At 57.8% G+C, this 110327-nt stretch overlaps 6 protein-coding genes and 1 pseudogene across 15 annotated transcripts; 3 read left to right on the forward strand and 4 right to left on the reverse strand.

Moving 5' to 3' along the window:
- Nucleotides 1–27077: 27077 nt before the first annotated feature.
- On the reverse strand, nucleotides 27078–38047 carry IBA57 (iron-sulfur cluster assembly factor IBA57). 4 transcript variants are annotated; one of them, XM_079145778.1, is made up of 3 exons: nucleotides 37307–37457; nucleotides 28504–28844; nucleotides 27078–28351 (listed from the first exon to the last, which is right to left on the reverse strand). In XM_079145778.1, exons 2-3 carry the CDS (start codon nucleotides 28730–28732, stop codon nucleotides 27954–27956), a joined length of 627 nt encoding a protein of 208 aa, XP_079001904.1. In that variant the 5' UTR covers nucleotides 28733–28844; nucleotides 37307–37457; the 3' UTR covers nucleotides 27078–27953. The 4 variants fall into 4 exon arrangements, with proteins under 4 accessions (XP_079001904.1, XP_079001905.1, XP_079001906.1 ...); XM_079145779.1 differs by having other exon boundaries at nucleotides 37277–37457; XM_079145780.1 differs by lacking the exon at nucleotides 37307–37457 and adding an exon at nucleotides 36982–37270.
- Nucleotides 38048–44028: 5981 nt separating this feature from the next.
- Nucleotides 44029–52194, reverse strand: GJC2 (gap junction protein gamma 2). Of its 2 annotated transcripts, XM_079145595.1 has the most exons (3): nucleotides 52058–52194; nucleotides 51274–51985; nucleotides 44029–45469 (listed from the first exon to the last, which is right to left on the reverse strand). In XM_079145595.1, the coding sequence occupies exon 3, from the start codon at nucleotides 45448–45450 to the stop codon at nucleotides 44143–44145; it is 1308 nt and encodes a 435-aa protein (XP_079001721.1). In that variant the 5' UTR covers nucleotides 45451–45469; nucleotides 51274–51985; nucleotides 52058–52194; the 3' UTR covers nucleotides 44029–44142. The 2 variants fall into 2 exon arrangements, with proteins under 2 accessions (XP_079001721.1, XP_079001720.1); XM_079145594.1 differs by having other exon boundaries at nucleotides 51274–52100.
- A 53-nt stretch (nucleotides 52195–52247) lies between these two features.
- GUK1 (guanylate kinase 1) lies at nucleotides 52248–62047 on the reverse strand. 2 transcript variants are annotated; one of them, XM_079145596.1, is made up of 8 exons: nucleotides 61908–62046; nucleotides 54945–55058; nucleotides 54635–54676; nucleotides 54009–54105; nucleotides 53409–53547; nucleotides 53256–53340; nucleotides 52784–52869; nucleotides 52248–52612 (listed from the first exon to the last, which is right to left on the reverse strand). In XM_079145596.1, the coding sequence occupies exons 1-8, from the start codon at nucleotides 61966–61968 to the stop codon at nucleotides 52577–52579; spliced, it is 660 nt and encodes a 219-aa protein (XP_079001722.1). In that variant the 5' UTR covers nucleotides 61969–62046; the 3' UTR covers nucleotides 52248–52576. The 2 variants fall into 2 exon arrangements, with proteins under 2 accessions (XP_079001722.1, XP_079001723.1); XM_079145597.1 differs by lacking the exon at nucleotides 54635–54676 and having other exon boundaries at nucleotides 61908–62047.
- Nucleotides 62048–66297: 4250 nt separating this feature from the next.
- Nucleotides 66298–69303, forward strand: LOC306664612 (oligosaccharyltransferase complex subunit OSTC-like; annotated as a pseudogene). Its single transcript has 2 exons — nucleotides 66298–66322; nucleotides 68730–69303. The product of its transcript is annotated as an oligosaccharyltransferase complex subunit OSTC-like (transcript).
- A 2077-nt stretch (nucleotides 69304–71380) lies between these two features.
- MRPL55 (mitochondrial ribosomal protein L55) lies at nucleotides 71381–74120 on the forward strand. Of its 4 annotated transcripts, none has more exons than XM_079145914.1 (5): nucleotides 71381–71570; nucleotides 71722–71890; nucleotides 72640–72709; nucleotides 73028–73229; nucleotides 73923–74120. In XM_079145914.1, the coding sequence occupies exons 3-5, from the start codon at nucleotides 72684–72686 to the stop codon at nucleotides 74076–74078; spliced, it is 384 nt and encodes a 127-aa protein (XP_079002040.1). In that variant the 5' UTR covers nucleotides 71381–71570; nucleotides 71722–71890; nucleotides 72640–72683; the 3' UTR covers nucleotides 74079–74120. The 4 variants fall into 4 exon arrangements, with proteins under 4 accessions (XP_079002040.1, XP_079002039.1, XP_079002042.1 ...); XM_079145913.1 differs by having other exon boundaries at nucleotides 72643–72709; XM_079145916.1 differs by lacking the exon at nucleotides 71722–71890.
- A 269-nt stretch (nucleotides 74121–74389) lies between these two features.
- Nucleotides 74390–77652, forward strand: LOC306664811 (multiple myeloma tumor-associated protein 2 homolog). Its single transcript, XM_079145912.1, has 7 exons — nucleotides 74390–75820; nucleotides 75938–75983; nucleotides 76062–76144; nucleotides 76215–76287; nucleotides 76409–76491; nucleotides 76986–77117; nucleotides 77290–77652. Exons 1-7 carry the CDS (start codon nucleotides 75450–75452, stop codon nucleotides 77414–77416), a joined length of 915 nt encoding a protein of 304 aa, XP_079002038.1. The 5' UTR covers nucleotides 74390–75449; the 3' UTR covers nucleotides 77417–77652.
- A 969-nt stretch (nucleotides 77653–78621) lies between these two features.
- ARF1 (ARF GTPase 1) lies at nucleotides 78622–93327 on the reverse strand. The gene is made up of 5 exons (XM_079146052.1): nucleotides 93154–93327; nucleotides 80517–80700; nucleotides 80305–80415; nucleotides 79962–80086; nucleotides 78622–79889 (listed from the first exon to the last, which is right to left on the reverse strand). The coding sequence occupies exons 1-5, from the start codon at nucleotides 93310–93312 to the stop codon at nucleotides 79728–79730; spliced, it is 741 nt and encodes a 246-aa protein (XP_079002178.1). The 5' UTR covers nucleotides 93313–93327; the 3' UTR covers nucleotides 78622–79727.
- Nucleotides 93328–110327: the final 17000 nt, after the last annotated feature.

The following is a 110327-nucleotide window of genomic DNA, read 5'->3' on the forward strand; positions in this document are numbered from 1 at the left end:
TTCTTCCTGGATCATGGCCTCTCGCAGGCATGAGGAGGGCGCCCAGGGCACAGATGTCCCAGGGAGAGACGGACCAAGCTGAGGAAAGTGCCCAGAGTAGTGGGCACGCAGCAAGCCAGACCCAGGGGAAGCGGCCAGGGGCGGTCAGGCGCCACCAGGCCGGGGCGGGGTGGGGCATCGGGCCACGCCCGATGCTGCAGGAGGAGAGGCGGCCTGGGAGCAGCGGTGGCAGCCTGGGCAGAAGAGAACAGAGCCAGGAGGCCGCCAGGTGAGCCCTGGTCCACGCAAGGGCAGACCTGAGCCACAGGAGGGGAGCTGGCACCTCCAGCTGGCTCCAACCTCTGACAGGACCAGCAGGTGCTGCCCATCCTCAGACCCCCAGGGACCATCATCCGGAAGGGAGAGAGCAGTGCCCCCACCTGCCTCCAGCCACACTGAAGGCCGGCAGCAGGACGCAGTAGAAATAGCCAGTCTACAGGAAGCGAGCCCTCCTCCAGCAATGCCCTCCGGCCTGGGGACTCATTCCAGGGTCCTTGGACACCAGGACTCGGATGCTCAGTCCCACTGTGGACAGGGCAGTGCGTGCCTGCACCCCACCTGCCTGAATCACCCCCAGACGACTCGGATGCTCCAGTCCCACTGTGGACCGGGCAGTGCCTGCCTGCGCCCCACCTGCCTGAATCACTCAGACGACTCGGACGCTCCAGTCCCACTGTGGACGGGGCTGCGCCCCACCTGCCTGAATCACTCAGACGACTCGGACGCTCCAGTCCCACTGTGGACGGGGCAGTGCCTGCCTGCGCCCCACCTGCCTGAATCACCCAGACGACTCAGACGCTCCAGTCCCACTGTGGACTGGGCAGTGCCTGCCTGCACACCACATGCCTGAATCACTCAGACGACTCGGATGCTCAGTCCCACTGTGGACGGGGCAGTGAGTGCCTGCACCCCACCTGCCTGAATCACCCAGACGACTCGGACGCTCCAGTCCCACTGTGGACTGGGCAGTGCCTGCCTGCACCCCACATGCCTGAATCACCCAGACGACTCAGATGCTCCAGTCCCACTGTGGACGGGGCAGTGCCTGCCTGCACCCCACCTGCCTGAATCACCCAGACGACTCGGACGCTCCAGTCCCACTGTGGACTGGACAGTGCCTGCCTGCACCCCACATGCCTGAATCACCCCCAGACGACTCGGATGCTCCAGTCCCACTGTGGACTGGGCAGTGCCTGCCTGCACCCCACCTGCCTGAATCACCCAGACGACTCAGATGCTCCAGTCCCACTGTGGACGGGGCAGTGCCTGCCTGCACCCCACCTGCCTGAATCACCCAGACACTCAGATGCTCCAGTCCCACTGTGGACGGGGCAGTGCCTGCCTGCACCCCACCTGCCTGAATCACCCAGACAACTCGGATGCTCAGTCCCACTGTGGACTGGGCAGTGCCTGCCTGCACCCCACCTGCCTGAATCACCCAGACGACTCGGACGCTTCAGTCCCACTGTGGACTGGGCAGTGCCTGCCTGCACCCCACATGCCTGAATCACCCAGACGACTCAGATGCTCCAGTCCCACTGTGGACTGGGCAGTGCCTGCCTGCACCCCACCTGCCTGAATCACCCAGACGACTCGGACGCTCCAGTCCCACTGTGGACTGGGCAGTGCGTGCCTGCACCCCACCTGCCTGAATCACCCAGACGACTCAGATGCTCCAGTCCCACTGTGGACTGGGCAGTGCCTGCCTGCACCCCACCTGCCTGAATCACCCAGACGACTCGGATGCTCCAGTCCCACTGTGGACGGGGCAGTGCCTGCCTGCACCCCACATGCCTGAATCACCCAGACGACTCGTATGCTCCAGTCCCACTGTGGACGGGGCAGTGCCTGCCTGCACCCCACCTGCCTGAATCACCCAGACGACTCGGATGCTCCAGTCCCACTGTGGACGGGGCAGTGCCTGCACCCCACCTGCCTGAATCACCCAGACGACTCGGATGCTCCAGTCCCACTGTGGACGGGGCAGTGCCTGCCTGCACCCCACCTGCCTGAATCACCCAGACGACTCGGACGCTCCAGTCCCACTGTGGACTGGGCAGTGCCTGCCTGCACCCCACATGCCTGAATCACCCAGACGACTCGGATGCTCCAGTCCCACTGTGGACTGGGCAGTGCCTGCCTGCACCCCACATGCCTGAATCACCCAGACGACTCGGACGCTCCAGTCCCACTGTGGACGGGGCAGTGCCTGCCTGCACCCCACCTGCCTGAATCACCCAGACGACCCTCACGCCCAGGGCGATGTGATCAGCCGCTTCGCGCCCCGGCTCAGAGGTGGGCAGAGCCAAGCCTGGGCTCCGCCGTGCACGGACTCCTCAGGTCAGACTCCACATCTGAAGGAGGGGGTCCCTGTGTCAAGGGACCCAGTGACGAGGGCGACTGTAGCCTGGGCAACGGCCCAGGAGGGCAGGCAGCCGGCTCTGCACTGACCAGCAGGCCAGGAGGATGGGACCTGACCCAGAGCACGGCCACCACCCCCAGGGAGCAGAGCCCGGCAGCAGGACGGGGACTCGCCGAGGCCACGTCGCCCTCCAGCACAGGAAGCTCTTCCTGGGGCTGCTTCCTGCCCCGTGCCCCCCGAGTGCAGTGCTGATCAGTACTGCACACACGCGTGCTGTGCGCGGCTCACACGTGTGCTCCTGACCAGCCAGACACCTCTGGGCCCTCTGCGGGTCTCGGAAGGGGCGGGGCGCTCTGAGCTGACATCCCTGTGCTCCGGGAGCTGGGTAGTGTCGGGAGCTTGGACCAGAAGCGTTTCATGCTGCAGAAATCTGCACAGCCAAACGGCCGTCCTGGGGTGGACCGCGTCTGAGTCAAAGCCATTTCTAGTTCACGTGACCTCACGCGCGGCGTCTGAAGGAGCCTGGACAGTCATACTCCAGTTTTGACTAGAGCCCGTCCCGTGGGGTCAGGAGGGATGTTCCACTGTGGCACAAGGCTGGCCACAGGGGCGCGGACTGGAGCTGGCACGGGCTCAGGGATGGAGTCAAGAAATGGAACACTTCAGTGTAGAGTGGGCATAATGGCTGTCCAGGCAAGCTGAAGGAGCTGGTGGCACGAGTCCCCCATGGCAGCGCAGCTCAGTGCCACACCCAGGACGCTGGTGTAGACAGACCGCGGCACTGCCTGTCTGTGCAGTCCAAGGTGTGCAAGGGCGCACAGCACCCCACACGCAAACGCCGAGTCGGCCCGCTTTCAGCCCCGCGACAAAACACCTGACACAGGCTGACTTCATGAAGAAAAAGAGGCCTACTGAGCTCCCCGTCCAGAGGCTCACAGCCGCTGTGATCTGTGGGAAGAAGGAAGTGCAGCAGCACAGGGTTTGGCACTGTCTGCAGTCTGAGGCCCCCCTGGGGTCTTGGAACACCCCCACGGCTATGGGGGGTCACTATGGTGGGCAAAGGAGGCAGGAGCACTTGCTCACGAAAGCCAGCTCGCCCAGAGGCCCCCAGCCAGCCCTGACCATATCCCTGGTCAGCTGGCAGTGCTCCTCCCTGCTCCCGGCTGGGGTTGTGGCCAAGCGATGACCACAAGCCCAGGGTCCCACAGAGGCACACACTTCCCAGCTCCCGCCGGCAGAGGAGACTGGCTCCTGGCCAGTGTGAGCCGTCCAGCGCCCCTCCTGCAGGCTGCCCAGCCTGCTCAAGAGCCTGACCAAGGAGAGCCAAAGCTCTCCAGGGAAGCAGCCCACTGAAGCAGGGGGCGAGGTGCACGCCCCTGACTGTCTTCAGGATGGTAGGGGCTGGGACGTGGTCTGCGCATCCCCAAGGGTCCTGCTCACGTTGACACAAAGGCAACGCTCAGCCCCACTCCTAGGTGTCCAGAGGGTGAAAAGTGAAGGCAGTGGTGTTCAGAGGTGGCCCTGGGAGCCATGGGGTTAGATATGGTCATCAGGGCGGTGCCCCAGGAGGAGCCCGCATGGCCTTGGACGCAGGGAGAGAGAGCAGAGAGGACAGGAGCCACACACACGCTCCCTGTCTCCTGGCCCGCGAGGCACCGCCTCAGGACTCGCCAGCAGGAGGCCTCACCAGAGGTGGCCCCTCACCCTTGAACCACATGCCAAAATAAACCTCTTTCCTTTTAAAGTTCATAGCCTCAGCTATTTTATCATACTAACAGTAACAGAAAATACAAGCTCCTTATGTCCAGATCAACAACTCAACCACAGGCAGCTGATGTACCAGAGAACCAGAGATATGCCGGGAAAACCTCCTGGGTCAGAACTGACCTCCAAGTCTAGCTAAAATACGTGCCAAGAGATGCCAGATGCCCTAGGGCACTGCTGAACACAGTAAATCAATCATTCAACAATTAATGGATCTTCCAACTGTGTACAATGACCACCAGAGGGATGAAGAGAATCTCCTGGAACCACAGTCCGCCCTCGTAGGTAACAACAAACAAACTCCTTGGTAAACGGCAACCAAAGAAAGAATCCTTCAGATTGCTAACTCAGAACATTGGAAAGGAGCACTTAAAATTGTCATTATTACCCAGATTAGGAAGGAATATCACAGTGACCTACACTCCTGAGGGATGCACTAAACAGCCTCCAGTGGCAGTGTGGTGTTCGTGCTCGAAAACCTGCTGACAGTCCTGGGGACAGGGACCTGGAGGCCCAGCATGGTGTCAGCTCATGGAAACCCTCCAGACGGTCCTGGGGACAGGCTCCTGGAGGCCCAGGATGGCGTCAGCTCATGGAAACCCTCCTGATGGTCCTGGGGACAGGCTCCTGGAGGTCCAGGATGGCGTCAGCTCATGGATACACTCCTGATGGTCCTGGGGACAGGCTCCTGGAGGCCCAGCATGGTGTCAGCTCAAGGAAACCCTCCTGATGGTGCTGGGGACAGGCTCCTGGAGGCCCAGCATGGTGTCAGCTCATGGAAACCCTCCTGCTGCTCCTGGGGACAGGCTCCTGGAGGCCCAGCATGGTATCAGTTCAAGGAAACCCTCCTCACAGTCCTGGGGACAGGCTCCTGGAGGCCCAGCATGGGTGTCAGCTCATGGAAACCCTCCTGATGCTTCCGGCCACAGGCTCCTTGAGGCCCATCATCGTGTCAGCTCATGGATCCACTCCTGACGGTCCTGGGGACAGGAACCTGGATGCCCACCATGGTGTCAGCTCATGGAACCCTCATGATGCTCCTTGGGACAGGCTCCTGGAGGCCCAGCATGGTGTCAGCTCCTGGAAACCCTCCTGACGGTCCTGGAGACAGGCTCCTGGAGGCCCAGCGTGGGTGTAAGCTCATAGAAACCCTCCACACGGTCCTGAGACAGGCTCCTGGAGGCCCAGCGTGGGTGTCAGCTCATGGAAACCCTCCTCACAGCTCATGGAAACCCTCCTCACAGTCCTGGGGACAGGTTCCTGGAGACCCAGCATGGTGTCAGCTCATGCAAATCCTCCTGATGGTCCTAGGGACAGGCTCCTGGAGGCCCAGCGTGGTGTTAGCTCATGGAAACCCTCCTGATGCTCCTGGGGACAGGCTCCTGGAGGCCCAGCATGGCGTCAGCTCAAGGAAACCCTCCTGATGGTCTTGGGGACAGGCTCCTGGAGGCCCAGCGTGGGTGTCAGCTCATGGAAACCTACCTCACGGTCCAGAGGACAGGCTCCTGGAAGCCCAGCATGGTGCCAGCTCATGGAAACCCTCCTCACAGCTCATGGAAACCCTCCTCACAGTCCTGGGGACAGGATCCTGGGGTCCCAGCATGGTGTCAGCTCATGCATACACGGCTTATGGTCCTGGGGACAGGCTCCTGGAGGCCCAGCATGGCGTCAGCTCAAGGGAACCCTCCTGATGGTCTTGGGGACAGGCTCCTGGAGGCCAAGCATGGGTGTCAGCTCATGGAAACCCTCCTCACAGCTTATGGAAACCCTCCTCACAGTCCTGGGGACAGGATCCTGGAGGCCCAGCATGGTGTCAGTTCATGGAAACCCTCCTCACAGCTTATGGAAACCCTCCTCACAGTCCTGGGGACAGACTCCTGGAGGCCCAGCAGGGGTGTCAGCTCACGGAAAACCTCCTGACGGTCCTGGGGACAGGATCCAGGGGGCCCAGCGTCGGTGTCAGCTCATGGAAAACCTCCTGATGCTCCTGGCGACAGGCTCCTGGAGGCCCAGCATTGGGTCTGCTCAGGGAAATCCTCCTGACAGTCCTGGGGACAGGATCCTGGAGGCCTAGAATGGTGTCAGCTCATGGAACCACTAGTGATGCTTCGGGGACAGGGACCTGGAGGCCCAGCATGGTGTCAGCTCATGGAAACCCTCCTGATGGTCCTGGGGACAGGCCCCTGGAGGCCCAGGATGGCATCAGCTCATGGAAACCCTCCTGATGGTCCTGGGGACAGGCTCCTGGAGGCCCAGCATGGCGTCAGCTCATGGAAACCCTCCTGATGTCCTGATGCTCCTGGGGACAGGCTCCTGGAGGCAAGGCATGGCGTCAGATCATGGAAATCCTCCTGATGGTCCTGGGGACAGTCTCCTTGAGGCCCAGCATGGCGTCAGCTCAAGGAAACCCTCCTGATGGTCCTGGGGACAGGCTCCTGGAGGCCCAGCATGGGTGTCAGCTCATAGAAACCCTTCTCACCGTCCGGGGGACAGAACCCTGGAGGCCCAGCATGGCGTCAGCTCAAGGAAACCATCCTGATGGTCCTGGGGACAGGCTCGTGGAGGCCCAGCGTGGGTGTCAGCTCATAGAAACCATCCTCTCGGACAGGGGAAGCGATCCTGGAGGTGAGCATGGTGTCAGCTCATGCAAAACCGGCTGATGGTCCTGGGGACAGGCTCCTGGAGGCCCAGCATGGCGTCAACTCAAGGAAACCCTCCTGATGGTCTTGGGGACAGGCTCCTGGAGGAACAGCATGGTGTCAGCTCATGGAAACCCTCCTCACAGTCCTGGGGACAGGATCCTGGAGGCCCAGCATGGTGTCAGCTCATGCAAACCCTCCTGATGGCCCTGGGGACAGGCTCCTGGAGGCCCAGCGTGGGTGTCAGCTCATAGAAACCCTCCTCACGATCCGGGGGACAGGATCCTAGACGCCCAGCATGGTGTCAGCTCTTGGAAACCCTCCTGATACTCCTGGGGAGAGGCTCCTGGAGGCCCAGCATGGTGTCAGCTCATGGAAACCCTCCTGATAGTCCTGGGGACAGGCTCCGGGAGGCCCAGCGTGGGTGTCAGCTCATGGAAACCCTCCTGATGGTCCTGGGGACAGGCTCCTGGAGGCCCAGGATGGCGTCAGCTCATGGAAACCCTCCTGATGGTCCTGGGGACAGGCTCCTGGAGGCCCAGGATGGCGTCAGCTCATGGATACACTCCTGATGGTCCTGGGGACAGGCTCCTGGAGGCCCAGGATGGCGTCAGCTCATGGATACACTCCTGATGGTCCTGGGGACAGGCTCCTGGAGGCCCAGCATGGTGTCAGCTCATGGAAACCCTCCTCACATCTCATGGAAACCCTCCTCACAGTCCTGGGGACAGGCTCCTGGAGGCCCAGCATGGTGTCAGCTCAAGCAAACCCTCCTGATGGTGCTGGGGACAGGCTCCTGGAGGCCCAGCATGGTGTCAGCTCATGGAAACCCTCCTGCTGCTCCTGGGGACAGGCTCCTGGAGGCCCAGCATGGGTGTCAGCTCATGGAAACCCTCCTGATGCTCCTGGCCACACGCTCCTGGAGGCCCATCATCGTGTCAGCTCATGGATCCACTCCTGACGGTCCTGGGGACAGGAACCTGGATGCCCACCATGGTGTCAGCTCATGGAAACCCTCCTGATGCTCCTTGGGACAGGCTCCTGGAGGCCCAGCATGGTGCCAGCTCCTGGAAACCCTCCTGACGGTCCTGGAGACAGGCTCCTGGAGGCCCAGCGTGGGTGTCAGCTCATGGAAACCCTCCTCACAGCTCATGGAAACCCTCCTCACAGTCCTGGGGACAGGTTCCTGGAGGCCCAGCATGGTGTCAGCTCATGCAAATCCTCCTGATGGTCCTAGGGACAGGCTCCTGGAGGCCCAGCATGGTGTTAGCTCATGGAAACCCTCCTGATGCTCCTGAGGACAGGCTCCGGGAGACCCAGCATGGTGTCAGCTCATGGAAACCATCCTGATGTTCCTGGGCACAGGCTCCTGGAGCCCAGCGTGGGTGTCAGCTCATGGAAAACCTCCTGATGCTCCTGGCGACAGGCTCCTGGAGTCCCAGCATTGCGTCTGCTCATGGAAATCCTCCTGACAATCCTGGGGACAGGATCCTGGAGGCCCAGCATGGTGTCAGCTCCTGGAAAAACTCCTGATGTCCTGATGCTCCTAGGGACAGGCTCCTGGAGGCACAGCGTGGGTGTCAGCTCATGGAAAACCTCCTGACGGTCCTGGGAACAGGCTCCAGCAGGCCCAGCATGGTGTCAGCTCATGGAAACCCTCCTGATGCTCCTGGGGACAGGCTCCTGGAGGCCCAGCATGGTGTCAGCTCATGGAAACCCTCCTGATGCTCCTGGGGACAGGCTCCTGGAGGCCCAGCATGGTGTCAGCTCATGGAAACCTCCTCACAGCCCATGGAAACCCTCCTCACAGTCCTGAGGACAGGATCCTGGAGGCCCAGCATGGTGTCATCTCATGCAAACCCTCCTGATGGTCCTGGGGACAGGCTCCTGGAGGGCCAGCATGGCATCAGCTCATGCAAACCCTCCTGATGCTCCTGGGGACAGGCTCCTGGAGGCTCAGCATGGCGTCAGCTCATGGAAACCCTCCTGATGGCATTGGGGACAGGATCCTGGAGGCCCAGGATGGCGTCAGCTCATGGAAACCCTCCTGATGCTCCTGGGGACATGCTCCTGGAGGCTCAGCATGGTGTGAGCTCATGGAAACCCTCCTGATGGTCCTGGGGACAGGCTCCTGGAGGCCCAGCATGGTGTCAGCTCATGGAAACCCTCCTCACAGCTCATGGAAACCCTCCTCACAGTCCTGAGGACAGGATCCTGGAGGCCCAGCATGGTGTCAGCTCATGCAAACCCGGCTGATGTTCCTGGGGACAGGCTCCTGGAGGCCCAGCATGGCGTCAGCTCAAGGAAACCCTCCCGATGGTCCTGGGGACAGGCTCCTGGAGCCCCAGCGTGGGTGTCAGCTCATAGAAACCCTCCTGATGCTCCTGGGGACAGGCTCCTGGAGGCCCAGGATGGTGTCAGCTCATGGAAACCCTCCTCACAGCTCATGGAACCCCTCCTCACAGTCCTGAGGACAGGATCCTGGAGGCCCAGCATGGTGTCAGCTCATGGAAACCCTCCTGATGTCCTGATGGTCCTGGGGACAGGCTCCTGGAGGCCCAGCATGGTGTTAGCTCATGGAAACCCTCCCGATGGTCCTGGGGACAGGCTCCTGGAGCCCCAGCGTGGGTGTCAGCTCATAGAAACCCTCCTGATGCTCCTGGGGACATGCTCCTGGAGGCCCAGCATGATGTCAGCTCATGGAAACTCTCCTCAAAGCTCATGGAGGCCCTCCTGACAGTCCTGGGGACAGACTCCTAGAGGCCCAGCTTGGCCACAGCTCATGGAAACACTCCTGATGTCCTGATGGTCCTGGGGACAGGCTCCTGGAGGCCCAGCATGGTGTTAGCTCATGGAAACCCTCCTGATGCTCCTGGGGACAGGCTCCTGGAGCCCCAGCATGGAGACAGCTCATGGAAACCCTCCTGATGCTCCTGAGGACAGGCTCCGGGAGACCCAGCATGGTGTCAGCTCATGGAAACCATCCTGATGTTCCTGGGCACAGGCTCCTGGAGCCCAGCGTGGGTGTCAGCTCATGGAAAACCTCCTGATGCTCCTGGCGACAGGCTCCTGGAGTCCCAGCATTGCGTCTGCTCATGGAAATCCTCCTGACAATCCTGAGGACAGGATCCTGGAGGCCCAGCATGGTGTCAGCTCCTGGAAAACCTCCTGATGTCCTGATGTTCCTAGGGACAGGCTCCTGGAGGCACAGCGTGGGTGTCAGCTCATGGAAAACCTCCTGACGGTCCTGGGAACAGGCTCCAGCAGGCCCAGCATGGTGTCAGCTCATGGAAACCCTCCTGATGCTCCTGGGGACAGGCTCCTGGAGGCCCAGCATGGTGTCAGCTCATGGAAACCCTCCTCACAGCCCATGGAAACCCTCCTCACAGTCCTGAGGACAGGATCCTGGAGGCCCAGCATGGTGTCATCTCATGCAAACCCTCCTGATGGTCCTGGGGACAGGCTCCTGGAGGGCCAGCATGGCATCAGCTCATGCAAACCCTCCTGATGCTCCTGGGGACAGGCTCCTGGAGGCCCAGGATGGTGTCAGCTCATGGAAACCCTCCTGATGCTCCTGGGGACATGCTCCTGGAGGCTCAGCATGGTGTGAGCTCATGGAAACCCTCCTGATGGTCCTGGGGACAGGCTCCTGGAGGCCCAGCATGGTGTCAGCTCATGGAAACCCTCCTCACAGCTCATGGAACCCCTCCTCACAGTCCTGAGGACAGGATCCTGGAGGCCCAGCATCGTGTCAGCTCCTGGAAACCCTCCTGATGCTCCTGGGGACAGGCTCCTGGAGGCCCTGCATGGCATCAGCTCAAGGAAACCCTCCCGATGGTCCTGGGGACAGGCTCCTGGAGCCCCAGCGTGGGTGTCAGCTCATAGAAACCCTCCTGATGCTCCTGGGGACATGCTCCTGGAGGCCCAGCATGATGTCAGCTCATGGAAACTCTCCTCAAAGCTCATGGAGGCCCTCCTGACAGTCCTGGGGACAGACTCCTAGAGGCGCAGCTTGGCCACAGCTCATGGAAACACTCCTGATGTCCTGATGGTCCTGGGGACAGGCTCCTGGAGGCCCAGCATGGGTGTCAGCTCATAGAAACCCTTCTCACCGTCCGGGGGACAGAACCCTGGAGGCCCAGCATGGCGTCAGCTCAAGGAAACCATCCTGATGGTCCTGGAGACAGGCTCGTGGAGGCCCAGCGTGGGTGTCAGCTCATAGAAACCATCCTCTCGGACAGGGGAAGCGATCCTGGAGGTGAGCATGGTGTCAGCTCATGCAAAACCGGCTGATGGTCCTGGGGACAGGCTCCTGGAGGCCCAGCATGGCGTCAACTCAAGGAAACCCTCCTGATGGTCTTGGGGACAGGCTCCTGGAGGAACAGCATGGTGTCAGCTCATGGAAACCCTCCTCACAGTCCTGGGGACAGGATCCTGGAGGCCCAGCATGGTGTCAGCTCATGGAAACCCTCCTGATGGTCCTGGGGACAGGCTCCTGGAGGCCCAGCGTGGGTGTCAGCTCATAGAAACCCTCCTCACGATCCGGGGGACAGGATCCTAGACGCCCAGCATGGTGTCAGCTCATGGAAACCCTCCTGATAGTCCTGGGGACAGGCCCCGGGAGGCCCAGCGTGGGTGTCAGCTCATGGAAACCCTCCTTATGGTCCTCGGGACAGGCTCCTGGAGGCCCAGCATGACCACAGCTCATGGAAACCCTCTAGATGTCCTGATGCGCCGGGGGACAGGCTCCTGGAGGACCGGCAAGGCGTCAGCTCATGGAAACTCTCCTCACAGTCCTGGGGACAGGATCCTGGAGGACCAGCATGTTGTCAGCTCATGCAAACCATCCTGATGGTCCTGGGGACAGTCTCTTGGAGGCCCAGCATGGCGTCAGCTCAAGGTAACCCTCCTGATGGTCCTGGAGACAGGCTCCTGGAGGCCCAGCGTGGGTGTCAGCTCATAGAAACCCTCCTGATGCTTCTGGGAACAGGCTCCTAGAGTCCCAGGATGGCGTCAGCTCATGGAAACCCTCCTGATGCTCCTGGGGTCAGGCTCCTGGAGGCCCAGCATGCTGTCAGCTCATGGAAACCCTCCTCACATCTCATGGAAACCCTCCTCACAGTCCTGGGGACAGGATCCTGGAGGCCCAGCATGGTGTCAGCTCATACAAACCCTCCTGATGGTCCTGGGGACAGGCTCCTGGAGGCCCAGCATGGTGTCATCTCATGGAAACCCTCCTGATGCTCCTGGGGACAGGCTCCTGGAGGCCCAGCATGGTATCAGTTCAAGGAAACCCTCCTCACGGTCCTGGGGAGAGGGTCCTGGAGGCCCAGCATGTGTGTCAGCACATGTAAACCCTCCTCACGGTCCGGGGGACAGGATCCTGTAGGCCCAGCATGGTGTCAGCTCATGGAAACCCTCCTGATGCTCCTGGGGACAGGCTCCTGGAGGCCCATCATGGTGTCAGCTCATGGATCCACTCCTGACGGTCCTGGGGACAGGGACCTGGAGGCCCACCATGGTGTCAGCTCATGAAAACCCTCCTAATGCTCCTTGGGACAGGCTCCTTGAGGCCCAGCATGGTGTCAGCTCCTGGAAACCCTCCTGACGGTCGTGGGGACAGGCTCCTGGAGGCCCACCGTGGGTGTCAGGTCATGGAAACCCTCCTGACGGTCCTGGAGACAGACTCCTGGAGGCCCAGCATGGTGTCAGTTCATGGAAACCCTCCTGATGCTCCTGGTGACAAGCTCCTGGAGGCCCAGGTTGGCGTCAGCTCATGGAAACCCTCCTGATGGTCCTGGTGACAGGCTCCTGGAGGCCCAGCATGGGTGTCAGCTCATGGAAACCCTCTTGCGGTCCTTGGGGCAGGCTCTGGGAGGCCCAGCATGGCGTCAACTCAAGGAAACCCTCCTGATGGTCTTGGGGACAGGCTCCTGGAGGAACAGCATGGTGTCAGCTCATGGAAACCCTCCTCACAGTCCTGGGGACAGGATCCTGGAGGCCCAGCATGGTGTCAGCTCATGGAAACCCTCCTGATGGCCCTGGGGACAGGCTCCTGGAGGCCCAGCGTGGGTGTCAGCTCATAGAAACCCTCCTCACGATCCGGGGGACAGGATCCTAGACGCCCAGCATGGTGTCAGCTCATGGAAACCCTCCTGATAGTCCTGGGGACAGGCCCCGGGAGGCCCAGCGTGGGTGTCAGCTCATGGAAACCCTCCTTATGGTCCTCGGGACAGGCTCCTGGAGGCCCAGCATGACCACAGCTCATGGAAACCCTCTAGATGTCCTGATGCGCCGGGGGACAGGCTCCTGGAGGACCGGCAAGGCGTCAGCTCATGGAAACTCTCCTCACAGTCCTGGGGACAGGATCCTGGAGGACCAGCATGTTGTCAGCTCATGCAAACCATCCTGATGGTCCTGGGGACAGTCTCTTGGAGGCCCAGCATGGCGTCAGCTCAAGGTAACCCTCCTGATGGTCCTGGAGACAGGCTCCTGGAGGCCCAGCGTGGGTGTCAGCTCATAGAAACCCTCCTGATGCTTCTGGGAACAGGCTCCTAGAGTCCCAGGATGGCGTCAGCTCATGGAAACCCTCCTGATGCTCCTGGGGTACAGGCTCCTGGAGGCCCAGCATGCTGTCAGCTCATGGAAACCCTCCTCACATCTCATGGAAACCCTCCTCACAGTCCTGGGGACAGGATCCTGGAGGCCCAGCATGGTGTCAGCTCATACAAACCCTCCTGATGGTCCTGGGGACAGGCTCCTGGAGGCCCAGCATGGTGTCATCTCATGGAAACCCTCCTGATGCTCCTGGGGACAGGCTCCTGGAGGCCCAGCATGGTATCAGTTCAAGGAAACCCTCCTCACGGTCCTGGGGAGAGGGTCCTGGAGGCCCAGCATGTGTGTCAGCACATGTAAACCCTCCTCACGGTCCGGGGGACAGGATCCTGTAGGCCCAGCATGGTGTCAGCTCATGGAAACCCTCCTGATGCTCCTGGGGACAGGCTCCTGGAGGCCCATCATGGTGTCAGCTCATGGATCCACTCCTGACGGTCCTGGGGACAGGGACCTGGAGGCCCACCATGGTGTCAGCTCATGAAAACCCTCCTAATGCTCCTTGGGACAGGCTCCTTGAGGCCCAGCATGGTGTCAGCTCCTGGAAACCCTCCTGACGGTCGTGGGGACAGGCTCCTGGAGGCCCACCGTGGGTGTCAGGTCATGGAAACCCTCCTGACGGTCCTGGAGACAGACTCCTGGAGGCCCAGCATGGTGTCAGTTCATGGAAACCCTCCTGATGCTCCTGGTGACAAGCTCCTGGAGGCCCAGGTTGGCGTCAGCTCATGGAAACCCTCCTGATGGTCCTGGTGACAGGCTCCTGGAGGCCCAGCATGGGTGTCAGCTCATGGAAACCCTCTTGCGGTCCTTGGGGCAGGCTCTGGATGGCCCAGCGTGGGTGTCAGCTCATGGAAACCCTCCTCACAGCTCATGGAAACCCTCCTCACAGTCCTGCAGACAGGATCCTGGAGGCCCAGCATGGTGTCAGCTCCTGGAAACCCTCCTGATGCTCCTGGGGACAGGCTCCTGGAGGCCCAGCATGGCGTCAGCTCATGGAAACCCTCCTGATGCTCCTGGGGACAGGCTCCTGGAGGCCCAGCATGGCGTCTGCTCATGGAAACCCTCCTGATGGTCCTGGTGACAGGGTCCTGGAGGCCCAGAATGGCGTCAACTCATGGAAACCCTCCTAATGCTCCTGGGGACAGGCTCCTGGAGGCCCAGCATGGTGTCAGCTCATGGAAATCCTCCTCCCAGCTCATGGAAACCCTCCTCACTGTCCTGGGGACAGGATTCTGGAGGCCCAGCGTGGGTGTCAGCTCATGGAAACCCTCCCCACGTTCCTGGGTACAGGATCCTGGAGGCCCAGCATGGTGTCAGCTCATGGAAACCCTCCTGATGTCCTGATGCTCTTGGGTACAGGCTCCTGGAGGCTCACCATAGCGTCAGCTCAAGGAAACCCTCCTAATGGTCCTGGGGACAGGCTCCTGGAGGCCCAGGGTGTGTGTCAGCTCATAGAAACCCTCCTCATGGTCTGGGAGACAGGATCCTGGAGGCCCAGCATGGTGTCACCTCATGGAAACCCTCCTGATGGTCCTCCGGACAGGCTCCGGAAGGCCCAGCGTTGGTGTCAGTTCATGGAAACCCTCCTGTTTGTCCTGGGGACAGGCTCCTGGAGGCCCAGCATGGTGTCAGCTCATGGAAACCCTCCTCACAGCTCATGGAAACCCTCCTCACAGTCCTGCAGACAGGATCCTGGAGGCCCAGCATGGTGTCAGCTCCTGGAAACCCTCCTGATGCTCCTGGGGACAGGCTCCTGGAGGCCCAGCATGGTGTCAGCTCATGGAAACCCTCCTCACAGCTCATGGAAACCCTCCTCACAGTCCTGCAGACAGGATCCTGGAGGCCCAGCATGGCGTCAGATCATGGAAATCCTCCTGATGGTCCTGGGGACAGGCTCCTGGAGGCCCAGCATGGAATCAGCTCAAGGAAACCCTCCTGATGGTCCTGGGGACAGGCTCCTGGAGGCCCAGCTTGGGTGTCAGCTCATTTAAACCCTCCTCACGGTCCGGGGGACAGGATCCTGGAGGCCCAGCATGGTGTCAGCTCATGGAACCCCTCCTGATGCTCCTGGGGACAGGCTCCTGGAAGCCCAGCATGGTGTCAGCTCATGGAAACCCTCCTGATGCTCCTGGGGACAGGCTCCTGGAGGCCCAGCATGGTGTCTGCTCATGGAAATCCTCCTGACGGTCCTGGGGACAGGCTCCTGGAGGTCCAGCATGGAGTCAGCTCATGGAAATCCTCCTGATGGTCGTGGGGACAGGCTCCTGGAGGCCCAGCAAAGTGTCATCTCATGGAAACCCTCCTGACGGTCCTGGGGACAGGCTCCTGGAGGCCCAGCTTGGTGTCAGCTCATGGAAACCCTCCTGACGTTCCTGGGGACAGACTCCTGGAGGCCCAGCAAGGTCGTGAGCTCATGGAAGCCCTCCTTACGTTCCTGGGGACAGGATCCTGGAGGCCCAGCATGGGTATGAGCCTTCCTCTCCCTGTCATAATTTTAAATCAGAGATGATGGGGTTGTGAAGCCACCGTGGATGGAGGGGCCACCTCCACCTGACAGCAGCCCTCTCTCCTAGGAGAGGCTGAGATTAAATCTGCATCGATTCTCAGAGCCCAAACAAAGGGCCACAACTACCAGCATGACCTAACTGGAAGTGGGGTCTGTCGTGGCTGGAAAGAGGCCCTCACAACTCATTCCTCTGCCAGAGTGCCTGGAGCAACCCACCTACGCCATCTCCCTTTGACACGAACCCTCTCTGTCCATTCTGGACATCAACCCTCCAGCATCCTTCTGGGGACCCAGGAGGACAGGTCCAAGTGAGGTCAGCATGCAGAGAAAGCCATTCACAGAAGCAGCAGCCAGTGCTGCTGGCCACTGCCAGCCCGGGAGAGAGGAGCGCCAACTGCCATAACCAGCAGAGCACCGCAGTGGGAGCCACACCAGGTGAGCCACGTGTGATCTGGGAGGCTGAGCAGAGCGAGCTCGGAATGGCCTTGGGTACTGACATGCTGAGCCCATCACCCTTCTCCAAGGCTCCTCACAAGGTGGCCTCTGCCTCAGTGCCGGCACAGTTGCTGGGCACTCATCGTCCAGGAAGCACCTTCTGTGCCGGCTGCGTGTGAGGTGTGGCCCCAGCGTCCTAGAGATGGGCCACACTCTCAGGCCCTGTGATGAAGACCCCCGTGGCCTCGCCTCTCTGCCAACTCACAGTGAGCACTGGAGTCTGCCAACAACTCAGGACTGTTCCTCCTCTACAATTGCTCTGGTCTTTTAGTCACAGACCAAAACAAAGAGAGGTGATGGATACACATAGAGGGGACAGGCTGGGTGAGTGACCCAGACACAGTGGATGGTGGGCAGATGGTGGGTCACAGATGCAGCACAGGCAAAGGGTAGATACCCTGATGGAGACCAGATGGATCTGACGACATGGAGAGATACCGACAGCACACATGAACTGTCAGAGACCCACAGGGAGATGTCCATAGACAAGAGATACACAGATAACAGACGAAACACTGACTCATAGGCAAATGATGAGTTGGTAGAGATGTGATAGATCTATGTCTGAGTGCAGACATGGCCAAAACCGAGCACAGACTATTGCCCATGGTGACATTTTTGAGGATGGAAATGGTAACCAAGTTTTTCCTCCAGGTTCTACAAATATAGTTAAATTCTATTCAGTTAAAAAATAATAGGTGCCAGTAACACTAAGAGCATTCCAAGAAATGAAATATTGAACAGACCCCAAACACACAAAGCAGATCCAAACAGCAATGCTGGTAACTTTCACAGCATGAGCACAGAAGAACACGAGAACCTGGGAACCTATCAAGAGAACACAGAGCTGTGTGTACCATCCATGCCCTACATGAGTGTGAGTCCTCCAGAGGCTACAGGACCCCAGGGAAGAGTCCTCCATCTCCTCCATGAGTGTGAGTCCTACAGACTCTACAGGACCCCAGGGCAGAGTCCACCATCCCTCCATGAGTGTGAGTCCAGTGTGAGTCCTCCAGAGGATACAGGACCCCAGGCAGAGTCCACCATCCTTCCATGAGTGTGAGTCCTCCAGAGGCTACAGGACCCCAGGGAAGAGTCCTCCATCTCCTCCATGAGTGTGAGTCCTACAGACTCTACAGGACCCCAGGGCAGAGTCCATCATCTCTTCCATGAGTGTGATTCCTCCAGAGGATACAGGACACCAGGACAGAGTCCAACATCCCCTCCATGAGTGTGAGTCCTACAGAGGTTGCAGGACCCCAGGGCAGAGTCCACCATCCCCTCTATGAGTGTGAGTCCTCCAGAGGCTACAGGACCCCACGGCAGAGTCCACCATCCTTCCATGAGTGTGAGTCCTCCAGAGGCCACAGGACCCCAGGCAGAGTCCACCATCCCCTCCATGAGTGTGAGTCCTACAGAGGATACAGGACCCCAGGGTAGAGTCCACCATCCCCTCCATGAGTGTGAGTCCTCCAGAGGATACAGGACCCCAGGCAGAGTCCTCCATCCTTCCATGAGTGTGAATCCTCCAGAGGCTACAGGACCCCAGGGCAGAGTCCTCCATCCCCTCCATGAGTGTGAGTCCTCCAGAGGATACAGGACCCCAGGCAGAGTCCACCATCCCCTCCATGAGTGTGAGTCCTACAGAGGATACAGGACCCCAGGGCAGAGTCCACCATCCCCTCCATGAGTGTGAGTCCTACAGAGGATACCAGACCCCAGGGCAGAGTCCTCCATCCCTCCATGAGTGTGAGTCCTCCAGAGGCTACAGGACCCCAGGGCAGAGTCCACCATCCCTCCATGAGTGTGAGTCCTCCAGAGGCTACAGGACCCCAGGGCAGAGTCCACCATCCCTCCATGAGTGTGAGTCCTCCAGAGGCTACAGGACCCCAGGGCAGAGTCCACCATCCCTCCATGAGTGTGAGTCCTCCAGAGGCTACAGGACCCCAGGGCAGAGTCCTCCATCCTTCCATGAGTGTGAGTCCTCCAGAGGCCACAGGACCCCAGGGCAGAGTCCACCATCCCCTCCATGAGTGTGAGTCCTCCAGAGGCTACAGGACCCCAGGGCAGAGTCCTCTCCGACCTGCTGCAAGACCACAGGCCCACACACAGCCGCTGGCGTGGGTGGAGGCCAGGGCATCTCCGTGTTCTGGACCAGGCTAAAGCGCTGGGGCAGGAGACCCGGGGCCTGGGTGTGAGGCTTCCCTCATGAGCTCAGAGAGGACTCTTCAGGCCGGGCTTCCCAGGGGTTCACCGAGAGGCCCCGGGTCGGGCGGGCGTGGCTGAGGTGGCCTTGGCGAGCCCGGGGTCCCTCTCCCTCCTCGTGCTCGGCCTCACTCCCGCCCTGAGGAATGGAGGCTACTCTCTGTGGACTGTGACCTGAAACCCTGAACCCAGGACACACTTCTCCCTTAGAGGCGCTCCGGTCAGGTCTTCAGTCGCAGCATGAGACGCTAAGACAGGTGAACCCTAAGACCCTCGTGTCCCCTTTCCTAGACACACCCAGTTCAAGGCTAGCGAGCAGCGCGGGAAGACGGGAGGCTGAACCAGCCCAAATGCAAACGCTCTGCTGCCAGCTCACCACTGCACAGAGCGGACTCCGCGGGGACACAGCAGGCGCTCCAGCGGTCACCTAGACAGGTCTGCGTGCCAGGAGGCCACAGCCCTTTGCAGCCGTCCGTGCGCAGGACTCTTGCCCATCATGAGCGTCAGGCACACAGGCCGCACGGCAGAGCCCACGCCAGCTCGAGGAGCCGCGAGAATCCCGCGAGATGCACCAAACAGCGCTGGCATCAACACTCAGGTAGGGAAGAAGAACCTGGTAGGCCCACTTCACGAGCATGCGTTTGCACAGGACAGAAATCACTTTCTATATTCATACAGAACGACTGTTTTTTTATCTAACAAACTGTACATATTAAAAACAAAATCTGGCTGGGGAGACGGCTCAGTGGGTAGAGTGCCTGCCTCACAAGCACAAGGCCCTGGGGTCAATCCCCAGGACCGCAAAAAAAAGAAAAAAAAGGAAGAAATCCATTCTAATCTGCGTATCATTCCAATTTTAGAAGTATCTGTGCTGCCAAAAGTGAGCGCCCAGGATTTTTATGACTATTATTATCACTATTGTTATCATTATTATTTTGACACCAGGGCTCGAACCCAGGTGCACTTAACCACTGAGTCATGACATCCCCAGCCCTCTGTTTATTTTTTATTTTAAGACAGGGTCTTGCTAAGTTGCTCAGGGCCTCTCTAAGTTGCTGAGACTGGCCTTGAATTTATGATCCTCCTGCCTCAGCCTCCCGCGTCGCTCTGATTACAGGCCTGTGCCACCACACCCAAAATCATTTCATTTCATTTTTTAAATATTTTTGTTGTAGATGGATGATCCTTTATTTTATTTATTTATTTTTATGTGGTGCTGAGGATCGAACTTGGTGCCTCACACGTGCTAGGCGAGCGTTCCACCTCTGAACCACAAACCCAGCCCCCAAAATCATTTTAAATGAGTAAGTGTAACATGTAGCATAACAAGAACTTTAGAAGGATGACATGGACTTTATGAAACTTAAGTAGACCCAGATAAGTGGAGGGCGAGGCCACAGTCGTGAGACAACCCAACAGGCACGCCGGCTCTGGCTGGCGTCAGCCTGGACTCCGGGAGGACGAGCAGGAGCCCCTGGCAGACTGGAAAGTCTGTCTCCAACACACACGCTGAGAAGCAAGGGGACAAGGGCAGCCGGGGCACCGTGTGACTCAGAATCGGCCTCGGGGACCAAGAGACCCCACGGGCAGGACTGGAGGCAGAGCCCACCCCTGGGGTGCCCGAGGGGTGAGCAAGCCAGTCCTGCGGGTCAGGAGGGACAGACCGTGTGGCCCAGGGCCCCGGGACGCCAGGTGTCTCGGAAGGAAACATTGGGGCTGCGCCTTCCCTGGGCGACACACCACACCAGCCCAGTGGGCCAGGAAGGCCGGTGTGAAGGTCAGGGCCACGGCAGTCTTAGAGGCTGGCCGCGGTCACAGCCTGTGCAGGCTGCAGGAACCAGGATGGAGTCACCAGGACAGAACAGGGAAGCAGGAGCTGGGGCAGGGCCTCTGCCTGCGCTGGGGGCACTGGAGCCCTGCAGGCTGCTGGGCATGAGGCCGCAGCCCTCCACAGACGGGCTTCTGCTAGGCCGGCCTGCGTCGCCTGGCACTGACCCTTGCCGCCAAGGACTGGAGCCAGCAGGCCTAACAGGGTCCTCCCCATCTTGCCTTTGAAACTGCTCCTCGGCAACTCTCCTGAGGCCCACTGCGCCTGGTTCAGTGTCGACCCTAAAAGAAGGAGGGGCCTCACTCGGCCCGCAGCATCCACACCGCCCTGACAGAGGCCCAGCCTTCTCAGCCTCCTCCATGGGTGTGGCCTGACCATCCGGGCACTGATCCCTGTGGCCAGAAATCATTGCTTCAAGAACTATGTAGCCAGGCACCAGGGCCACACCTGTAACCCAGCCACCTGGGAGGCCAAGGCAGGAGGCTGAGGCTGGGATCACAAGTTAGAGGCCAGCCTCAGCAACTTAGCAAGACTGTGTCTCTAAGTAAAAAAGACTGGGGCTGTAGCTCAGTGGTAGAGCGCCCGGGTTCAATCCCTGATATATGCATATGTATGTACAGTCCTCCTCTTTTTGCCTCAACCTCTTTGAATTTGCCCACAGGAAGTGTATCTCTGACCTCAGTCTTCACAGGCAGAAGTGAATCTCTGAGAGTGGAAGGGGTCAGCCACCCTGGAGAGCAACTGGACCATGTTTCATGAAACAAAGCGTACGAGAATCAGGCCACCAGACACGGCACTCCTGGGCATTTACCCGAGGTGAAAGTGCATGTTCACGTCCAAATCTGCACATGGACGCCTGTAGCGTTTTCTGTGGAACAGCCTCAAACTGCTACAACCCCAAGGTTCAGCCATGTCTCCATCTGCTCCGCAGCCATAACAAAGCTCCACAGACCCAGCAACCTGAACAGAACTGTGCTCTCCGACCTTGCGGAGGCTGAAGTCCAAGGTCAGGGTGGGCAAGGTGGACTCCCCTGGCCTCTGCCTGGGCTTGCAAGCCACTCCTGCGGTCTGCAACCTGGTCTCCTCGCCAGGTACTGGTCACATAGGACCAGGACCCACCTGGTGGCCTCATTTTACCTTAACCGCCTCCTCGGGGCCCCACCTCAAGCCCAGTCCTGTTCTGAGGTCCTGGGGCCAGGACATCAGTGTGACTTTGGCGGCACGAGTCAGTCTCATCAAACGGGTGGACAGTTAAGCAGACTGTGCATGCACCCCAGGAGATGCCACCCAGAAGCTGGCAGGACTGAACTGTCCCCGGGGCACGCCCTGCGGGATCCCAGGGAATGACGGGGACTTGAGAGGATGAGTTGACGCTGGGGTTAGAGGAGGAGGGGCTGGGGAGCAGGCCGTGCAGAGGCCCCGGGAGCCCCGTGGTGAGGGGCGTGGTGTGCATTTGGGGGGACCAGCCTCCACTTGGGACACAAGTGCATCATTCTGTCCTTCACGTCAGCTGCTCAGAAATCCTCGATGCCACACGGTGAGGGGTCACCTACTGAGCAGCAGCACACAAGCGCTCCCTCCCTGCCCGGCCATAGCACCGCCCGCTGACCTGATGGGGTCACAAGCACCGTATACACACGGTCCTCCATAAATGTGTTCTACGATCCTGTGTCAATCACAAGAACACCCTTAGATGCCGTTTAAGATGCGCAGGGCTGGGGTGTAGCTCAGCCATACCGCACAGGTGCAGCATAAGGCCCTGGGTCAATCCCCAGCACCAAAAGTCAAATAGTGATAATAAAAAAAAATCCATGGAAACAAGCACAAGTCAGTCAGGGGTGTCTGAAGAAGAAGCGTGGCTTGTACCAACTTCCACATCCTGGCCAGTTACGGTCAGCATTCTGCAGAGGCCCCCTGGGGAGAACGAGGTGAAGGGCACAGGTCCCTTATCATCCCTACAACTACCGTCGCCCTAAGAATCTGCATTAAAAGCAGCACCAGGCGCCCGTGGGGCCTGCGGCAGCGCTGGAGGTGGTTCTGCAGGGACGTCCTTCTTCCTGCTTCCTGGCACTCGCCCAGGTGTCTTGGCCCCCCACATCTGTGGGCACCCGAGTGCAGAACCCTGGTGTCCAGAGCCCAAGGCCCAGAACACAGCTGGCCATGCACACGGCCTGCCCCACGCCCCAGGCCCCACGCACACTCATGGGGGACAGAGTGGTCCAAGGGCATGCTCAGGCAGTGATGACCAGGGCAGGGCAGGGCCAGCTCCTTTGCTGGGCTCACAGCTGCTGTGGTCGGCCCGCCTGGCGCTCCCTCCTGCTGCTCTGAAATGCACAAGTCCCCCCGACTGGGTCTGCTGCTCCTGCCCGCCCACTCTCCACGCCTGCCACCCACAGGTCCTGGCCTTTCCTTCTCCTCTGACATCAAACAAAACACACTCAATAACCACTAGTTCGCACCAACACCGGGGGTCCAGCGCCTCAGGGAATGCAGGTAGGGGCTGTGGAGGAGGGAGGGTGCCCTGGCCGCACACAGCCAGCGGCCAGCCGGGGCTCCGCCTCAGGGATGTGGCCCAGGTCTCCAGTGCCCACCAAGCCAGGCCTTCACCACACCAGCCAGACCAGAGAGGCCGGGAGCGGATGCAGCTGCGGCCTGGCATGTGCGATGGTTCTGCACGCCCACAGCCTAGTGAGGAGGCAGGCTGCTTCCACGCTTGTGGGGACTGCAGACCAACGGTCACGCACAGTAGGCCAGTCACCCCATGTGGCTGCCCCTCGTGGATGCACTCAGCTTCGTTTACAAACCCAAGCACCCACTTTAAAAATGAAAAGCTTCCCGACACGCCACAGGGTTCCCGGGAGGGCAGAGAGCCAGCCCAGGAGGGACAAAACTGGCCGGCTCTCCACGTGGCTGGGAGGCCATGGCGGTGGCCCTGCCAGCTGTGTCTGCCGGCCAAGGAGCCGCGCTCTCCCGCACCAGTGATGCTTGAGCTGCGGCCCCAACCTCACCCTCGCTGAGTGACCGCTCATGAGCCAAGGGCCTGGCCACCAGAGGTGACTTGCTCTCACCAGGAGAGGCCAGGGCAGGATGACCGCAGGGCGCCTCACTGACTGCGGGCCGGGCCAGGCCCAGCCTCCGGAGGAGGGGGAGGAAACGGAAGGTCCACAGGTGCAGTCACTGGCCTGGCCTGTTTCTCCCACCCGCCTCCCCAAGCATGCGTGCTGCTGGGCTCTGCCGGCTTCCCTCAGCCCTGCTCTCGGTCAGCCAGGCCTTGGAGGTGCTGTCCCGAGCTCTCTGCCCTGAATCACCCTGGAGCCCCCACAGGCCACTTGCCACCGTCCCTCTCCTTGCGGCCCAGCCCAGCTCGCCCTCCGCAGGGCCGGTGACCGTCTGCTACAAGCTTCCCGGCGCTCTGCGCCCATCGCTGCTCAGACTCCGCAGTCTCCAGTGCTTCCAAAGCACTCAGGCCTGGGTTTGCTGGCTCTGTGCTTCTTTTCCTCCTGGTACCGGTGATTAGACCCTTGGGTGCCCCACCACCGAGCCACATCCCAGGCCTTTCTGCTGTTCAAATGAGACAGGGACTGGCTAAGTTGTTGAAGCTGGCCTCAGCCGGAGTCGCCAGGATCGCAGGCCCCGCCACCACGCCCAGCCTGAGGGTCTCTGACCAGCCCTGGCCAGGATCGCAGGCCCCGCCTCCACGCCCAGCCTGAGGGTCTCTGACCAGCCCTGGCCAGGATCGCAGGCCCTGCCACCATGCCTGGCTGGCATATTCTATTTTTGTCACTAGAGACTCTTGCTTTTTCAAATCCACTTGACCATTTTAACAGCCTCTTGCTTCTTATACCTACTTATTTCCCATGGCTGATCTCACGGTGCCTCTCTAGGGGTCGTGCGGTGTGCTGGTACACGGCTACGCCCTGCAGCAGTGCCCTCGGGACAGGGGGGGACCAGAACCTCCGCATGCTGCGGCTGGTCACCTCCGGTGGGACAGTGCTGCTCCGGGGCTGGGCCTCCAGGTCCTTGCCCTGCTTTCCCTACCTCTGGAGACCAGTGTTCTGCTCTGGAGTTCACCTTTCTCAAATTTAAACCCCTTATTTTTTCTCTTTAAAAGGATTCAATATATTTATTTTATGTGTCTGGTTACATCAATACCCTGCTCTTGTGGATTTGGTTCCATCTTGTTCTGCTGGCCCTTGCTGTGTGTGTGTGTGAGATGCTTTTCCCCTGCATATTATGTCTGGACATCTTAAAAGCTCTCTGGCTGGGGACAGCCCCTTCTGCCCCATAACTCCCACAGTAAGGAAGGGCCCAGCCTGACCTTTGCTGGACCACCCAACCGTGCCCCCAGGAGGCAGTGTTTCTCTGACTTTTCTCTGTGACAGGCAGGTTAACCGACCTGGTTTTCCTGAGCCCTCCCGTCCCTGGTGGCAGCTCCTGACATCTCAGCAAAGACCAGGACAGACAGGGAGCTTGCTTCCTTGGGTTGGATGAGGATGATTTTCTGAGGGCCACATCTTCCTCTTGACATTTCATCTGTGAGGCCTGGCACAGAGATGGGTTTCTCCAAAACATTTACCCTTGTGTCTGCCTTAAATTATGGCCACTTATTTTTCAGAATTTGGCAGTTTTTAAGACAAACTAAACAGAGTTGAAAGCCGGAGGAGTTTTCACATCCATGCCAGCTTTTACAGACCAATGTTCCCGACACTGGTGTGGCCACTGTGAAGGTCAGAGGCAGGTGGGCAGCCAGAGCTGCCCAGGTCTTCTCGAAGCTGGCTTGGCTTGTCGACAGAGAAAGCATGTTTATCACCAGTACGTTCCTCTTCTGAATGCTGGGACCAAGCACCGCAAACTCCCACTTTTTCCAAGCAAACCCAGTGTTCTGAGATCCCAGTCCCTGGAGGGCTCTGCGGGCACTCGGGGGAACAGGCGGGAAGGGAGCACCTGGCTGACACAGCACAGCCTGCCTCCTGGCCTCCTCCCACTCCTGGCCTGGAAGGCCTGAGGAAGACATCCAGGCTGCCAGGACAATGCAGCCCAGGCAGCAAGGAGCCTGGGGTTCCAGCTCACTGGTGGATTCCCGTTCCAGGGGTGTGTCCTACTGGGGTGAAGACTCCACTCAGCTTGGCTCTGGGCTCAGTCACATGCTGACTGCAAGGCAGCAACCAGCAGGGGCCTGGCCTAGAATCTGCTCAGGCCTCCAGTCAGTGTGAAGTGCAGCCAGGGGGCAGGAAGGCAGGAATGACTTCTGCAGGGCCTGAGGCGCCACCCGCAGAAGTCCAGAGCACCGAGTCCTACCCAGGCCACCCCTCCAAGCCCAGTGCTCGTAAGACAGACCCGCAGAAGTCCAGAGCACCGAGTCCTACCCAGGCCACCCCTCCAAGCCCAGTGCTCGTAAGACTGACCCGCAGAAGTCCAGAGCACCGAGTCCTACCCAGGCCACCCCTCCAAGCCCAGTGCTCGTAAGACTGACCTGTAGAAGTCCAGAGCACCGAGTCCTACCCAGGCCACCCCTCCAAGCCCAGTGCTCGTAAGACTGACCCGCAGAAGTCCAGAGCACCGAGTCCTACCCAGGCCACCCCTCCAAGCCCAGTGCTCGTAAGACTGACCCGCAGAAGTCCAGAGCACCGAGTCCTACCCAGGCCACCCCTCCAAGCCCTGTGTTCGTAAGACTGATGTATTTCCTCAGATAGGAACGTGGGAGGACTCGGCCATGTTGTGGTCTTGGCCCTGGCCGCCCCCTGGGGCCTGTGTGCACATGCTGGGCCTGGACAGCCTGTGTATTCCTGTCAAGCTGGACAGCTGTGCCCTTGACACTGTGTCTCGGGCACTGGGCAGTGAGCAGTACCCTGGCGGGGCCAGGGCTGCCTGTGTCCTTGCCTGAGGAGGCCACCTGTGCTCGCCAGCTGGCTTGGCCCTCACCCCCAACTTACCAGCCCCCCGTTGCTGATGCCAGGCCTTCTCCACCTGCTCTCCCCGTCAGGGCTGGATACGAGGCGTCCCCCGAAACCTCATAGGGACAATGCAGGAATGCTCAAAGGCAAGTCAGACTTGCTGGACTAACACCTGAATGGACTCCCGTCCTGGTGGTGACCCCAGGCGGGTGGGCTGTGGCTGGAGGGGTCCCCTGGCCCGCCCTGGGGTCCAGGCTTTGCCCCTTGTGCTCTTTGCTTCCCGGCTGCTGCGAGCAGAGCAGCTTTCCGCTACCTCGTCCTTCCATCATGATGTCCTGCCTCTCCTCTGGCCCAGAGCAATGGAGTCGGTTGACTGTGGACTGAGACCTCTGGAACCATGAGCCTCTAAGCTGTTCTCATCGGGTGTTTTGGTCAGTGACGCAAAGCTGACGGGCACACGCTGAACCCCCCTGAGCCCCTGCACTCAGCTCAGTTCACTCCCCGCCAGCCCGCTGGCCTCCGAGGCTACAGGTTCCTAGAGGCCCACCCCGGGACCCCTCCTGGTCTCTGCCAGGCAGCAGTGCCTGCAAACCTCTGTGAGCTGCAGATATGCTCGTCCTGCAGGAGGGGCTGGGATCCGACCCGGGCCGCACATGCTGCACAGGCGTCCTCCACTGAGCTGCCTCCCCAGTCACAGGGTTAGTTTATCTGCGGTGTCTGTGAATTCTCCAGGGAGAGCCATTTCCTGTGTCCAGTCTACCAGACCCACAAAGCCAAGTCCAGCCTCTTCCCACCAGGAATGAAGCCAGACTCCCAAGTTGCTGCTGTAGGTCACACTTTAATGGACCCTCTGAGGACAACCCTGGGGCAGGTCCAGCTGGCAACAGAGGAAGGGAGCCAGGAGTTCAAACAGCCCACCACTCGCTGGCCAGTCGCTCACTGACTGACAGCACGTGGCCACGTCCCCAAACCTGCGGACAGGTAAGGCGAGCGGAAGCGGCAGCAGCTGGCCCCTGCCCTTCCTGGGGCTTCCGGAGGAGGGGTCAGGGCTCGCTGGCAGCTGTGCTTGGTGGCACCTTCGGGTTCCCAATGTGAAGTGAGCAGGCTCCACTGGCCACCCACGACCAGAGGCACCTTGCACAGAGGTGTCCGCCTCCTCCAGCACCCTCTGCGGAAGCACACAGGACACATCCCTCCAGGGCAGGGACAATGCCAAGGAGCTGCCAGGACTGGCCCAGACCATCCTCTTGTGCTCACAGACTGTGTGTGAGCTTGTCTGGGGTCAGGTCCAAGTGAGGACTCAGCACTGCACACGGGTGGACGCAGGCTCCTCCATCCTGTCCCCATGAGGGGTCCTGATGTCCCCAGCACCAAGCTCCCCATATTCAGTCCATGAACATGGGGCCCTCCACAGGAAGCACCCAACCACAGCCTGGGGCCACCAAGAACACCTGGGGACCTCCCAGGGAGGTGTGTCCAAGCGGCCACCACAGGAAGCACCCACACTCACCCTGCTCACACCCATGAGGGCATGGCAGATGGACTGATGACGGGGGACAGAGGCCCCAAGGCACCCAGTAGCTCTACGGCCTGCAGGAGCTGCGGGTGTCTAGGACTGCTTGGTGGCCATGGGCCACCAGTCTGGCACAGATGCGGTTACTGCCACCTGATCACTTTCGGAGGTCCTGATGTGGAGAGGACCCTTGATTTTCTCCAAACGCAGCAGAGCCAGCCCCACGTTCCCCTGGCCAGCCCTGAATTTGCCTGCCGCCTGTCCTGATGCGGTCAGCACTGCAGTGCCGGGGCCCACACCACCTGCAGGGAGGGGGCCGGTGAGCCGCACAGGGAAGAGCCGCTTGCGGATGACGCCCATGTGGTGGGTGCGGGTGGTCAGCTCCTGGCCGATGTAGCAGCCCTTGGTGAAGCTCACACCATTCATGAAGGCCAGGTTGGACTCCAGAGGCAGGGCCACTCCTGGGGGCAGGTCCCGGACACCCTCAGGGATGCCTGTGGGATCAGAGTCAGAGATGAGTCCAGCCAGGCATATGTGCCCTCCCATGGCCCAGGGGCCCAGTGGGTCCGACCATCAGTGCCAGCCACACCCAGCCCCTGCCCACCCCGCGGTCCCCACTAATCCCGCAGCCCCATTCCACCCATACCTTGCTGGTATCGGTGCGCATGATAGTCCTGGAGGTCTCCTAGCCGGGCCCTGGGCACCAGAGCTGGACCCTGCTCCTGGGTAAGGAGCCGCCACCCCATGCATGCAGTCCGGGGGTCAGGAGTGAGGATGGCGGTGGCCTCTGCCCTCTCCTGCAGTGGTGCAGCCTGGTCAGCCTGGGGAGCGCAGGGCAGCACAGCCCAGACTCGGAGCTCTGGACGCGGCTCCATCGTGACTTTCCGCCGGATCTTGTACAGAGCGAGGTGCTTCTGCAGTGCACCCAGCACGGAGCTGTCGCACTCGAGGAAGAAGCCGGAGGCCACCTCGGCACACTCGGGGAGCCTGTGGGAGAGGCAGAGGGCTGGAGAGCGGGCAGGAGCCCCACTGCAGCCAGCTCTCCAAGCACAGTGAGGACGATGCGCAGGCAATGGTGCCCAGCCACAGGGACGGGCCTCCAGAGCACACGGCACCCCAGACGAGGACACCCTGCTCCCCAACAGGCTGCGCCATGGCCACTGCCCAGGGACGAGCCTCCAGAGCACACGGCTTCACAGCACACAAGTCAGCTCTGAGACCATCCTGCAGGGTCGCAGTCCTGGCTGGGTAGGGCTGCAGACTGCAGCACAAAGACAGCGGTGGTCTCAACGCCCAGGAAATGAGAAAGCCCTGAGCATGGCCACAACCAACCAGCCCACAGGCGTGGCCCTGCCGCACACAAATGCAGTGACCAGCAGGCCAGCAACTGTGACCCTGGCTGCTCCAGTCAGAACCCGCAGAGCACAGGCTACATGGGCAGACGGGCACAGGAGCCGGGCCCACGGCCCCCAGGGCAGTCCCTGCAGAGCTGGCCCACAGGGAACCGAGAGCCAGGCCTGCGGCTGCACGGTGCATCCATGGGCCAGGCCATCCTGGGCTGGGCAGAGGGACAATGCTGGTGGAAAGGCATTGTGCGAGCACCTGCTGAGCCCAGGATGGGAAAGATGAGACCCAGCCAACTGCCCGGCAGAAAAGCAAGGGGAGAGCTGAGCCTCAGGCAAGGGACACAGAGGTGTCCTGGCTCCAGGGGAGGTGGAAGGCTGTGGACACCCAGGACCTGCCTCATGTAGTCCAGGAGGACACTAAGGGGTCCAAGGGTCTTGAGGTGGGTCCTGAGGTGGAGGCAGTGGGAGCCAGTGGGGGTCCGCCAGGTGCAAGGGCCAAGGCCACGCCTGGCATGCCCACGCCACCACCCAGGGGCTGACTTTCACACCACCACTGCAAGATGGTGCAAGGGCTGCACCATCCAAGGACCCTGGCCAGACAGAAATCAGGGCCACTGTACAACAGGGACTCATACAGACTTGCCGGTGGGGAACAGTCATCCAGGACGCAGGCCCAGGCTGCAGAGGTGGACTGAGCAAGGATCCGCAGCCCCAGGGGAGCTGAGACAGGGAGGGCTGAGACTCCCAGGAGGACACACAGGAGAGCAGAACCATAAGCAGGTGCCCAGCCCCTCCAGGCCAGAGGGGGCTGAGTTCTTCCCAGATAAAGAGCTGCAGCTGGAACACACCCACGGCACCATCTCTGGCCTCTCCCCACAGCCCAGACCCTGCCAGGCTCCTCGTCGCAGCGGCAGCAGGCTCCACGACGCACCGTACCTGGGGCGCCACAGAATTCGGTGAGATCCACAGGAGACAGAGAGCACCTGGTTTACGGTACAGAGTCAGAAAGCCAGGGCGAGACAAAGCCAACACCACGAGCCACTAGTGAAACTCGGGCTGGCTCCATCTCCAGTCTTGTCACACCACCAAAATGGCCAGGTAGAAAGAAGTGGCAACGCGCGTGAGCAGAGATGTGGAGGAGATGGACGGTCACTCAGCATTGCTGGTCAGAAAGCAAACAGCTGGCAGCTTCTTACCAAACCAAACATGCAACTGCAGTAGGACAGGTCCAATGAAGACAAGGGGACGGAAGAGAAGGGAGCCCACTCCAGCCGGAGCCAGCCTCGCCCAGAGTGCTCAGGTTATGCGGGTTACTCGTGACCCCAGCACCGTGAATCACGCACCAAGGAAGCTGCCCCGAGTGCTTTCAGCTCACCGTGCAAGGTACTAACGCTTGCAGACACACAAAACGAAGGGAGGTAAGACGTTTTGAGAAACCTAGGGTGCAGGGTGCACTCCAGACACTGTCTGCCGACCAGAGCGCGCAGACAGCCTCCACCCACAGAGCCAGAGAATGGCCAGGCCACAGAAACCATCGGGTGACCCCAGGGTGACCCCAACGCCCCTTCTTCACAAAGGCTCCTGCAAAAGAGCTGGAGACCCCAGGGCCCCTCACTCTTGAGATGGCCCAAATTCTGCTCTGAGACCGCGTGCCTTTGCCTCAGTCTGATGAAGCTCTTCCTCTGTGCTGAAATGGACTTCTCCTTGCCTGGGAGTGGAGGTCTCCTCTGCCTCGGGGAGACCCCACGACAACCCAGCTCCCTGCCTGCAGGGCACCTATGCTGCAGAAATGACGGGTGTACACTGTGCACCTGGGCTTCACAGAAGCCAGCTCACTGCTACGGCCAGAAGGTGAGGGGCAAAGGCCCACGAAACCATGGCCACCAGGCGACCTGGCCACAGTGGACAAGAAGGGCCAGCTCAACTGAGTGGGAGGCCTGAGCCAATCCCAAGGTGCTGCATACTGCAAGACCCACCCAGGACACTCCTAAAATGGCAGTCAGAAAGATGGAAACCAGCGGCCCACCCAGAGGCAGGAGAGGCCCCCTGGGCATAGAACATTCTGGATCTGGATCATCGTCAAGCAGTAGGCTCCCAAAGCTGCAACCAACCCCTCACAGGTGAGACATCTGGAAAAGCCCAAGGATGGGCTCCCTCTGCTTCCTGCTTGCAGTCCTAAGCTGTAGCTGGGACACGGGGGAAAGAGGGTAGATGGGACCTCTCGCGAACAGTTCTTTGCAGTTTTCTAGGAAACGATAACTATTCCAAAACAAAGTTAGAAAGGAAAGGAGCTGCCTCCAGGTGGGGGGGTTTGTGCTGAGGGGACGGCTACATACGGGTCCTTACTATCGAGACCCGTTTGATATTGTGGGTTTTACCCAGATGCACGTTTTCATTTAAAAACCTACAGAAAAGTCAGCACAAGGACTAAGAGAGACCAGGGAAGCGGCCGCCAGAAGCGAGCAGAGAGCCAGGCAAGCACAGAGGTGCAGGCGGACGGAAAACAGGAAGGGGCGCAGAGTTGCGGGGAGGCTGACAGGGATGGGGCCCGGGTGGCATTGGTGTGGCACCAGGCAGAGGGAGATGGAGGGCCACAGGAAAGCCCAGTGTGGAACAAGGTGACCACCTGGCCCACATCACAGGGTCAGGGCGTCCCAGCGGCTGGCTGCCAACTGCCCGAGGAGAGACAAGGCAGCTGCCACCTGTGGATGGAGGGTCCAGGTGAGCTGGGCAGATAGGCGCAGGGGAGGCTGCGGCCCTGCCGGGCAGAACAGGGGCTGTGGCAGCTAGGGAGGGCCCTGGCGGCGAGGCAAGGTATAGGAAGCGACCAGAGCCCCACAGCCCACCTGTCCACCCGGAGCTCCAAGCTCTGAGGCAGGTCCCTGGTACTACGGTGGGCTGCAGGCACTGGCTTGGCCGCTGTACTTGCTGGGGTGTCCACCCAGGCTGAGGCTCCTCCAGTCCCACTTCTTCTCATGGGCCTAGGTTCCTGATGCAGGGCACTTATGCCCAGATGTGCCTGTGAACGTATACAACACAACCCCTTTGCACAGCCAAAGCTGGGCTTGGCCCCTGAGTCCTCACTGCACGTGTGACCAGAGGGAGGTCCCGTCCAGCTCCCCAGGGAACAGACAGCAGACTTCAGGCGTGGTGAGCAGGATTGGGGTGGCTTTCTCAACCCCACACTGCAGACACTGGCCAGGTCATTTCTAGCTGCAGGGCTGTCAGGACATTGGGTAGCATCCCCACCGCCCAATCAGCCCTGAGGACTACAACCACAAGCAGACACTGCCTAGGGTTCCCAGGTACAGGGCCACAGATAAAACAGAGGACATCTGAATTACATCTGACTCTCAGATCAGCAGGGAGAGAGTTACAGTCGTCCCTCAGGATCCACGGGGGACACTGCAGGTGGTGAGAGTGAGCCGCGCCCAGAAAAACCACCCTGGTGTGGGAATCGCAGGCTGACCACGATCAGGCCAACTGCTGAGTAGCTGAAATTCACGGGCTAGGAATCAGGCCAGTGGCTGCCAAGCTCAGGCTGAGAAGCGGACCAGTGGCTGGCGAGGAGTGCAGACTGACGGCTGGGCTGCAAGTCGGGAGGGGGAGGAATAGCTGCAGCAAAGGGGCAGGGGTGCTGTCACCCCCTTGCCTTCCCCACAGGCGGTCCTGCGCCTGACTGCCCAGCAGGGGGCAGGAGGGGCCGTGAGGTCGCAGGCAGCCCAAGGCCCAAGGCAAGGGCCGACTACAGGGCAAACCTCCCACCTGCCTGCTGTCTGCTGCCATGAGCGCCCCCCCCCCCCGGGTCCACATGGACAGAGCACAGAGTCCGCCCGCTGGGCAGCCGGCCAGCACTGTAGGTGGGGGCAGGCACATGGGAATGCTATGCCTCTGCTCAACTCCACTGAACCCTGGGCAGCAGCGCCATGTCCTCACGACAAGGGGCAGAACCTGCACAGAATCACACCCTTCCCCATGCCCGAGACCACCGTGAGGTTGCCTGGGATACTGACCATGCGGACGCTACACAGAGGTTGTGACGCATACCACTTAGGGGATGGAGAGAAGCAGAGTCTGCACAGCTACGTACAGGCCAGATTTTCTTCTCAAACGTTTTCAACTGAGGTTGGTCCAAACTGCCCAGCAGAGCCCAGGGAGATGGAGGACTGACTGTGTGGGTGTGTCCCAAATGCTGTGCAGGGCACACTCACACCACAGCCATCCTGTGCTCTGCTTTCTGAGTCCTGCAGCCGCTCCAGCATGCAAAGCCAGACAGAGGGAGTGGTCTTTGGGCAGCAACAGGAGGGTCATCTACCAAGAAGCGACACCCAAGAACATACCTACTCCTCTTTCATGTGGACACAGGAGCATCTGCAGAGGTGGCACCCCCACCAGGGCGCAGAAGCCAGCCCCAACCCTCCCTAGAGGTCTCCTGTGCCCCACAGAGCCCCGCGTCCAGAACACCAACTGCTCCCACAAGGCTGGTGCAGGTGAGAGCCCCAAACCACAGGATCCTGGGCAGGGACAAAGGCTCGGGGGTCCTAGGGACTGGGGTGCAGGACACACAGCTGCACAGGGACCAGGCCCTAGACATCTTGATGAAGGGCAGTGCCCCAGGAGGACCTGTCCCAGGAAGGGCCAGTCCAGGGTTTGTGACCGTTCTTCTCCACACAAGTCTCTTCTGTTCCCTGGTGCTGGGCATATGGTGGCCAGAGTCCAGACACAGTGGAGACCAGAGACTCAGGCAAAGTTTGTGTCCATGTGGGTCATGGAACCCTGACACTTGGACAGCAGGAGAGAGCCAAGTCAGGCCCAAGTTGCGGCTCATCATGTGTCCCTACAAGGGCAAGAGGACATCTGATGGAAGACAAAAGCATGTGGGATGCCTTCTGGCTCCTCCGGTTCCTCCTGAGAGCCACCCTGCCCTGGGCACTGAGACTGCACAGCGGTCCCACAGAGCTCAGCTGGCAGTGAGGCCATGGTCCAGGCCCAGCCTCCCTGCCTCCAACAGGAATACAGACCAAAACCAACTGACAAAAAGACACCGGAGAAAGCATCAACCCTGGAGTCTTATCTTGGAGTGGAAGCGAGACATACAATAAAGGCAGAGACCTCAAACACACCAACGAGCAGCGCAGCCAGGAGGAGACCTGGGGAAACCTACACGCACACTACTAAGGGGAAGAAGCCCTTCCAAAAAGGCTGTGTCCTGTATGCCTCCAACTTGGATCATTCCAGAAAAGGCAGAACTACGGAGGCAGGAGATAAGAGGAAGGAGGAGGAAGAGGCAGCACACCCATGGACACGCACCTGTTCACGCCCATGAGGTGTGGGTCCAGAGGGTCCAGAAACAAGAGCCAGCCCTCGCGCACACAGGTGGGGGATCATGTGTCTCCTGGCTCGCCCATGCCAGCAGGTGCTCCCCTGGTGCAGGTGCAGCCAGTGGGTGAGACGGGGCGGGCAGGCACACGGGAACTCTGCCCCCTCTGCTCAAGTTCACTGTGACCCTAAAACAGCTCTCTCCCCCGCCCCTGCAAAGAGAAGCGGGCATGGTGGCTCAGGCCTGTGACCTCAGAGACTCGGAGGCTGAGGCAGGAGGAGCACAAGTTAGAGGTCAGCCTGGCAACTGAGTGAGAACCTGACTCAGAAGAGAAGAAGGGCTGAGGGTGCAGCTCGGTGGTAGAGCCCCCTGACTCGCAAGGGCTGGGTTTGATCCTCAGGACCGGGGTGAGGGCGAGAGGAGGACTCCACGGAGAAAAGGTCAGACAGACGGAAAAAAGAGACAGAGACAGAAAGACAGATGGGGGGGGGAAGGGGGGAAGGCAGAGAAAGTGCCCAGCAGGGACTGGCCAGGGGCAGCAGGTGCAGCTGGGCTGTGCTGGGCTTTCCAGGGAGAGCTGCCCTGACAGTGCTGCTCCTCTCCCCAGAGCAGCAGCCAGTCAGGAAAGCTCAGACTCAATCAGACGCCCAGGCAGGCGTGCTGGGCAGGACTAGGCTCAGCCCGACCCGCCCCACACCGCAGGCAGAGCCTGGCAGATGCACTGAGCACAGCACTGCAAACAGCCCACGGCTGACGGAAGACAGCACGGGACCCTTACGGGTCTCCTGACTACTGAGGAGCGGCAGGGTCACAAGCTTGAGGGGAACAGAAGCTGGAGGGTTTCATGAAGCATTCTTACGATGACCCTGAACTCCTGCCTCTCCCAGGGCTCTCCCAGATCCCCTGCCCGGTATGCCCAGGCATGCACCCTGAGGGTGACCTCAGAAGGAAGGCCAGAGCAGGTGATGCTGTCCTTCAGTGCCTTCGGCATACAGAACAGCAGGGGCATGCTGAGTGCCCAGGCCACCAGCCGTCGGGGTCGGGGGCAGTGCAGGGGAGTCCCACACACCCAGGGCACACAGTCAACTGGCTGGGAAAGAGCTATCCGCGAATGGCGACTGCTGGCACAGCAGCTTGGCAACCTCAACCCAGACCAGTAGAAAGGCACAGAAGGAAAAAAACCTGAGAAATGTACCGAAGTCCCCTGCAGAGTAGAAGACCCACTGGGAAAGGGAGTTCAAAGGAAGCAGACTCAGAGGAGGAGACGAGATGGCCTGGAAGGCTCCAGGAGGGGCCTGAGCCCAAGACCACAGCAAGGTGAACAGGTTCCGGCAGTGATCAGAGCCGTGGCGTCAAGGCCTAAGCGCCCAACCGTGCTGCAAACGCCACGCGTGAACGTCCCAGCTGAGCAGCAGCACAAAACTGGTCATAGCCGGCTGGGCACTGCAGCTTGCTGCTGCTGCCCAGCACAGTCAGAGATGTTTGGACCAGACGTTGTTAGCCCAGGAAAACCTCCAGATCAACTCAGTACGGTTTCTACTGAATACAAGCCACTTTCGCACCATATCAAAGGTTGAACAAGTTGGCGACCATCTGTACTACAAACCACTATATGGAAAGCTCAAAATGACCAAGAACATAGCTCTTAGAATTAGGGCAGTGAGCTGGGTATGGCGGTGCACACCTGTAATCCCAGGCTGAGGCAGGAGGATGGCAGACTCAAGGCGGGTTGGGCAACTTAGTGAGATCCTGTCTCATGATAAAAAATGGAAAGGGCTGGGAACGTGGTTCAGTGGTAGAGCGGCCCAAGGTTCACTCTAGAGTATTGCAAAAAAAAAGGGGGGGGGGGATTAAAGCATTAGAGGGAAAAAAATAAACACATGAGACAAACAAGAGAGGATGTCACGGCGAAGCAGTCACAGAGACGTGCGCCTCCAGGGTGTTCTGCAAAGGGCACGTGGGGCCCAGCTTAGGCTCGAGGTCTTGGGGTCTCTACCAGAGAGCAACAGCCATGGCAGGGTTCTCCTGACAGTACCTGACTTACCAAGCAACAGCCGGGGACTTTGGCTCCACAGCTGTCATTTGTTGAGCCCTGTTCTAGCTTCAAAGAGCCCCAGAAAGCACATGGTCATGTTTGAAAGCACTGGAGAGAGCACGCACATGTATGGAAATGTCAGTGAAATCCATCAACTCGAATGATGTGTTACTAATTAACGACTCTGGAGACGAGAAGAGGCACCAGCTTCTCTGCAGACATAAGCAGCGAGAACACACTGTGGGGACGCTCTCCACCTGGAATTTCACCCCACAGGTGCTCAGGGAAAGCCCCTTTCAAGGACACACTGAGTCCCAACCTTCACCTCAGCATCTGGTCATCACAAGAAGGGACTCCCCCAACTCCAATGCAAGAGGACAGGGTAGGAGGACTTCTGCAGGAGTCCACAAGAGCCCCGTGTACCTGGACACCCCAGGGATGCACGTAGATTGCAGTGAGTGTTCAGGTCCTGGGAAGCAGGGCAAGTGCACACCCAATGCTGCAAACACGCACAGCCCCAGCAAGCCTATTTTCAGTCAAGATAATGTCAGCACAGGAGACCGAAAACCTTATTGGACAATGGGAAGCCTGTGGAGGGGAACACGAAGAGCACTTCCACGGATTTGAGGCTGCACGTGCAGGCGACCCCTTTTCTTCACGAGGTGAGGAGGAAGTGACAGGCAGGGCTGAAGGGAATCGCCATCCAGAGACTGCCCACCTCCGGAGGCAGGGCACAGCAGCCCCTGACCTGAGCAGGTGGGAGCACAGACCCTGGCTAGGTGCCAGTCATGGACCGTCCCTGGGTTCCTCCCCGGAGAATCCAGCCCAACCTCGCTGGGTGTTCTTCCCCGGGCGTCCGGTTCACCCTACCCCGAGCATCCTCACCCGTCGTCCAGCCCGCCCTCACTGGCCGCTCCCGCCGGGGGCCCAGCCCACCCTCCCCGCCCTGAGCGTCCCCTGCAGAGCGCCCAGCCCGTCCTTCCTCCGCTGAGGCCCTCCCTTCACGTATCCCCCGCCCCGCCCCAAGGTCACCACCCACGCCCGCGCTCACCCGTACAGGATGACGTCATACAGCGTGCGGCCCTGCACGTTCAGGAAGTGGGCGTAGGCCGCGCGCACAGGGGGCGTTTCCGCGCCCGCCCCGGGACCCGGAAGTGGCAGCTCATTGGTCAGCAGCCCCAGCAGGAAGGGCGCCGCGTCCGGGCCGCGCACGCGCAGCAGGGAACGCTCGTCTAGCAGGAAACACGCCCAAGCCGCACCGTCCGCATGGTCGCCTCCAAGACGGCTAGAGCTATGGGCCAGGCGGCGCCTCGGGACCGCGTGCAGCCGCCAGCGCCAGGTCGGGCCGCCGCGTCCCGGAGCCGCGCCCCGGAGCAACGCCGCGACCGCCATCTTGGGCACGAGTGAGGCGGCGGGAGGGCAGGCGCCACAGCGGCCCCTGGCGGCAGCCGCCGGCAGAAAGGGGCGGGCGGAGCGTGTGCGCGGGAGGAGTGCGTTTGCGTCGGGCGAGGGGTGGGACCCCGCGGGCGAGAGCGGGGCGGGGCATGCGCGAGGGGCGGGGCTGCGTGGTGGGAAGGTGCGGAAGAACGGGGCCGCGCCGGCGGCGCCTGCGGGGCGGGGCCTCCGCCCGTCCGTCAGCCGCAGGCCGCGCCCTGCTGTTTTCAGACCGGCTCCCGTGCCTTGCGCAGGTCCTGTTTCCCGTGGCGAGTAGGTGCCGCCCAGTTTGCCTTCTTGCCCTTCTTTTAGTTTTTTACCGTGGTGACGTATCTGCCGTCGTAACCATGGTGAGCATCCCGCTCGGTGCCGCTGAGCGCATCCCGGCTCCTTCCCAGGGGCCTCCTGCGATGCGCCACTCGTGGCCGCCCTCCGTGCGGCCTGGCGCCGCGGGGCGCGGGGTTCGCGGGTTCCTGCGATGGCGGGTGTGTCGGACCCGCGCCCGCACAGGGCTTGCTGTCTGCCAGGCTGGCCTCGGGCCTGCTCCCCGGCATCCCACTGCGTGTCTGTGGCGGGTGTCAGGTCCGAGGCTCGGCCTCCGTGCGGCCATTTCGTGAGCAAGTCCCACTTCCTGCCCGAGAGGCGCTTGCAGAGAAAGCGAAGCTAAAAGGCGGCCCCTACCACCTGTCGCCCGGCCTCGCCGGGGCTCTGCCCGGCCGGCGCCCACCGCGCGCGAGCTCGTGCAGGCCGCCCAGCCCGGCGCTGCGAGACACCGCAGCAGGTTCTCCGCCCGCTCGCTCTCCCAGCGATGCCTTCGTCGGATCCCGCCTGACCAGTAAAGCTTCCTGGCTGTGGATTTCTTTGCCTGGTTCTGTGTTGCTTGTGTGTTTATTTCCTTTGGTGAGCACCACACCTGGCAGAAGTTTCCTCCTTTCCGAAGTTGAATTATGTCCCACTGTTGGAGCGGATCACGCTTTGTTCCCCCTTTCCTCCTCCAGTGGCCTCTTGGGTTGCTTTCACCTTCTGTCCGCAGTGAACACGGGCGGACGGACATATCTCTTCGAGAACCTGCTTTGAATTCTTTGGGGTGCGTTCCCAGAGGTGGGCTTGTTGGGCCATCCGAGGATTCCACGCTGAGCAGTCTGAGAATCTGCCCACCTGTTTCCTGGAGAGCCCTGTCCATTTGGCTACTGTAACAGTACTGTGGCTCAAACGCGTTTCTCGTCTGGAAGTTCCCGAGGCCGAATCTCCAGGCGAGTGTCACAGGGCTGGTTTCTGGTGAGGCCTCTCTGACTTGGTGTGACTTCCCTGTCCTCACATGATTGTCACTCTGTGTGTCTGTCATAATCTTCCTTAGGAGGACACCAGTGCTGTGGGATCAAGGTCTGCTGCAGTGACCACATTAACCTAATCACTTCCTTTAGTCCAGTACTGGCCCAGTGAGGTCAAGGACTGCGGTGGACTGAGGTCCTGCAGTAAAGCCACCCATCCTGGGAGGCCTGCGAGGAGCAGGCGTGCCGCTCAGTCCTGGAGGCGGGAAGCCCAGGGTCTCTGCAGGGCCGGCTGCCGTCCAGAAGGGCTGCTCCCGAGTGTCCTCACGTGGAGGAGCAGGGACTCTGGGCCCCCGGTGCAGACTCATCCCTCACCAGGCTCCCCTCGTCACATCCAGGCAGCCCCACCTGACGGCGCGGCGTGGGGAGAGGCTTCCCTCTCGTCACGAGGCTCAGACCGTTCAGCCCACTGCGAGTGTTTCCAGTGTCCTGTGCTGACACCCCCAGTCACCAACAACAGGAGCGGCGGCTGTCCCTCTGTCCCCGCGGCCCGCCTCTCGGCTGTCCCTCTGTCCCCGCGGCCCGCCTCTAGCCGTCTCCTCCACAATCTCGTTTGCTCCCTGGCTGGGTCCTGGCGATGTCGGCTGCAGTGCGGGACACCATCCCCAGGAGTGTCCCTTGGACAAGGGCAAGTGCCCACACTGCTGGCCTCTGAGCAGTGGCAGCATGGCACGCCGAGACACCACAGCCTCTCAGCTGCCCCTACACCCTGACACTGGCCTGGTGGCTCCCACCTCCGGGGCCCTCCCCAGGACCATCATGGCTGCACTGGAGACGTCACAGCCCCCCAGGGCACTTCTTGGGGAACCCCCTGTGGTGGCCCCCCAGGCACAGGGCCGTTGTGACCGGTACAGGGTGCCTGTGCATCACACCGCCCTGGGGCACGTGCCCCCAGCCCAGCACACCAGAGCTCCTTTGGGAGACTTTCTGCCCGGGGTCCTGAGCTCCAGCTGGGAGGGTTGTCCTGTGTGTCATGTACTTGTTAGGACGACAGGAAGGTCGAGTTCTGCACAAGGGAGGCGCTAAGCAACGCAGTGAGACCCTGTCTACGTAAAATGCAGCATGGGGGTGGGCCGCAGTGGTCAGTGCCCCTGGGTCCAACCCCTGGTACCCCCAGAACACGCCATGAAGGGCGCTTACTGAGGGTCTGGTGGCAGGCCCAGGCCCCTGAGCGCTGGACTCCCCTGAGCAGCCAGGCGTTCGCTCCACGAGGCAGGTCGGCTGGTGGCTGGAAGCAGCCAGAGGGAGGCAGGAGAGGGCTCTGGTTGGGTCACCCACAGGGTTCTGCTGTGGGCAGGCCAGTGACTGGACGTCCCTGGAAAGGGCGAGGCTGGGGCTGCTGGCTGAAAGTGGAGTCCCCAGGACTGGGAATTGGACCAGGGAAACTGCCTCTGAGCTGCATCCCTGTCCCTTTTCATTTTAAGACGTTCTCATTAAGTGGCCCAGGCTGACGTTGAACCTGAGATCCTGCTGCCTCAGCCTCCCAGGTAGCTGGGGTCACAAGTACAACCAGGACAGAGGCCATGAGTCCCATCTTCACAGGCGAGGGCCACCACGCCCTGAAGCTGAGCCTCGGGAGGCCTGGGAGCCCTGCCGCAGTCTGGCCCAGCAGAGCATCTTCACCAAAGCTCACTGCCACCGCAGGCTCCAGGCAGTGCCTGGCACATGTGGGCACTCGGTGCTAGAGGAGTCAGCGAGTCGCCATCCAGGGCATCTCTGCAGAGGACACCTGAGCTTATGGCTCTGGCTGCCACCAGGCGCAGTCCTTGGCTTGGCCTTTGGGACCCCTTCTGTCTGGCCCAAACTCTGTGGGACCGCAGATCCCTCCCAGTTGGGCCTGACCAGTATTGGGGCAGAGCCTAGGCTGGCAGAAGCCCAGGCAGGAACCCCCAAAGTCCCCCTCCCTTGGTGGCTCTTGGGCCACAGGCTTCCTGATTGACAGCAGCGAGGCTGGAATGCACTGCCTGCCCACTGCGCCTTCCTCTTCCCTAGACCGGAGGGTGACCCGGCACCTCCCTGCTATCCTCTATGAGAAGAACGGAAGCCGGGCTGGACAGTGCTGGCAGGGGGCAGCACCCAGGGCTGGGGGGTCACGTTCCTCAGGCCTCATGTCAGTCCGTCTCTGGCCAGCAGCAGCACCAGCAGGAAGGGCACACAGGCAGCCCATCCGGCCTGTCAGCTGGTGTCCAGGCCCAGCCCTGGTGGCCAGCCAGGACCCGCTGGGCTGTTGAGATACAGGCACCTCTAGGAAAGAAGTCTGCCTCCGCGAGACCAGGCGTGGGCTTCTCCAGGGAGCCGTTCTGGAGTCTCTGAAGCAGCTGGTCAGCCTGACTGCAGCAGCCCCTCGGCTCCCCGAGTGAAGCTTCGGGCTGGCCACAGCAGGGGTGCAAGAGCTGGGAACACGGCCGGCCTGCCAGCCCGGTTTCCCCAGGTAGTTACGGTTTCCTGTTTTCCATGGCTTCCTCCCTCCCAGGGGAAGGAGGAAGGAGCTGCCCCATTCTAGGGGTGCCTCTGAACATGGCCCTGCCCCCAGGCCTCTGCAAACCCCCTGCAGCGACCAGTTGGCTGAGGCTGTGGAAAGAGATGAGGCCAGGCATTCCAGTGTGATCCTGCTCCAGGGCCTGGCCCTACATCCCACCAACCCCTGGACAGTGTCCAGGCTCAGCCTGATGCCCTTGTGGCCATCCCAGGGAGATAGGGAAACTGAGGCACAGAGCATGTGGTCTTAAGGAGCTAAGTGGCTTGTCTTGTCCTGGGACTTGAACCCAGGCCCTGCGCATGCTCTGCAGACCCTCTGCCACTGAGCTGCACCCCAGAGCCCTTTTATTCTGAGACAAGGTCTGCCCCCCCCCAGCCTCCCAGGTAGCTGGGGTCACAGGCTGTACCCCTGGCGCGGCGGCTGAGTGCCCAGCAGCAGGGCAGTTCTGGTGGGCATCTTCCTGGGACCTAGGAGACGAGACTCCTCAGCTTCGGCCTCTTGCGCCACGGGAGGCAGCACTCCTGCTAGGGGCTCGCTCAGGCTGGAGGCCATTGTTCTGTCCAGAGAGTGGAGGATGTGGCCTTGGAGGTGGGACCTGCAGATGGCATGGAGGGCAGGGCCAGCAAGGGTGCTCCTGATGGGAGGAGGGGGCCACAGACCCAGTGACCACAGTGAGATGCTCACAGAACTGACGGGGCCTCAGTGGCCCCTCGGTCCCCAGGTCTGTGGGAAGAGAAGGCCATCGCCTAGGGCCCCTTCGTCCCACCTCCATGTCATGGAGCTCTCAGCTGGGCACACACCTCCCGGTACGGGCAGTCACCTGAAGTCCAGCCCCGCGACCTCAGGACGAGGCCTCCAAGGAAGGGCTTAAGGTAAAATGAGGTCCGAGGGTGGGTCTGGTCCTACATGACCAGTGCCTGGTGAGGGACCATGATGCAGATGCAGGGGCAGCGGGAGAGGATGGAGCGGGTGGGTCGGAAGCCCAGGTGGAGGCCTGGACCTGGGGCCTGAGGAGAGGCGGCCAGCCAGCCAGCGCGTGGTGCAGCCTGAGCCACTGCGAGGTGCAGCTCTGCTTTCAGCGTCCCTGCCACGCATGTCCCTCTGAGCAGGCTCCAGCAGAGGGGTGCGCGTGAGCGGGAGATCTCAGAGGAACAACACCCACAGCGATCTGGACAAGTGCCGCTCCCACTGTGTGAACGTTACCTCGTGCCGCTAGGCTGCGGGCTGCCCTGTCCACTGAGTGGCAGAACAACCTTGTGTTTCTTGACATCTGTGACCCTTACTGACCTCCACCCCCTGGCCCCAGCATGCTGCCTGGCACCCAGTGGCACCATCTTGTGTCTGACTTGAGGAGCTCCATCTCAGGCCTTGCTCCCTGCCTTTCCCTGGAGAGAGGTCTCCTCTCCAGCCAGGCTGGTGCTGAGCTGTGTGTCCCCTGTGGCTGGTAGTGGACGCTTGTACACGTGTATGCATGCTTGCATGTATGCATTCCCATGCATAACCACAGTGCACGCAGTTACTGTGTGTGCATATTAACATAAACTCATGCATGCTCAGACGTGTACACACATGCACACGTGGTTGTAAACAAAAGTTAGTTTTATTTTGCTCCCTTAGTTCCAGAGGCTGGCTCTGAATTAGGGAGGCAGGCAGAGAAGCCATGGGCAGGCTTCCCAGAGACCTCTTCCCCTAGCATGGCCACAGTCCCCAACCACTGTTGTCAGCCTAGGCAGCAATCCATGGCTGATGGTCATGTCCATCCTAAGAAAGGATGGTCATGTCCATCCTAAGCCTTCTGCAGAGTGTCACCCCAAGAGAACCAGGAGCTGGGTGCAGGTCGAGGCTGAGATCAGCACCCTGTGCCTGTCCTGGGACAGGAACACCCCAAATCGCCCCCAGCCCTGCAGGAACCAGGGCTCCAGGCCGAAGGTGAGGCATAGGGACCGCGTACCGTGGCAGCAAGTGGGAACGGTGCAATCCCCAAAATTCCACTCAGGGACTCGGGTGGTCAGCGGGTTGCTGCAGGGGAGCTCAGAGGGAAGGAATGGAAGCCGGGCAGTGGTCGGCTCTGAGGGCCCAACAGCTCAGCAGGGGCGCCGTCAGTCAGGCCAGGGCCCCAGCTCCGCGCAGCCTCGGGGCCACGCAGGTCCCCTCCTCCTCCTCTCAGTCGCGGAGGTGCCCAAGCCAGTGCCTCCCATTGGCCTCCGGCCCCTTCTCCCCCCGTCGTCCTTCACCAGGCAGGCGGGGAGCTGTCCTTGGTGCCACTGGCTGGCCGGGACTGAGATCAGGTTTCCACGGGAGCCCCACGTCAGCCCTCCCCCAGAGTCCCCACCGGGGACCTCAGATCCACACGGTGGCCTTCCCGTCCCTGCTGCCGGTACTGCCCTTCTCAGAGCCAGCCCTGGGCTTGGCACCCGGCCGCTCGTGGGCCCCGGGCCGGCCCTGCTCCCCCACGGTACCCCCAGACGTGGCGCTGCCGGTTCCAGACGCCGGCGCGCCGGCTCCGGCGGGCCCCCGGGAGGCCGCAGAGAGCGCGGGGCAGGGCGGGCTGTCCGGCTCAGCGGCGGCCGCCGCCCCGTCGCGCAGCGCCTGCAGCGCCAGATTCGCCAAATTCTGGTCGTGTGCGCGCGCGCGCTCGGCCGCGCGCACCACCAGGCTGTAGTCGGGCGGGCAGGCCAGGCCGGGGGCGGCCGCCGGGAAGGCGCAGGGCGGCGGGCGCGGGGCCGGGCCGGGCGCCGGCGCTGCGGGGCCCCGGCGGCCACGGACGGCGTCCTGCGCGCTTCCCAGGCCCAGGTGCGCCATCTCGCAGAGGTTGAGCAACAAGCACAGGCAGCTGACCACGTACATGACCAGCAGGAAGACGGTCTTCTCCGTGGGCCGTGACACGAAGCAGTCCACCACGTGTGGGCAGGGCTGGCGGCTGCAGGCGAAAAAGGGTCGCACCTCGAAGCCATACAGTAGGTACTGGCCCACCAGGAAGGCCACCTCGAAGGCAGCCCTGACCACCAGCTGGGCGACGTACACTCGCATCAGGCCCTCCCGCTGGATGCGTCGCCGTCCATCGTGTTGCCCGGCCGGACCCGGGGCCCCCGCCGCCTTGCCGTCTCCCCCGGCCCCCTTGGCGGCCACTTCATCTGCGTGCTCTTCCTCCGCGTCCTCTCCAGGTCCCTCGGGCACCCCCGGCTCATCCTCTTCTTCCTCCTCCAGCCCGAGCATGGGCTCCGCCTCGCCCAGGTCGGTGGGCTCGGGCCATCCAGGCGGCGGCAGGTGCGCCCGCAGAGCGCGGCGGGGACCCGGGCGGCGGCGGAGCGCGCGTCTCCGCTCCTGCTCCGAGGCACGCGCCAGGCGGTGGACCGCGTAGCCCAGGTACATGACCGAGGGCGTAGAGATGACCACGATCTGAAAGACCCAGAAGCGCACGTGCGACAGGGGTGCAAAGGCGTCGTAGCAGACGTTGTCGCAGCCCGGCTGCCGCGTGTTGCAAGTAAACTTAGATTGCTCATCCGAATAGATGGACTCGCCGCCCACAGCCGTCAGCACGATGCGGAAGACCACCAGCACGGTGAGCCACACCTTGCCCACGAAGGTGGAGTGGTTGTGGATCTCCTCCAGCAGCCGCGTCAGGAAGCTCCAGCTCATGTTGGTCATGGGCGCGGGCGGGCAGGACCTGTGGGCATGGGCAGCAGTCAGCGAAGGTAGATGGGGACAGCTGGAAACCCGGTACTCAGGGCGCAGTTGAGGGGCACTACTGTCGCTCAGCTTACATACTGCTGGTGACCCGAGCTCACCGTCTTGCACGGGAAAGGCCTGAGACCCTGTCCCTGGGGCTTAGGGAGAGCCTTCTTCAGCAAGGCCTTATCTCTCGCTGAGCACCTGCCCAATGCCCCCTCTCCCAGAGCTCCCCAGGAAAGCCAGGGCCTGTGGAGGCTGCCCCCCTGCCCCAGGTCTGGGCCCTGTTCCGACCCTGAGAGCCACAGAGCCTGAAGTAGGAAACCAAGGCCAGCCCTCCTAGAGTCAGTTCCCAGGCAACACCTTGCCCCACTCCTCCCCTGAGTCATGTCCAGTATCTGAGGGGCTCTCCCAGGGCCCAGTCCCCAGCCTTCCCAGCTGCCCAAGCTCCCACCACTTTTTCAGCTTCCCAGCCTCTGCAACTTCCAGCCCTAGTGGCCCCTGAGCTCCTCTGGCCCCCAACCCATTGCCCTGTCGGCCCCCAGTGCCCCCTCCTGCAGCCCCTCAGAGACCCGTCACACTCCCACCAGCCCGGAGGCCCTGTCGCCCTGCCCTGCCTCCCTCCACACCCTGCGCAGCAGCTCTAGATCCTCTGCCTCCAAAAGGACCCCCTCCTCCCTAGCCCCCGCCGGTTCTGCTGCACCCAGCCTGCCCCTGCCTCGCCCAGCAGGAGACCACGGGACTCCCCAGGCAGCCCCAGCTGCGGGGCTGCGTGAAGCCAGCCGCGATCCAGGTGGACAGCGTCCAGTGAGGCTGCAAACACAATGACGCCTGGTCACCCTTGGGCAGTGACCGAGATAGCCACACCTCTGTGCCTGGAGGGGCTCTGCAGCTCTTGTACCCACCCTCCCTCCTTACGGCCCTGGAGCCAGTACCTGCACCTGGGTGGCTTTGGGGCAGGAGTCCCCCAAGCAACGACAATGACACTTCTGAACCACTCCCCTGGATGGGCCCAGGAGGCAGCCGCAGGCAGGTGTGGGGCCAGTAGTGAGGCCAGCGGCGCTACTGGCCGTTTTATGCAGCTTGGGCCTCTCCCCACTGGGCAGGAAGAGGGGGCAGCCAGAGGGGCAGCCAGCGTTCCTGAGGAAGTGGACCCACTTCCTCACATCTGTGTAGCCTCTCTTGAGGCCACACACACACTCACATGCGTGTGCACACTCTGCTGTACACGTGTATACACATGTGCACATATAAGCAGACATACATCTGCAGGCACAGGCACCTCATGTGCACACATGTACACTTAGAGGCACATACACACTGAGATGCATGTGCGTACACGTGAAAACATGCATAAACATGCACTCAGATACACATGCACACACACTCAGACTTACGTGCATTCATAGATGCACTCAAACATGCACATACATGATGTGCACTTGCACACAAATAAGATCACACATATATGAGGACACAAATACATGCACTACTATTCACCAGACACACACACACGCTCCCACATGCATGTACTTGTTTGCGCACACACAGACACAGGCAGACAATGGCCCAGGCTGGTGGTGCCATGGGGTCTGAGTAATAGGGCTTTGCGGAAGGGGGACTTCTGATGCTCACACACATGTGCAGTAATGGCCGTTTGTTCTGCAAACCCAGCTCTAGGTGCTTTAGTCCTGGAGCTGGCTTAGAAGAGTCAGGGCCCTGCTCCCAGTTCATGCATAGGAGACTCCCAGATCCACACCTCTGGCTCAGAAACTCTCCTGGGCCCAGCTGCCTCCCCAACTTGCATGCCCAGACACCAACAGGCACTTCCAATTCCAGACCCAAATGCCAATCTCCTATTCCTCCCTCTTCCTGCTCCTTATCCTTCCTGGCTTTCTCCCCACCCCTATTGGGTCCATCAGCAAACTCTGTGCCTGGGCAGACTCCCCTCTGTATGGCCAGGCCTGGGTACCACTGCCTGGAGGGGTCTCAGCTGCTTTGCCTCTCCCTCCTCGTGGCCTGGGGTTCCCACCCAGCAGGCCTCCCGGATGCGATCTGGTGGCTCCTGGAGGGTAAAGATGAGGATCTCACCAGACCCAGCGCCAGGCAACCTGCCCCTTACTTCTGGCCTCGGTCCTGCTGCCTCCTCCACGCACAGGCACAGCACACATGCCTGTGCGCATGCACACACACACCTGCACTTCCTCATCCTGCCTCTCAGTCTGTCATCTGTCCACGTAGTGGGTGACCACTCCCTGGGATGATGGATCCCATCCATGGCAGCCAGACACAGGAGCTCCTGTCCAGTCTACCAGAGTACCAGAGAGGTGGACAGTTTCACAGAGGAAGTTTACAGACAGGATGTGGAAAACCAGGGGTTTGTGCACACACATCTTTGCTCTGTCACCTGAAAGAGCCAGAGGAGCAGGACAGACCTGGCCCCAGGTTGTCATTTTTAACTCCACGCCCAGTAAGAGGAAAGCAGGGGCTGGTTCCAGAGCTGGGGCAGGGGACATGCGAGGTGAGTTCGGAGAGAGGGAGGTGCACCCGGGTGCACAGGAACAGGACACACACCATCAAGAACACACCAGGGGCCTGGCAGCGGGAAACCCAGTCAGCTGCAAGAGCCCCTGAGTGGCTGAGTGCATTAAGTTGTGTGACAAAGTAAGGTTACAGACTGGGTTTCAGATCCCGACTCAGGCGTCAGCCGCCCAGTGAGGCCAAATAGGAGAGCAGAGAGCTTCCAAGGTGGAGCTGCAGCTGTTACTGACATTCCCACCGCGGCCACAGGACGGCAGGACGGAGTGGCACCTTCGCAGAGGTCACAGCTGACCGTCTCCATGACCCATGGCAGTGCACTGTGTGGGTGCCATCTTCCTCCCCAAACGCACAGCCCAGCAAAGCACAGAGGACTCGAATCCTTCCCCGCCGGGCATCCTGCAGAACGCACAAGCGGCATTCATCCAGCGTCCACGGGAAGCAGGGTCTGTGGCTCTGCACTGTCTTCCCAGCTTTTCTCAGATCCAAACGTGTTTACCACAGAGGGCTCACCACAGAGGCAGGCGCTGGCCCTGCAACCGCACCGCCTAGTGCAGGGGCCTCTGTGCAAGGGGCTCTCACCCAGAGCTTGGCCCACAGTGGGGTCTGAGATGATGCCACAGCTCCTCCAAGGGGCACCTGGTGTCAGGCCTGGGGCAGGCAGTGAAGAGGATGGTGGCGGGGGAGGGGTGACCGCACCTGATCCTGGGAGTGGTCAGTCAGGGTGAGGCCAGGGAAGTCAGAGGTACAGGCTCTGGAGTCTGGAGGAGGGATATGGGTGCAGGGGGTTCACACTAAGGACTCACAGGGAGGGTTGGGCTGGGGACTCATCCCTGTACCCAGTCAGCCCTGGCTGTTCCCCAGTCCTAGGCACTTGGGGCCATCGGGTTGGGAGCTCCCAGTGCTAGGGGCTGGCATCCTCTCCACTGGGAGGCAAGGAGTGGGTACAGGTGGGGGTTGCCTCTGGGGCGGGTCTCTTTCAGGGCAAGCAGGAAAGGTCGCCTGTCAGGAAACCCCAACTCGGGGCCTGGTCAGCCACACCCAGTACTGGCACGGGAGAATGACCTGTCAGCCCCAGACCGACCAGCAGTGGGCACAAGACTTTCCTACCCTTAAGCCCCCACTCGCTTGGGCCTGAACGAGGTCCTGGAAGACAGGCAGGACCCAGAAAACACTCCACCTCCTGCCGGGGACCTCCCTTGTGTACCCACCCCTCTGAGTGGGGAGGCCAGCACAGGACTCTCCCAGCTCTGGTGGCTGTTGAAGGGCACCCTTGAGTGCTTTCCAAGCTGGAGTGGGTGGGGGACTGTCCCTTGTCCATACATCAGCACCCCATCCATAGCCCAAGGCCAGCTCAGAGCCCACTCCCCAGGTCCCAGCCCTGACTGTCCCCTCGCAGGGCCCCCAGAGGTGGCCCTAACACCCATCCACAGCAGCCTCAACCCCCACGCCACCAGGAAACGTGATTCTTCCCCACTCAGCAGGCTAGCGCCTGGCACACGGACCCTCAGCCATGCATCTCCTGGTGCACAGGCCAGCAGGGATGTGCACCCCTAGCCACCGGGGCCCAATCTTCAGGCCCTGGGAACCCTGGCCATGTCCACTGCCCAGCAGCCCCCAGCAATGAGCTTGCTGCACCCGTGAGCACTCCCAGCTGCTCTGGTGCTGGCAGGCCGGCGTCTGCCTCCCTCTCCTGCCTCCTCCTCCCTAGCCTGCTCCCTGCTTCTCCAGCCCCCACTTCTCCTCCTTCCTCCAGCCCCCCTTCCCTCCTGACTCCTTCTCGCCCACACAGGTGTGCCCAGTGCATGCTCAGGTTCACACCCATCTGCACACTCACACAACCATGGGTCCCTCAATTCCATGTCATGCCTGGGGAAGCCCCTCAGGCTTGGGGGGCAGTCCAGTGTGTCAGTGGACACTTGAGCTTCTTGGGAGGTGGCCTAGGAACTCAGCGGGGGCCCAGCTGCCTAGAGATGCAGGCATGTGCTGAGGTAATTGCTGCCATCTTGTGGGTCTACTGGTCTGGGACCTGGTGCTCCAGGCTGGGGGGGCCACTCACCCTGGGTGCCCTGTGGTGACCGCAACTCCTCCCCCACTGGCTCTCCCAAGAGGGGCAACTTGTAGCCTCGTCCCTGCAGGGCCCGGCCTGCTGCCCTTCCCCACCGACAGTGGAGCCCCCAGGGAGGCACAGAACCCCTGGGTCAGGACCCAGAAAGGGAGACCGGGTGGGAGGAGGGCAATCCACTGCCCGGCCATCAGGACAGCTCCTACAGGCCAGTCCAGGCTGCTGCAGGACAGCCTGGAGAGAAGCCCAGAGGTGGAGCTGCTGGCCTGGGTGTGGGTGGGGACGATGGAGGGGTGGGGGTAGGACAGCCTCCTCCAGAGCCACCAGGGAGGGTGCTGTTGCCCATTCCCACAAGGGTCCACATGCACCCCCTGCCCCCCACAGTGAAGCAGCAGGGGAGCTGTGTCCCCCTTCAACCAGACCCAGAACTGGAGCACCATACCCAGCCCAGGCTCCAGGTACCCCAGGGCTTCCTGTGCAGAGGCTGTGGTGGCCCTTGGTCAGTGGTCAGCAGGGATCTTCCGGACAAGTCCATCTCCCCCCAAGCCTCAGTGTTCCTCTTCGGGACCCCACATCCACCTTCACACCAACACTCTTTAACAGTCTTGTCCAGCCACCCAGAACCCCTCCCAGCCTCCTGTCCTTGCCAGGCTGGCCCTGCCCCCTGCTGAGGCCCCTGCTCAGAGAACAGCCTGCCTGTGGGGTCCTGGACGATGCAGAGGCACTGCCTCCTGGCAGTGGAGCAGGCCCTCTGGGTGGGATCCCTTGCCTCCGGCTTCCTAAGAGTCAAGCGAGTAGTGTCCAGGCCCAGCCTCTGAGGGGCTCCAGCTGCTGGGCGAGGTGCCGACTGCATGCCTTGCACACCAGCCAGGCCCTGCACAGCCTGAGGCCCAGCTCCCTTACCCACAGCTCCAGCTGCCCCAGAAGACCCTAAGTGGCCTCTGCTCACAAAGTTAGCTGGGCCAAGATGGACAGACACCTGAAGGGCCCCCTCAGGGCAGAAGGGCAAAGCCCAAGCAGTGTGTGCTCCCTGGGGTGAGTCCTTGGTAACCTCCTACCTCCCCAAAGGTGCCAAGGTCAAGGCAAGAGGTGGACTGCAGCAGGAGGGAGGCCACCCAACCTCAGCTGGAGAGTGGGTCACCCCCAGTCCCTGCTCTGGACGGGTCTGGGGGCAGGGGCGTTCCCGGACAGAGCCCTACCTTTTCCAGGCTGGGAAATACAAGTCTCACTGAGCCCTTCCACCTGCCGGCTGGATGCTGGTCCTTCCCGAGGGTGTGTGGCTGGGCCAGGGCCACCTCTCGCCACCAAGCACAATGAGGGGTGGAGGGGGGGCCTTCAAGAGCTCCATTGTTCCCCCTGCGGGCTTCAGGGTCTGAATCCCTGATTGTCCCTGGAGGCGGGGCAGCAGGGAGCTGGACAGGCCTGCCCAGGCCCACAGCAGGCCCCCCAACTGCACCTGCCCAGGCCTCCAGGGGGCTTCCCAGGGCCACACTCTCCCGTGTCTCTGCCTTAAGGTCCAGTTCTGGCTCTGGCATGCCCTCCCTGAAACGCGTCTGGGCTTTTGGACAGAGCACAAGACTCCTGGTCTCCCTAGCTATTTCCGCCTGGGCTCCCTGCCCGCTTCCCTCCTCCACATCCTTGTGCACCCCTGTGTCTGAGTCCTGCCCTGAGTGGTTTCACCTGCACACGCACCAGGCAGGACTGAGGCTGCCCCTGGTGGGGACTGCTCTCCTGGGCCTCGGACAGCAGCCTGAGTCAAGCACACAAGAGGCACACCCCTGATGAGCACGATCTCCCCTGGGAGGCCCAAGTCTTCCTGGTCTCCAGACCTCAGGGATCTGCACCCTGAACTGAGGCTGGGTACCTGTCCCTACACCAGCCCCTGCAGCCTCGGCCCTGAGCCCTGCCTGGCTGAATCAGGAGCAACTGGGAGAGGAGGCAGCGGTGGACTCCCGGGCCTGGGCCTGGGTTCCCCAGGGGCACATACTTCAGGAGCAGCCCTGGCTGACACTCTGATGACTGGTGACACTGGTGGGCTAAGGAGCCAGGTGCCAGCATTCCCCTTAGGGCCGGCTGGGCCTGAGCAGAGTGCCAGGAACCACGGGTCCAGCGTGGATGGGCGTAGCCATGGCCCTGCTCAGTGTCAGGCCCCAACCTCAGAGTGGCAACACGCTAACCCAACAGTCACTTTATTAGGATGTCAGTCCTGCTCCAGCAGGAGGGACAGGGGAAGGGGATGGAGACAGCCAGGGAACACAGATGGGGACACCTCAGTCCTCCAGCCACAGGGAGGGAGGGAGGGAGGGAAGCAGCAATCCCACCCCACGTGCTGGACACCAGCTGAGGTGTGGAGCTGCCATGTGGCCAGCAGGGAGCAGCTACGCCGACCCATGAGGGGAACCCACCCGGGTCCTGCATGAATCCTCAGCAGTCCAGCCAGGCAGCACCTGGAGCCCAGAGATGTGGGGCACAGGAAGCGCCTGTGGGATGGACAGCTGGTCCTCAGGCATGGCTTGTCCCTTGAGCTTTCTTGATTTCCTGCCAAGGAGGAAGGGAAGAGGTCAGGGCAGGCTGGGACTTGGGGAGGGCGGGGCCTCCCACCCTGCTGATGCGCTGGGTCTTGTGCTGCAGTGCCAGTGTGGGAACCCCAGGCCTCCCTAGGACCACCAGAGGCTGCAGCCTGAGCGGGGGCTGCCCAGGGAGGCCCACCTCAGAGAGTGCCTGCTTCAGGGCGGCGTAGGCCTCATCCAGATTGTCATTGACGATCACCAGGTCGAACAGGCCCGGCTCCTTGCCTGGGGGCGAAACAGGGTCAGGTGCGGGCAGCACCCAGCTGACTGCCTAGCTGTGTGCCCTTGCTGCTCTTCTGTGGGGCAGCCCCTGCCTGTCAGGGCTATGGGAGGGCAGACTCCCTGGACCAGGTCCCAGGCCACCTCTCTGCTCTGCAGAACCCCAGCAGGGCCTCAGTCCTGTCAAGCCCCTGAATCCAGGAACCTGAATGCCATCGTCCCAGGACACTGGCCAGGGCTAGCAGGGCCTGTGATGTGGCTGCCCCATGCACGTGCAGAGACAGCAGGAGGCAAGCAGCACCCTCCTAAAGGGGCTGAGCACAGACCAGAGGGAAGAACGCCAGGAAGGGGCAGGGGTGCAGACCCTCAGGGCCCGTCCCAGCTGCACTCACTGCTGTCCATGTCTGCCCGAGCGGCGGCCAGTCGCTTCGCCAGGCTCTCCTCTGTCTCTGTGTTGCGCTGGCGCAGTCGCTGCTCCTAGAAAGCAGGCCCGCGTGGGGTCAGAGTCTCCCAGCTGCCCACTCACCCCTGCCCCGGGCACCCACCAGCACGTCCAGAGATGGTGGCTGCACAGAGATGTAGATGGGGCGAAGGTCTGTCTTCTTGATGTTGCGCACACCCTGCAGGTCCACGTCCAGCACGCAGATGCGGTTCATGGCCTGCACGGCCCGCACCGCCGCCTTGCTGGGGGTGAGAGTGGGGCTCAGTCAGAGACCTAGCCGCACTGCTCTGCTCTGCCAGTCCCCCAAGGCCTCCAAGAGTTTCAGAGGGACTTGGCCCCTACCCCTCAGTCTCCCCTGGGCCTGGCCTGGGCAGCTGCAGGACCTCACCTGACCCCAGCACACACCTACCACTCCTACCAGGCCCCCTACCAGCATAGTTCCTGTCCTGCAGCCACGTTTGGGGCTGCCCTTGGTGGGTACTGCCTGGCCCAGGCTTCTGGAGAGGCCTGAGGGGCCTGTGTCTGTCTGTCCGTCCATCCCACCAGGCTTGAAGGCTCCAGGGCAGCTGGGGGAAGGGCAGACTGCAGCAGGCAGACCGATAGAGCGTGTGGAGGGGAAGACTCAGGAGAGCCCCCTGCTACCATGCCATGGGGACCCTGACTCAGGGCCCCAGGGATTCTAGGCCTACCCCGCACAGCCCACCTTGTCCCATACAGGTTCCCTGAGAACTCGGCATGCTCAATGAAGTCCCCAGCGGCGATGTCGCGCTGCATTACCTCCCTGGTCACAAAGTAGTAATCTGAAGAAGAGCAAGGTTGTCTAGAGGTGACCTCTGCCCTGCCCAGCCAGCATCCCCATTTCCTGGCGTGCTGACGCGTCCTTCCATTCCAAATCCAGGCTGCTCTGGCCATGTGGCCATGTGCCACTGCTTATACGGTCTTCTCTGTGGGGTCTGGAGGCTGCCAGGTTCCACGGGGGAGCCAGGGACCCCTGGGCCACGCAGCAGGCAGGCAGGAAGAGCCCCATCCACGTGGATGTGTAGTGTCCAGGGTGCTGAAGGCGTACACTACCAGCACACCACATAGCAGCAGGGCCAAGCTCAGGGCAGACCTGGTCAGGCCCCCAGCCCTCTAACCTCTGTAGCTTCCCCCAGGTGGACAGAAGGTGCAGGACCTAATTACACCCACCACCCTGAAGGCAGGGACCTTCTTAGAGATGGGGAGACCACTGTGTGCACTGTGGCCAAGAAGCAGAGGATAGGAGACTTCCCAATACCACCTCCATGCCAGCTGGAGCCCAGGGCCCACAGACTGCCCAAACCAGCTCACCTTTGCCATTCTCCTCACCAGGCCGTGGGTCCCTCGTGGTATCTATGAAAAAGACCCATCACCCATTGAGGAGACCCCAGGGCCCACCAACTCCGCAGGGTCTTTCCTGGCAGTGCGCTCAGCCTGGGGCACACAGTAGCTGGAGGGTGCAGTAGCCCAGCCCTACCCTTTGGGGGCCACGGGCCCCAGGCTGCCTGCTGCAGACTCAGGCCCCAGGAACGGAGGTGAGGAGAGCAACCCCAGAGCGGCTCCATGCTGGGGACAACACCCACCTCTGCAGCCCGTGCCCTCACGTCCCCAAAGCACTCACGGGACACGCTGAAGCCGAAGACGCTGCTGTGCTCCTGGAGCAGCCTCTTCAACAGGGTGCTCTTCCCGGCCCCGGACGGCCCACTCAGCACCACGGGCCTGGGTCCTGACATGCCTGTGCAGAGGCAGGGGCAGCTGTTGGCAGCTGTGTCCCCACCCGTGCAAGCACTTGGCCACCCAGGAGGCAGTGGGGCGAGGGCCCCCAGAGCTGTCTCCACGCAATGCCCACTGAGCACAGAAGGGCTAGTACAGCAAAGGCTAGTAGAGCAAGCAGACCGGCTGATGGGGCCCCAGCCCCACCCCCCCAGGGCTGCCTCCCCAGCGCTACCCCTCTGGGACCCTGACACCCCCCCACCCCACGTGGGAGCCTAGCTTTGGCTTCTACAGGTGGACTGTTTGCTGGGTGGCTGGGACTGAGGAGGGACGTTCCTGTCCCCACAGAGGTGGTCTCATCAAGATCTGCTCAATCCAAGTCTGTCCTGGGAACCTCCCACTAGATCTGGGAGCCCCATCCCGGTCTCTGATGCCAGAGTCCGGGAAGCATGGGCTGCTGGCAGGTGGGGCTGGGAGGGGAAGTGAAGCTGGAAGTGGCTAAGGGCTCAACACCTATGGTGGACAAGGGCCCTGAGAGGCCTGTACCAAGGGGAGGTATGTGGGACCACCTGAGCCCACCCCGGAGTTCAGCACAATCTTATACCAGTTTCCTTCCTTATGGTTCTGCTAGTACCTCCCTAGGACCAACTGAATTCCAGCCCAGACCCCATGGTCTCCCTGCCTTTGACCGCCCCAATTCACCTGTCCACCAACCTGGCCCTGAGCAGGCTTCCTTTTCCTGGGGTACCCTGCCTAGCCAGCCACTCCAGTCTCCCTGGGACAGCACCCACCTGCTTGGTCAGCTTGGGGTGAGGCTACAGTTGTTCTGCACTCAAGGCTGGGGGCTAATCTCTGACAAGCCTGCATCCTGCCCTTCTGAGAGATAAATCCCCTGGGCACTCAACCCCGCCCTTCTGAGCTAAATCCCCGAGTGCCCAACCCTGCCCTTCTGAGAGCTAGATCCCAGGGCCCTCATCCCCCATACCAAGCAGGAAGGAAAAGGAAGTTCCTTGCCCCACCCTCCCCAGCCTGTGTGAGCTGAGGGATGCAAGGCCAGGGCTGCCCAGGGCAGCACACAGGTGAGGGTGGGAGGGAGAGAAATCCAGGCAGGGTGCCGGGGGCCCAGGCTGCCTCTGTGTTGTGTGGCAGTTGGAGGGTTGCAAGCACCGTGGCCCTGCAGGGGTAGGGTTCAAGACAGCTCCCAGCAGGGCTGTCAGAGGCACGGTGCCTGCAGGAAGGGCAGCTGCTCGGGCAGGCTGCTTTCTTAATCCCCAATGTAGGCCACAGGGTAATCTCAGAGCACCCCTGAGGGCTGCTGATACAGGAGGACACACTGCAGGACACTGCACACAGGTGCCCATATGAGGTACACGCACTCAACACGGCACAAACGTGCGCACACTGGAAATGCGTGCATTTGTATATGTTCTTGAGAAGAAGCACATGGGACTGCCTATAAAAATACACGGGAGGGGCTGGGGCTGCAGCTGAGTGGTAGAGTGCTTGCCTAGTATGTGACAGGCACTGGGTTCCGTCCTCAGCACCACATAAAAGTAAGTATTTTGTCCATCTACAACTAAAACAATTAAAAAAAAAAAAAAAAAAAAAAAAACAGGAAGAGGGGATCAGGGGAGACTGGCCCACGTCACCGGCACGTCAGTGACAGTGCTCTGGCACGAGGTGTCTTCTCACCACAACAGGTCTGCACCTGTCACACTGCCCTGCATGCCACCTTCTCTGTGCGTCCAGGCACCCCATGCATGGAGCTCACCACCACCCTGGCCCTGGCCTCACCTCCATCCCAGCCCTGCTGCCTCCTCCACAGCCCTCCCAGCTACACATCCTGGCTTCACAGAGCTACCCTCCCTCCTGCCCATGCTAGGCACTCAGGTCAAGATCTTCCCAGGTGGCCACAGGTTGGTGGCCTGCAGCTGCCCTGCATCCTGCTGACTTGGCACACTCAGTTTCTTATGACCCCAGAGCCTCCCAGGACACAGGAGCCCTGTGACCCAGGCCAGCTTCTAGAGCTCCTGGTTCCCTTGAGGCAGGGCTCACTCTGGGGCTGTCCAGGTTCAGTGCATTCCCCAGCACCTGTCTATGCTGCCTGTCTAGTGTGCCCCACCTACCTATGCTCAACTGCAAAGACTGGATGCCTGAAAGAGGACTAACAGGCTAATAGAGCCAGCTGGGTCAAGGGCCTCAAGCTTTAGTATCACCTGACTTGTGTGCCAAACGACACACTGACCAGTACCCCGATAGGTGAGTCGCCCTGGAAGCAACCAGGAAGGACCACATAACAGGTGGCACATGAATTCCCAGAAAACAGCCTCCCCTTTCCCAAAAGCCCTGATATCTGCTAATCTATGTTCATGACTCTGCAACCCCGGGTCGGGGGGCAGAGGGGGCTACTGAACAATTTCTACTGCTGATGCTCAGCTTTGGTTTTGTTATTGGTTGCCTGAACCTCACCAAGGAAAGGTCCCTACATTGAAGGTCTCTTCCTCCTAAGAAGGGAGCATTTTGCTGGGCTTGTTGGTATACACCTGTAATCCTAGCGGCTCAGGAGGCTGAGGCAGGAGGACCACAAGTTGAAAGCCAGTCTCAACAATGGCAAGGTGCTAAGAAACTCAGTGAGACCCTGTCTCTAAATAAAATACCCAACAGGGCTGGGGATGTAGCACAGTGGTTGAGTGCCCCTGGGATCAATCCCTCACTGCCTAAAAAAGAAGGGGACGTTTCATTCCTGACAAACACATGGGCTCCCACAAGCAGTCACAGCACACCTACTTTGGTTGCTAAAAAGAGAAACCAAGATGGAAGGACGAGCACTAGTGTACCAGGAGGAGGAGCACGGCTGCCCTGGAGGAGCAGCACTACTAACAGAAAAACAAGGCTGAGGGGAGGATGCCTCACAGGGCCCAGATCCACCTGGGAGCACCGCTGGGCGACCTGGTGTGACACCAACAAGCAGACCACCCCACCTGGGCCGAGCCCAGATTTGGGAGGATGGGAGCCTACACCGTCTCCAGGACCACTCACCATGGGCTGTGGTGGCAGTCAGGGGACAGAGTGGTGACAGGGACGGGGCAGATGAGAGGAGTGAGAAGGAGATCGAGGGGATGATTTGTAGGCTGGCCCGCTGTGCTTCTTTTAAAGAGCAACTCACCTACAGCCACAGGACAGTCGCATTCCTGCCATCTGCATGAGGAAGGCAGAGACCCTGAGGGGGACTTCGGTGACCACACAAGGCAGCCCAGCACTAGGAGACAAGGCTGATCCCCCAAACGTAAAGGTGGTAAGAGCAGGTTCCAATCAGAGCTAGCCAGTGTGGGTCAAGGTGACCTAGAGTTGTCCCCATAGCAGCATCACAGTCTGATGTCCACCTGCTGTCAAAAGTCAAGACGTGGACCAGGACGGACTGTCTGGAAACTTCCCTGGGACTCTAATAAAACTGGAGGGCAGGAGGGGCACACTGTCCTTCTCTCTGAGGGGACCCACTCTCTCCTGAAGAGTCCCCTTTTCCTGTCCCTTCAATACACTCATGCCTGCTACTCTGAGGGACAAGTCCGATACCTTTCTGACAAGATCCCAAGAACAGAGGTGAGAAGGACTGCTGTGGCTGCCTCCGCCTGGCAGGAGGACTTTGCTCCGTGACAGTGTGGGCACACACACCCGAGTCACAGCCAGCTCCACCCCAGCCAAGTCCCTGCTGGGCTGTGCCGGCCTCTCCAGGAGGAGGCACCCCTCCTGTTCTACGTCCAAGAGCGGCAAGGACACCAGCTTGGCCCCACAGAGCCTCTCCAGGGCCCCTGCCCGCTCCAGGAGGCCCTGGCCAGTCCCCCTAGTGGCACTGCAGGCTGACGGCAAGCCCAGATGAGCCGTGGGACGCACACGCACGGCTGAGTCTCACTCTGGCACCCACCAAAGAACCAAGCCCAACCGTAGGCCAGAGGCAACGTGAGACTGTGGGGAGACTGTGGAAAGTGCTCTGAACCCTTTGCTCTTTAGTTCTTTCAGTTTCTAAAACCCCCATAACTGTAAGAAGTGGGTGAGATGCAAGAGATTTCCACAGGAGTTCAGGAGGGACCGTTACCCGGGGGCATTTGCTGGGGAGCTACCAGGACTGGCTACCGCAGCCCTGCTCCTCTGCTCCCTAGGGCCTGCCCCAGGACTGGATTCTGCCACAGCCTCCACCACCCTCTGCCCTCTGCCTCCAGGAGACACCAACAGACCAGAGATGTCAGTTCCCTCCGGTCCTCTCCTGAGAAACAAGTGGTTCTGAGCACCCCGGTGACACGTGCCAGCCTGAGACCATCCAGTCCTCAGGAGCTTTTTCTAAATAAGATGGCACTTGGGGCTGGGGCTGGGGCTCAGTGGTAGAGTGCTCACCTAGCAGATGTGAAGCCCTGTGTTCAATTCTCAGCACCACATAAAAATAAAGTTGTGTCCACCCACAACTAAAACAAAATATTTAAAAAAATATATAAGACGGCACCTGGATCAGATGCAGTAATGCCCATCTGTAATCTCAATGACTTGGAAGGCTTAGGCAGAAAGATAACAAAAGGCCAGCCTCGGCAACTTTGGCCCTCAGCAATTGAGTAAGATCCTATCTCTAGAAAATAAATAAATAAATAAAAAAGGCTTCTGGGTTAAGCCCCCATTACCCCCCAAAACAAACCAACCAACCAGCACCTGGATCAGCCTGGGCATTCTCAGCCTCATCTCCCTACCCAAGTGGGACAGGACCTACCGCCTGCCGAGGAGGGCCCAACAGGGCATAGCAGCCCACCCTGCGCAGGCTGCCATACCTTGCTGACATCACCCTGCTGAGCTTCTCCCCAGCAAGAAAAAGGAACAAGGGCAGAACAAGCACGAGAGAGAGAGAGGGTGTAACCAAAGAAAAGTAGAGTGGAGGACTCCACGGGGCCTGGCAGTAGCCCTCTATGCAAGAGACCCAGGCCCAGCAAAGGCAGGGACAGGGAGCAGCCTGGACCTGAGTACAGAGGCCGCTTCCTCCTCCACCTGCTTCCCTGGGCTCACCCTTGTGGTCCCTTCCCTTCCTGGTGATGTGGGTCACTCTCCTCCCATCAGATCCTTCCACCTCTTCCTCCAGCCATCTCGACATATTTCCTGACTATTCTGCATGTGCCAAAACAGAGGTGCAAGCCTGGGGTGCCAGGAGTGAAATGTAATGCATTCAAGTTTACAACTTCAGGAAGCTGCTGGTCTTGTTTTTTCCAGTCAAAACCTAGTGCTGGGCCAAGGTATTTCCAGAGTCTCAAGGAAGGGCAGTGGCATCACTGGCCAGCATGGCAGGAAATTCTACTGAAACAGGAGACCCCCAAGTGGCAGAGCCCATCCTGACCTGTCTTTCCTGGAGGCTGAGGAAGAAAGTTTTCCTGACTTCTTCAGAGCAAGACCTAGTCTGGAAAGTCTAAGGGTGACAGAAAACTCCAGAAGAGCCCATGCTCTGGCAGGCAAAGTCCTCCAAGGACCCTGCAAGGGTGACCTTAAGGGACACCCTTCTACAGAAGCAAACTGCCTTCCTCCTCTTCCCTTGACTCTCCCCGAGACTGATCAGCTATCACCTGGCTTCCACCCTCTCCTCAGGACAAGAACCCATGGCACCTTCACCTGCTCCTACCCCAAGCATTACCTATAGGAACTCCTGGACTCCTCATTTGGAAAGCCGGCTATGCCCTGCTTTGAGTTAGTCCATTAGGTACAGAACAGCAGTTCTCAGGCTGCCCCCAAACCCGACTTACTCCATTTTGTAAAGCAGTAGTTTGCCATAAACCACTCATTTTGAGTATAAGTGCCAAGACAGAATGACTCCACACCTTGTTTATTCAAGTAAAAACCGTGGTGTTTTTATGGTGCCTGGCAGCACCATAAATAACATACATGCCAACTTATCAAACTGAATCAAGGAGCACTTGGACGCATGGACATCCCAAATCACATCAGGAGCATCAGACATGGGTGCTTATCTATCTCACCAGATGCAAACCCCTCACTCAAGACCCGTAAAAGGAGGAGCCAAGACGGAACAAGGCAGCACTCTGACCCCATCACGTGGTCACTCATCGACAGCCTGCTCAGGAAAATCTCCAGAGAAGCCTCCGATTCCCTGTCCCCGCCATGACGGCCACACAGGGCCCACTCCACGCTGACAGGTCCGCAGAACCGCTGCGCCCGCAGGGCCGGAGCTCCCTCCATTCTGGGCGCCGTCCAGGGCAGCGCGCAGCCGGCACTGCGTAGCCCCTCGGGCGTTCCACCGGACGCCACCGTGCGAGGCGCGGCGTGTGACCGGGGCTCGGGAGGGCGCAGTGCGGCGAGCGGAGGAGCTGCGTCCTCCCGGCTTGCGACCCTCGGGGAGCCCATCCGAGGGAAGTGGTGGAGCCTGTGAATCCACCGTGGCTCCGGAAACGCACACCGAGGAAGGCAGGGTCGGGTCGGGTCGGGCCGGCTCGTGGCACTGCCCCGCGGGCGCCCGCCTCTGCCGAGGCCGTGCTCGGGAACCGCGGGCGACCCGGGGCGCCTGCAGAGGCCGCGCCCCGGACCCCTCGGAGCGGCGGCCCCCAAACCCCGCCTCTGCCCGGGCCGCGGGCCGCGGGATGGAGGGCGGCGGCACGTCGCGCCCGAGCTCGGGAGAGCCGGTCCGGCGGCTGCGGTGACCCGGGCCCTGCGGCTCGGGGAAGGGCGCGGACGCGGAACGCGCGGCCTGCCGGCGGCTGCGACCCTGCGCCATCCCGCCCCAACGTTTGAGGCCCAGAGAGGAACGCGTCCTCTCTGCCAGGCGTCCGACCAGGACGGTCGCCACCGCGGCCCCGGACAAGCCGCCGCCGGCAGCCCGCGCCGCACTCACCGTCCAAAGGGGCCCGGCCCAGGGCGGCCGCCGCCAGCCCGGCCAGCGGGCGCCGCAGCATGAGGGGGCCCGCCGCCGCCGCCCCGCCCTGCGCGAGGCCTGCGTCACAGCGCCGCGCCGGTCCGCGCGCTTATACGTAATGCGTCACAGCGCCGCGCCGGCCCCGCCCACGCGGGCCCGTAGTCACCGCCCGCGCCAGCCACCTCCGCTGACGTCACATCCCCGCGCCGGGCCGCCTCGCCCGGGACGCGGACGGCACCCGCCAGCCTCTGTAGGGACTGCGCAGCGCCCTCCGACCGCCGGGCACACATAGCCTGTCGCCCGCAGAGACGGTTTAAGAAATAGCAAACTTTGGGCTGGGGAGATAGCTCAGTTGGTAGAGTGCTCGCCTCGCAAGTACAAGGCCCTGGGTGCGATCCCTAGCACCGCGGACAAAAGAAAAAAAAGAAACAGCGAACTTTCATTGCTTTTCTAGCAGAGGAGAAACTGGACGGTAGGCCGTGATTCTCCCTGCCAGGGAGAACACAGGCTTTTAGAATGACAGTGACACAAGGGCTCGGACCCAGATATTACCAAAGACATGACAGTGTCTCTGGGGTGTCCTTGAGAGAGTTGCTGCTCCAGTTCCCGGGCTGAAGTGCTCTTTTATTTACTTACTTATTTTTGCGGTGCTGCGGATTGAACTCAGGGCCTTGTGCTCTATGAACTGAGCTATATCCCCAGCCCCAAGTTTCTTTATTCTTGTGGGTAATGACACTCCTAGGCTGTGAAGGACACGACAGCTGATCCTGGGACAGGAAAAATGTTAGTCTTCTCCCCGACTCACAGTTCAACAAGAGGAAAGGAAAGCTGCTCTGGCATTAGCGGAATTGTTCTGTAAAGTGGGGCAAGGAGAAAGATTATAGGAAAACAACGGATGGATTAACATTGTCACTTTTTGTAAGGATTATTAAAACACAGGAGTCTAGCATGACATGTAACGTTTTGTCAAGGGCTGGACAGATGATTTGTAAAGTATGACTACAGCATTATCCTGCCAAATAAGGCAGGCAGGATCAAGGGAAAATTGAGGGGTAAAAGTCTCATCTTGTTCCCACCTCTTGAAAAGAGCAGCCCAGTGTGAGGCTGTCAACTTCGCCTGGTGCGCAGTTTGTCTTTTTGATCATGACATTGGGCAGTTGAGTCAATTTTGTGTGACCCACACTTCAGGCATGAGATTTGTCCCTGGAAATTTAGTGTAGTTGTCCAGCTCCAGTTTATAGAACTTAAAGAAAAAGTTTTTGTTCTTGGTTGGAAGGGTTTTAACCTATCTAATCTTGGAGGAAACTAAAATTCATCATCCAGTCCAGTCTATAGGTAATAGCAACTTGAAAATGGTGTACAGGTCTACAGGTATACTATCTTCATATTCTTCTAAAACATTAGTCACCCCTACTTCTAACACTCAGATAAGACTAATCTTTTTGGAAAATAAGTTTAGTGTCATCAGCTTGTCCCGATTACACAACTGCAACAAGAATAGCAGTTGACCACATAGACTCCTTAAGTTTGCTGGGACTTCTGATAAGAAATCTCAGGTTGGATTTTTAGAAGCTTCCCAACACTAGGAAGCCAAAACAAGACCGACTTCAGATGTTACCTGTAGTACCTATCAATTCGTTCTGTATACACTCTCAAATATGACACACTAGAGAAAGCTCTGTAATATTAACAATGTTTCCAATTGTATCCTGTTATAACGAACAATGCTTGATCAACTATGCAAATTGTATTGCCATAAAAGTAATATTCATGAGTACTTTCTGAAATCTGAGGGGATCATGTAGGCAGAAAAGCAAAGACTTTGATTTTTGTTCACAAAGGTACACTTTACCAAACTGCTGCATGCTGTAAGTAGGTTAAAAGGGAAAATGCTTCCTCAAACCTGAAAAGCAAAACATTAAAAAAGAACAGCCAATTTCAAATTTAAGGAACTCATAATCATTCATCTATTGTTATCCACTCATCGAATCTCATGTCACTCTTGTTTTTGTGGTGTGGGGATTGAACCCAGAGACTTAGCCAAGGCTGGGAAAGTGTTTTACCACTGAGCTAATTTCCCTAATGTAATCATGGGCCCAGTTTTCCCATCAGTTTTGGAGATCCTTACACAGTCCAAGGTCCATCCTTAAAAGCTGCCATGAGCCAGTACTTGTCAGCAGCTTTCCATCCTTTCCAGGCTCTTTGACACTGTACAATGATAACTGCTTGCAAAAACATTCCAGAAAAGCATAATAAAGCAGTTAACTCTGAACAAAATGAAATGTTTAAAGTGCAATATCTATTGCTTCTAAGTATTTTTCTTTGGCAGGAAAAACTGATAGTGTTAACTAGACTTTTTGTTGTTGTACTTTTTAAATATACATGACAGTATATTTTGACATACTGTGCATACATGGAGTATGACTTATTCTCATTAGGATCCTATTATTTTGGCTGTACATGATGTGGAGTTACCCTGGTCACGTATTCATACCAGCATAGGAAAGTTACGTACAATTAATTCTGTCTTTCCTGTTCCCCTCTCCCCTTCCTTCCCTTCATTCCCCTTTGTTGAATCCAACGGACTTCTATTTTTTCCCCTCTCCACCCTCCCTTGTTGTGAATTAGCCCACATATCAGAGAGAATATTTGGCCTTTGGTTTTTAGGGATTGGCTTATTTCACTTAGCCTGATAGTCTCCAGTTCCATCCACTTACAGCAAATGCCATAATTTCATTCTTCTTTATGGCTAAAGAATAATTATACCATTCTTCTTTATGGTATATATATTCCATATACACCATGTTTTCTTTATTCATTCATCTATTAAAAGGCACCTAGGTTCCATAGCTTGGCTATTGTAAATTGAGTTGCTACAAACATAAATGTGGCTGCATGACTGTAGTATGCTGATTTTAAGTCCTCTGGGTATAAACTGAAGAGTGGGATAACTGGGTCAAATGGTGGTTCCATTCCTAGTTTTCTGAGGAATCTCCATACTGCTTTCAGAGTGGTTGCAACCATTTTCAGTCCCACCAGCAGTGTATGGGCATACCTTTTCCCTCGCATACTCAACAGCACTTTCTGTTACCTGTGTTCTTAGTAATTGCCATTCTGACTGGGGATGAAATCTCCTGGTAGTTTTTTAAGTTGTCAATGGACATTTACCTATTTATACGTGGTGCTGAGAATTGAACCCAGTGCCTCACACATGCCAGGCAAGTGCTCTACCACTGAGCTATGACCCGGCCCTCAGTGTAGTTTCAATTTTGCATTTCTCTAATAGCTAGATGCTGAACATTTTTTCATATTTTTTTGATCATTCGTATTTCTTCTGTGCTTTTCAGTTCCTTTGCCTATTTATTGATTGGCCTATTTGTATTCTTTTTTATTTTTTTGATGTTAGGTTTTTTGAGTTCTCTGTATTTCCTGGAGATTAATGCTCTGAGGTGCAGGTGATAAAGATTTTCTCCCATTCTGTAGGCTCTCTGTTCACATTCTTGATTGTTTCCTTGTCTATGAAGAAACTTTTTAGTTTGATACAATCCCATTTATTGACTCTTGATTTTACTTGCACTTTAGGAGTCTTGTTAAGGAAGTCGGTTCCTAAGCCAACATGATGGAGAGTTGGGCCTACTTTTTCTTCTAGTAGGTGCAGGGTCTCTGGTCTAGTGCATAGGTCCTTGATTCACTCTTGAGTTTTGTGCAGAGTGAGAGGGATTCAATTCCATTCTTCTATATATGGATTTCCAGTTTTCCCAGCACCGTTTGTTGAAGAGGCTGTCTTTGCTCCAGTGTGTTTATGGCGCACCTTTGACTTCTTTGATATCTTGGTTTTCAAGGATGACCCAAGTTAGAAAGGGGTAAATTAGTTTTAACACAAATGGAATTAATCTTCATAAATGTTAGAAGAGACATCTAATTTGAAAGTTAAAATACTAAAAAATCAATTAAGTTCAAGTATTCTTGGCTTTTTGAATTCTATGAGGTAACATATATTTTGTTAAATATATGATTTAACAAAATATGATTTATATAAATCATATTTATATAAATCAATAAATATATGATTTAACAAAATTAAATGATTTTATAAATTAATAAAAAAGTTTAAGATTGCTTGTTTCTAGGTCTCAACCAAAAAGCAAGTTTATTGAGATGTAAAATTCTAACATGTATGTAATTCTGTATGCAGAGTACAAAAAGTTTCAGCTGTTTCAATTAAAGTGCTGTAAAAAGCTTATTAAAAAGGAGTACATTTACGTTTCAGAATGTGAATCAAGGAAGAGTCAGCAACGGAAAAAAGGAGATAAAGGAAAGTCCTAGGTATGGAAATACATTTTACTATGAAAATGAGAAGGAAAAAGAGATGTTTCTGGAGGAGAAAGTCTGTGGTAAAATAAGCTGTACAATGTCTAAGTTGTAAAAGTTTGTGAAACATAGATCTCAGAAAGTTCATGTGTGGGATAGAGTTGGCTACAATCAGCACGATTATTCAAGATTTCTTTCCCTAAGGGTAACCTTTAATATGCTGATCTAAAAACAAGGGATCCTTAGAACATTGGTGTGCTCTTACCTAAAGATAATTTATGTCTGTTAGGTTTTATCACTTAGGGAAACTAAGTCTTAAAGAGATTAGGATTTGTACCTGTTTTTCGGGTTTTTTTTTTTTTTGCCGGGGCGGCGTACTGGGGATTGAATTTAGGGGCACTCAACCATTGAGCCACATCCCCAGCCCTGTTTTGCATTTTATTTAGAGACAGGGTCTCACTGAGTTGCTTAGCACCTGACTCTTGCTGAGGCTAGTTTTGAATTCACAATTCTGCTCAGCCTCCTGAGCCACTGGGATTATAGGCATGGGCCATCGCACCTGGCTTGTACCTGTTTTAGTTTTTAAAATAACTTCGTAACTGGTTAAATAAACTTATGTATACTTCTGAGAATTGAGCTTTGTCTGTTTTAATGTAAAACTTAGTTAATAAGGACATTTGTGTAATTGTGACCCTGTTACTGGCTTCTCTGTATATTAGATGTATTCATGTTCTCCAAACTAAAATTGTCTGTGGCAATAGTATCCTTCAGATTTATGTAGAATAATAATTTGGTGGGTATTTATGTCATTTAATCTTTTGTCACTGGATAAAGGCAACCTGTTATCAATAAGTTACATAATTTTGTTACTCTTTATGCTGGGATGGGAATTTATTTTTGGAAGGTAATAAGGAGAGTCTGGTTTGCTTAAATTAAGGGCTCTCGGCCTTCCTGCATGATTCATGTTTCAGATGTAGTATCGTATTATGTTAACTGACATTCAACTAGAGTCAGGAAATCACTTGAGAACTTTGTACAATGATATTTAAGGCAAGGTAAAGATCAGCCTCAGAAATAAAGCACTTTGCCTAAGATTTGTCAAGAACCCTGCCTCACCTAGATAAGGCTCTGCCTCTCACCCTAGTCCATGTAAGAGCTCCAAAGTGACCAGAATCAAGCACATTTAAAGTTATATTCAAGAGGTATATTTTGTTGTTGTTGAGATCTCTAAATAGGGGATGGAGTACATAACCATGATCTTTCTTGTTTTTTGCTGATATTATGAGATGCTGCTCATACTCCTGTGGAGTTCACAATGCATCACTTTCAGCCTCACGTCTTGATTTTAATCCAGACCTGGAAAGAAGACAAGCTTCAACTCAGCTGAAAAGGAGCTTACCACTTAAGTGCTCATGGTCACCAGGAGCTACCTGAACTGCTAAAAAGGGGAGAACTCATCACATGGGTGATTCCACCTCAGGAAGTTCTTATGTCTAGGATAACACCAAAGGGTACAAGAACACAGATGAAAACAAGACCAAAAGGAACAAAAAGGGGGAACTTGTGAGAAGTAGGAAGTCTGGTGGTCCATTTTCAGAATATAGTATTTAGCCTTAATTGGGAGGAAAGAGCCAATTGTAGCCATTTTATCTATAGCCCTTCCTTTTGCCCTCCCCAGTTTTAAAATTAGCCAGTTGTACTGATTGTGACCCCAAGCTCCTCTTGCCAGAGCAAGGGCAGTGCTGCTTAGGGAAAAGGCAGGTGGACCTCCTGCCTGCCCAGGTGTGCTTGCTTCCAGACTGTGCTCAGTAGCAAGCCCCTCTGCAGAAGTAGAGCTTGCCTTGCAGCTGCTTCTGAGCGTGTCTGATTCCTTGTGGCCTCCCTGCATTTCAAACAGTGATCCTCCTGCCTCAGCTTCCCTGATAGCAGAGACCATGTACCACCTCCCCCAGCTAGGAATTTCAGTTTTGGGAACAAGTTAACATGTCATAACTCAAAGAAGGTCTAACACCACTTATTATTTGACATTATATATAACTTAATATTTCACATAAGCCTACTAGTATGGTTTCATCTCTCAACGGTGTTTCAGGAGCCCTCTGGAATATCCCAAAGTTAGTTCCCAGTCAAAAAAGATATTTCCAGTGGTTACCAGTCTGTCTATTTCAGTACCAGGAATTGAACTCAGGGGTGCTTAACCACTGAGTCACAACCTAGCCCTTTTTATTTTAATTTTTATAATTATTTTTATGTGGTGCTGGGGATTGAACCCAGTGCCTCTCACATGCTAGGCAAGTGCTCTACCACTGAGCCACAACCCAGCCCTCAGCCCTTTTTGAGACAGTCTTGTTAAGTTGCTGAGGTTGGTTTTGAACTTAAAACCCTCCTGCCTCAGTCTCCCTGGTCACTAGCATAACAGGTGTGCACCACCATGCCCAGCAACCAACCTGTTCTTGAGCATAAATATGGGTGCAAACAAACCCCACTGAGGTCAACATGGAGACTTTTACCGAGTCCCATTCTTAGTGCTCCAGTGTCCCAACCCAAAGCTGAGAAGCCACCCTGGGTGTGGATGCAGTCAGCCATGATGGAGTATGCTCTGGTGCTGATGCCCCATTTCCTTGTCACTGGAGGAATGATTTATGATGTTATCAAATCTCCAAGTGTTGGCTCTATGGCTAATGAACGTGGGCATCAGAGGCTAGTAGTTTTCTTGGCCTACACAGTAACTGGACGATATATTATGGAAGGACTTGTGTCAGCTTCCTGTTTACAATGGGAAGTTTAGGTTTCATAATCCTGGACTGATCCAATGCACCAAATATTCCAAAACTCAATAGAGTTCTTCTAGTCATTGGATTCACCTGTGTTCTACTGAGCTTTTTTTCATTGCTAGAGTTTCATGAGAATCAAACTGCCAGGCTATATGATGGGTTCTGAGAAGAAATCAGTGGATTCTGGATTTGCTCCTCTTAATGAAGTTTTAAAGGCTGTACCAGTCTTCTCCTATGAAACGTGGAAGAATAAAAATCAGCAGTAAAAGACATACCAAGTGAAAACAGGAAGCACATTAAAGCTTGGACTAGAATTTCTTGGTACTGGAGACAAGTTTATCAAGTTTTCTTTCGTGCTGATCTACTTTGATGTACTGATGATGTAAAATGTCATTTTCTTAGTTCATTTCATAAACACACCGTTCTAAAATTATAATATTGAATACAGTGATTATTTTTTACAACCCTCTTAAAAAAAATACTATCCCCCACCCCCACAGCTCAACAATCAGAACAGGGTTCTGTGACAACAGGTGTGGAGACTTCTCCCCACACACTGCAGCAGTGGACGCCTGCCGGGTGTTCAGCTCAACTCTGCTCTGACCCCCATCTGCCTAGAGACAGGGTCAGACCCCAACAGTCCAGAACTCCGTCCCCAAGACAACCTGCTTGGGATGCCAGCACAAGCCCAGTCTGTAATCAGGCTGTAAATCAGGACCCATGAGCCTCGCCCGGCTGGATGAAGTGACTTAAGTCACAGAATTCAGGCTCACAGAACTCAGGGAGACATGTTGACCCGCTTTTTATGAGGATTATTTTAAAGAATACAGACAAACCTCCAGATGAAAAAAGATACAAGGGTCTTGTGTTCTACTGCCATGGGACTTCTGTCCCCCATACGGTCCTGCTGTGAGCCTCACCAGAAGCTGATGGGACCATGTTCTTGGATCTCCTGAACTGGAGACAAGATGTGATACCACCAGGAACAAGAACTCGTCCCTGACCAGACGGCCAGGCCAGGGCAGAGTCCACTCCACGCAGAAACGTGTGTGAGTCTGGATTTCTAGAAGGTCTGCCGCCTAAAATAGACTGCAGATAGATATAAGCGCATCCAGACACCATCCCGCACAAAAAGCAAAGTAGAAAGACACGGGATGGAGTCTGTGAGAGTTCAGCGCCAGAGCTCACGTTCCGCGGCGCTGATGTGTGGCTCCGCTCCTCCCTCTTCCTGCGAGCCCTGGGTTTATGTGAAGGCTTCGCTGCCTGGCTTGAAGCCGCAGGCGACCGACAAAGCCAAGCCCAACACGTGTCGACCGACACGTGCTCCGCCGGCGCACCACCGGGCCTCCGGTCCCCCAGCGGCCGGCGCACCACCGGGCCCCTGTCCCCCAGCGGCCGGCGCACCACCGGGCCCCTGTCCCCCAGCGGCCGGCGCACCACCGGGCGTCCGGTCCCCAGCGGCCGGCGCACCACCGGGCCCCTGTCCCCCAGCGGCCGGCGCACCACCGGGCCCCTGTCCCCCAGCGGCCGGCGCACCACCGGGCCTCCGGTCCCCAGCGGCCGGCGCACCACCGGGCCTCCTGTCCCCCAGCGGCCGGCGCACCACCGGGCGTCCGGTCCCCAGCGGCCGGCGCACCACCGGGCCTCCTGTCCCCCAGCGGCCGGCGCACCACCGGGCGTCCGGTCCCCCAGCGGCCGGCGCACCACCGGGCCTCCTGTCCCCCAGCGGCCGGCGCACCACCGGGCCTCCGGTCCCCCAGCGGCCGGCGCACCACCGGGCCTCCTGTCCCCCAGCGGCCGGCGCACCACCGGGCCTCCGGTCCCCCAGCGGCCGGCGCACCACCGGGCCTCCGGTCCCCCAGCGGCCGGCGCACCACCGGGCCCCTGTCCCCCAGCGGCCGGCGCACCACCGGGCCTCCTGTCCCCCAGCGGCCGGCGCACCACCGGACCCCTGTCCCCCAGCGGCCGGCGCACCACCGGGCCTCCGGTCCCCAGCGGCCGGCGCACCACCGGGCCTCCTGTCCCCCAGCGGCCGGCGCACCACCGGGCCCCTGTCCCCCACGGCCGGCGCACCACCGGGCCCCTGTCCCCCAGCGGCCGGCGCACCACCGGGCCCCTGTCCCCCACGGCCGGCGCACCAGCCGGAGGCAGGCGGCCGCGCTCGTCTGGGCCTCTCCCGCCGCCCTTTCTTTTCTGGCCAGCATCCGTACAGTCGCCCAGGCCTGCGGGCGGAGTTCTGAACCGAGAAACCGCCTCACGGGCCCCGCGTTCTCGCGAGCACAGGCCGCGGGCTCGTGCCCACCCACGTCACGGCACCGCCCACTCGGCGCTAGCCACGCCTTCAGAACGCGTCACCGCCGCGCCGGCCCCGCCTCCGCGCGTCAGTGCGGCGCGACGCGCAGTCGGGGTCGCGCGGGGCGGTTCTGGGGCTCCGCCGTCCTCCGCCCGCCGAGCGCAGGGCAGGTCCGGAACGCTGGTCTCGGGGCTCTCGCCGAGACAGTGCGCCTCAGGGGGAGGCCGGGCCGCCCTGTCCGGAGCCCGGCTGCTTTGGTGTCGGGTAGGAGGGAGACCGCGAGTGGGCAAGGGGCTCGTCCAGGTGACCCTCTGGGGCCGAGGGAGCGGGAGGTCATGGGCAGAGCACGCTGAGGAGCGCGATTTCCATTTTTGAGACAGCGGGACCCCTTCCCTCGCTTCCCTTCCTTGGTTAGAAAGGAACCGCCTAAAGAAATCTGCGCGCCTGCCCACAGTGCGGTCTTGTGTCCTCGAATCTGAGTATTGGAAGGCATTTGGCCTCCACCCCAGGCGCCTGTGCAGACTTCTCTGGGAATTGAGGCATAGGAAAAGTGGCCCTGGGCTTCCTTTCTCTAATTTAAGCAGGTATGATAATCTTCACCTCGCCGTTTTTATGAAAATTAGCAAGTATCTTGGCAGGGCTTGAGCCAGGGTCCACCATTTGTACTGCAGAGTGCTTCCCTGGCTCTATAACCCTCTGGAATGGGTGAGCCTGGGCCCTGGCAGAGTCTGACTCAAGATCTTCCAGAGTAAAACTCCGGCAGCTGCTTTTAGGACAAACCTTTACAGGCTATTCTAATCCAGGAAGATCAATGAGTTAGTGGATTGACTGGCAAGTGACTTGGTAATTATTTTTCTTCCTCTATATCCAGAGGTTTAACCAATTACAGATTTTGCAAGTGGAAGCTGCTCATGCAGACTGCTTCAGTTCTGCATTTACAAGCTGTTCTTAGCAAGTACATTCAGAGCACAGTTCAGGCCCAAAATACAAAGTTTCTTAGCAAGAGAGTCCTTGAGATCACCAATTTTGAGATTTCCCCCCTTGGTATACACTAAATAATCTAGTATGACTATGTAGCACTTTTATTCTATTAGGTATTATAATGATCTAAAGTATTTGGGAGCATATGTATAAATCGTATGCAAGTACTGCCGTTACATATGTGGGACCTAAGATCTATGGATATTGGTATCTGCAGGGTACTCCTAGAATAAATACCCCATATAACTTGATATGCACGTCAGAGACCTGCATATCTTTCCTGGTCGGGATTTTATGAAGATCAATGAAATGGAAAAACCTTTTTGTAGAACTCTCTCCTTTCCTTGGCTAGCAGGTTACATACCAGTACCAGTGACTGACGAAATCTGAAGAAGAATGGCAGCTGTGGGCAGCCTGCTTGGGTAAGCATGGACTTTCAGGCCCATCAGGATTTTTGTCAGGCCCACCACTCACCAGGAGAGGGCTGTGTTAAGCTGCTTGGTCCTGTCAGCTCATTGGTACTGGGAGAAATGTGCCCTCACTCACCTACTGTGGCCTCTTCCTGTTGGTGGGGCCAGAGGTACAGGCCCACCATGGCCTGTAGCCCCTCAAGGACCCTCAGGTGTGGATCACTAAACTTTGCTGGCATTCCTGGCAGCTGATTTCTGGCTGTTCTGACCGTATTGGTGCTCTCTGCCCCAGCATCATCCACTGACCAGCCCTTCCTTGTTTCTCCATAGCCTGCTCCAGCAGAGTGTTGCGAAGACAAATGCCCCTAGGGTCTGCCACCTGCACACATCCTCCTGGCTGGCCGACAGCAGCCGGGCCTTTCTCACTCGCCTGCGTCGCCAGGCCTATGCACGCCTCTACCCGGTGCTGCTGGTCAAACAGGACGGCTCCACCATCCACATCCGCTACAGGGAGCCTCGTCGCATGCTGACAGTAAGCTTCCATTGCCAGGTGTTGCCTGGAGCCCTGATGAAGGCCAAACCATGGTGGTGGGCCTGTGGCCACTGGATGAGGACAGATGTGTAGTTGTGGTCACAGTAATGCACTATCAGAGTCAGGAACAGGCTACTGGAGGAGAGGACGATGGTTTAGACCAGAATTCTCTCCAAGCACCAGACAGGATGAGCAAGTCACTGTATTTTTTAAAAAACAAATTTGGAAAAATGGGGCAGAAAAAAATCTCTACTAATAAAATGAAAGCTTAGTTGGGGGCAGTGGTATAGGCTTGTGATCCCAGCAACACAGGAGGCTGAGGCAGGATCACAAGTTTGAGGTCAGCCTGGGCAACTTTAGCAATCTGTCTCAAAAAGGGCTGGGTTGTAGCTCTGTGGTAGAGCACCCCTAGGTTTAATCCCTCGTACCATAAAAGAAAAAAAAAGAAAGAAAAAAGCTTTTAAGGGAGGGAAAAAAACAATGTATAAAAATTGGACTGAGGATATATGTAGCTCATAGGAAGTGCAGTGGTCTAGTATGTACAGGGACCTGGGTTGATCCTCAGCACTAAAAACAATCAAGCTGACTCAGTGTAGAAGACACCAAGCGACTGTGAAGCCCAGTGTATCATCTCGGTAGTTCCGTTGCTCAGAACAAGGTGTGGGGACACACCTTGACCTCTCTCCCACTCAGATGCCCTTAGACCTGGATGCCCTGTCTCCTGAGGAGCGCCGGGCCAGGTTGCGGAAACGAGAGGCTCAGCTCAGACACAAGGAGGAAGAACCAGAGCTTGCTGATGACTTTGACCCTGAGCGTTACAGACAGTTTTGGATCAGGACTAAGAAGTGATGATGGCTTGAGGACACTGTAAATTACATGAACCTGAAATCACCAACTCTTGTCAGTGTCTTCCTTTAGGTATGTGCCCAACATAACAACTCATCACTCCAAAAATTCAACCTGGATGTGGCGGCACAGGCCTATAATCCAAGCAACGCAGGAGGCTGAGGGAGGAGGATGGCAAGTTCGATAGCCTGGGCACTTCAGCAAGATGCTGTCCCGAAGCTGGGAGTGTCGGTCAGAGGCAGAGAGCCTTTGCGTTCAGTCCCCTCCTTAGAGTTCAGTACACACCATATGCATATACACATAAAAGCACCTGCTCAGAGCCACATGGGCTGTGGGGCTCAGCAGACTGGAGGGTTTGGGATAGGTGTAGGTGAAACCAGGAGATTTAGGTAGAGCTGCAAAGCCGTGGAGCTCGTGGGCACCCAGGGAAGGAAGCATCCAGAAACCCCCAGCTCTACCTTCCAGTCTCAGGAGCACTCAGGGTTATTGCTCCAACCGGATTCTCCTGTTACAGTGGCCCACACTGCTGCCCAGTGTCCACTGCTTCCTCCCTGCTTGGCTCCCCTAGACCACCCATGCCCCGTGCTTCTGCTCCCATGGGTCTGTGGGAGCATTCTTCAAAATCAGGACGCAAGCTCAGGTTTACCCAGAGACTCACGTGTTGCCCCTTGTAGGTGTTCAGTGCATACGTTGAGTAAATGCATGGTAAATGTGAGGCGGTCTCTACCTGGGTTGCTATTTGCAAGTCCAGGGACTGGGTAACAAAAACAACAGGACGCTAGGTGTCTCCCCATTTAGGGTTGATGGCAACCATAAAAAGGAAGCAGGAACTGCCAGGGCAATGCCACAGCACTTATTAGGAAACTGCTTAGAGGGCTGCAGTTTATCCTCACAAGGGACCGCAAGAGGGGATGTCTGCAGCAAAGGGCTGGGTACGCAGTTACACAGGTATTCGGTGTTGAAGGAATCTGCTTCGGCCAGAGCCAGTTTTCTTCGTGGTGGGCAACAACCTGGGCATTGCCAACACCGGCAGGGAATTTTCACGACCACCAGACCTTGCGCCTGGAGTCCGCACGGGCGGGGCCCTCGTCACCCACTGCCACCGGAGCTCGCAGGCCGCTCCGGGTCCTGGTGCAGTGTACACGGTGGACTTCTCGGTGATGTCCCGGCCCTGACCTCCGGTGGGTCCAGCCTCTACGTAGTGCCCTCCTGCCCTGAGGGCAGTGCGCAGGCGCGCGAGCCGGCGGGATTGAGGCGGTGGAACCCAGGATCCTTGAATGACGCACTACGCAGGCGCGCGTGGCCGGGTGGGCGTGGCGAGCAGGCAAACAAGGACGAGATTCGCGGTGGGGCGGAGCGAAGGCGGCCCGGACGATGCACTGCGCAGGCGCCTGGGGTGGCCGGGGTGTGACGTCACGGCGTGCGTCCGGATCGGCAGAGCAGTCCTGTCCAGTGTCCCGCGCTCGCTGGTGGCCCTCCGGCGGCCCTGGCGCAGGCGCCATGTTCGGCTCCAGCCGTGGCGGCGTGCGCGGCGGACAGGATCAGTTCAACTGGGAGGACGTGAAGACCGACAAGCAGAGAGAGAACTACTTGGGCAACTCGCTGATGGCGCCCGTGGGCCGCTGGCAGAAGGGCCGCGACCTCACCTGGTACGCTAAGGACCGCGCACCGCGCGAGGGGCCGAGCCGTGAGGAGGAGCTGGCGGCCGTGCGGGAGGCGGAGCGCGAGGCGCTGCTGGCCGCCCTGTGAGTGAGCGGGGCTGGAGGGCGGGGCCTGGGCGGGGCGGGGCGGGGCCTGGGCGGAGCCGGGGCGGGGCGGGGCGGGGCGAGCCTGCAGCCCTGACAGCTCTCTGGCCCTCGTAGTGGCTACAGGAACGTGCGGAAGCAGCCCACTGGCCTGAGCAAGGAGGTAAGGCGGGCCGGCACCCCGGGGGCGGCGCGGGTCCGTCAGTTGGCCGAGCGCCTACCGTCCTCTCTGCGCCCGCAGGACTTCGTGGAGATCTGCAAGCGGGAGGGAGGCGACCCCGAGGAGAAGGGTGTGGACCGGCTGCTGGGGCTGGGAAGCGCCAGGTGCGGTGGGTCGGCGGGGGAGGGGGCTGGGCGGGAGTCCAGGGCCGTCCTCACCGCGCTGTCCCCACAGTGGCTCCGCGGGCCGCGTGGCCCTGTCCCGGGAGGACAAGGAGGCTGCCAAGCTGGGACTGTCGGTGTTCACGGTAACCGCGCCCCGCCCAGGGCCCTGGGAGCCTGGGGGCGGGGGTGGGGAGAGCCTGGGGGCCGGCGGGCCGACCCCGAGGCGCCCCGCGTGCCCTCCCCACGGTGCTGCTTCCCCCGCAGCACCACCGCGTGGACAGCAGCGGCCCGGGCACCTGCCCTGCTTCCAGGAGGCGGCCGCGCGCTGAGGAGGAGGCCGAACCGAGGTGAGGCGCGGGCCCGAGTCCCGGCAGATGGGGCAGATGGAGCACAGCCACCGTGTCTCACGGTGCCCCCTGGGGAGTGCTTGTGGGTAGGAGTAGAGCGCTGGCAGGGACAGCCCCGCCCACGGCCCTGGCGGGTGTCCTGCTCAAGTCTGGGGCCACGTGGGTGGATACACCACCGAGGTTAAAGGAGGTGCGGGGGTGGGGCCCGAGATCCCCAGCAGACACTGGCCTGCAATGCTTCTGTCCCCAACAGGGTGCTCCATAAGTGTTTTCGGTCGTGGTGTCCATGGGCCACGTTACTGTCCAGTACTTGAAATGTGGACCAGTGACTGAGGAGCCTGTTAAGCTCCTTTACTACTGTAAACTTAAAGAGCCACGGGCCACGGGCAGGTGCTGAGCACCACAGTGCTTGCAGGCCGGACCCCCCTAGCCCTCAGCTGGCGCCTGCTGACCCCAGTGCTAGGGAGGCCTCACGCTTTATATTCACCCTTAAGCACTGAAAGCCACAAGAAAAGCAAGAAGGAGAAGAAAAGGAAAAAGAAGAAACACAAGAAACAGAAGAAGAGGAAGGACAAAGACTACAAGAAAGAGGCTGATGGCTCTTCCTCATCCCCTTCTCCTGTTCGGTAGGTCCAGACTCAGCTCTGCCTTGGGGACCCAATGCTGGCTGGGGCCTGATGGTGTGGCCAGGCAGCCCTGAGCAGGGCCCTGGGGCTCCTGGAATCTAAGAGCTGGGTGGGGGTGCTGCCCACTCAGGGTCCTTCCTCTGAATGTGTCTGGCTGTCCTTGTTTTTCCAGATCTGGGCGCCAGAGGCATGATTCCGATTCCTCTTCCCCTTGCTGCAAGAGGAAGAAGCGGGCACACAGCAGGGACAGTGGAAGGAGCCCATCCTACAGACGACAGGACAGAGGCTCTGATGCCTGAGACTGCAGCTGGGTCAATGGAGGCCAGAGCCCTGGCTGTTGAGCTGGGACCCTGCCCACCACTGCACTTTGTGGGTCATGAGAGGACTGGGCCTCAGGTGTTCTGGGTGCTGGCCAGCTCCTCCCAGCCTGCTCGCCTCCTGTCTGGGTTGAGGCAAAGGCTGTGTACTGTGCTTGCCAGACTGTGGGAGTTGGCTGGCCGACTTAGAGGGCCCTGCTTTGTGGTAATCCTCCAGGTTCCTGTGACGGGAGCCTGGGTACCCACAGAACCCACAGGGTTCTGGGACAGCCATCCCTGGTTGCTTGCCACCAGACAAGATCCGTACCTGCCTAAGAGCCTCTTGCAGAGGCCAGACTCCTGTCAGCGGTTGTAGCCATCCAGGCCCACCAGAGGTTTAGCCATAACCAAGTGTGGTTATCTCTATTTCTTTTTGTACAGACTCGCTCTTTGTACTTAAATAAATATTTTAAAACTAGAGGTGTACCACAGAATGAACGGTTAGCGTGAGTGACCAGAGCCCCACTGGAGGGAGACAGTGGCATGGCCTTGCATTCAGCGTGGTCTTGGCCTGGCTGTAGTGTGGAGCTGCCTGATGGCTGGGTAGCTGATGACAGGGTCAGGTGGTGGGGTATCTAGAGCCTCTGGGTACCTGTCTGCCTGCCTAGGGGGTTTAGCCTGCCTTGCCAATGGGCTAGACTGCTACACTCACTCAGGAGCTGCTTGGACAGCAGAGCCCAGGCTGGATTGTTTGATGCCTAGTTTTGCTTCTGATTCCAAAAGAAATTTGAAAATGCAAGTGTAGCCTAGGACAGACCCTGAAGCTATCCCCCAGAGGTCTGGACTGTGACTTGTACCATGCCCTCAGCCCTGCACATGGTCGGCCTAAATGGAGATTGCTGTTATCTCCTGTCCTAGGAAATGAAGGTGAGGCCTATCTTCCAGGGCAGCCACTCCCTAGGGACACTGTCCAAAGAAAAGTGTACTTTGGACCTGCATGCCATGCCAACTGCAGAGAACTGAGGAGCTGAGGCCCCCAAGGCATCTGCTGACTCCTGCCTTAGCCACCTCCTGTGGCACTGTTGAGCTGGAGGATCCTTACATGGTAGAAGTGAGATTTCCAGAGGCAGCAAGGTACCACCTGCACTTCTAGCATGAAAACAGCTCCTTCCCACCTTGCCCACTTTGCAGGGACAAAAACACTGGAGCCTCTGAAATAGTTAAGAGACTTTATTCTAATAGCTATAATTACAGTGCTTGTCGAAATGAAAACTGAAAACAAGTATACAAAACAGTTGATTACTAATTGTGTACTGAAAGCATTAAGAGGTTCCACGACACCAAATAAACCAGTTCTGAGGTTTCCCCAAGATAAATTTAACAGCTCCAGCTTCTTCAGTGTTTATCAAAATACAAAAGAAAAAAGTAGAGGTCGTCTTTTTCGATGGCAAATCGGACCCTTGCAGGCTGAGGGAGGAAGCTACTTCACACATGGAGATGGGGGTGCTCCGGGGCCTGTGGGTCTGGAGTGGACCAGCCCTCCCAGCTTGCTCGCACTCACGCTGGTGAGACCCAGACCTGCCAGCGTGCCGAGCGGGTGCAAGAGTGAGTGGGCACTGGGAACATGGGCTGCTGCTCTGGCCACACGCCAGCCAAGGGCGTGTCTGGGCCCTGTGTCCTCCACAGTGGCCCTCCCAGCCCGCCCAGGTGACTGTGAGCACAAGTACAAGCACAACGCTATGGAATGCAAGTGACCCCAGACAGGCGAGTCACGGGGTCTCTATGGGACCATGCAGTGGATGGCGGTTTGTGTCACCGTCTTTGTGTTCCCAGAGGGAACAGCTGATCCGATGGACTAGCATTCAGGCTGTACACTAGGCATAGTCTCCCTTCTGTGTGTTCAAGTGTTCTCCTTATCTTATATTTTAAAAAATGCACTGAGTTCAGGTTAAAAACCAACCACCAAATGGATCCCAACACCAATCTACAGCCCAGGAGCTCCTGGAGGCCAGGTGTCCACATGCCTAAATCCCTTCTCAGTACTGACAGTGAGTTGATTCTCTTTTTACAATAAAAAAGCTGAGTAATATTGCATAGGAGTACCAGAAACTGCCTCAGTGGAAACAGAAACTATTTACATTAAATAAAAACCTGGCTGCAGGCTGCGTCTGCACATGTACAGCACGGTGCGATGCACACTGACCAACCCATGGAGACAGCTTCTGGCACTCAGGACCACAGAGTCGCACGTTTGCCACATGAGAGGAAAGCGAGGGCGGAGAGGAGGAAGTGAGGGGGTGGGGGGGGTTCTGGTTCACTTCTGGTTCCGGAGCTGATTGGACAGCCAGTCCAGTCCTTCATAGAGCCCGTCCCCGCTGGTGGCACAGGTGGCCTGAATGTACCAGTTCCTGTGACGTAGCGAGTGCAGCCCCAGCTTGTCTGTGATTTCGGCCGCATTCATGGCGTTCGGGAGGTCCTGTGGGGAAGGACAGGTCAGTGCAGAGCCTGGGCTTGGCCCCAAGCCCCTCCCCTCCTAGCTGGCACCTACCTGCTTGTTGGCAAACACCAGGAGCACAGCGTCCCGCAGCTCGTCCTCAGCCAGCATCCTCATGAGCTCCTCTCGGGCCTCGTTCACACGCTCTCTGTCATTGCTGTCCACCACAAAGATCAAGCCTGCAACGCAGCAGCATTACTGCAGAGGTGGGCAACAGCTCGCCCAAGTGTGCCCACAGGCAACGATGTAGTCGCAGGGTCACAGGCGGCCCTCGCAGCCCTGGACGTGGCTTTCCTGGCCATGATTCTATAGTGTGGCCTTCTGCCCTGGCCAACAAGGCCCAAGAGCCTCTACCAGGAAGCAGAAGACAGGACCTGGGTGAGGGTCAGATGCTTACCTTGGGTATTCTGGAAGTAGTGGCGCCAGAGCGGCCGGATCTTGTCCTGGCCGCCCACGTCCCACACAGTGAAGCTGATGTTCTTGTACTCAACAGTCTCCACATTGAAACCTGAGGGCAAGATTTCAGCTCAGGGCCCTCTGCACCCAGGAACCTGGACCCGCCCACCCTAGCCCCACCAGCCCCTGCCACAGCCCATCCAGGCATCTCACCTATGGTGGGAATGGTGGTCACAATTTCACCCAGCTTCAGTTTGTATAGAATCGTCGTTTTCCCCGCAGCATCCAGGCCCACCATGAGGATGCGCATTTCTTTTTTGCCAAAAAGGCCCTTGAAGAGGTTTGCAAAGATATTCCCCATCCTTGTGGGTGGCTGGAAGCGACACTGGCCAGAGACCTGGGGAGGCAAGGTGTCCTGGGCCTGTTTCCATGTTGCAGTGTGACAAACCACCCATCCAAGGACATTATTCCTCCTGAAATCCCACGGGGGTGTAGGATACTAGCCCGATGCCTAGCCTAGCTGATGGGCCAGGAAGGCAGAGATGCCAGAGCGACCTCTTGCCTCCCAGCACATCTGTCCTAATGCCATCAGGCTGCAGGGACATCTGACACAGTCATACTTGCTCATACTTGGGGAGCAGGCAAGCATACATCTGAAGATCGGGTTTTCAGAGGCATGAAATATTGCTACAAACACAGCTTTCAAGGGGCCAAAACCACTCAACATCTCTCTCCACTGCACCACCAAGTAATGACAAGTCACAACTAGAGAGGAGGGACTAGGAGGGCCCTCTGCAGGGTTAGAGAGCAGGTGGCACTGCAGTCTCAGGACTTAGGCCAAACCTCCCCCATTTGCCTAGGAGCTCCATGTACAGCCTGGGGGCAGCGCAACACAGGACGCACCAGGAAGCACTGGTGGTGTCAACCCCTGAGCCGGTCAAGCAGTCTCTCTGCCAGTTCAGGTCCCAGCGCCACCCTCTCATTTCAGATGACCCAGGTAGCCAGGGCCCTGAGAAGCACAATGTTCCTTGGAGCACATGGTTCCGTGATGCCATGCTCCCACAAGGGCACACACGCCAACCCATACTACAACCATACTATACACTAGAAATGAAATGCAGGAGGTGCCAAGCAAGTCATTTGTTACCAGATCATTAAGAGGAGCCTGGCCCAAGACTTAAAGTGCCTCTGGGGAGGTGGTGAAAGGTGCCTAGGCCCTGGCCTTACCATCCACGACACTTTCATTTTTAGTTGTTTTTAAGCCCAGATTTACTGCTTTTTCAAATGCTGACTGCTGAAAATTAGAGACTGTTAGAACTAACAGTAAAGGACAATAACCAGGGGCTGTCCAGCCCTTAAACCAAAGAGATGTGTACTGACAAGCAACTCAGGAAGGCAAAGCAGCTAAGTGAGACAGGGTGATGAGACAGCCACAACAGAACACCCCACACAGGGCACCTCTTCAATGTCTGTTCATTGCTTATGGCTCCAGGGCTGAAGTCCAGAGTCAAGGCCTGGCAGGTTCCATATCTGGTTCTAAGACAGAGCTCTGTCTCATCCTCCAGAGGGTGGAGGAGCAGGAGACAGAATCTACTCCTGAAAGCCCCTTTCAAGGTATCACTGATCCATTCACCAGGGCAGAGCCTTGTGACACCTGCCCGCTACTGCTGCACTGGGGTTCAACCTCCCACACACAAATCTTGGGGGATACATTCAGTCCACAGTACTGGGTGTCAATCAGGCACAACGGGTGGGAGAGATCACCTGCACTTAACCACTACCGTCGCCATGGACGGCCGTCTTCCCAGCACCGGCCTGTGGATCTCCACCGTCCTATCTCCAGTAACCCTGTGTACCCAGGGGCATTCACCACACCTCCTCGGGCTTCAGCACCCCTGATGACTCCCAGCTGTAAGGGTCTGCTTGAAAGCTGGGATGACAGTCAAATATTACTAACGTCCTCCAGCTACTGTACAGCAGCACTCACTGCAGGAAAACCCTCCCTTCTCCATTTCTTTTTCTTTCTTTCTTTTTTTTTTTTTTTTGCGGTACTGGGGATCGAACTCAGGGCCTTGTGCTTGTGAGGCAAGCACTCTACCAGCTGAGCTATCTCCCCAGCCCCCCTTCTCCATTTCTTGATACCCACATGGCCTGCTCAGTGGGCACCTGTATTCCCATGGGTTAGATCCAGCTGCCCCGCTGATTTGATATCACCTTGGTTCTAGATGTAGCTCCTGGAGCCCCTTCATGCTGGCTCCTATGCCCTGGGACAGTTTTCCTTTTTGGCTTTGCACATTTTGTATTCAAAAATTACTCAATGTCTATAACAGAAGCAGATTTTGCTATCATAGGCCCTTTTCTGGGGTAGCCAACCTCCCTGAAGGTAAGAGCCCCTGTGTGATATAGCAGACAAGCACCACCTCTCGAGCAGTCCTGAAAGCACTGCCCACAGGGCAGTCAAATCTCAGGGGGGAAAGGAAAGAGACATTTAGGACTATACACAATGGCTCCCACCCTTAGTTCTTACCAGCTGGGGTAAGGGAAGAGTAACAGTAATTTCAGGATCCTAAGACTCCCATGGGGACCCAGGAGACCAACACCCATCCATGCAGAAAGCTGGATCTCCTGGGACACAGGTTGTGGACAGAGTCCAGCTGTGAGCATCCTAGGAACAGATGCACCAGGGAGACACCATAGGGAGGGAGGACAGGGATGTGGGCACACAGAGAGCCCTGGAACACCCTAGCAGATATACTCGACAGTCCACAGCCTCAATGCAAGGACCCACTGATTCAGCATCTGGAGGCCCCATCTTCTCTTAAAAAGCCTTCAGTGAGAGTCTCCAACAGGCAAAAAAGGAATTCAGAGGGAAGCAAGAAAGACAGGAGATGGAACCTATCTACAGGGAAAAACAGGGATGGGGATGTAGCTCAGTGGTAACACCCTTGACTAGCATGTTCAAGGCCCCAGATTAGATAGCCAACACAATGAAGAAACAAAAACCACAAAGGAAAAACAGAAGCAAAACAAAACAACAAGAAAAAAACCCAAACCCACTCTCAACACCAACAGGTTAAAAGATACTACGTCTACAAAATAAGAACAGGATTCTGAAACAAAGAAAAAATACAAGACGGACATTGCACACAATACTAAGAGCCAAAATGAAAAGTTTACAATGAAGACTTTCAGAAAGCATAACAAAAAGAAAAATGATGGAAAATGAGGAGCAATATGAAGGTCAATGCCAGAGCAAAAGAAACCCAAAGGAAGAACCTGGGGAATCGTAGGGGGATCCTCACACTGTGGGCTGAGGCCTGGGCCATGGCACTTTGGACAAAGCAGCACCAGCAGGCAAAAGGCTGGCTCAGGTGATGCTCTTGACACTCTCTCCACACTGAGAACAAGACTCAACCGTCACTCTTACCAACCAGATGTCTAAGGAAGAAAATACAATCTTCCACAGGGACCCAGGACAGGGCGAGAAGAAGGGAGCTCAAGGAGATGGAGAGCAGTTGGAGACAACCCTGTTCAGATTCATTTCTGCCCACTGCTGCCTTCTTATGAAAAGGATGCTCAGAAGCACATGTGCTGGGACTGGCCTGCCTTGAAGTGTCCCGGACAGAGGAGCTGTGAGACCACAGTGTGGTCACAGCCCCTTCCCCACAGGTGGTTTTCTTTTTTAAAAACAGATTAAAGCACTAGAGCCCCCAAGGGGAAAAGCAGTCTCAATAGAGTGGGGGAACCAGGATGAGGTGAGCCTGAAGTCTCAGGTTTAAGACACATCTCCATAAGCACTTAAGCCTATCCTACTGTCCTCACAGGCAAAGGAGGGTTTCCTGCCTTAACACACTCCATGTCCCTGTGGGGCCTGGGCATCATCCACTGCTTCTTTCATTGGCGGAGGTCCAAGAGAACCTCTGCAGTGGGAGAAAGTCACTGCCAAGGCGCAGGCCCCAAACAACTGTGCAATGCCCAGCCTCGGCACTGTCAACTTTCCTCCACCAGAACCCTGCACACAAGCCAAACCTGCCTTTCAGGTTCCTCTCAATTACCCTGTTATTAGTAAGCAGTGAGAACAGACTTCCTGAGAGTCTCCTGCCCCTTCCTTCTGTGACCCCACGCTATCACAGGGCATGTAGCCCCATGATGTTTCTTTCCTGCCAGGCTTTGGGCTCCACCTTAGGCCAAGATATGGCCTTCACAATGTCTTCTCTGATGAGAAGCAGAGGACACCAGTGCAGGTGGTCTCTGGTCTGGAGTCTCTCTCTCTGCAGGAGAGAACCTGCTGGCCTCCTGAGCAGGGGTGAGAAGAAAGAACAGCTTCAAGGAGTGAAGGCCACCCGACTGGTTCAGGTCTGAAGAAGATGACAACTAGCAGCCAGCACCATGACTGTCCCTCCACAACTCTCGGGGATACCTCAGAACAAGTCACACTGCCCTTGTCTAAACTGGGCTTTGGAAAACAACAGGTTCAGGTAGGGAATTCTGGGACCTACAAATGGAGCACAGAGGGATGGGGTCCAAGGGCCCAGACTTCTCGGGCTGCTGATTCAGCAAGGGGCTGTCCTCATGAATAGGACTCACACAATGTGTTCACACAATGTGTCACCATGGAGAATTGGTGACATTAAGAATTCTTGGGCTGGGGATATAGCTCAGTTGGCAGAGTGCTTGCCTCATAAGCACAAGGCCCTGGGTTCAAATCCCCAGCACCACAAAAAAAAAAAAAAAAAAAAAAAAAAAAAAAAAAAAAAAAAAATTCTTTTTTTGGGGGTCGGGTACCAGGAGGGGCACCTGACCACTGAGCCACATCTCTACCCCTATTTTGTATTTTATTTAGAGAAAGGGTCTGAGTTGCTTAACACCTCACTTTTGCTGAGGCTGGTTTTGAACTCTCTATCCTCCTGTCTCAGCCTCCTGAGCTGCTGGGATTACAGGCTTGCGCCATCACGCCTGGCAAGTTTTTTTTTTGTTTGTTTTTTTTTTTAAAGCTTTATTAAAGTCAAATTCATTATAGCATTAAGTAATCTACAGCAAAATGCACTGATCAGTAGTTCATATCTAATTTGAGGAAAATTTTTAAATCTGAAGATTTTCTGGAGGAGCTTATAAAACATTTTCTTTTAGACTTATTAGCAAAGAACAACAATGTTCCAACAGTTATTCAAGCACAATCAGTCGTGTGAAAGCCTGATTCATTCCAGTACAGGAGGTTCTTAATTTAAAGGTGGCTCCTCTACTTTCGTGTGGGACATGGCCACATAAGTACTCTGCACACATTGCTTTCTGTGCAACAACACAGGGCCTTAGCACATCTGTCCCTAAAGCCTCAGGTCACTGCATGCCCCTCAGTCACAGTCCAGGTTTCTAGGTCTGCACATCTTGCCACCATTTTATAAAAACTGTGTAAGAAAACTGAATGTGCTGACGCTGGGGGCAGGCAGACACACCTTGGAGGCCTGTAGAACTGTGACAGAGGTGAGACTCAACCAGCACACTCAGGAAAAGGCCCAACCCCAGGCATGCATGCATTCAACCAGGGTGACCAAGCTCAGTTGCCGAGGAGAGGAGCACACACAAGTACACTCAAAAGCACTCCAGAGCTACACCTTCAGAGTTCCCGGCATTTGAAGGAGCTCATCCAGTGCCAAAGGCTGCTACGGAGCAGTCCACAGTGGAGGTCCAGCCCTGCATCCCAGCTGAGCACAGCCTGTGTGGTTGCCCCACAGCTGCTGGTCTTCTCAGTTAAGGGAAGGGTGTTCCTACCCTCTAGGACTGCGGCTCAGGTGGGGTGGGCGATGAGTAAAATTCAAGTGAGAGCACTCTTTGCAGGCTTGAAATCCAAGGTGAAAACAGGCTGTTTTTAGAAACAAGTTTCACTCACGAGCCTATCCATGAGCTGAGTTTCTAGAGCACAGTAGCTCAAATGCCAAAGAGATTTGTCCACCGACTGCTGCACATTTTTACTGTGCTCCATTATTCAGATGTTTAAGTCACTATTTTTTTTTTACCGTAACTGTCCTCAAAGCACTTCATCAAACACACTTAAGGTCTGATGAACTTCAGACCTGGGTAGCTCTGAGCAAATACCCAGACGGGCTGTCACATGGCCTCCATCAGAAGCTTCAATAAGGAATTCAAGAAACACGCAACTCTGGGATTCATGGAGGATTCTCTAGAGCTTGTATCAGGAATACCTTGCCGACTATGTCTCCAACCTTGCAGCAGACACTAGTCATCCCTCAGTGTTTTGTTCTGCCCTTCTCTTTCAATAAGAGAACCCTGATTCATCACTGGGCACAAGACCTTTGAGAATAAAACCACACTTCCTGGCCATCCCCTCATCACTGCATGTCCATGGCCAGGGGCACCAGCAAAACCCAGACACTGGCGCATTTCTACTCTGGCAGGAAGGATACTGACAGCCTCTACCCAACCTGAAGCGCAGGTAAGTCTGAAAGACCAGTCACTGGAAAACACAAATCTGCATCAGCCCAAAGTGAAAATGGAGCAAACCATAACTTATAGCGACAACACAAGATGCAAGTAAAAACCACCCTGTAGTTAGGGGGCAGAGCCAGCCCCACAGCCTGCCCCAGTCACCCTATAGTCACGAATCAGCAGTCCTTACACTCAGCCCACCCCAGGGGTTAGATGACTGTCATGTGGGGTCAATCTGGTGCTCATGGCCCCTCCCCATACCCTCTGAGCAGAGCCTTGATTCCTGGTAAGACCCCAGGTCTTGCTGGCTGCATGCCCCAGAACCTAGCCCTTCACACAAATGAAGGGCATACTTATGCACTAAGGGCAGCGCTGGCCACAGACAGGTGCAATATATCCTTGTGGAGCAGAACCAAGGGAGGGGCAACACAGGACCCTGGTGGTGACCATGCCCCAGCCTCCATCTTGAGATCCATAGAACCCTAGTTTACTAGCAGCGCACGTTCCTAAATCTTACTGAGAGGTCTCTGGTTGCAGCAATGACCTTGCAGCATGGCTGGGCTTTCTCAATGAAGCCTCCCGCCCCAATTCCTCATGGAGAGTTAAGTAGGCACACACTTAGGCTTCATAACAGATGCCCACACTAAACATCACTAACCAGGAATCAGTGGAAACATGACTTGAAGAGAAGGTGACCAGTGCTCTATTCTGCTGCAAGGCAATTCACAGCAATTTAGCTTTGCCAATTCATCTCTTTAACTACAAGTTGCCTATAGAACACGAAGGGTTCCCTCCCTGCAGGAGGATAGGCCTAAGCAGCTGGTGTCCTGGAGGCCGCTTTCCACACCCTAATAAAAAGGGAACTGGAACAGTTAATGGCTGTGGCGCTTTCATAAAATAAGCTCCCAGAGAGCCCAACAGTGTTTCCTCAAACCACTCAGAGGGGGCAGGGCCTCCCAAGGCTTCAAGAGTGATTAAGCCAATCTCTAAAATTTGATCTCTGCCTTAGGGAACTTTCGTTTTGTAGGAAGGCAGGCAGGAAGCAGCCCACTTCTTTTGAAGACTTGCTCTTCCAGAGGAAACAGAAGAGCAAAGTGGAGGTGGAAGGAGCAGTTACCAGGTTCCCTGGCTCTCAGGTCCCACCCTAACCCACCAGGGTCTGCCAGACATACAAAGGGACAGGGACCCTCACCACACACACAAGCTCCGGAGGACACTGTCCTAGCTGAGCCTGTCTCTGGCCACACTCCAGACCCCTGGCAGCCCCAGTGTCTGGAAAGCCTAGCACCTGTCTCTGCTCTCCAAGTGAACATGGCTCCTACATATGACCCCACATAAACAAGTCCAGCTTTTCCAAAAGTGTAACCCCAAGCAACTTCATCCAGTTTTTCAGACTCAACCCTTGGTGACATGCCATCTCCCCTCCCCTTCCCCCATACTGTATCAAAACATGCTCTAAAACATATCTGCCACTCCAAAAGGCAGTCAACAGACAACCTAACTGACATGCACACACCAACTGTACCCTGCAGAGAACCCTCAAGGCTGTCCCAGCAATGACGTCACCAGGAGATAGAGGGAAATGACTTCTACTGAAAGGTGTGCTTCAGTGCTGGGTACAGCCATCCCAAGGATGGAGGGAGGTGGCCAGAAAGTGGCCCTACCCAGGCCACTGGGGCACTGTGTGCCAGCTGCACCAACCTCAAGGGCATGTCAGGTCTATGAAGTGACTTTTCCCCCCTGGAAACAAAGAACAACTCTTGGTAAAGTTCTTAAGAGAACAAAACACAATAACTGCATTCCTGGAAAATTGAGAACACGTTAAAATCATGCCAAAAACAAGCAAAAAAAAAGCTTTGTCTGTAAAACACATCAGGCTCAGGATATTACAGACAGACTTCCCACCTACATGAAAGTGCATTCCTGCTGCTGCCAACAAGCACCAGGGCTGCTTCCCAACCTGGGAAAGCCAAAAATGCTCCCACGAACTTCAAAATGCCCTTTCTGGGGACAGTACAGTGCTCAAGCCCAGGACCACCCATCAGCAGGCAATCTACGTAGGCAAATCCAGACCTACCCACCTCAGGACCCTTGCGCCAACTGTCCTGGGGCAATGGAGAAGATGCAGATCCTTCATTCCTTCACATCTCTGCTCACATGTCACCTGCCAAATGGCATCCGCACTAGGATAGAGGCTCCACTAGCACAGGCAGATTTGTGCCTCCTGCTGAGCAGAGCCTCCCCCATCTTCTTCTGCTAGGCCCCTTGCTGATGATTTACAATCATAGGGGTAGAAAGCAATGGTTAAAGAAGTTATCAGGGCCTTTGGGACCAAGAAGATCAATCACATGTATCTGAAGATACGCTTTTCTTAACAACTAGTAAGTCTGATAAAAACCTACAACGTTAACAATGAATGCCGTGTTGTTTCAACCTATGCATGGTATGGTTCAGTCTGAAAATTCCTGTGACTCTAACAGTGTGGAGACTCAGGCCTGCAGAGACACTGTGAACTGCTGAAGGCAAAAGTACTCCATCTCTGCTGCTCTGTTCAATGTCAAAACATGAGAGGGAGTGGAGTGTGCACAAAACCTGACCTCAAGTACCTCCAACTATTAAAGTAATGTTATGGTTAATTTCCCTGGTAATTTCAGGATTGGGTATCATTTTGACAGAAGAGAAATGCTAAATGCTGTATTTTGGGCAAAATTTCACCACCAAAGTTGTCAAAAGATATAGTATTTTTAAATTGGACTAATGGACTTAATGAGTGGGAACTGCAGTCTCACCTAGAGAAGACAGGTAGCTTTACAGGATATCAAACTTATCGCCTGGCAGGTACATCTAACTCTGCCTTCATTTCTACTCTTCAGAAACAAGCCTAGATAAAATCTAGAAATCCTCTTCTTGGCCACTTGTACCTGAAACATACTGATAGAATACTACCTTTTATTGAAAACAACCAAAGCATACTTGGAGAATTTGGCCCCAAAAGTTTTCTGTTTAGATATGTGGTACAGCAAAAGTATTCTGATGTGAGGCACAGACAAAGAGATGCTAAATGATCTCATATATGGTCATCTACCACCAGAAGCTCTTTGGAAATTACCCTAGCCTGCTAGCATCTATTTAAGGAGTACAACTCTTTGCACTACTAGGGAATGAACCCAGGGGCTACATCCCCAGCCCTTTTTCATTGCTATTTTGAGACAGCATCTCATTAAGTTGCCCAACCTGACCTTGAACTTGCCATCCTCCTGCCTCAGTCTCCTGAGTAGCTGGGATTAAGGCAAGACCACCACACTTAGAAAGGAGTAAAATTTACTTTAACAGGTTCTTCTTAGGTTTTTGAAATGTACCACAAACTTCTTTCTGGTATGTGCATGGATCATAACCAAGTTTCCTATTCATAGTGACCCCTGGGTCTCAGAAGTATGGGGAAATATGTGCCTTCTAAACTGAATCCCTGGGGGCTGGGGATGTAGCTCAGTTGGTAGAGTGCTTGCCTTGCAAGCACAAGGCCTTGGGTCCAATCCCCGGCACTGGGAAAAAAAAAAAAAAAAAAAAAAAAAAAAAAGGATTTGACTAAACTGAATCCCTGCCAAGCCCTGTTACCACTATGAATAAAATTCAGGAAATAAGGACGAGTTAGGGACAATATGGAGGTAGGCCCTGATCAGACATCCTTACCACACCTCCCAACCTTGGTGGCAAGCTGGTGTGACAGGACTCTGGGTGAGGCACAAGAGATTCTCCTAGGAACAAAGACCTTGGATGTGTTTTAACTGTGCAACATTTTTCCAGTTAATCAGGCCGTATGACCTATCTGAAAATGCTGAACAGTGATATGGCTGCACAGCTGTCACCTGTGAGCTGCAACTGCTCTTCAAAGGGTTTATAACAATCACAAGAAGATAGGAACCTGAGTGTTGTGCATGGGCCAGGAATCCCAATGCCTCTAAATCTGTGTGTACCTGCAGATGCACTTCCAATGAGGAGTGATACGGCACAAAAAAGGAAATTCTTATTTAAGATTCCTACTGAAAGAAATTTTCATGTTTCTCTCCCAGCTACCTCTGACAGATGTGAATTTTACTTCCTTTAATGATCCTCATTTTATGAAGGAGAAAGGTCAAAAGGGAGGTGGCCCAAAAGAGTCAAAAGGAAGAGGCAATGAATGGTATTGCAGGCCTGTGCTGAAAGGGGTCTGATGATCTGCTCAGCTCTCAGAGGAGTATCTGGAAAAGCTTGGTAAGCTGGGCTTGTGATTAAGAGCAGATTTAAATCCACACATAAGTGTCACATTTAACTTGAAGAATCTGAAAAAAATAAATAAATGAATTCAACTCTCTCAAACCACAGGAAATAGGAACATACTATCCCACGAACCTGCATAACAGGTTTCTTCTCTTGTTTAGTTACACTCTATGGCTGCCAAGCCATATTACCTTTTGCTGCACTAAAACTGAAAAGCCAAACATCCCTTCCTCTAATTTCAAGCCTGCCCAGTCCTGGGCAGAGACGTCTGGAAGGTGAAGATCTGAACACCCTCTACTCTCTCCCTCTCTCCATACTGAACTGCGCAAGAGGCACAGCAAATAGCTCAACTACACGATTTACAAGGGTATAGAACAAGTTTTTGCTTTCTACTTTCTTTCCATGATGGGTAGAACATATGTGAATCAGCTGTTAGCCAAATCAACTGTAATATATATACATGTGTATCTATATCTATATGTGTGTGTATATACATATATGTATATATATATATATATATATATATATATATCCCCCCCCCCCCTTTTTGGTGGTGCTGGAGATGGAACCCAGGACCTGGGCATGCTAGGCAAGCACTCTATCACTAAGCTACACCCCAGTCCATAAACCTTTTTGAAGTAGTGATTCTGTGTATCTGCTTCATGGGCAAAAGCCTATTGCCAGTGTTCCAGCAACTCAGGATAGTTTTCAACAAGACACCTGAGGATCAACTGATCTGTGACTGACACACCACTCATCTCTCAACTTTGGACCCTGCTAGTAACACTGGGGTTTCAAGTCCTCAGTTTTGGCAACTTGTGCTATGAAAACACAGATGAAGTAAGGACACCACCCACCAAGTGATGTATGTCAGAGACTGGTCAAGGCCACGGGTGGCAAGCACGCCACCCACTGTGGCATCTCACTAGTCTTTGGACAGACGCGACAGAAAACACCAGAACCAGCTGGCAGGAAAAACTGCTGACTACCAGTTCTGAAACAAGAACTACAATCGACCATTCCAGTATCAGAAGTGACACCAACCAAGCAGCTCTGGGACCACCGACAACAGCCACAGACCTTCCCTTCCTGTTCATGTGCAGTCCCACCCAAAGTCTGCTAGGCAGCCACTTGCTGTTTGGATGGAATGGGAAGATGCTCCCTTCTCCCAGCCAGTACCCGCTCTTTAGGTGCTGAACAACGGTCCAGCTACCATCTGACAAGCCATGGCCACCGCGACTGTGCAACCACCCTGTGCAATGGGCCTCGCTCGGCAGTGGAGGCTCGAGCACACGTTCCACAGGCAGGTTACAGCTCCGCCCGCCTCCGGGCCCTTGCTCCCACCCAGGACAGCACCAGGAAACCAGCCGGAGCTGGCGCGAGGATGGGCCGGACCTCCGTCCGCAGGCCCCAGACTGCCTGGCGCGGGCCGGGGGGCTCGGGGAGGCGCACTCGCAGGCTCGGCCAGGGAAGTTCTGCGAGTGCAGCCCGGCACGGGCACGGCGGGGCACTCCGGGCCCTCGGTCCGCAGTGCAGCTCCTCCCACTCCGAAGCCAGGCCGGCGGCCGCGGCCCCGGCCCACCGAACCGCCCCTCGCTGCCCGGCTCCCGTCCTCGGGAGGCTAAGGCACAAGCCCGCGCCACCGCGTGACCTTGACGCGTCTCGGGTCGCCCAGCCTCAGTTTCCCCGTCCCCAAGCTAGGGCCGCGACGGAGGGCGGCCGGCTGGCCCCTCCTCGGGGCGGCCCGCGGCCCCGGCAGCCGGCTCCCTCGGCGCGCACGGGGTGCCGCCTCGGCAGGGGCGACGAGCGGAGCCGGAGGCAGGGAGCCCGGCTGCCCGAAGAGCCCATGTCCCGGGCGCGCTTCCGGCCGTGGCGGCCGCGGGAGGGCCGCGGCAGGAGGAAGCGGGCGAAGCCGCGGGGCGAAGCGGGGCCCGAGAGGCGCGCCTGCCCTCCCGCCCGGCCCGGCCGCCCGGGCCCTCTCGGCCCCGGCCCTCTCGGCCCCGATCCCGGCCCGGCCGCGCCCGGCCCCAGCCTCGCCCGGCCCCGCCGCCCCGCAGCGGTCGAGAGCCCCCGCGAGCCCTACGCTGCCCTGCCCCCGGCCCCGACCCCCGGCCCCGACCCCGGCCGCTGGCTCGCCCCGCGCCCTCACCTCAGCGGCGGCTGCTCCGAGCCAGGCGTTGGTTTCGCTCCCACAAGATGGCGGCGCTGACGGCGGCCACGTCAGCGCCTGCGGCCGCGAGGCACACCGGGAAGAGGCGGGCACGACGAGGCCACGCCCACCGCCCCGCGCACGCGTAATGTCGCTCATTGGGCAGTGGGGGGGCGGGGCCGGGAACGCCCCGCCCCGGGTCGCAGCCCTAGCTCTCACCGCGCTCCGGGACCCAGAACGCACCTCGACCGGCCGTCGGGCGTGGCCTCCGAGTCGGTGCGGCGCGTGCGCATGCGCCCCAGGTGCCCACCCTCCTGCCCGTTTCGCAGATGCGGAGACTGAGGTTGCCCCGCGTCTTTCTTACCCCAGAGTGGAATGCCCGGGGTGTCACCCTTACCGACCACAGCCAGGCAGTCTCCGCGAGTTCTGGGGAAACCATGTGAGGACCAAGGGGGTGCGATATCCCTCTCAGGGTTCTCCAGAGTCCCTGGTCCTCCTGCTGGGACCGGACACTGAGGAAACCAACGTCACTGATAGGTGGCCAAAGCGGTTAGGGACGCAGACCGGGTATCGGACACCTGTGTCCCTGTCCAGCTTCATCGCCCAGGAGACTGCAGTAACCAGAGCAGACTTGTGCCCACCCCCCAAAGCTGATGTGGGGGAGCAGGGGACAGAAACTAGGTGGGGAGCCTGCTGATCAGAGCCAGCAGGGGACAGAGGCCATAGTGGACAGCGCTGCTCCAGAGTGTGGTCAGGTTCAGCAGGGGACAGGGGTCAGGGTACAGAAAGGGCTGCCCTGAAGGGTAGTCAGAGTGGCCCCTGGTGCGATGGACTCCTGCTGAGATGCAGGTGCAGCAGAGGGGCCCCGCCACCTCTAGGACAAGAAGGCCGCGGAGGACCATCAGAGACCTTCTCCATATTTGCAGGAATGAGACCTGGCCCCTTTGTGTTTTGAAGGATCCCCAAATTGAATGGTGTTTTGGGACAGTGGGAGCTCTTTCCAGCCCAGTACCCTGTGTCTTATGGAGAAGTAGGGTGGTCACCTGGGTCCTGGCCCAGTCACCCAGTGTGTCCAGGCCGGGGCAGGGGGCAGGGCTCAGCCCAGGAGTTACTGGGTCTGGCCAAGGCCTCCTGCTGCCACCGCCCTGTCCTTCTCGCCACTCTCTCCCCTCGGCAGGGCATCCTCCCTGGGCTCTGGTGGTGAGAACTCTGAACTCCTCTGCAGTCTGCGGAGGCTGCAGAGGTCCCTGTCCTGATGGCAGCCCCTTCCTCCGCCTGGGTTCTGGCACGTGTCTCACTGCCATCGAGGAGCAGTGGGTGGCTGTTTGGAGGTGGTTCTCTCCCACCCTACACACAGCACGTGCTCACACAAAGCCCTAGGGAGGGCGCAGAGACCCTGGACTTGTGTTGGTGCTGGGGAACCCAACATCCACGGGGGACCTGCACTCTGCACTCGGTCACCCTTTAAGGCCAGCAGACCAAGAGAGGGGATGTTCACAAGGTCCTGGTCATCCAGTGGGAGCGTCCTGAGAACTGGAACCCGATTCCCCTTCTTTAAAAGAAAAAAGAAAAATGGTGAGAAAATGTAGACACGATGATGGACTTGCCAACGACCCTGATTCGGTCATTACGCACCGTGTGTGTGTGTTGACATGCCACACGATGCCCCACAAACGTGATCACTACGTGTCAGTTAAAGTTGTTCAGAAGCTCTTGTATGTAAAATACAGACAGACAGACAGACATGAATCAATCAATAAAATACTGCTGTGTCCCAGCAAGCAGTCATATCCTAGGTAGGGCGAAGCCCTCGGTAAAGCTGCCAGATTGGACTGGGGCTGTGGTTCAGTGGTAGAGCACTTGCTTAGCACATGTGAGACACTGGGTTCATCCTCAGCACCACATAAATATAAATAAAATAAAGGTATGGTGTCCATCTACAAGTAAAAAAGATCTTAAGAATTAAGAAATGGATCTTCCCCACATCGGGACTTTTGTTTGGGATCCATCCCAGGGTGAGGGAGCCAGGCAGGTATGGAGAGCCCTGGAACAGGTCTTTGCCAGGAGGCGTCCAGGGAAACTGGCCAGAGCTCCCTGAGGTTGCTTAGGGACCAGAAGCAGCTCTTCTCTGGGGCACCAAGATGGGAGCAGCTCTGGCCAGGAGAGGGTGTCGTGAGCTGGCTGGAGGGGGTGTTCCTGTGGAGGCAGCCTGGAGACCCTCTAGCAGGTGGCACCTGCACCAGCAGCTCAGGGCCTAGCCTTCAGCCAGGTCCTCCCCTCAGGACCTCCCATGCCTGAGGATGGGGCCAGAGACGAGGATGCTGAATAGACTGGCCTCCTAGAGATGATGGCTAGAGGGACAGGTGAATGACCCAGAGCCGAGGGGCAGAGGCAGGAGTGCCCAGGAGGCAAGACCCAGCAGGAGGACCCCACTCTTCACCCAGGCATTTCATGTGGCCTCTGTGTACAGCCTGTGAGGTGGGTGGCATTTGTGCCAGGTGTCAGGTGCTCAGAGAGGTTGTATCTGTACCTGAAGCGTAACACAGCTGGGATGGAGCCCGCACATCTGCCTGTGGCCAGCCCTGCCCTGCTTCTTGGGGCCTGGTGGCTCTGGTGCCTCTGCACGCTGCAGTGCTATCCGAATTCCTTTGCCCACGAGCTCACTACTGAGCCAAGCAGTCCAACATTCTGGGTTGGTTGTCACCACATTGGACAGGTTGGATGCCCCCTCTCTGGGGTTTTCTGCCCCCTCTGCCCACTCACCCCAGCAGGAGACTCAGAGCAGGCTAACTTCAGGGGAATCTCAAGCTCAGCTGTGCTGAGGTGGTTCTGTGTGGTATCCCGAATCTCAGTTGGATTTATTCATTTGTCCACCTTGCATGCACCAACATCAGTACCTGAGTGCAGGAAGAACTTTATGCCCTTAATGGCTGCCCTGGAGGGTCAGGTGGGAGAGGACAAACAAGACTCTGCCCTGCTCCCTTCTCCAGAGCTGTGGCACTGGGGAATGTGTGTTTGGTCTTCCTGAAGACCCTGGAAGTCTCTGAGGGGTGTCTTGTCTGCTGATGGGCCCCTGCTGACTGGCAGCCCCAGGAGCTTCAGGGTGGGCTGCTCCCTGAAAGACCAAGGCAGGATCAGAGGGTGGAGGCTTTGAGCCCCACCCCCAGCCTCCAGGGAAGAGAGGGCTGAGGCTGAGGGGATCACCAGTGGCCAATGAGTCACTGTCAAGCGCGGGGAACGACACCTCCTTGAACACCAGAAGCACAGGGCTCCGAGAGCCGGGAGCTGGACCCGGAGAGGTTCCTGGAGGCCCCCCACCTCGCTGCGTGCGTCTCTTCCTCTGCACCCTTTGTATATCTTTATGATGAACCCGCAAATGAAGGAAGTGTTTCCCTCTGCTCTGTGAGCCTCTTGAGCACATCCATGCAATCCAAGGAGAGGCCGTAGGGACCCCGATTTACCGCCAGTTGGTTAGAAGCAGTTGGGATCGCCTGGCTGGCATCTCAGGTGTGGGCTACCTTGCAGACTGAGCTCACTATCTGTGGGGTCTGACGGTGTCCCCAGGCAGATGGCGCCAGAGCTGAATTGAGCTAGGGGACATCCAGCTGTGACACTGCTACAGAGTAGCTGCTGGTGTGTGGGGAGAAAATCCCGCTGTGCAGCACAGAAGCCTCCTGTGCTGGGTGCTGAGAGTGTAGGAGAGACTGAATTCGGTTTTTCTTTTCTCAGCTACCCAGCCCAGAGGACCACAGGCCGGGTTCAGAACCAAGAGGAGCCTCTGCACCTTCCTCGGCTCTTCTCTTTCCCCTTCGCCTGCTCCCTCATTCTCTCACCTCATGCCAGCCCTTCCCTTGTCACGCAGGCCAGGTTTCTTCTGTTGGGACGAGGCCTGGGGATGGGCCCCGGCCACTGGCCTTAGCACAGCAGCCCTCCCTGGCAGGTCAGCGCCACCAGGCAAGGACTGTGTTCTGTGAGTCCTGGCCGCATCCCGTAGCGGGTGCTCAGGTGTGGGGCGGCGAAGGAGAGCCCGCAGCAGGTTTGGCTTCATCAACTCTGATTGACATTTAGCCTTTTCTTCCATTTTGAATGCAGGCGACAGAGCCCAAAGCAGTATTAGCAGGACTCGTGTTTTTAAAGACTCTTCGGTTGGCACATAATAATCGTGTGAGCTTATGGGTGCAGTCATCATCTGGTAGATGTCTGCGAGGCGTAATGGTTGTCAGGGTAATTAGCATTCCCGTCTCCTCAGACATTCCTCCTTTCTCCTTGGGGGACTTTGGACCTTTCTCTTCTCTTTCTCTAAGAAGTGTGTCCTAAACTTGTGAACTGTACTTGCCCTGCCGTGACGAGGTTCCCGTGGGTCTGCCTCGGCACCCCCTGTAAGTGCCCCGCTCCTTCAGCGGGCAGACGGTCCTGGCCCTCCCTGGGGCCCCGCCCCTGCCTCTCACCTGCAGTACAGCTGACTTCATTCTGTGTGGACCAGTGCCAGCCCAGAGTCCTGAGGCCTGAGGGACTCTGGAGAGGCAGGACCCCTAGTGTCTTTTCAGTGCAGATGTCCAGGCGTTGGGACCTTGAGAAATGGAGGAGATCCTCTCAGAGTTGCAGAGGGCCCAGCTTGACCACAGCTCGGTGCCTGTCCAGGAGACTTTGCCCCAGGGCGTAGGTGGGCCTAGAAGAGATCCCCCACTCTTCTGGCTGCAGGGCTTGTGGCAGACAGCAGTGGCTAGCTGGGTCTCTCTAGCTTGGAAGGCCACTTGTGCCCTCCTGGGGCCTCCACCTTCCACCCCCCACATGACCAGGGATTTGGCTTCCAGGCATGAATTTGGGGGACCCTTCTAGACCATACTAGTTCCTGTCTGGTTTTGGTGGCTTGCTGCTGAGTCCCCAGGGCTCTGATGACTTGGTGGCAATCCTCAGGCAAATTCTCCCTGGGTCCTGGGAGTCAGGACCTTGGGGGGTCTCAGAGGCACATGGTCTCTGCATACAGCAGCCACAGGGTAGCTATATTTTTCACAAGTGGCCACTGGCCTGCTGAGCATGTGTCCTGCACGGGCCAGTGTGGACAGCAGTTGTTGGGAGATACACTCCAAGACCACCAGTGACCTTGATGACTGTCTCAGGGACTGGAGAAGCTCTCTGCTGGGAACCTTCTGCCTGGAGCCCCGACAGAACCCAGGGAGTGCCCAGCTCAGTAGACCTAGGCCCTTGGGTCTCAGGGAAGGTCAGGGTTGGGTGGGGAGTGGCCCTCTTGGGTGGGTGAAGGGCTTAGGGTGGCCTCCAGACCCCCCCCCCCCACTCCTCTTCCTTCACTCATGGCTCCCCAGAGCCCCATGTTAATGGGAAGCCAGGCGTGGAGAATGTCAACCCTGCAGCTGCAGTTACTGCAGAACTGCCTGCAGAAGGGCGGGCAGCTGCAGAGCAGGACACACATGAGCGGCCAGCCATGTCCTCAGATGCATGGGTCAGGGTGCGCGAATGCTCTCTCGGAGCTGTGGATGTCTGGCCTGAGGTCCTGGGCACAGCCCCTCCTACAGGGCCAGAGGGTCCTCGTTCAGGAGCGGTGAGATGTCTATCCCCTGGAGAGATGCTCAAAGGCTCTGGTATTCTGGCCCTTTCACACCCTTTTCTCTCTGGTTGCATCGCGGTAAAACTCCCAGGACATAGAGTCCACCCTGTCCATCATGTTTTCCAGAAGAATGGCAGGACACACTTTATCTGGGACCATCAGCAGAGGCGTAGGGGCCACTCCCTGGGGCTTTGCTGGGGGTGAGAGACTGGGCTTCAGCCCTGGGAAGCACGGGCTCATGGGGTTCAGCGGCACTGGAGCCCTGTGTGTAGGCCTTGCTGCACCCCCGCTGACACTCTGGCCCACGGACACCAAGTCCCCAGCCCTGCACCCACACCGCACGGTCTCGGATTGGGCGACCGCAGGGCCTCCTGGGAGCACAACCACGGCGTTCCTCTCCTGTGGCAGCTTCTGGCACTGAGCATCAGGCCCCGGGGCCACGTGCGCAGCGTGTGCTGGAATGCCGACCGCTGTGTGTGGCTCTTTGCTCAGGGATGGACACTTGGGTCGCTCCCACCTGTGTGACGCATGCTGCCAGGTGCAGAATATTGGTCAGGACCCTGCTGCAGCCCCTGTGGTACCTGCCCTGCAGCAATGGCTGGACCACACCGTGAGTCTTAGTTTTGGAGGACTGGTCCCACAGTGGCCGTCCTACCTGGGCAGAGGGCTCCGGGGCCACAGGTTGTCATGCCCTGCTCTTTTTAAACAGCAGCCATCCTGAGAGACGTGGGTGGCCTCGTGCTGCAGTCTGCTGGCCAAGTGCAGAGGGAGCATCTTCCACAGTCTTGTTGGCCATCTGTATGTCTTCTTTGGAAAGACATCTGTCTTCTCTCTCATGTTTTCTGTCTTCCTTTAAGATTTCATTTTATTTCTGTGATGTGGGGGATTGAACCTGGTGCCTTTTGTCACTGAGCCACATTGTCATTCCTCTTTTACTTTCTATTTTGAGGCAGTTGCTCTAGTTGCCCAGGCTGGCCTGGGACATGTGATCCTCCTGCCACCGCCTCCAGAGCAGCTGGGGTTCCAGGTGTGGTCAGCATGCTGGCTCTTCCCTCTCATTCTGTGAGTGGGCTCCAACCATGCTGGCCCTCCTCAGCCAGCTGGCTCCTGCCCCTCTCCAGGGGAGCTCCCTCCTGTAGATCTGTGGCCCCTTTGTGGCTGGAACAATCTTCTCTGCTCCTCTCGCTACTCCACTTAATTCCATTGCGTGTGTACATTTGACAGATTTGTTTGTTCTTTTTGACTGTTTTAGAAGTGGACGTACCACAAATGCTGCAGTCAAGCTTATAGAATGAGTGATGAATGGCATTATTCCAGGGCAGGTGAGGAACAAGCAGGGACCGAAGAGGACCAGGAGGCCCAGCAAGGGGCCCCACGGCTGGGACTAGAGGGGCCTAGGATGGTACTGGGATCTGGTATGTCTCCTGCCGGCGGGCTGGCGGAGCTTCCTTGTCACCCACGGGCTCAACTAGCCTTTGAGAGAGCAGAGCCCAGTGAGGAGGCTGTCGGGTGAGGGCGCTGCTGCCCAGGCTACTGCACCGTGATCAAACCTGCCCCGCTGACCCCACTCTGCCATCACATTCTCTACTTAATTGGGGGCCTTCGGAGCAGCCAGCAGAGGTTAATTAAAAAGCCCAGCTGAAGGCATCTGCCGCCAGCGTGGGCCCCACCCCCAACCTCTGCGCTCAAGCCTGGGCTGGAAGCGTGGGCAGGACCTAACCCCAGGAACTGGCCCCTCCATGTTCCCTCAGGCTTGGCCCCACCGCCTGGAGCCACACTCAAGCCTGGACAGCAGCTCCATGCTCCTGTGCTGGGCACCTTCAGGTGAACCATCCCCCTGAGGGCACTGGCCCTCAGATACTCCAGCATTCTGATTGCCTGACTGTCACCCATGTGGCTCCCAAGCCTGCTCCCTCCAGTCCCTGGCCCTCCACTGCAGGTCCAGTGGGCTCACCACTCAGAGCCCCTTCTCAGGAGGGCTTCTCCAGCTTCTGCCCGCTGGTCGCTGCACTGGTCAGGCCTGTCGAAGAGTGCAGGCCTCCAGGAGGAGGTGCTGCAGGTGTGTGCAGGGTCGGACGGCTCCATGAGAGAGGCCGACAGGTAGGGAAGGGGAACCTGCCGCCAGCTGTCAGGGTCTGCAGGCCTCAGGTCCTGACGTTCCTCTAGGCTTGGTTACAGTGAGGGAGACCAGGGCTGGGAGACAGACAGGGAGAGACACAGGCAGGGAGACAGGTGGGCCTTGGCCTCGGTTCTTGAGGGGATGGCGGAGATCCTGCCGTGGCCTCCAGGATGAATGCCTGTCCAGAGCCAGAGCACCCATGGTGTAGTGTCCAGCTGCTGTCCAGGCCCAGCGCGCCCTGCAGAGCTAAGTATGGGAAGGGGGCGACTGGCGCTTAGGGGCAGGCTATGTGAGGCCCAGTGCAGCCAGCACTTTGCAATGAGAAATGGAACATCAACAGCGGAGAGGAGCCCAGAAGTCCACCCAATGGCAGAGTAGATGCCAGGGACACTCGCGGTGATGGGTGCTGCTCAAGGGTGTGTCTGATGGCTGGCCCTCTCCTGGGCCAGCCTGAGTGCTGAGCTTCCAACCAGAGAGTGAGGGATGGGCCTGGGGAGGCCACTGGTTCTGCAGGGCCAGCCAGATGTGTCCCACATACTCCATGACCAGGGACTGGTTGTGGGATCCCAGACCCCAGAGGGAGGGACACGGAGGTCATCACACTCTCCCCCTTGTCTGCAAACTGCCTGCTCTGGGAGCAAATCCATGGATGGTCCCACTCTACCTCAGAGCTTGGGTAGGATGATCTGAATCAGGCTCACCTAGAGTAAGGTCGAGCCAACCTGAGCTGAGGAAATTCCTGTCTTTACTTGGATGCAGACTGGGCCATGAAGCAGGAAAGGCAGAAAGGATGGCCAAAAAATGTGACAACACAATGTCCCACCAGCACCATTCCTACCTGCACCATCCCACCTGCACCATCTGGACCAATCTATCCCACCTGCACCATCCCACCTGCACCATCTGGACCTATCTATCCCACCTGCACCATCCCACCTGCACCATCTGGACCTGTCTATCCCACCTGCACCATCCAACCTGCACCATCCCCCAGCACCATCTAAACCTATCTACCCCACCTGCACCATCCCATCTGCACCATCTAGACCTATCTATTCCACCTGCACCATCCCCCCTGCACCATCTGGACCTATCTATCCCACCTGCACCATCCCACCTGCACCATCTGGACCTGTCTATCCCACCTGCACCATCCCACCTGCACCATCCCCCGGCACCATCTAAACCTATCTACCCCACCTGCACCATCCCATCTGCACCATCTAGACCTATCTATTCCACCTGCACCATCCCCCCGCACCATCTAGACCTATCTATCCCACCTGCACCATCCCACCTGCACATCTAGACTTATCTATCCCACCTGCACCATCCCCCCTGCACCATCTAGACCTATCTATCCCACCTGCACCATCCCACCTGCACATCTAGACCTATCTATCCCACCTGCACCATCCCCCCTGCACCATCTAAACCTATCTATCCCACCTGCACCATCCCACCTGCACATCTAGACCTATCTATCCCACCTGCACCATCCCACCTGCACATCTGGACCTATCTATCCCACCTGCACCATCCCCCCTGCACCATCTAGACCTATCTATCCCACCTGCATCATCCCACCTGCACATCTAGACCTATCTATTCCACCTGCACCATCCCACCTGCACCATCTAAACCTATCTATCCCACCTGCACCATCCCACCTGCACATCTAGACCTATCTATTTCACCTGCACCATCCCACCTGCACATCTAGACCTATCTATTCCACCTGCACCATCTGGACCTATCTATCCCACCTGTACCATCTGGACCTATCTATCCCACCTGCACCATCCCACCTGCACATCTAGACCTATCTATCCCACCTGCACCATCCCACCTGCACATCTAGACCTATCTACCCCACCTGCACCATCCTACCTGCACATCTAGACCTATCTATCCCACCTGTACCATCCCACCTGCACATCTAGACCTATCTATCCCACCTGCACCATCCCACCTGCACATCTAGACCTATCTATCCCACCTGCACCATCCCACCTGCACATCTAGACCTATCTATTCCACCTGCACCATCCCACCTGCACCATCTCACCTGCACCATCTAAACCTATCTATCCCACCTGCACCATCCCACCTGCACATCTAGACCTATCTATTTCACCTTCACCATCCCACCTGCACATCTAGACCTATCTATCCCACCTGCACCATCCCACCTGCACCATCTCACCTGCACCATCTAAACCTATCTATCCCACCTGCACCATCCCACCTGCACATCTAGACCTATCTATTCCACCTGCACCATCTGGACCTATCTATCCCACCTGTACCATCTGGACCTATCTATCCCACCTGCACCATCCCACCTGCACATCTAGACCTATCTATCCCACCTGCACCATCCCTCCTGCACCATCTAAACCTATCTACCCCACCTGCACCATCCCACCTGCACATCTAGACCTATCTATCCCACCTGCACCATCCCACCTGCACATCTAGACCTATCTATCCCACCTGCACCATCCCACCTGCACATCTAGACCTATCTATCCCACCTGCACCATCCCACCTGCACATCTAGACCTATCTATTCCACCTGCACCATCCCACCTGCACCATCTGGACCTATCTATCCCACCTGCACCATCCCACCTGCACCATCTCACCTGCACCATCTAAACCTATCTATCCCACCTGCACCATCCCACCTGCACCATCTGGACCTATCTATCCCACCTGCACCATCCCACCTGCACATCTAGACCTATCTATCCCACCTGCACCATCCCACCTGCACCATCTGGACCAATCTATCCCACCTGCACCATCCCACCTGCACCATCTGGACCTGTCTATCCCACCTGCACCATCCCACCTGCATCATCTAAACCTATCTATCCCACCTGCACCATCCCACCTGCACCATCTAAACCTATTTATCCCACCTGCACCATCACACCTGCACATCTAGACCTATCTATCCCACCTGCACCATCCCACCTGCATCATCTAAACCTATCTATCCCACCTGCACCATCCCACCTGCACCATCTAAACCTATCTATCCCACCTGCACCATCCCACCTGCACCATCTGGACCTGTCTATCCCACCTGCACCATCCCACCTGCATCATCTAAACCTATCTTACCTGTACCATCCCACTTGCACCATCCCACCTGCACCATCCCACCTGCACCATCTAAACCTATTTATTCCACCTGCACCATCCCACCTGCACCATCCCACCTGCACCACCCCACCTGCACCACCCCACCTGCACCATCTAAACCTATTTATCCCACCTCCACCATCCCACCTGCACCATCTAAACCTATTTATCCCACCTGCACCACCCCACCTGCACCATCCCACCTGCACCATCTAAACCTATTTATCCCACCTGCACCATCCCACCTGCACCATCCCTCCTGCACCATCTTCACCTGCACTGTCCCCACCTGTGGCATCCTCACTGCAGTCTCCCCACAGTGGTGTGCCCTCCGTAGGGGACAAGCAAACTTTCATTATATGATTAGAAGCAATCAGGTCTGGTTTGCTGAACTGTGCCTGGGGCAGTTGCTTGATGGCTATAGAGGTGCCCAGTCCTCTGACAGGTGGACAGCTTGGGAGAGATGGACTGTGGGCCCATGTTTGGAGTGTCCAGGAGCCCGACTCAGTCACCTCCTGGACACCACGGAGGCTGTCCGTATATCCTCGGTGCACCTCCAGTCTTCTTCACTGGACTGAACTGACCCGTTCCAGAGACACAAACCCCCTTTCCTCCCTGGTTGGTGCCTGAGTAGGCTTCCACAGGAGAAGACAGCACCAGCAGGTAGGCTCTGTCTTCCAGCTGGGCTGGCTCAGCAGCACAGACTGCCTGCTCCTGGCCTTGGGTTCCTCTTTCACAATGAGACTGATGTGGGGCTGTCATTCTGAGACAGGAGTGTTCCTCCCAACCACCCCAAGACACTGTGTGAGGATTCTCCTTCCTGGGGCAGATCTGGGGCAGGCCCCCTTGGCCCAGGGTGTGGTTCCTTGGTGCACATGTCTTCAGGGACCATTTTACAGGTGCCCCAACTCTTCCCAAATCTACCCCAGATCGCGGGGCATCCCCCACATGGCCCTGTGGTGCAGATAGAGCTAACTGTCCGGCCTGCTGGAGGGCTGGGCCCAGGGAGGCAAATCTACACGAACTGGGACTGTGGGAACCAGTGAAGGCAGAGAGAACTGCAGGGCTGAGCTGGTGGGTCCCCCCTGCAGAGGCATGGCAGCCCCTGGGGATGGGCTAGGTACACAGTGGCTACCCCTTCATTGCCATGCATGGGCCTAGTAAGTCCCTGAGGTACAAGTTGGCACTTCCAGGCCCCCTAGGAATGTAGGCAGGGGAGGCTGTGAAGTGGAGTTTGTCTCGGGGTCAGTGGGGGCAGGATAGAGAGAGATGCTGTCAGAACACTTGGCCCCTGCTTCAGGCAATGAGAAGGCTGGCACAGAGGTCAGGCTGAAGGGATGGAGGTGGGGTCAACTGAGTGGGACAGAAAGGTGCGGGCCCCCTGCTGGGGGCTCACTTATTGCTCCAGTGCAGAATTCTGAGGGGCACAGGTTGAGAACTCAAATTCCATCCCCTGGGCACTGGGGAGCCATGGAAAGTACTTGAGCAGAGAAGATTCAGGCTCAGGTTTGTGCCCTGGGGAAGGGGCCTGGTCCATGTGTGCCACAGGCCTCCAACCCAGACTGGGGTGATAAAAATGTCTGTTCCAAACTCCACATGTCAAGTGGTCTTCCCTGCAGCTCCTGCACGTGGGTCCCTGCAAGCTGCAGGCAGGGCCGGGCTAGAGCCAGCTTGCTTCCTGAGGGCTGGTACTGCAGGGCAGCGGGGCATCTTGTGCCAAGCCAGGGACCCAGAGAGGACAGGATGAGGCCACTGTGGCACCTGGGTTGCTGGGCAGGTTGAGGGAGCCTGAGTGCAGAGGGGCCTGAGAAGCCTTGAGCTCCTTTCTCTCGCTCTTTCTCTGATGGGGAATGGACCCTTGCTCTGCCACCCCCTGGGGGCTCCATTCTTGCCCCAGCTCAGAGTTCTCCTCGGAGGGGTTTCATGCTGTGAGAGCCCTCCTGCATCACCTGCAACCCCAGCTGGGCCTGGAGGCCGGGAGGGTGCCTCCCTCCTGCCCTGTGCCTCCTGGTCCCAGCCAGCCTATGTTTGGGTGGAGAGTCCTGGTCTTCACACCATAAACACCAATTTGCAGAGCCCTGAGAGCCAAATGACTATTTACCGTGTGCCTGGAAGCTCAAATAAAAAAGAGGGGGGGGGGCAAGAGCCAGGAGCAGGCTCCAAGCTAAACAGCAATTAGCACCTTCTCCAGCCCCTGTCCCAGCTGTGGCCAGGAGGGGCAGGCGGGCAGTGGGCAGCTCCTAGGCCTCTTGGCCACCCGCTCTGTCCTGGCATTGCAGGGCTCACCTCTCAGAATTGTGGGGATTTCAGAGCCTTGGAGGCAGGATCCCTAGCCTCTGGGCACACTGTGCTGCTCAGTGGACCTCCACCAGCACGTTCACCTCCTGCTGGAACCCTCCTGGGCAACCCAGAATGCAGCAAAGGGGCTGTGGTTCAACTCTCCAAGGGGAGACACTGACCCTTCCCCCGAGCCTCAGGTGTCACCCAGGAAGGTCATGCACTTCTCCAGATCTTAGGACTCTGGATGGTCAGCACTGGCCCAGCAGGGTTGTGGGGTACTGTGTGTTGGTGGGAGGGTATCTGTTTCTGCTCTGGATCCTAGAGGCCAAGGGCTACTGGAAGGGAAGCTGCTGCCCCCGAAGGCTATGACCTCAGTGTCCTGCTCTTCTGTGTCTCTCTGGGGAGTTTCTGAAGGAAATGGGGAATTCCTGAGGTACTAGCCAGGCAGGAGGTGAACCTGGGCCTACCGGGGCAATTCTAGTGGAGACCTGGAGGGAACAGGGCGCAGCCCAGCCCACCGACCAGGCTCTGAGCAAGGCCATGTCCCCCAGACCCAAGGGCCATGTTCTCTAGACCCCCAGACCCCAGGGCAGAGGCACATCACCCACATCCCAGACCCCAGGACAGGTGTGCATCCCCCATACCCCCAGGCCCCAGGGCTATGTCCCTCAGATCCCAGGACAGAGCTCTCTTTCAGACTCTAGGGTGGGCTGTGTCCCTTTCTCCCTGGACATGTGGAGGGTCAGTTCTTGTCTGATACTTGCTCCTGGCCCCTCTCAGGCAGCTCAGGGCAGAAGAGGTCTGTGGGTGGGAGGGCGGGGCTGGAGCCAGAGCCCTGGGCACAGGGTGGATTCGGGGTCCCACAGTCCACCGAGTGCCCCTGTGCACTTTTGGTTTCTCAGCTCCAGGCTTTGGCTCAAGGTGGACCCTCTGCCAGCTGAGCCCCACCTAGTTGATTGGGGGTTTTGGGTCCCCACTCTGATGATGCCTGGCTCTGAGCTTGGGCCACAGTGTGACCATGACTGGTATTTCAGGTGAGATGCTCTCTGTAGGGGGAAAGGCCCACGCAAGGTCAGGCCAGGCTCAGGAAGGCTCCAGGGGAGCAAGGAGCGAGGTTATGCGGTCACCTGGGTGGACCCCAGTGGCTGGGCTAGCCTTGCCAGGACTGAACTGACCAGACGACCTCTCAGCTATGCAGAGCCCTGTACACAGACTGGCAAACTGAGGTCTGTACAGAAAACTGGGGCTAGCGTCATGTCGGCACGCCCCAGTCCTCAGAGGGGCCCTGGGGCTGTGGCATCATGCCTCCCAGTCTTCTTCTTGGCGGTCCCCTGACTCCTTCTAGCTTCGGGATGATCACCTCTTCCAGGGACTTACCCCAGGTCTTTCCTGTGCCTCCTGTCCCCAGACACCTCCTGGAGACCACGACAGCCCCCTTGCAGCCTGAGGCGTAGGACCCACTGTGTCTTGCCCTGGACTTCTCAGCCCACAATGTCGTCCTGCTCTGTATGGCCACCAGGTGTGTGTAAGCGGCTGGTATGCAGCACCCTGTGCCAGACAGGGAGATCTGAGCTGGGCTGGCACCTGCTGCCCTGGGTGTCCAAACCTGGTGCTTCAAGTGTTCTGAGTGGGGGGCTAGGCCAGACAGCAGCCTCCAGCCTCAACCCTGAAGGGAGGAAACTGAGGCCCTAGGACCCAGAAAGTGGGCGTCCAGGGAGGGTTGGCAGGGGGTGGGCCCCAGGTGGGGCCGGCCACACCCCCTACAGGACTTCAAAGCCTCAGAGTGTGAGATTTGCAGGGGCTGTGGCAGGGGCCCCTGGTGAGGTGGGGCCCACAGCCTTTTATATGGTTATTCGTGGGCTGTCTCAACGACCTGCGAACAGGCCCACCAAGCTCATTTCCTCCCTGCCAGGGCGGGGAGGGGGCTATAAACTCCCCAGAGAGGCAGCTTCTGACGCCCCGCCTGGCTGCCTGGACGCTGAGTGGGGCCAGGGGGCTGGGGCTCCGGGGGGCACGCTGAACTCTTGGCAGGTGAGGGACTCCGGAGGGGCCTCTGATGGCAGCTGGGCCAGCAACACCCCTGGGGAGAACCCTGCATGCCACTTCCTCTTCCATAAAAGGGAAACTGAGGCCCGGGGCCGCAGAGCTTGCCCCTGGACCACAGTCGAGGGTTTCTCGTCCCAGCCCCACAGGCGGTGGATGCCCAGTTCCTTGGCCCTCTTCTGGGATCTGTCCACCCAGAGCCATGGCAGAGAGGATGGGAACAGCCGGTCAGGCATCTCCATCTTCACAGTGGTCATCCTGCCCAGCCTGTCGGGATGCTGCAGGGACCTGCCTCTGGGCGTGGGGGCTCTGCTCCCCTGAGAGCGTGTGGGACTCTAGGCATCTCGGTCCCATGGACATCTCTGGGCACCTCACCCCTGCATGCCTCCACCTTCTCAGGAACCTGAGGCTGGTGGCCATGCCCACACTCTGCCACCCCCGCCTGTTCGCCCAGCCGCCTCCTGGTCGAGTCCGTCTCTTTCATCTGGGATGCCCCTGGCTCTGGGCCCCCAGCAGGTGCCAATTAGGGTGGCTCCTGCTCAGGGCCCCCACTCAGAAAAGCTGCACACCCAGCAGACGCGCCAAGACCAAGGCTCCCGTCACTGCCCCAGGGACTGACCGTCTCATGGCTATCACCAGGGTGGCTTGGCAGGATGAGTGGGCCTGGGATCCCTGCCCCTCCCCCTGGTGACTCACTTCCCAAGGGGAGTGTGGGCGCCTGTCCGGCCTCACCTGGGCCCTGCACCCTTAGTCACTGACTGTCTTTACAGAGCATCTGCCTGCCACCGTCTGGCCCCGGCTGACCCCTGCCTCCACCTGGGCACGCCTTAGTAGGCTTACCTGGTGGTAGGTCAGGACACGGTAGCCCTCCAGAGAGTGGGCAGCTCCTGGAATGTGCCTGGTGAGGGTGTAGCAAGCCCGAGGCCTTGAGGAGAGTCCACAGGTGGGAGAGAGACACGGAAGCTCCTGCCCAGAGGACACGCCAGGCCGAAACAGGGACTCGACAGGCGACAGAAGGGGAACTGGCAGCCCAGCGTCTGAACCTGGCCCTGCGTCCCCTGGGCAGGCTGGCCCTGGCCAACTCAGTCCTTCAGGGGCTCAAGGCACTAGCTAGCACAGGCTCATTCCCAACACCGCCCAGCTGGCCATGCCCAGCCATCCTCCCCTTGTGGTCTGAGCTCTTGAGCACACTGTGGAAAGGACAATGCTGCCTGAGGGTCTGCCTGGCTTGTGGGACCTGGCCAGGTGAGGACAGGTGTCTGTGCAGGATGTCTCTGTAGGAGCAAAATAAGACCTGAAGACCTTTACCAGTGTCCACAACCCAGCCAGATGGTCACCATTCCATCCTCACCTCTGCTCCCACACGTCCCCACCCTGCCCACACTGCCCCATGATGCCCACTGTTGCTCCCACACGTGCTTGCCTGTCCCCACCCTGCGTGGCTCTGGTGTCCCTGGTGTTGAAGACAAGGTGATGTGACCAAGGAGGCCCTGAATGTTTCATGTGCTGGGGTGGAATTGGCAGAGGTCAGCAGGCCCTGGGCTATTCTGCACAAGAACGGCGCTGGGGAACGGAGATGGGCAAGGCACAACCCCGGCCACTGCAGGGGCAGATGTTGAGGTGACTGTGTGCCCTGTGGGCGCTGCCCCCCGTCACTGCAGCTCAGTCACCTTCATGCCCAGCCCTCAGGCTCCACGGTGCACTCCTTGGAGGCACAAGGTCTGGGCTTGCCTGTGTCCACTCAAGGGCTTCAGGGGCCTCCAGGCAGCCCGCCACAGAGCACATGAAGGGTGTTCTGATCTGGAATGGAACGTGGTTTCAGCCCCACGTGCCATAGCGTGGGTGTCGTGCTGCCAGCTCTGGGGGCTCCCTGGAGCGGGTGCTGGGCAGGTCGACAGCAGCCTCGGCCCTCTCCTTCAGCCTTCGCAGCCTCAGTGCCCAGAGCCAGCCTCCTTTTGTGGGCCACAGTGTGGTTGGCAGATTGAGACACTGTGCCGGGGATGAATGGGCCTG

This window comes from Sciurus vulgaris (assembly GCF_902686455.1).
Source record: "Sciurus vulgaris genome assembly, chromosome: 6".
NCBI lineage: Eukaryota > Metazoa > Chordata > Mammalia > Rodentia > Sciuridae > Sciurus > Sciurus vulgaris.

Coding starts and splice junctions, on each gene's coding strand:
- IBA57 (XM_079145777.1), bottom strand. CDS start 37,950: ATGGCGGTCGCGGCGTTGCTCCGGGGCGCGGCTCCGGGACGCGGCGGC. Junction 28,845..37,609: donor TATGACGTCATCCTGTACGG/GTGAGCGCGGGC, acceptor CCTCTCCCACAG/GCTCCCCGAGTGTGCCGAGG. Junction 28,352..28,503: donor TGCGCACCGATACCAGCAAG/GTATGGGTGGAA, acceptor CTGATCCCACAG/GCATCCCTGAGGGTGTCCGG.
- GJC2 (XM_079145595.1), bottom strand. CDS start 45,450: ATGACCAACATGAGCTGGAGCTTCCTGACGCGGCTGCTGGAGGAGATC.
- ARF1 (XM_079146052.1), bottom strand. CDS start 93,312: ATGAGCGACATTACGCGTGCGCGGGGCGGTGGGCGTGGCCTCGTCGTG. Junction 80,416..80,516: donor GACCACCATTCCCACCATAG/GTGAGATGCCTG, acceptor TCTTGCCCTCAG/GTTTCAATGTGGAGACTGTT. Junction 79,890..79,961: donor TGGTGTTTGCCAACAAGCAG/GTAGGTGCCAGC, acceptor CCTTCCCCACAG/GACCTCCCGAACGCCATGAA.
- MRPL55 (XM_079145914.1), top strand. CDS start 72,684: ATGGCAGCTGTGGGCAGCCTGCTTGG. Junction 72,710..73,027: donor GCTGTGGGCAGCCTGCTTGG/GTAAGCATGGAC, acceptor GTTTCTCCATAG/CCTGCTCCAGCAGAGTGTTG. Junction 73,230..73,922: donor AGCCTCGTCGCATGCTGACA/GTAAGCTTCCAT, acceptor TCTCCCACTCAG/ATGCCCTTAGACCTGGATGC.
- LOC306664811 (XM_079145912.1), top strand. CDS start 75,450: ATGCACTGCGCAGGCGCCTGGGGTGGCCGGGGTGTGACGTCACGGCGT. Junction 76,145..76,214: donor CTGGGGCTGGGAAGCGCCAG/GTGCGGTGGGTC, acceptor CTGTCCCCACAG/TGGCTCCGCGGGCCGCGTGG. Junction 76,288..76,408: donor TGGGACTGTCGGTGTTCACG/GTAACCGCGCCC, acceptor CTTCCCCCGCAG/CACCACCGCGTGGACAGCAG.
- GUK1 (XM_079145596.1), bottom strand. CDS start 61,968: ATGCTGCGGCGCCCGCTGGCCGGGCTGGCGGCGGCCGCCCTGGGCCGG. Junction 55,059..61,907: donor GGGCCGGGCCCCTTTGGACG/GTGAGTGCGGCG, acceptor GCCTCTGCACAG/GCATGTCAGGACCCAGGCCC. Junction 52,870..53,255: donor TCGGGCAGACATGGACAGCA/GTGAGTGCAGCT, acceptor TTTCGCCCCCAG/GCAAGGAGCCGGGCCTGTTC.